The sequence below is a fragment of the Zootoca vivipara genome, chromosome 11, assembly GCF_963506605.1.
Source record: "Zootoca vivipara chromosome 11, rZooViv1.1, whole genome shotgun sequence".
Taxonomy (NCBI): Eukaryota; Metazoa; Chordata; class Lepidosauria; order Squamata; family Lacertidae; genus Zootoca; species Zootoca vivipara.
The window spans coordinates 30,763,614-30,907,792 of NC_083286.1; the positions used below are offsets into that span (position 1 = coordinate 30,763,614).

Here is a 144,179-nt window from a genome sequence, read left to right on the forward strand (position 1 = left end):
TCGCTGTTGGAGTGACACGTTGCAAGAGTCAATTTACACTGCTTCTACAGTGCTACCTCAGCCACTCCTCAGGAGAGCAATAGTTTTAATAACTTCTGGGATAAGCCATTTCTTCCAAAACCAACAAGCCGAGCTTGAACAGAAAATAATATTTTATGCTTTTATTTTCATAACTTCATTCCCTAAATCTTCCCTTCCCTCCATCCCTTTTCCTATTGTTGGGTTTGATGAAAATGCATCTCACTCGGCACTATTATGATTTCAGGTCACCAATTTTAATAACTTGGGTAGAAAGAAGCAGGGTCATATCCAAGTGTGTGAAAAGGTCTAGACCAAGCATAATAAGTCCTGCCTACATATTCTGTTGGAGCCCATGGGAATGGAACCATCAGGCTTAAGCAGGAGGCTAGATTGCACCCAAGAGTGTTAGAACTGGTTTATAGCAAAGCTTGCAACCATCTGCATGGTTTTCAGTAGCGGGAGGGAAAAAACACATTGCCCTGTAAATGACTCCAGTTTGACTGTTCTCCTCTCTTGTTGTCCTTGGAGCTTCAAATTGACATACCTCAGGCACTTTCTCATTGTGTCACTAAGAAATAGGCTGCTGCACATTCTAAAAGGGCTTGCCATTTATTTTTATTTATTTAAAAATATTTATGTACCCTTTATCATATGGAATAACAAGGCAGTGTTCTAATAATGAGACTTCCATCCCTTGGGGTTGGTACCAATTGATGGAATCTGGACCATAGATTTATAATAGGATCACACACACACACACACACACACACCTTTGTTGGTTGCTTGGACTCAGGGGGGGACACCCTGGATAGGGTGTACGTACTACACTAGCTTCCCAGCAGGTGGGTCACTGTTGCTTGTCAGGGGGGGGGAGAGGTAAGGCAGTGGGGAGGTCAGCAAGATGCAGCTGCACCAGCAGAGCCAATCTGGTGCTTCTGCAGGTGTGGTTTGGCACTGTGCTGACACCTCCCTGCCACCTCTTCCCTCCCCTTCTCCCTCCTGGAGAGAAACAGAAACTCACCTGTCAGGAAGCTAGCATAGCCTCTTTGCCCCACCCAATGAGCAGCTTCAGCTAAGCAGACCTGGGTCTGGTTTGTGCCTAAGTAGGAGGCCATGTGGGAATCCCATTCCTTGATGGAAGAAAGGCAGTGTATAAATGCACTAACTGAATGAATAACACTATATTGAAATTAAAAGGTAGTCTTGTGCATAGGAGCCAACTCCAAGGGGCCAAAGTCCCACCCAAAAAAAGATTTGAGGGGACTGCCTCCTCCCAAAGTTGATGGGCATCTCCATTCAAATGATGTGCATGCACCCACATGTTTATGTGGATTGGGGTCCCCACCCAATATTGTATTCAAGTTGGCATCCCTAGTCTTGTGGCATTCTGTTTGTGGAGCATTTGACAACATTTAACTAGCAAGTGACCATCACACCAGTCTTAAAAGGGAAAAGACACTGGTGCCACAAGAAGGCTTATGAGGCCCCATAGTATGAATTATGAAGCTCTGGTGGATAGGTTGATATGTTGGGTCCTGGGCATCATTTTGCTTTAGGACAGGGTGTGTGTGCACTAGATGCATAGCTGCCAAGTCTCCTGTTTTTCGCGGGAAACCCCTGGATTTTAATCCGTTTCTCGCTGTTATCCCGAATAGAAAATAATCCCAGAAATCCCCCGGATTTCCTACCTGCCAGGGAGGCTCCATTTCGGGTGCCGCTCTGCCCATGTCTGGGCACCGGAAATCGGGCAGTGCCGGCAACGGAAGTTGTTTCTACGCATGTCCGGACATGCGTAGAAGCGACTTCCGGTGCCGCGCCACTGCTGATCCCGCATTTTTCAGTGGGAGACTTGGCGGCTATGACTAGATGGTCTCTGGTTTCTTCCACACCCCTTTCTTGACACGTTATCTGAAAATAGGAGCTGAGAGCCAAGATCAGAGGAGTGGGCCAGGAATTATCCCAGGAACTGGAGCAGGATATTTTTACATTTTGAGAGTGAACTATCTCCGGACAAGATAACTAGAACAGGATAGCTATATTTCCAGAGTGAAATACCCCCAAACGAATAAACATCAGTCAAGCCTTCCAATGTGTAACTGAGACTAGGACTGAATACATGCAGGAACATGAGGTGGAAATGAAGTAGGAGAATCCTGAGGTGATCAGATGGATAGCAACAAGCCAGGGAAAGGATATCATTTTTGAAAGCTTTCCCCGTTTTTTGTTAAAAGTATATCTAAGTGAGATAAAATGCAGACCACACAGAAATCACTTTGTCACTTCACACAGCAGCAATAATCTATAACTGGCGAACTGTGCTAATACTGTAGTCCCAAAATCCAAGGCACCTACATTTTCAGAGAAGGTCCACTGATCACAGTCCGAGACAGGTGTTTTTTTGTTTTTGTTTTTAAAGAGCAGCAACAAACCTGTGTGGCAATTCTTATATCAACATGTTATGTGAAATGTCTGGATGCAAAACCCCTCCATCATCAGCTCATCTAAAGAATTATTGTTAAAAAAAGTTTGAATAGAAGTGTCAGGAAGAAGCTAGGCATTTGCAAGTGGGGTCCAGGCTATTGTTACTGAAGACGAGGACCTCAAAGAAGCAATCTTCTCTAGACCATAATCTGAAAAGGAATATCTACCATCCTCATAACTTTTATGATAATTGCATATGTTTCAAATACTGAAAATCTACCTGGCAAACATGCCTGACATTTTTTTAAAGGTCACCAGAGTCATTAGAGTCATGAGCCTGAGTAAGTCTGATTAAAGTTAATAATGAATTTTGAAGTGTAGATTTACACATCATGGTAATATCATTCCTCTGTTAACAGCCTGGTGGTGTTTTTCAGTAGGATCATTGGCTTTATTTCTAATTTTCTCAGGAAGGCTGAGTCAGGGGAGACCTGGCACAAGGGTGTGCGAGTAGGAGGGAAGGGAGCATAAGCAGAGCCCAGGCAACATTGCATCCTCCATTCACATTCATGGGAGTCTGGACGGTGCTTGGGCAGTGATGCCCATTAGCACCATGAATTACAACTGCCTATGAGAAGAAACTCCAAACCATACAAAAAACACACTCTCCCAGTGGATTTCTTCTTGTTCTAGCAAACAGCCTTTGAAAGTATTCAGTCATTAGGTTGGGGCCATACTTTCAATATTTTTCAGGTGAAACGATTTGCGTGTTCAGACCCAGAGACCTCACCCTTAAATGAAGTCACACATGACTCAAATTTTGGTTTGGTTTTTGGCAGAATTTAGGCCACAACTTTATTGATTACAGAAAGTGAGTGCTTGCATAGGCTCTGGTTCGACTAGCTCCCTGCACCCTTGCAGGTAGCGCTGACCCAGGGCACCAGCATAGGTCAGCCAAGGGTGAACACCTGGATAGGCGAAAAGCTGGGAACAGACTATGTCCGCCACCCAGATGTCCCCCTGGACTCATGCACGGGCACAACCCACTCACAGGGGTTGAGCAAACGATTTGAGTCCCTGGATTCCTTTAACAGAATACCCTTCACATAGGGATGGTGAGAGCGTTCTCCCATCCCTATCACCTGAACCAGTGCCTATCCGCAACCTTACAAGTTGTGACGATTTGCTACATGGCAGGTGAAACCCAAATGGCACCAGCCAATCAGCCAAGTGAGGAAACTTCCTGCCGTGCCCCTGTCCTAACAACAGACGACACACGACGGCATAGCAAGGTCAAGCGCAACAAAGCCTAAAAGTAGGGAGAGGTGGGCAGGTGTTCTGAATGCACGCATCGAAAGAAGAAGCTCTGGGTCACGTGCATGGGTATATATAGGTCCCTTGATCCGTTTGGACTGTGCCCCATTGGCCAGATTGAACCCAACATCAAGGGACCTTCCAATCGGGTGTTGTGGCTGACCAATCTTACCCACCCACAACACAGGGTGTCGGTCTCCAGGTCTTACCGCAACACGTGCCCTCTTTGAGGGAGGACCTGATATGTGAAATGTGTGTGTGTACTTAAATGGCTGGTTTGTGTCTGTGTACTTAAGTGACTGGGGTGGCATATAAAATTGGTGTTGTTGTTGTTAGGTGCAAGAATGCACCTAGGTGAGCTTCAGTCTTGCATGGCCTTAAGGAGTTTGGAAATTTCACTTTTTAAATAGTGAACCTCCTGCCATCATTAAAGCAGTGTTTCTCAACCAGGGGAGTGTCCCCCACCGTTAGAAGTTTGACTGCTTGCGAAACCAATTTAAGTAAAAAATTAACAATATGAAAATACACAAGTATGATGTGTAATATCCAGAACATGAGAAGATCATAAGCAACTTAGAACACGATCTGCACACCATTATGGGTACATAGTAGTTCAGCATTTTATCTCTGAATGGTGTGGCATGCAATACACACAGCATGGCAGTTCATCATTAATTAGTCACATGTTTAGCTGTGTTCATTTCCATTAATTTTAAGAATTTGAAACATACCATACATTTATTGCATATCAAACTATCCTCAATTTAAAGCTGGGGTCTTTGTGTGTGCATGCAGAACTAGCATTCAATCCAATATCTTCTTTTCGTTACTTTTTCTGAAGACACTACAGTACATTCAAACTTTGTCTGTCAAGGCAACTCTCTGAGTATTTCCCATGCATGCCTTTAGATTTCTGTGCTTGATTTCTTCCTTTAATTGGCTGGCATGGTGAGGCAAGGTGGCACTGCGGCCCTCCCCAAAGTGTTGTCAGTGCCACTTACTGGGTGTGTACCAAGGCTGCTGTGAGGCTGGAGCTGCATGAGTTCCTCTGTGGAAGCACTGGGTTGCCTCCATTGGTGTGTCCACATAGCCTCAGCTTCACTGCCAGTTTGCTCTGCACCATCCTAGTAAGTGGCAGCAATGCCACTATTGGGAGGGCAATGCTGGGGCATCACCAGCCGCCTGTTCCTGGGCATCACTAATATGTAAAGGGATTGAGTTTTCATCAGCTGCTTCAAGAACTGGGTGGCCAGATGCCCTAAAAACCATTTCGCAACTTTGATATGGTACTTTTGTACCTCACTGCAGAGTGCATGCATGCATACTGATCCCCTCCCTCCTTCAGGTCATGGGATGTCTTTCCATCATAGCATTTGGATGCTGCCTTCTGAACTTCGTCATAAGTGAGGTTTAATCTATCAAGATTATTCGACACATCATCAGACCACTTAATTATCTTCATAGAATAAGTTGCCGACAGGTTTCCCCCCGGTGCTAATTGCATTTATTTTATTCTCAGCTGTAAACTCAGTTTTCAGTATTTTTAAAGTGTCTCTATCTATACAGATGCCAATTAGAGGATTTGAAACTTGAGTGGGGTAATTGCCTGTTTTGGCTGATTCCCAGTTACTTGTGGGTGGTGTTACTATCAAAGGTAGGTGGGCAATATTAGTGTTTACTATGTCTACCTGTTGTGAACAATCCTACCTTTAATTATGTGAAGGCTTGCACATTTTTCAAGATGAACTATATCTTTGCTGAACATTTTTTTTGCCGTTTTTATACCTTAAAGATCAACACATTGATCTTAGAGTGTTCATGCTCTAAACAGCATCTCTCAAACTCCCCCCCCCCCATGAGCCACTTGAAAATTGCAGAGGATTTTGGCAGACTACTTAGTAAGCTTTTTGTTATTGCAAAACACATGCATAACTCAAAACAAAGCCTAGTGCTTCTGCCACTAGCAACAAATCCATCCTTCCCACACAGTGCATATCTACCCACTTGACATTCCTGCAAGGCACAAGAGTATCAGGAGTCAGCTTGTCTCACTTTTCAAAGCTTGGTGGGTGGGCGTGTCAACTCATTGGGGACAACTCTGTTTCTTCCAAACTCTGAACTCCTTGCCCTGATCTTTGACTTCTATGAGATATCCTTAAATGTGGGCTTCTTCTTCTAGGCCAATTAGACCTGCAGGTCCCATCACACAGTCTGAGCTTCGAGGCAGCTTTAATATGCCTCAATACATATATCTTCCTTATTTTAAGCAAAGAGCCTCCATCACCATGGTCTGAGCAGGAAAAAATTGTGGAAAATAAAAGAGGAATAAAAAGGGAAAAGAGGAATTTCATTCTATATCTGAGAGCTTGCAACTCAACAAGTTTATTTTTAAGTATTTATGATAAAACAGTTAACATTTAAACAGAGAGAGAAATGCACCATGATGGCAGTGATATCTTTTTAATCTGCCACACATTTGTAAATTAGATTTAATTGACTAAATGTAGCAGCAGTTCTTTTTAAGGGAGTGAAAGGCAATTGGATCAGAACAGAAAAAATAATCTGTTTCCCCAATAATTCTCTTTGCAGCTTTCTCCTTTCTTGCCCCTTGTGCATGCTATTGTGATTAATAGCTGTATTTTTTCTGGTGGGTTTTTGTATCATATTTCAGCTACAGCTTGCAAGCCCCTTCCTCTGGATTGGCCTTGGAGTAGGCCCATAAACAACTGCAATAAGTTTTCGGGGAGATGGACTAAGTTTGCTGTTTGTTGGCTGCCTTGGAAGGATGCCTGCTATATATAAATTCTTGCCAGGTTTCACTATGGGACTCACAAATTCGCACATGCCCAGTCCTAAAGAACACAAAGCCACCTACTCCTGAGCCAAGTCACCTAGCCCATCTCTGGCTGGCAGTGCCTGTCCTCCGGAACAGGTTTATTCCTGTTCCACCCCTACATCAAGAACAAGACTAAAGGTCTATACTGGGAATGTGGGTGGGAGGAGACCTATTCACCAAGAGACTGCTGTAGAGGTGGCACTGGGGTGTGTGTGTGCGCTAAGGTGGGGGCAGAGCTGGCCTTCAAGAGATGCACTGCAGCTGTCACTGCCACCAAAAACCATGAATTCTGAACCCCTGCTAAATAAATCATGCAACTTCAACAGTAAATTGAATATGATTCTTATTAGCTGAAAACATTCAGTCTACATTTGTACCCCTCTGGGCTACGCATGTCCAGAAGTGCGTAGAAGCGATTTCTGGTGCTGTGGACATTATAGGAAACTGGTGCTATAAACAGTAATCCTTCTAGTTGGTTAATTGGTTTGGCTACATCCATGCACATGACGCCTGATGTTAATTATTTAGAAATTATTTGGGAAATGGGCAGAGCGGAAGTCATTTCTATGCATGTCTGGAAGTGTGTAGAAGTGACTTCTGGCGCCGCTCTGCCCATTTCCAAAATGAACACATATATTAGAGGTATATAAGAGGACGACCTGGCCTGCTCAGGCGTGCGGCATTTTGCTGCTCTGCCCATTTCCTAAATGTCCACAGTGCCAGAAGTCGCTTCTATGCATGTCCGGAAGTGCGTAGAAGCAACATCTGGCACTGCGGACATTTTGGAAATGGGCACAGTGGCATCGGACGTCACTTGTACACATGTCCAGAAGTGCGTAGAAGCGACTTCTGATGCCGCTCTGCCCATTTCCAAAATGTCCGCAGCGCCAGATGTCAGTGTCCATGAGTGCAGCCCCATAGCTAATCAGAGGAAGCAGTGCATGGATTTATTGCCCCAGTCATGCATACTTTCCCCAGCCATTTCATTTCACCCAGGCAAACCTCACCATTTGCCTGTGGTTATTACCCACTTCTACCCCATGGAATTCAACTTCATGGTTTAGCATATTAGCAGTGTGGAAGCAGCAGTGCAGTTATAGATAAGATGAAAACTCTGGTGGGTTGCGATGCCGAAGAACTCCCTGCAGGATGCAGATTGGATTTGCAGAGCCTACAGAAGGACAGGTACAGATTCTGTGTGCTCTATGTGCATAGAAATGGATGACGGCTGAAGTTCCAATGAGCATGCAAAGGTCACATGCAAAGCCAGCAGCTTCATTCATTCTTTGTGCCCTCCAAACCATCTGAATAGAGCTTGAGTTGGAACTGATTCAGCTAGCAACTAACGCGTGCTGATTTACCGGTGAGGTGTGAAATGGCAGGAGGGGGCACAGAATGTTTCAAAAGTCGGCCACTTCCAATATTGTAAAAAGATAAGTAGTTCCTCAGAAGGAAGCTCCTAAACTGTACGGCAAGGTAATAGCTTTGAATAATAATAATATTTATTATTTTTTTAAAAAAACTTTGAACTCTTTGGTGCCCCCTATGACAGCAGGATGAGATCTTGTAACCTGGTCTTGCACAGGGAAGAAGTAGCTTGGCTTGTATGTGTTCCGGACACCTGCAACAAAATGATAAAATGAAAAGAAAATATATTCCCCTTCCAATTCCTGTACAAAGGATGGAGAAATAAGATATAAATATTGGAAAGGCACAGTACTGGCCAATAAATGCTCGTGATTTAACATATAATCTTTAAGCTTTCTGCTTGGGTGATGCTATTAAGGTCTTCGTAATCAACACATTCCACTTTTGCTGAGGAGGAGAGAGAACCTGAAAACATCAGCAGTTTTTTTTAAAAAAGAAGAAGATGAAAATGGCAAATAAATTAGTGATTCATTAACTAGATGATACTGACATTTTCCAGGGCCTTGTTCAAGTCCGTGTTGCTCTCGTGCTAAAGAAATCCAGGGCATGGGAGCACTCATAGGGAGAACTTCAGATTTGCATGCATTTCTTTCTTCTCTGCTTCTCTCTCTCTCTCCCCACCTCCCACCCCCCTCCTTAACAGGATCAGGAGTAGTTTGTTTCCTTGTTTAAATTCTGGCATTAGATTGGCCACAACCTGCAGCATCACAGCAGGTGACAAGCTCGCCCCATCTTAATCCCACTTCATGCTCCTTGTTAATCTATGTCTGGAGACTCTGCGGTGTCAGATTTATCTGCTGAGATTTTCAGTGTGGCCCAGAGCTACTGTAAAACTTCTTTTAAGAAAAGAGAGTGAGAGAGGGGCTCACTCCTTGATTCCCCCCCCTTTTGTTGCAGATCACTTGCTGGTTTTAAAATATGTAAAATCTCCACTCGCTTCTTGGTAATAAGCCCCCTTTTCCTACAGCGGTGGCTAGCACCGTGGATGCTTTCTGCAAATGAGCAGGCTCTGTAATAACATGGGGAGGGGGAGTTGCAGATCTCTGGTTTTTATCATATGATTAGAAACTGCCCTGGTCACAGTAGGCGGGGCCTTCGAAGGAAGACAATAAGTCCATAGATTCAGAGATGAGCGTGTGAAGCTGTGCAGGCACAGAATGTGAATAAATTATCTCCAGCTTGGTCAAAACAAGTGCCAGCAGAGTGAGGAGGAGATTAAGGAAAGGTTCCCAGGCAACAGTCATAAGCAAATACAGAATATGGTACATCAAATATTCGTGTTTGGGTGGAAATCCTCTTTTCGGGGCTGGTCTCCTGGTGAGCTTTTGAACTCAAATGTAACAGCTAGGTAAGAATGCGCAGCACTGTTCTAAGCTTTACCATTTCCCTGTGCAGCAAGTTATTCCTACCCTCCCACCTGAATGATGCCTCATTTTTGTGAAGTGCTTTCAACTTCATGGGATTCTGGGGCGTTATTTACTAAACATGAAATTACAGCCTGCCTTCTTAATTCCCATACAAAGAATGAAAGAACCAGTAGGGAGAAGGTCCCTTCCCCATCTCCATGCATCTTGTAAGGCAATGGCCATGCATAGACAGAGAAGCTTAACTCTGCCCTCCTATTCTGTCACCCGGTTGGACAGCATAGTTAGCCAGTGAAAACAGAACACACAAACGAATGATGTATACCACACTCAAAATATGTGTGTCATCGTGACCCACAGCCAGTTTTGAAAAAGGCAAATTTCTTTGGTGTGCCTGTATGTGGAATCTAGAGCTGAGAAGTAACCATTTGCCTGCCTTTTTCACTCTGCCTCCGCTCATCTCCCCAGCTGATTTTCCAAATGAGAGTTTGGCAGCTACAAATCCCCACTTTCTTGAAGTACCCCCTTTCCCCCAATTGAAGCTGGTTTGGGGAACACATAGAGAATCCCCAACCAGGTGGAAACTAAGAGGGATATTATAAAATGTCACTTGCAGCAAGCCAACCATTTGACCGTCTCATGTTTAAAATATGGAAAGCAAGAGAGTGTGGCTTGGCTCTTTTTAATATTTTGTTGAAAACTTCTTTGTTTGGGGCACCATAGGCAAGTATGCATACATTTTGGGGGGAAAGAAGAAGCTGTAATATGGTTGACACCAGCCAGAGACTGATGCTCTCCAAATTTCTAGTGCGGCTGTTGGCAAATGTTCTTGTAATTGTTGGTCTAATAAACAAAGCTCCTGGTGAACAGGTAGTCAGAATATTTTCACCTTATGACACTGCTACAAAAGATGAGGATACATGCCTTTTACTTTACAACTTCACAAACAATTTGGACCAACTGCTGGAAACATATGGGAGAGCTGTTCAGAGCCCTTGTATAGTAGCCAGGTGGTGTTTTTTAAATGTGGTTTCCTTCAAATTTGCTGAGACCGACCTGACTGGGTTTTTTTTTTTTTTTTGGTCCAATTCCCCCCCCCCCCCCACAAATCCTCATCAATATCAACTCCCGGGTCCTGTTCCAAAACTTGTTTTAACCACAGAAGTGGTCTGGAGTGTATCTCCAATAATTGCTATATAAGTTAAGATACTATTCCTTTACCATGTAGTCCCAAGTTCAGTAGGGTTTGCTCAACCCCCATCAACAATTGCGTTGCATGCAGTTCTACAGTTGAGTCAGCAAAGAACCGGCATTCCTGTAACCACCCCATATGTACGGTAAGTCCCCTATATTGGTGCAAAGCTGATCCAGGGTAATTAGAGAATCATGAACAAATAGATCTCTCAATCAACAGTATCCCTTTTGGTCCCATGTAGAGATGAGTTCTTTCAATGGCTCTTTCAGCTTGCCAGGGTGGCATTGTGTTGGGATCAAAGGGGAGATTACTGGTGAAAGTCACACTTGCCAATTCGTCCATATAATTAAGGTTGCCTCTGTAAAGGGGTTAGCAATTTGTTTAAGGAATGTGTGTGTCCATATTTTAAAAGGAAGAGCCCAAAGTGGCCCTTGAACCAGCATGTGTTATTCTAGCATGAGCTGGGTTTCCTTTGCTCTCAGAATCATAAAGCTCAATGGTCTGCCCTGAAATGCATCATAACACGATGATATATTCAGGAACCCCCATCCTCCTCTGTCTGGTGTACTTTAGTACATTTTCATTGCCAATATCATGGTTTTCTCTTGAAAAAGAAAAATATTTTTTCTACATTGCCATCTTTCCTAAAAATTCTGCATGGATTAAGATGGGGAGGACCTAAAACAGCAATAGAAACTCAGAACTTTGCATGGCTGCCATTCTAGCAATCGTTGAAAAATTCAGTTTTGGGCCATGTTATATCTTTCTTCATGCTTTTTAATCAAAGGGCACAAATTCAATTTAAATAAATGAGATGGATTTCTAGGAAATCGGGCCCCATGATATCTAATGCCTCCATATCATGCTGAAATCGAAGATTTTCACACCTCTTCAGTTGGAGTCTGGGACTAGGGTTGTAGAACATTAGACCAGTGATGGGCAACCTTTTGAGCTTGGTGTGTCAAAATTCACCAAAAACTTAGCATAACTCGGATGGTGTGTCACTTCGAGAAAAAAACCCATAATTTCATGATATTTATAGTTTAAATTAACAAAAATGTATAATTGTAATATATAACTGTATTTAATAAACCAAAAACTAATTATTTAACCAAACCAAACCAAAAAACCCTTATTTATCACAAAGTGTCCAGAGTTGTTGAGCTTTTTGGGGGGAGCTGCTGACCAAAGTTTTGGAGGTTTTTTGGGGGGGGCATGCAAAAGTTGCTTTGCTTTTTTGGGGGGGATGCCCCAAAGCTGCTGCACTTTTTTGGGGGGGGGAAGAGAACAGAAATAAATGACGAATAATACCTTTGCTGGAACTAACACGCAGCACCGACAGTCTGCCAAAGTGCCAAAAAACCCAGCACAGAACGGGTTAAAAAATGAACGCTGTTACACCCAATCATCGTCTGCCAAAGCGCCATAAAAAACAGCACAAAAAGGGTTAAAAAACCAATCTCTGGCTACCAGCAGCAGCAACAACAACAACAAAAAGGATCCAGGTTTTAACAGCGGAGACAACAGTGCAAATGGGCCTATGGGGCGCGTGCCAGCAGTGAGGGCTCTGCGTGTCACGTCTGACACGCGTGTCATAGGTTCGCCATCACTGTGCTAGACTTATCAAAGTTAGTCTTCAGGCCCACTCCTTGAACGAAGTGTTCTAGCTCCAGTTTAAGACACTGTGCGGCTAACTCTGCCTCCTCCAGGATTATGATCAAAGTCATCTGCAGACATATTCAATAGCCCATTATATTGACAACTTTTCACAATACTTCAGCAAAAGGCTCCCATGAGTGGGTGAAGAGCAAAGCAAAAAGGGACATCCCTGGTGTGTAACACAGCCTGAGCTAGAATGATAGGCACATTGCAGTGGGGGACCAGTGGGCTATTTAGCTCAATGTTGCCTACACTGACTGGCAGAGTTTTGGACTGGGCCTCTCTCCCAGCCCTGCTTGGGGATTTCAGGGATTGAAGCTGCATCCTTCTATATGAAGAACAAATGCTCTACCACAGAGTAATAGCCCTTGACCACATAATGCAGACCCCCATGCATGTAGCACCTGGGTAACATTATTATGATACGCCAAAGAAATTTGGCTTCCAGCTGCATGCCAAATTCCTTGTTTTTGTAAACAAAAGTTGAGCCACTGGTGAACTGGAATTCAGTTTTATGGGTGACAAGTTTTTATTACAAGAGATGTACACACAATTCCGACCTTACAATTGTGTCCCATATTAACTACCAACTTGCAATAATAATAATAAGTGGGCTGGCACTTGGAGGGCAAAAAAACAAAAAACCCTTTAGGAGGAAGTATTTTAAAGCTTGTCCCCGCAACTTTCTTTCGATATTCTGAAAGTTGAAATATCGCATCATTTCTCCCAGTTCTTCCCAGTATTGCCCTGCCGCTTTCAGTTTAATTGAGAAGCCTTAAGAAATCTGATGGTTCTTTATTTATTTATAGCTTGTGCTCACGTTTATGCAAATAGGGAACAAACCCAGTAGCAAGCTTAAAAAAAAACCACCCACACCACACCACACACCAGAGATCTGACTGACTAGAATGTACAAAAGAGCAATTGCAGGCCTTTTAATACATTCTTTCAAAGGGGGGGGGGGGGAGAGAGAGAGAGAGAGAGAGAGAGAGAGAGAGAGAGAGAGAGAGAGAGAGAACAACAGTCACAAGACAAAAACTTTGCAACACAATTGCCTTGAAAAGGCAACAGATATTTCTCACGAAATAAATACTGTCCGTTCGTGTCAGCTTCCCCCCCCCCAGCACCTCCTTTGTGTTCCAAGAAATTGCCGGTAATGAAAACAGAGCAGAGCCAATCAAATTGTTGTGTATACTCCTGCACTGTGGAAGCTGGAAACCCTGCATTTCAAGTAAGTCTGATGCATTATTCATCGCCTATGCATGTTTATGTAAATTAACAAAGGCGGAAGTGTATGGTAAGGCGGTATTAGTAGGTGAAATAATGATGGGGGGGGGGAAATACCCTGCTTAAACTGTATGTTAACAGAGATGCCATCCTTAACCTACTTCTTTTTATTTTTTAAAGCAAGAGTGAGAGAGACTGAGGGACAGAGAGGCAATGCCCCAGGAAGAAATTTTAATATGAGGTCCTATATTTAAGAAAGACATATAGGCACCCAGTGGTACAATAAGAGTGTGTGTGTGTGTGAGAGAGAGAGAGAGAGAGAGGGAGAGAGAGAGAGAGAGAGAGAGAGAGAGAGAGAGAGAGAGAGAGAGAGAGAGAGAGAGAGAGAGACGCACATGCAACAGTGTTATTATTGCTAAACATGTGCCAATCTAGGAGATTAGACTGTCTGAATTGAGAGCCTAAGAACTTGATAAAATAAACAACACAACAACAACAACAACAACAACAACAACAACAACAACAAATGGTTTTGATGCCAGAGGTTGGGGGTGTTAGAGAAGAGGTAAATTTCTTTTTTGGCAGAAACACTGTGCAAGGTGTCATTCAATACACACACAACCCTCTTTTAGCTGGAGTGATTTGGGTAAAGCTAAACCCTACGGCACAGACACAAAGAAGGGCTGTTTTTCTCTCTCTCTCTCTGCTTCCCCCCTTCTCTTCTCAGAGAGTGATAGGAGGAGGAGAAAGGGGAGGAAAAGAAAGACTTGAGAGTGCAACATTCATTTGCATGAGCTCTGTACCTTGGAGTCGACTGGGCGGTCCTGTGAAGCTCAGACACACACAGCATTATTATGTTGCAAAAGGCTTCCATGTATGCTGCACTGTGATTAGACACAAGGAAACAAGAAGTGTCCTTTAGCTATATCCTTCCCAGTCGAGCACTAGAAATCTTGCAATTTCTGGATTCTGCACAGACCCTTAATTAAATACCTCAGTATATTACCCAGTGCAGCTATTTGCACTTATTTATTTATTTACATGGCTGTATTTTGAAAACATTTATTTTTAACCTGCTCTCCTTCTAAGGTTAGACTTCTTCTTCTTCTTTTTTTAAAAAAAATCTGAATAGCATTTAATATATAGCATGAAAGCTAACACTCTGGAGTACTGAATGAAGACAGTCAACGTAAAACAAACCGGGGTGACCATGCTTCTGAAGATGATCAGGGCTGGATTGGCTGTTCAATGGCGTGTCGCAGATTTCTCTGTCCTCCACAGGAGCCAAAGTACCGGTAGTTTCTCTGTGTTGATGGGATAGTAGTTGACAGCAGGGTTGTAGTCAGAGGTGCCAAGTTGCCCCCAAATTTGAGGTGGCCTGGCACACAATTTTGCAACGTTTGAAGGAGGTCAAGCTTTCTTGATCCTCTCAACATTGAAGGGTCCTGGCCTCCTTCCAACAAATACTGAGGGGGCCAAAGACACCTCAGCCCCCTAGAATTGGCACACCTGGTTGTAGTCAATCAATGTTTACTTAGAGTAGGCCCCTTTGAAATCATTCACCATGACTAACCTATGTCCATTAATGTCAATGGCTTTACTCTGAGCAAAGGTTAGTTGACTACAACCCAGTGTTCTCAAATCTACTAAAAAAATTGCATAATTTATAAATATTCCAAAACTGTACAAACAAAAGCTTTACTTTTTTTAAAAAAATGTAGAAATTAGTACACTAACTTAACATATAACATAGTATCTAATATGACAAATTCACAACACACCTTTGAAACGTATGGAGAAAGTGCCGGACTGTATAAATGTGACTGTGCGGAAAAAAGTTAACAATTTCAGAAGAAATTATTCTTTTGAATTATATACCTATTGCAGGGAAGCTGACAACTGGACAACAAAAGTGGATTCTATGTGTCCTAACTGTGACCAAGAGACTGGTATTGATGATCTGGAAGAATAAAGATATGATGCCCTTTAATCAATGGATAGACAACATGACAAAATTCGCAACATATGAACAGCTTGCTTATAGACACAGACTTTGATTGGATATATTGACATTTGGAATGAGTTTATACAGAATATAGTAGGTTATTAATAATCTTACATGTATTAGGACAACAATATTACTTATATACCATGTTTCTCCAAAAATAAGACACCGTCTTATATTTATTTTTCCTCAAAAAAAAAACACTATGGCTTATTTTCAGGGGGTGTCTTATTTTTTTCCTCCTCCTCCTCCTTCCGTGGCCGGCATTGCTGCTGCGCCTATCACTATGTCTTATTTTCAGGGTATGGCTTATATTCCTTGAATGCTTAAAAATCCTGCTATGGCTTATTTTATGGGTATGTCTTAAAATAGGAGAAACAGGGTAATATTGTATAGAATGGACTATAATGTTGGGAAAGATTGAGGGCACAAGGAGAAGGGGACGACAGAGGACGAGATGGTTGGACAGTGTTCTCGAAGCTACCAACATGAGTCTGACCAATCTGCGGGAGGCAGTGGAAGACAGGAGTGCCTGGCATGCTCTGGTCCATGGGGTCATGAAGAGTCGGACATGACTAAATGACTAAACAACAACAACATAATGTATTACATTATAAATCTTTTTCTCTTAATGTAATTTTTTGTACTTTTTACTTTCCCCTTCTTTCTTTCTTTTCTCTTTCTTCACTTTATTTCTTATAACTGAAATTGTATTAATAAAATATAATAATAACAACAACAACAACAACAACAATCTGCCATAGCTGTTTATTATATCATTTTTCAATGCACCTTCTATTATTTTTGAAACTGTTTTTTAATCTGTTTTCATAATATCTTGCATATAACCTTGGGACATATGTGGAAGGTAAACAATAGTACTGGCGGTAGTGAAAAAATAGTAATAATAATAGTAATAATAGTAAATAAAGCATTTCCAGACCAAACCTAAAGTATTTCACATTGCAAAATAAAGATTGATGCTATCTTTTTTTTGAATTGTATTCATTATGAGTTAATGAAAGCTATTATCCAATTCAGCCGTCATTCCCTATTTACTGCTCCAAAAAGTGATAAATGCCCTTTTTCTTGAAAATAATTTATTTTTCATATTCTTCATTTAGTCAAACATAGCTTATTAGTTTTGCCATTCTGGTTGTATTTCACATAACGGTGGTGGTGGAAAGGTGAAGAGAGATGAGTAACACACAGTCCTCATTCCTGTTCCCATTTGAAACCTGCCATTTTGGTTTGCAGAACCATGACAGATCTAGGATGGTTCTCTCTGTTCTGTATCTCTCTAGGACAATGCCCCATTTGACTGGCACTAGTATCACAGTCAAATTGGGAAATCCTGAGGGACCTCTTGGTATCCCATAACTTATACAGTATACTCATTTGAGAGTGATAGGAATCTTTACTGGTTTGTGCCAAATATATTATGTAAAAATATTGTTAAGAAATGGGGAGGATGAATAGACAGACCTTTCCTATTTTTTTTATCTGTCTATCTATCTAGCAATCAATCATATGAATCCCAGGTCTTAGGCTTAATCACATGTGCATCAAAGGGCGTAGATCAGGGGTCACCAACCTAAGGCCCGTGGGCCGGACGCGGCCCAATTGCCTTCTCAATCCGGTCCATGGACGGTCCAGGAATCAGCTTGTTTTTACATGAGTAGAATGTGTCTTTTTATTTAAAATGCATCTCTGGGTTATTTGTGGGGCCTGCCTGGTGTTTTTACACGACTAGAATGTGTGCTTTTATTTAAAATGCATCTCTGGGTTATTTGTGGGGCCTGCCTGGTGTTTTTACACGACTAGAATGTGTGCTTTTATTTAAAATGCATCTCTGGGTTATTTGTGGGGTATAGGAATCCGTTCATTCCCCTCCCCCATATAGTCTGGCCCACCACATGGTCTGAGGGACGGTGGACGGGGCCATGGCTGAAAAAGGTTGCTGACTCCTGGGGTAGATATTTGCTTGATGGTTCTGCTGACTAGGTCTGTCAACTCTGGTGATGCTGATTGGCTGTTTGGGGGAAATGACAACTGGATCCCCCCCCCAATACAAGAATGATTATATCTGTTGGATGAAGAAAGGTCATTTCATGGAGCAGTAGATGCATAGCCATATGCATAGCTGCCAAGTTATCCCTTTTTTAAAGGGATTTTCCATTATGCTGAATAGGCTTCCTCGCGAGAAAAGGGAAAACTTGGCAGCTATGGCCATATGTTGCACAAGATATTCTCTGGCTGGGGTTGGTTCATATCCAGAAAGGACCAATAGAGCAAATATATATAGTTGATTGCATTGCAACATAACATATGTTGCTTGGGAGTGAGCCACAGCTCAGTGGTAGAGCACACACTTATTGGATACAGTTTCTAGATCTAGTCCACACCCTCACTAGTTAAAATATCTCACATAGCAGGACTCAGAAGTCCTTTGCCTGAGACCCAGAAAAGCCACTGCCAGTCAGAGAAGATGAGATACACCTAGATGGACCAAATGCCCTATTATTCCATAAGTTCATGTGTTCAAAACTACCACTGCATGATAAAAGAAGTCAGGTTGCAAATGTTTATCTAGCCATCTTAAATGTCTTGAAGGAGCACACTGTATGAAACAACACTTTTCCCATTTTAATTTGTTGCTAACGTATCTCCACACAAGAACCAGGGGGTGGGGGGGAAAGTGCCATTGTAGAATGTCTCTCTTGCAATTGCAAGGATTTATTTATAGATGTAATTTCTCAAAAGGCTGTTCCATGTGTAAGGATGGAATTGCTGGAAAATGCTGGCAATTATTTTGCAAGCTGTGGTTCTCCCTTGCATGGTACTATGGCGTATTTGCATACAGTATGATTGAAAACGAAGCTCCGACACACAGGATTTCAGAAATATCAAGCAAAGGAGGAAAAACGCCAACAGATACAACAAATAAATACTGCCACATATAGATCAAAGACAGCGTTGCAACTGCTAACTATTTACTGTAGTGTTCTAAAGCTGTATTCTGATTTTTTAAAATGCATTGGGTGTGTGTGTGTGTATAGAAAGAGATGATAGATAGATGATAGATAGATAGATAGATAGATAGATAGATAGATGATAGATAGATAGATTGATAGATAGATTGATAGATGATAGATAGGTGTGTGTGTGTGTGTGTGTGTGTGTAGCATATCCATAGCAGAGAAATTGTTATTTTGTAAAACTGCAGTGTGGGTTAACCCCAAAGATGTCCTTCCACATGTAGAATTCATCTTTCAATCACAGAAGGAGTCTTTTACACAGGTTGTACCCAGTGGTAGTTTAGCACTACCAGAAACACTTCTGCTTGTACAGTGGTACCTCTGGTTAAGAACTTAATTCGTTCTGGAGGGCCGTTCTTAACCTGAAACTGTTCTTAACCTGAGGTACCACTTTAGCTAATGGGGCCTCCCGCTGCCACCGTACCACCAGCGCACAATTTCTGTTCTAATCCTGAAGCAAAGTTCTTAACCCGAGGTACTATTTCTGGGTTAGCGGAGTCTGTAACCTGAAACGTCTGTAACCCACTGTACAAATGGTGAGACACCCCATTTCCACCCCTTCCCCTTTCCAACTGCAGCTCTTTATGTCATATCTCCTACTGTTCCAGACAGAACCCCCAATTAGTCCCTCAATTCTGGCAATATTGATTGGCTACTCTCGGAAAATGGGCTGACTGGACTGGGGGAACCTGGGTTGGAAGAGGAAGGAGCTCCCCTTTCTACCATGAATTCAGACACTTTGGAAGGGGGAACAGATGCTGGTTTCCCCTCCGACCTTCTTGTGGAGGAGGAAGCTTCAGTGGGTGCTGGGGATGGCTTTGCTCAGCCAAGTGGGGAGGCCAAACTGGGGGCAGAGGCAACTGAATCAATGCTGGGGATAAGAGGATGCGGCATTGTCACCTAGCACACCAGAGCCAGCCCATCCATAAAGCAAGGTGAAGCAACTGCCTCGGGCGGCAGGATCTACAGGAGCAGCAGGACTCCAAGGAATGTTTTGCCCACTGCTGCTGCTGCCACAGTGCCAGCGACAGCAACCGTGCGCTCCTTGAAAGTCGAATCTGTTGCCTCCTCAGCAACAATGGCTACTTAATGGACAATGCTGCCTTTACAGTGGCCTCTTGGCAAATGTTCTTCCCTGGCAGTGGTGGTGGTGGGTCGTCATTTTGCAGTTCGCCTCAGGTGCCAAAATATATTGGGCCAGCCTGGCCAGATCACAGCACTGATGGAGCATGTGCTTGCAATCCTGATATCCTCATAAGAGAATAGAGTCTTGTGAGTGAGCACACCACACCTCATCTTTAAAAGCTCAGTGAGAGGGGAGGGGAAACTTGTTTGGACACTTTCCTTGCTTCACTCTGGCTTATTATTATTATTATAATTACTATTAATATTATTACTATTAAAATGTGTATACAGCCCTTCATCTGAAGATCACACAGTGGTTCACAACATGAAATAAAACTGCAAAATACATAATAAGACAAAAGCAAAACAAACCAATAACCCAGACTTCTCGTTATGATCCTGAAGTCCTGACTCCTGACTGCAGCCAGTTCTTCTTATGTTCTTAATACAGCAATAATTTTTGGAGTGAAAAGAATATATATATATCACACTTTGAGAACCTGCAAGATATGATATCATGGTTCAGTAATCTGGATTAAATTAACTCCAACCATTTCAGTGTGAGAACTGAAATATCGTAGGTAAGCAACAAAATTTAGGAAGTATAAAGTTAGTCGCCCTGCGTACATTTTTCTAAATTTATTGATATTAATTGTAGTGTATTGTTTAAGCTGCCTCCATGAGATGCAAAGCCTCATTTAATTCTTGCTCTGAAAGGAAATACCATTGAAAGTAATTCATGCAAAAACTAAAGACAAACATATTAGTCAGCAAAATATTCAGAAACTCATCAGAACCAATTACAGAAATTGTAATGCTTTCTGTCTTGCTAACTAAACAAACTGCATAGGTCAGTGGTTTTTAGATGGCATGCATTTTTCCCCCAGACAATGATAATTGGTGATATACTTGGTGGCCCTACATCCCACAGCAGTTGGAAGAAGAACATTAGTACATGTAACTTACTGTTTCCAAAATGTAGATCTTTTCATCAATTTCACCAATGAAGGATAGTCCAGTCTTTCACAAAGGGTGGTCCCAGACAACCTGCTTATTGAACATGTATCCTGATATGTTTTCAGGGAGATAAGACAACAATGGCTACTTAATGGACACTCACTGTGATTGTGGGGAGCCTAGATGACACTGTATCCAAGCAAATGTTTCCTTATTGCAAAAAGACTGATTTTTGGGGGAAGCACATTTGTTGCACAAGAATTCCAAGTCAGCTTTAAACGTGCTACCTGAATTTGCCGGTGTATGACTGAATCCCACCTGAAAATAGATTGTCTGGAAACATCCCAAGACACCAAATATTTCTCCTTCCTCCCATATATTTATTTGCACAAAGAATGTTTTCTTGTAGTCCTGAGATTCAAATTAATTTAGAAGACAACACACAGAGATGCTTAAAAAACCAAAACAGTTTTTTTGCAAATGTTCTCCCACAAGCCCGAGGAAAAGGTTTAGTATCATTTCACATCTTTCAATGCTTGCCTGCCAATGCACTTTTTCTTTTGCAGGAATAGACTCGCAGCTGCCTCTTTCAAGGGCACTATAAATGATTTGGTTATAATGTATTTTTTATGGGAAATATGGATGGTCCCATGAAAGAGGCAGCTGTGAGTGTATTCCTGCAAAAGAAAAAGTGCATTGGTCCAAACATTTTTGCCAGTTCTCAACAGGTTGCAGATCTCTTCTTCTGGAAAAAGGCAAAATTTCTGTGTATTCTGCTTTTCATTGTTTCATTTGATAAATCATTAGATCTAAGGAAACTGATGGCTAAAGAGCTGGGCTTGCATTTAGAAGATCAAAATGTTTCCTTCCCTAACTATATAGGTTGGAATCGTAAGCCCTCTTACCTGGGAGTGTTCCCCACTGAATTCAGTGGGACTTGAGTAGACGTATCCAACCTAAGCTATCTCTTAAAGGTAAAGGGACCCCTGACCATTAGGTCCAGTTGTGAACGACTCTGGGGTTGCGGCGCTCATCTCATGTTATTGGCCGAGGGAGCCGGCATACACGTTCCAGGTCATGTGGCCAGCATGACAAAGCCGCTTCTGGCGAACCAGAGCAGCACACGGAGATGCTGTTTACCTTCCCGCTGTAGTGGTACCTATTTATCTACTTGCACTTTGACGTGCTTTCGAACTGCTAGGTTGGCAGGACCTGGGACCGAGCAACGGGAGCTCACCCCGTCACGGGGATTCAAACCGCTGACCTTCTGATCGGCAAGCCCTAGGCTCTGTGGTTTAACCCACATCGCCACCCGCGTCCCCAAGCTATGTCTTACAGGTGAGGAAAAACAGATGCAGTAGTACCTCGCTTTACGTAACCCTCTGGTTAGGTAAATTTCAGGATGCGATCGCAGCAAACCCGGAAGCATTTTTCCAGGTTTTGCCATGCAGAAGCACAGGAGCACTCTACTACACCACGCACATGCACAGAAGCACTCTACCGCACCATGCACACGCACAGAACAGGCACCTCCGGTAGCGAAAACCTTGGGATCCGACCGGAGCTCCAGAACGGATCCTGCCTGCAACCGGAGGTACCACTGTATTCCTTTTTTTTTAAAAAAAATAATAATATTTTATTAATTTTCGCATAATAAAAAGAACATACAAAAGCAAACATAACATGACAAATTTTCCACCTACTTCTGTCCACCCTTCAAGAGCCCTCTCCTCCCACAAGAGGATCCCCCGAAAAACAGGCAGTCGACAGTGGTTCATTTTTATGATTGAATTTCTCCCCACTCCTCCCTCCCACCCCCAGAACCCCCCCCCCTGCCACCAAGAGGCTCCAGGATTGCAGGAGAGATGCAAGTGGGTATCCATCCAACCATCTATCTAGTCTTAATACTCACTCATAAAAAAAAAGCAAAAAAAAAGAAGAGGAAGTAAAAAGTAGGAAGAAAAAAGACAAAAAAAGAAAAAGAAAAAAATTATTATTAGCTAATCATTTTTCATAAACATTATTTTTATGTGGGCTTCCCCGATCTCCCCTCTATCTGATTTTCATTTTGAATCATATTTAACAGTTATCTTATCATATTCCTCAATCTATTTTTAATCTTTCAAATCTTATATTAATCTACTATCCATATTCTTTAATAATTCTCTTTTATCCCCATTTCTCACCCCCCTCCTCCCCCGCCCCCCAGAACCCCTCCTGCCACGAAGAGTCCCAGAGGGCGGAAAAAGGAAGGGAAGTGAGTCTTTTTCCAAATTGGCTCCCTCCACCCCCCCGTCCCCCCCACCCCAGAAGCCCCCCCTGCCACCAGGGGCCCCCAGCCTGGGGACGACCGACAAGGGGGGAAAGCACCCAACCGTCCCAAATCGTCTTGCCAAAACCATCATACTCCCAATTACTATTACATCTAGCTTCTGTCAAACATACATCTTGTTCCCTCCCTTGCCACAATTTTCTTCCAAGGACCTCCTTGTATTTTAGATCTTTTTTTTTTCCATTCCCAATCTTTGATTTATCAATTATTCTCAATTTTCCCTCCCCCTCTCCCGATCACGGCTATTCCCTTCCATTCCAACAAGTTCCAAAATCAGCAATCCAGTTTTCAATCCCTTTTTATCCATCCTATTAAACAATATATATTCATCCTCCTTCATCCCTCCCCTTTCTTAACATGTTTTTCAACCCAAATGTCTCTGTCCTCCCCCCAGTGTTCCCATCTTGTTTGCACATTGTTTTTCTTGTGGATTTCCTGCCCCTCAAACAGCTCTTGTTCCACCCCCTCCGAAGGGGGGGTAATCCAAATCCGAATTTGATCTTTCTTGTCTTGCATATCCAAACCATCCTCATCTTCTTTGATTAAATTATTGTTCGATTCACATGTCCTCTCATCTTCTTTCGCTGTTGATTCACTTATGTCCTGTTCCTGTACATCCTGATTTATTATTTCCATTTGCTGTTGAGTCTTATCCATACTGATTTTTATTTCCCACAAGAGTTTCATAACTTTTCTCTGGAAACCAGGAGCATAGCCCATTGTTGACATTTTCCCAGCTCTTCAAGGACAGAGCAGAAGTTGGAAAACAGGAAGTAGTCACCAATTGTAACTACTCCAATTTGAGCCAACTGGATGCATTAAATCCATTCCAACTATTGTTACCTTAATTTTTATTTCAATCTGGCTGCAACAAATCCAATTTAAACAGTCCAATCTCTACTTTCCCTCAGTTCAGCCTTTTATTCACTTAAAAGTCTCTAAAAGTCCGTTCCAATATTTCTTTTAAATCCTCCCCATCCACTTGCTGTTCTGTCCGGGTTGCCGCTTTCGGGAGGGGGGGAGGGGCTTCTCTCTTTAATTTCCACTGTTTGCAGGGGTTTTCCCAGCTTAGTACAGTTCTCCCCCTTTGCCCTGCCTCTGGGGGAGAATCCTATTTTTTCCAATCCTTGGAATTGTTTAGGCTGTAAACTTCCATTCCCTGGCATCGGGTAATACTCCTTTTACTGCTTCTTCTTATCATCAGTGGGGGGAGATCGGCTTCCGTTTTTCTGTCTCACCCCCGTTCCGAATTTAAGGTAAATTAAAATTTTAAGTCCTTTTACTCACGGTTCCCGATCTTTTCAATACTTTTTTTGAAAGTATCTAGCGCTCTCCGCCTCCGGTTCGGAGCTTCTCTCCGCGAGGGCAACGATCGCGCTCAAAATGGCCCCCACGACTTCAACCCTTCCTGCACCGGCGCTCTTATTAGAGCTTACCGGCGAGTTGGGGAGTCGGAATTGGGGCTCCGCTGAGCATTTGCCCCAGTGACGCTCGACACTGGGTTCTATGGGGTGCAGCGCCGCTCCCGCTGCTTCCCCCCCCCCTCGCAAAGTCGGGCTGCCTCGGAGCTCGAAGCAAACCCCACCGGACGGCGCTGGCGCTAGACCGGAAGCCCCGAGGTACCACTGTATTCCGATCTATTACACCCTTTCCCCTGTCTTTGAAATAAGTTGGGAGAAAACCTTTATGAATAGCAACTTACTATTTAAGTTCAACATATGCAGGTAAGGATGGCTTATTAAAGCCATATATCCAGCCAAGATGCCTTCACACCCACCGGTAGTAGCAGACAAATAATAAGATCAGAACATTGTGGGCTACCTTCCCAATCATCAATCAATCTGCGGGCCTAACTAGATGAGATGGTAGAAATGACCAGATCTTTGGTCTCTTTGCATTTCTTCAAAAACCACCAATAGCAAGACCAAAGTGCACCAGGATTGTAGTGCTGTAGAGGGAAGATTAACCTTTCACATCAAACCATTTTGATGATCCAGTTGTTCCTTCTTCCAATCTTCTATTTGTCCTTGTATGGAAATCATATGACTGCACCTATAACTGCTCCAAAGTCACAAATAGCAGCTTGAATGGGGTGAATTTACATCAAATATTGGGCGGAAAGGAAAACTCTCTCCCCTCATTCAATGATTCCAATACAATTTTGCTTCCCACATGTGGCTGGTTTTTAAAGAAATGTAAAGGGAAGGGGGATCTGATCATGGATCTCCATCTCTTTCTAGTTTGGTTCAGACTTTGACAAATTTTGTATTTTGAAATCCATGTGTTGTTATCAGATAAACCCTCATATTGTCAACAGATGTGAATCATGAACCAAACAAGTTCAATATAACAAGTCAGTTACACACATCTGAGCCTCAATGAGATGAGACTCTGAAGTGTTAAAAAACTGTGCTTTCCAAAGTTTGCCTATAAATCCTCAAGCTATTGAACCCATTTTTAAATTCCTTGGGTAGAATCTGAGTAGTTCATTTCAGTTTTAAATATTCAAGGTTATATTCAATACAGCCTAATGCAATTCACAGACGATGAATCTGAAAAGAGAGGCAAAAGCAGAGTTCAGGTAACAGATGCGTAACAGAAACCTGAAGTCATGAGTCTGCTAAATCTAGAACAATTATTGCAATACAATTTTAGGAAATTACGTAAACCAAATAATCATGTGTTAGAGTCAGGCTTCAATCCTTTCTGTGGGAGAATCCCATGGACAGAGTTCAACACCAGCTAAGGGATGGAATACCAGTTTTGTCAATTCCCCTTCCTACTGCAGCCCCCAATGTTGGCCCTCTGGAGCAGTGTGGGAGGAGCAGGCAGAATTGGCAAAAATTGTCTCCCCACCTCCACCAGTGGGATTCCTCAAATGGATCAAAAGCCTTCTGCTGGTGGAAAGAATCTGGATCCAGCCGCATGCCTCCAGTCTTGCAGTAAAATTTGGTGGTAATTTGAGTGATAGAAATGAATATGTAAACTGAGAAAGCTGCCAACTAAATGACCTTTCAATCCTTTCATTCCACATACACTCTGTGGATACATAATGCGAATTGGGTTGTCTTGATCAGCATGAATGGACCTTTCTGATGCTGTTGACTGAGAAATCTGGTGAGCAATGAAAGATACAGCAAAATCACTTTAGTGAACCCGAGTGCTCACAAATCTCACTCCATCCTGTGGTATGTGACACCCATCAGAGCTGAGAGGAGGTCAGAGATAAAGCTAGAAGTAGTGGCAGCTTAAATTTGGCTGCAGACCTAGGCAGGAAGAGCTGAGAGGTTTCAGTTGAGGTGGGAAGCCGTCTTTCTATAGCCTGGGGTCCTGATGGAGGATCAGTGGTTTTGCAGCTTGTTTTTAGGCATATCCTTGATTCCAGTAGGTTAGCTGAAATATTTGCAGATAGATTACAAAACATCACCTTAAGTCTCCAGTTTTCTGTGTCTTATCCTATGGAGTCTGAATACATAGCCCTGCACGTGGACCTCTTACCACTCAAGGAAGTGGGGAACACTTAAGTCCAGTTTCCTTGCTGCATTTCCTCTTCTTCCTCTAAAGTCTCTTGAACACAACCCCCCCTCCCATCTTATATGTGCTTTACACATTACGCAGGCGAGTGGGCAAGGGGAGATCCCTGTTGAGAAAGCAAGTTGAGGACATAACCATGGCAACAACTACAGCACCAGCGAGGACGCAGGTACACGTGAATCCCATTGTAATGAAGGCTACAGGGAAAATAAACAAGAACCGCTTTCCAGAGAGCATGGCTCTTCAGAGGCAAGAGAGGGGAAGCCATTCCGGATAAGGCAGCCTAGTTCTTCCGCATTGCTTACATGTCAGTTTGTTCACTCCTAATACATACCAGAGGAACACTTACAAGCTAGCCACAGAATGTTAAAGTGAGAACTTTAATTTGGAAGGGAAAAGATGTGCAACACCAACACCTTGTTTTATTTAGTACTATTTATACACCAGTTATCATTTCCAAATGATCTCAAAGTGGTTCTTTTGTATAGAGCCAGGAGACAAAGAGGAGGGAGGAGGGAACAAGCACAAATGTACAGAGACGCAACAGGGAGCCTGGAAGTGCCAAGGGGGCTTTCTTCCTGACCCCCAGCATAGACTCCAGTTGCACCCGCTACCTCCAGTTGCACCCGCAGTTGCACCCGCAGAGACTCCAGTTGCACCCGCAGAGATGGCCCAAGATATTTTGCTGCCTGAGGCAAAAGACAATATGGCACCTCCCTTCCATTGTTCAGGAAGTGACTGGCCTCAGAGATTACTGAAACATCATTGGTGGCAACAGGAGAATACCACCCCCTCGGCACCCATGAGGGCTGCTGTCTAGTTTACAGGGTGTAAGGCAGGCCACCCGATACACCTACTTCTGCCCTCCAACAGAGGGGAACAGCAAAGGAAGCAGTGCTGCTGTTGTCACCCCTCAGCAAATGCCGCTTGAGGTGGTTGCCCCCTTCTGCCCCCTTGTTGTGCTGGCCCTGGCAATTCAAGGTAAGTACACTGTGTTTTGATTCTGGATTATTTTAACCCAACTACATTTGCTCACATGGGTAATGTGTGCAGGGTTGTTTATGGTCATGTTTCTATAGAACTCGTATTTTAAAAGGCGCGGGTGGATGAATTTGCTCCTTCCGTGTTTCCAAGTACTGCTGAGCCTGCTCTCATAACACTACACAATACCCTTTTCTTTCTAGATGTGCCCGGGGGGAGGGGGGGCAGGCATTAAACTAGAAGTATAGAAGTTTCTGTACACTTTCTAGGAAATAGCTAAGCAAAACCCTCATTGGCTGTCAGTTATTGAAATAACTCAGGTAGCACATTTTAAAGGCATAAGTAATTGGATCATTTTCATTATCCCCCAAGTTTGCTTTCCAGTTCCAGTATTCTATAATCCCAGCCAAATATTCCAGCACATGTAATGCTTAATGGCAAAATAAAACATCTTCATAGACTACAAACTTTTACACATGATTGGTCAGAGCAATTGATTAATAACTTTTACAGCTAGTTATGAAAATGAGATTACAATACTTGTAAAATTAACACTGCATTTCTAATTCTCCTGCCTGTGGACAATTTGCACAACAAGCAATTCAGCCATTCATAATTAACTAGCACATTTCAGTTTCCAGTTTAATTTTCAGTGGTGCATCTTTCTGATTCATACATTAAAACTGTGCTATTAAACCAAGCACTGAAGTTTTATTTATTTGTATTATTCCCCCCCACCCCCTTTTAATGGACTGGCACACTTTTTAAAAACAATTTTTGCTTCTGCTACTTCTAAAACTAAGAACAGGATCACCATTGCTTTTTACAGCACTTTCCTCTTAATGTGTTGAAATTGTACTTTTAGAGGCACAGCTCATATAATATTTTATGATTCAATGTTATGAATCTACAACTTCAGATTCTCTTATAAGCCTGGTTCAGATATTTGGTATATGTAACCTACAGACATTAGACCAGTTGCTTTTGGCTCTCCCCACCTGTCACCAACCATTCCATCAGGTTTCAGAGCAGGGTTGTTCCATTTCCTCTGGCTGCCTTTGGCACTCTCAATATTAGCAGCAGCCATTTCATCCAGCTCCCTGCACTGTTCATTATCTGTAGTCCATAAATATAATCAGTGCTTTTTTTCTGGGGGGACACGCATACCCCTAAACATTTTGTGAATCTTTGTACTTTTGTCCATTTACTGTATTTATTTTCCTCAATTTGAACTATAAAATGGTGATTTTCTGAGTCAAAATGTGAGTATCCCTAAACATTTTTTAAAGAAAGAAAGCACGGAATATAATAGTTTATGCATGTGTGCTGAGGGACATTTCAGCATTAACTACGGATTGTTACAGATGAAACCTATATACTCAGTTTGCTCACATCTAAAAACTGCATCATATATTTATTTATTTTTTGCAATAGTTTCATTATTCGACGGAGAGGACCATTCAAAATCTTTTCTTCATTATTTAATTAACACCAAATGGTTTATAATCTGAGATGCAGAACATATTTTTGCATGGGTGTTTTTATTATCTCTAACCACGGAGCAAGGAAATGACTTGGGTCGGTGGACACACAAAGGCAATTGTGCCACAGGGATCCTGATTTTTTGTCCAAAATTAATCCCAATGGTCATTTTTACATAAAACTGGGCTACAGAAAGATGTCAGTCTAATCCCAGAACTAAAACAGGTACTCCAAAAGCTGGCAGTGGTACTACAACCTCAAAAAGTATTAGTTCTCAAGTAATAAAAATCCATTATAACACCTTGACTACCGACCCCTTAAACATCCTTTGTCCCTTGCAGGTACAGAAGGCAAGAAGGAGAAGAGGAGCAAAAGAAATGGCAGTCTTTCCTGTGACCTACTCAAAATCCTTGCCTAGTTTCAAGCCACACTTTTCTTTCTTTTACTGCTTCTGTCGTAGGATGAAAAACTTGTATTTTTCAAACCATGGGTGTAGACAGGGGGGGCGGGGGGGCACCTGCCCCCCCTAGAAGCAAAAAAAATATTGTATTTTACAGACCATAACCAGCACTTTGCCCCTCCAAAAACTGAAGTGGAAAGGGCTTTGCTTTAGCAAGAGCAGCTCTCCACTTGCTGGGGGTGGGAACACAGCTGTAACAAAAACACATCAAATAAATAAAGCAAAGTGGCTACCGGTACTTAAGCAGTTAAGACAATGGAGCAGAATATCCCTTCAGGCAAAGTTCACCCTATTCACCCTATTGTTATTCAGTGGGAGTTGTTAATGAGCATTCAGGGATCGCCTTAACAGTTCTATTGGTGATTTAATGAGGGTGCAGAGGATTCAATTTGACTAAGGTGGCCCTGCAAGGCTAAAAGGAAGTGAATAAGAAGGGGGGGGGGCTGTAGCTTTGATAGACACAGTGATGTTTATAAAAAGCAGTGGTGTTCCAGTCTGCCCCTCCTCCTGCATCTGTATACTGTAAATCAGGGGTGGCCACCTCCCAAGAGACTCTGATCTACTCACAGAGTTAAAAACTGGGAGTGATCTACCCCCTTTTGGGGGGTTCAGGTCAAAGCTGTTGAGTTTTTTTAAGGAAGGGAAGCCCTGTTTTGGGGGGTTTAGGTCAAACTTGTTGAGCTTCTTTTAGGAGGGAGGGAGGCCCATTTTTGTTTAGGGCTTCAGGTCATAGTTCAGCTTTTTTTAGGGAGGAGGAAAATTTTGGGTGAGCTTTTTTTAGGGGTGCCAGTGATCTAGCAGTGATCTACCACAGACATCCAGTGATCTACTGGTAGATCACAATCTACCTGTTGGACGTGCCTGCTGTAAATCAAGCAGAGAGAAAGCTGCTTACAAGGCTCCTGTACAGGTGTACCGGTATCTTCCTCTTGCTGCAGAGTTCTAGCATCACAGCGTCACCCAGAGGCACCCACAAATGTGAGTTATCCCTCTCTCTATTTCTTCCTTCCTTTCCTCCCTCTTCCATCCTCAATAAAATACTGGGGGGGGGCAGATAAGCCCCACATAGAAAGCCCATCAACATGGGGGGGGGGGTGACTCTTTAAAATACAGTATTTACCAGTAATTTTTTTTGGGGGGGAGGCACCTAGGCCTCTAGGAGTTGGCTGCTATGCCTAGGACAATTCAAGAAAGCAGAATGATGCATATGCTATGGTAATATATCAATAGAATCATGGAATTGTAGTCGGAAGGGACCACAAGGGTCATCTAGTCCAACCCCCTGCAATGCAGGAATTTTTCCCCAATGTGGGGCTTGAACCCACAACATGGTTGAAATATTATGCTGATATGCAGCAACGCCTCGGAGCCATCGAGACTGCGGCCCTGTCTTGCCTCACCCTCGCCCGCCCTGCCACCCCCTCTCCCCTGCCCGACCCTCCCGTCCTCTTGCTGCAGAGTTCCAGCTTCACAGCATCACCCAGAGGCACCCACAAATATGAGTTATCCCTCTCTCTATTTCTTCCTTCCTTCCCTCCCTCTTCCATTCTTAATAAAATACCAGGGGGGGGGCAGATAAGCCCCACATAGAAAGCCCATCAACATGGCGGGGGATGACTCTTTCAAATACGCTATTTACTAGTAATTGGGGGGGGGGAGGCACCTAGGCCTCTAGGAGTTGGCTGCTATGCCTAGGAGTAGGACAATTCAAGAAAGCAGAATGATGCATATGCTATGGCAATATATCAATAGAATCATAGAATTGTAGTCGGAAGGCACCATAAGGGTCATCTAGTCCAACCCCCTGCAATGCAGGAATTTTTTTCCTAAGGTGGGGCTTGAACCCACAACATGGTTGAAATATTATGCTGATATGCAGCAACGCCTCGGAGCCGTCGTGACTGCGGCCGTGCCTTGCCTCGCCCTCGCCCACCCTGTCACCCCCTCTTGCCTGCCCGACCCTCCTGTCCATGGGTGTAGGCAGGGGGGGCAGGAGGGGGCAATTGCCCCCCCTAGAAGCAGGGCCACTGGCCAGCCTGCCCCACTGCCCGCCCGGTGCCGTCTCCCTTCTCCCTGGCTGGCTGTGGGGCGGGCGGCGGGAAAGCACCAGAGCCGCGCAAAGCGTTTGGCTGGCTTTCCCTCCCTCTGCCCCACAGCCAGCAAGGGAGAAGGGAGACGTCCCTCCTAGCCGGCTGGCTGTGGGGCGGGCGGAGGGAAAGCCAGGCAACCGCTTTGCGCGGCTCTGGGGCTTTCCCTCCACCTGCCCCAGCGATTGCAGAGGGGGAGGAGGGGATCGGAGAAGCCCGATTTCGGGCTGATCCTGGCTCCCCCTCGTCCCTTCCTATCGCGGAGGGGGAGGAGGGAGTCGGAGCAGCCCGATTTCGGGCTGATCCTGGCTCCCCCTCGTCCGTTCCTATCGCGGAGGGGGAGGAGGGAGTCGGAGCAGCCCGATATCGGGCTGATCCTGGCTCCCCCTCGTCCCTTCCGATCGCGGAGGGGGAGGAGGGAGTCGGAGCAGCCCGATTTCGGGCTGATCCTGGCTCCCCCTCGTCCCTTCCGATCGCGGAGGGGGAGGAGGGAGTCGGAGCAGCCCGATTTCGGGCTGCTCCGATGTGGCCCCGCCCCCGCTCCTTGGCCCCGCCCCTTGCTCCCCGCCCCTTGCCCCCCCTGATTTTCATCCTGGCTACGCCCCTGCTCCTGTCCTCTCCAGCCAAGCAGGGTAGCCGCCGCCGTTGCCAGCCCCAGAAGCACAAGGTGGCCGCTGCCGCCGCCGCCGCCACCACTATGTCGTCAGGCCAGCTGGCCCTGTAGCCCCGCCCACGTTCCCACTTTGTGGCCCCGCCCCTGAATGACCATGGCTTGCCCCCCCCCTAGTTTTGATCCTGGCTACGCCCCTGTTTCAAACAGAAAGCGAGAGAGCTGTGTGTGCGCTGGTGAAGATGCCAGCAACAGATCTCAGGTTTTTGGAATTTATAGTGGGCAGGAAGTTTCTAAATGAGAAGAGGAGACAACAGTACAGCACAAATGCATCCCAAGAAACGCAGTCCATTGAGATAGATTTTAGAAGCATGAAACTGAAAGTGCTCATGTGTGGACAAAGGAACACAAATGTTGCCCACTGGGCAACAACTCTAATCTGGATGAATGCTCTACTGTGAACACAGCCTAAGACAGCTATGTTCCCATAAATGAACTCTGATGGGATGGTAAAATGGGGCAGCTTCAAGAGATGGTGGGGGCTGCACAAAAGTAGGTCAGGGACTGCCTGTCTGTGATAAAAATGACAATACATTTAAAGTTTTGACACCAGGCATCTTGCCCCAAGCAAACTAATGTGCATTCAACAGTTACAGAAGGAGAAAACCACAAAGTGAAACTTGTCCCGTTACTAAAGCCATATGCATTCCCTGGCTTGTCACTTTGACAGACAAGAGCTCTTTCAAAAAAAAAATTTGCAAGATGGAAATTCACAGGCTGTTAACTCCTATTATTTAAACTTTCCATTTCTATAGAATTAGCACATTTACAGATACAATCTCGTACAAGTCCCATTGTATTGTGTTATTTTATGCACTGTGACTTGCTGTTATTTTTTATTGATTATAGTTTAGCAATTATTTGTTGTAATTGTTAATAGTAAATTTCTGTTTAATTATTGCTTGCTGATATTTAATTTTATTGTGTACTACTGTATTATATTCTAATGGATTACAGAATATTACTTGATTTGATATAAGTTGTTTATTTTAAAGTTACGTTTCTATTATGACATTTCTGCATTGGATCAGATTGTTACAAGGTGTGCAATCTTTGTTGTATCTTCAGCTATTAAACCGCCTTGTGCAAAGTAATATGGAAAGGCGGTATACAATTTAAAAGTGAAATGAACTTCTGAGCAGACGTGCATAGGATTGTGCTATGTGTACATACTTGTTGTCCCTGCTGAACTGTTGCTGTTCTGTGCAGCTCTCCTACTGCACTTTGAGATGTAACAACAATTGTTTTTTTTAAGGCATGGATTCTAGTGTGTTTGCTCACCACAACATCTGTTTGAAGGAACAGACAGTCGTGGGAAGGTTAACCACAGCTGCAAACATGTACTGTACTTAATTACCTGGGAGTAAACCTCATTGAACCTAACGGAGCTTAAAGGTAAAGGGACCCCTGACCATTAGGTCCAGTCTGACCGACTCTGGGGTTGCGGTGCTCATCTCGTGTTATTGGCCGAGGGAGCCGGGGTACACCTTCCAGGTCATGTGGCCAGCCATGACCAAACCGCTTCTGGCGAACCAGAGCAGCGCATGGAAATGCTGTTTACCTTCCCGCTGGAGCGGTACCTATTTATCTACCGTGTTTCTCCTAAAAAAAGACACGTCTTATATTTATTTTTCTTTTAAAAAAATACATCGCGGCTTATTTTCGGGGGATGTCTTATTGTTACGTATGGTACGGGGCTTTCTTGCACCGCCCGCTGAGCCTGCTGCTGGGTCCCAGGGCTTCATGCGGCACGGCTGTGGCTGCTGCCGGCTCCTGCCGGGTCCTGCAGCATCGCGCGCCGCCCGCTGCTGGGTCCTGGGGCTTCACGCAGCGCAGCGCGGCTGAGGCTGCTGCCGGCTACTGCCGGCTCCTGTGGCTTCGCGCGCCGCCCGTTGAGCCAGCTGCCTGGTCCTGGGGCTTTGTGCGGCGCGGCTGAGGCTGCGGCTGCTGGCTCCTGCGGCTTCGCGCGCCGCCCGCTGCCGGGTCCCTGGGCTTCACACGGTGCGGCGCGGCGTGGCTGGGGCTGCTGCCGGCTCCTGCCGGGTGCTGCGGCTTCGTGCGCCGCCCGCTGCCGGGTCCCTGGGCTTCATGCGGCGCGGCTGGGACTGCTGCCGGCTCCTGCCGAGTCCTGCGGCTTCGCGCGCCGCACCGCGTGAAGCCCAGGGACCCGGCAGCGGGTGGCGCGCGAAGCCGCAGGAGCCGGCAGCAGCCCCAGCCGCGCCGCACCGCGTGAAGCCCAGGGACCCGGCAGCAGGCGGCGCGCGAAGCCGCAGGACCCGGTAGGAGCCAGCAGCCTCAGCCGTGCCGCGCGAAGCCCCAGGACCCGCTGCTGGGTCCCTGGGCTTCACGCAGTGCAGCGCGGCGCGGCTGGGGCTGCTGCCGGCTCCTGCCGGGTCCTGCGGCTTCGCGCGCCGCCCGCTGTCGGGTCCTGGGGCCCGTTCAGCCGGAGCTCCGCGCGTCGCTGTGCTGGGGCTCCCGTTGTGCTGGGGCTCGGCGCAGCGCGCGCTGCTGCGTTTGCCGGCTCGCTCTGGGTCGTCCCGCTGGCTCCCCCAACACGTCTTATTTTGGGGGGATGTCTTACATTTTTTGGCCTTCAAAAGATCGTGCCATGGCTTATTTTAGAGGCACGTCTTATTTTAGGAGAAACACGGTACTTGCACTTTTAACATGCTTTTGAACTGCTAGGTTGGCAGGAGCTGGGACCGCACCCTGTCACAGGGATTCGAACCGCCGACCTTCTGATCGGCAAGCCCTAGGCTCTGTGGTTTAACCCACAGCACCACCCGGAGCTTACTTCGTAGTAAACACATAGAGATGAGCCACGAAGTTAAAATGCTTAAATAATATAAAGGTTTGTGTGTGTGTGTGTGAGTGTGAGAGAGAGAGAGAGAGAGAGAGAGAGAGAGAGAGAGAGAGAGAGAGAGAGAGAGAGAGAGATCGAAAGCTCATACCAATGATGACAAACATAGTTGGTCTCTAAGGTGCTAGAGAAATCAGCGTTAGCATTTATTGACTTTGGAAACGAGAGTGGCCAGGACTGGCCACTCTTTCTCTGCCTTACTTTGCTGTGAGAACAAGGATCGAATTGCTAAGAGAAAAGAGGAGGAAGGTTATTTTCCTCGCCTTCCAGAGAGAGAGATTATAGCCCAATCCTCTGCAGAGGATCTACGTGGGGCTTACTCTCCCCACCAAGCATTCCCAGAGTCACGCCTCTTTCACACTGTCTAAATTCCCTCTGGCTCCAACTACTGTACTAACATTCCAACAAGGCACTCCTACTTAACCCACTCTGAGGAAAGGCGGGATGCAACGCCGCTTTGCGCCCACACATAATCACGGCCAGATGAAAAGCGGCGTTACTCTACATTTCTATCTCTATTGGTATTGTTTGTCGTTGACGCAGCGGCAAATGCCTACTCGCCATTCTTATTAACTACAATTCCCAGAATGCCCCCTTTTTTTGTAAAGCGCACTTCGCCCCCCCCCACCTGGAGGGTGCGAGGCTCAAGAGACTCGGTGCAATTGTCAAAATACTCAGGTTGCGAACTGAACGTGCTGGGAAGTCGATGTAAATAAGCGGGAGAAGATGCGCAGAGCGGAGGCGAGGTGTTTAGAGCGGCTGCTCTTTGTTCTTGCCTCGCCGATGGCAGAGCTCAAATGGAAGGGCCACCATAAGGAGGGGGAGCTGCGCGTAAATGGCAGCTTACTATCGCGATTGGGGCATTGCTGCACTCTGCACCGGAGAATTAAGAAAAACTAGCCACTCAGTAATGGGATTCAACTGAATGTAGCCATCAGGGCTGGCCCGCTCTCGGAGGCAAGCCAAGGTGAGGCAACTGCCTCGGGCAGCAGATTGCAGCTATTTATTTCAATGGGAGAAACAGTAGGAGCCTGACCACTCAACGTGCAGAAATCGATAGAACTTAACGTTCGAATTGTTCAAATCCACTTGTTTCAAACCTTCGGGACACGGCCCAAGTTACTCGACCACCCAGTTTTAAATCAGGTTGGGTTTTTTTTGTGCTCTCCTGCCCCGCATATGGCAGTTCCGGAAGTGTGGAGCCAAGAATTTCTCGTACCCCTTTGGGCGAAAAGCGCTTTCCGACGCTTCTGAGGGAGATGCGCATGCCGGGAAAAAGCAGCGCCGGCGGCCTTGGCGCGGGGCACGCCGGGAGTACGACGGAAGGGAGGTTCGCGGCGCCGACGCAGACGTAGGAAGCGAGAAGCGGCCGTCTGCCGCTACCTCAGCGGCGCTTAGTCGGGCAACGGCCCCCTGGCCTCACTCGGGGACAGTGTTCTTGCCGCGGCCGCCGGCCATGTACCACAGCAGCACGCAGCGGCGGCGCTGGACCTTCGGCAGCGAAGAGGAGCTGGTCCGGCGCCGGGCCGACGCCAACCGCAAGTTCCGGTGCAAAGCGGTGGCCAATAGGAAGGTAGGGCGCGGGCTGCCCAAACGCCGAGTCGTCCTGCGTGTGATTTGTATTTATTATTTAATAGACTACAACTCGTAACCTTTGTATGTTGTTGGTGGCGGCTCTTATTAGAGCACACGACCCACGGGGGGAAATTTGATTTTTTTGGGGGGCGGGGCAATTCGAGAATGAATTTTTAACAGTTAATGGCCTTTTAGGCTTCCTCCACTTTTTGAATAATAAGAATTATATGGCACGCGCGGGGGGACAATCAGGATTTGAGAGATGTTTAGGTGGGGCATGGCCCCAAAAAGTTTGGGAACCACTGGATTAGAGTTAAGATAATTTTTGTTCTCCCACAAGGTTCAACAGACAGACCCGTTTCTTCTTGAGCCGCATGAAGAATTGACCATTTGTAAATACTACGAAAAAAGGTTATTGGATTTCTGCACTGTTTTCAAGCCGGCGATGCCTAGATCTGTGGTGGTGAGTTTCCAACATTCTCTTGGAGAAAGCAGTATTTGTTCTGACTTTTAAGCCCTCTTTTTTTGTAAAAATATTTATGCTTAATGACACTTTTTAACCAGGCCTTTGGTTGATTCGATTGACATCCTATGCCCTTTTAAAATGTAGGGGTTTTTTGGGGGGGTGTTATTGGTGTGTGTGTGTGTGTGTGTGTGTGTGTGTGTATGTATGTACAGTCGTACCTCGGGTTACGAACAACCCGGGTTACGAACTTCGCAAACCCGGAAGTAGTTTTGCCGCGTGCGCAGAAGCGCCGCTCGCCTTTGCGCATGCGCAAAGCGCGAAAATAGCAAAAATAGCGCTTTGCGCATGCGCAAAACGGCGGTTCGGGCCCTTTTCGGGTTACAAACTGCGACCCGGAACGGATCGCGTTCGTAACCCGAGGTACCATATATATAACATTTCATTCTTTTCCACCCACTCCCCATTTTCCCCCTAAACTTTATCCACCTACTGTGGGGCCATTCCTCCTGCATCTAAAGTCCCTGAACTGTTATTTGTCACCAAGTAATGTTTAACAGTATCTATTTACACTAGACACAGGGAAACACTTCCTCCAGATATTGTTGTACTGTATTGTAATTCCCATCAGCCCCAATCAGCATTGTCACTCGTCAGGTATGATTGGAGTTGTAGTACAGTAACATCTGGAGGACTGCATATTTCCCACCCGCCATTTATAATGCCCACGATGCCCATGCCATCATAACTGAGCAATGCCTGTCTGCCTCTAGACACACATATTAAGGGGCAAATACGAGCATTGTAAGGGACCCAGGTGGCGCTGTGGTTAAACCACTGAGCCTAGGGCTTGCTGATCAGAAGGTCGGCAGTTCGAATCCCTGTGACGGGGTGAGCTCCCGTTGCTTGGTCCCAGCTCCTGCCAACCTAGCAGTTCGAAAGCACATCAAAATGCAAGTAGATAAATAGGAACCGCTACAGCGGGAAGGTAAACGGCATTTCCGTGTGCTGCTCTGGTTTGCCAGAAGCGGCTTAGTCATGCTGGCCACATGACCTGGAAGCTATACGCCGGCTCCCTCGGCCAATAATGCGAGATGAGCGCACAACCCCAGAGTCGGTCACGACTGGACCTAATGGTCAGGGGTCCCTTTACCTTTTCCTTACTCTCGATGCAAGGCAGCAGATGTTTAGGATCAGTCTTGTCATCCGCTCGATCTCCACCGAAGAAGGCCATGTTTCATTGCTGCCAGGATCCAGTGGTGTGCACAAGCAAACAAAGTACCAACCCTGAATATTTGAAGAATGTAGCACATCTGAGGGCACTATAAAAGATGTGGGTGTTATGGTGCTTGTGGAGACTGTCTCAGGAATACTCTTCTTTTGAGTCAAAGAGGGGCAGGAACACTAATGCAAATGAGCTTTTTAGAAGGGAAATTCGAGTGACTTTGTTCAAACTGCTCCTTTAACATCTTGAGTTTTTATAGACATCAAGTAGATTAGCCAGCACACCAGTTGGAACTGGCAGTGGCCTTTGTGTTATCCCCTTGTGCTTATCCCCTGTTTCTGGCTCTTCTGAACTTGAACTTTCTGCTACATTGTATTGTAATTCCCACATTGGGTCAACCTGTGCATTACTTTGTTTTTCAGTTGACTTGCCCAGCATATCTTTTATTTATTTACAGGTAGGTAGCCGTGTTGGTCTGAGTCGAAGCAAAATAAAAAAATTCTTTCAGTAGCACCTTAAAGACCAACTAAGTTTTTATTTTGGTATGAGCTTTCGTGTGCATGCACACTTCTTCAGATACACTTGAAACAGAAGTCAGTCCCTTATATATATACAGAGGGTGGTGTATATATAAGGGACTGACTTCTGTTTCAAGTGTATCTGAAGAAGTGTGCATGCACACGAAAGCTCATACCAAAATAAAAACTTAGTTGGTCTTTTTTATTTTGTATTTATTTGATCATGATGTGTTCTATGTGGCAGCACAGAACAACAGCCATGCTATTGCGTGAATGAACTTTCTGATTATAGTTTCCTTTTAGGGATCAGCTTGCATGTACTTCAAGCGTTTTTACCTCAATAACTCAGTGATGGAGTATCATCCTCGGGTTATTATGTAAGTAATGGATACCCTTGTGATTTAGTTTAATTATTTTCCCCAAACAGGAATTCTCTTATGTTCTCTAAGGATATTGTTGCCAGCACCATTGTAAACATTTCAACCACTTAACATTTACAGTTGTCATGGGCAGAAAATGTCATGGACAGAAAAAGTCCCAGGAAAACAAGCTGAATCCTACAAATGGAATATTTTTTAATCCCAAAAATTTAGTTACAGCATCACATGAAAAAGCAGGGCCAAAATCCACTCTGAGATGCACTTGCAGAATTTACACAGAAGTAGAGCAGCAATGTTGTTCTCCAAGTTTATTATCATCTAAATGGTAGTAAACAATGTCCCCAAACTGAATTTTTCAAATGGGGTGGATTTTGTTTTTGTTTTTAGTTTAGATAAATGTATCAGGGCAAAACAGTCTCACGTGTTTTTTTCATGCTAAAACATGCTAATAGCTTTATTTTGGTACATTTGACCACACATTTTCCCCAAAGCTTTCTATACCAGATTATTTTTTTAAAAAAAGAATTAATGTATTGGGTTGGGATAAAAACCACAGGCATTTCCAGGAATAAGTAATACGGGGAAGCAGACTAAAGCCACATGGTTTTGTTTGAGACATTCTATTACCCCAGTATACAATGCAGGTCAGCTCGAGGTAAACAACTGCCCCGTAAAACTGTCTCTGTCCACTTTCTTCCTTTGGATATTTGCTGATAGTTTGCAAGTTCTAAAAGTTTTCTACGGATTTGGGGCTGGATTTTATATTAGAGGGAGCTTTCTCTTGTTTCCTAGTATTTAGGCTACTTACTATCTTGATATATAATGGCCTTCCTTAGAACCAAATGTGTTTGCTGTTTGTTTTTAAGGTTAACATGTGCATTCTTGGCATGTAAAGTAGACGAATTTAATGTGTCCAGTACACAGTTCGTGGGCAACCTTCGTGAAAGTGCAGTAGGACAGGAAAAGGCCCTGGAACAGATCTTGGAATATGAGCTGCTACTTATACAGCAACTGAACTTCCACCTCATAGTGCACAACCCTTACAGACCATTTGAAGGCTTCTTGATTGATCTAAAGGTAATCATTTTTGTTGCTTAACAAATCTACCTTAGATGGCAGTAACTATTGTAAAATGTTGAAACGTTAATAGTACTGAGCACCATGCTAGAGCTGATTAGTTCTTAAATATCACAGCATGTCTGTTTGATCCTAAAATACTTTAGCTCATAAGAATGAACTCAGGAATTCTGCATATTTTCTAGACTCGTTACCCATTGCTTGAGAATCCTGAGACACTGAGGAAGACTGCTGATGACTTTCTCAATCGGGTTGCTTTAACAGATGCCTGCCTTCTTTATACACCGTCTCAGATTGCTCTCACTGCCATCTTGTCCAGCGCATCGAGGGCAGGAATTAATATGGAAAGGTAGATAATATTCCAAAAATTGGACATACAAATTAAGTTAGTAGGTTTTTGTGCTAACGTTGTACATCCTTCCAAAGCTGTATCTGTGGTGGTGTTTAAGACTTTGCGTCAACATGGGTTAAGAGTTTAGTGTTCAAGAATCATCCACACAGATTCAAACACTGGTGGCCAACCTGATCAGCTGCTTGACCTGTAAATGTGTGGCGGGGGGAAGAAAAATTGCATATTGAATCCTACCATTTCACTATTTAAATTACTATGATGGGTTCCCCCCCCCAGCAATAAAGGTTGTATCAACTAAATCACTGTGTAGAATGATGCATTGCAAGGGGTTGGACTAGATCAGGCATCCCCAAACTTCGGCCCTCTAGATGTTTTGGACTACAATTCCCATAATCCCCGACCACTGGCCCTCTTAGCTAGGGATCATGGGAGTTGTAGGCCAAAACATCTGGAGGGCCGCAGTTTGGGGATGCCTGGACTAGATGGTCCTTGGGATCCCTTCCAACTTTGTATGTGAGTATAAGGTTGTATCAACTAAATCACTGTGCAGAATGATGCATTGCAGGGGGTTGGACTAGATGGTCCTTGGGGTCCCTTCCAACTCTGTATGTGAGTATAAGTGAAACTTTTATGTCTCCCCCCACAAACCTGCACTGGGGTTTCCCCCAACTCTCTCGCACAGAGAGGGAGGTGCAGGGTGGGGGTAGAGGGGAACCTTCCCTGTCAATTGTGGAAGTCATTATCTGTGCACAATGATTTAGTTGCATACAACCCTAAATCTTTTGTTCCTTCAACTTGTCATATGTCAGCTGCCTATAAAATGATTACTTTTACAGCTTTTAAAAACATCTATCTTACACTATCAAAAGAAGCTCATGTTTCCAGACTACTACTTCATGTTAGAATACCATTGTTTTGCTTTCAGAAGATTATATTTGATTTCTGGAGGGGGGTGGGGTTTTTTGAGAATGAAAGAAATTGCTGTAGAGAATTCTAATCATCATTAATTTAACTTTAGCATTTTTGACATTGGCTTTTGTATTGTTACTCTTTATAATGTGTGCTAAGTTTTTTTTTTTAAATATAATTTTGAAAAATTCCTTTCCATCACCTAACATTTAGCAAAATGTCATTCATTCTCTTTATGGGGTGTATGCTAATGTAAGTGTTCTTCATAGCCGTTCACTTTTCTCTGCATCCAAACAGTGGTACTGAGATCTAATTTTCACAATCTTTTGACAGTTACTTGTCAGAATGCTTAATGCTGAAAGAGAACAAAGCTTCCCTCTCCCAGTTACTGGATGGGATGAAATGTAAGTAAAGATGCTGAGAAAGAGGTAGCATACACATATTTATTTTAAAGTATGCTTCCTATTACAGAAGGGAAGAGGCTTGCAAAAGCCTTTATCCGTTTGGAAGATTTTTTTTTTTACTTTTTTGAATAATTGGGAGACATATTTAAACTTTAATAAAAAGGAACTTAAGTGGGAATTCTTGTCCCTTCTGCTCCCCCAGAAATGGCATAAAGTGATAGGAGAAAAGAAATATGGCTTAGTTCAGGGATGTGTACTAGTGAAACTCCATGTTGCTGGAATAGGAGACTCATTATCCCTAAACAGTGACCATGCTGGTTGGGGCTAAATGTGAATTGGAGTCCAAAAAATAAAAATGGAGAGCCATTGTCCATTCTGTTATTAGCACAATTGTATTCCCACTGCTTATAAAACAGACTCTTAACTTCAAAGGAGGTTGCTGTAACCACCAATCAGCTGACTGTTGGGTTACAGCAACATCATTTGAAGACTCGTTCCCATTGCCAATCAGCAATCTTCACTGTTTTATCCCTTTCCCTTGAGCCTGTGAAATCTGCTCTAGGGGGTTTGGGGAGTCTCTGGAACAACGTGAGTGCTGGCACAGGAATGGGAGAATGCACAAAAATTGTCTCCATCCGCATTCCATTTATGGAAGCCCCTCTGGATCAAAGAGCCTGTCCTGAATGAAGATAGTGATGGATGCAACTCAATGTCTTCTAGGTCAAGTGAGACCAGAATTTTCAGCAAAGCAAGGGGAATGTTTCAAATGAAGAATGAAACTTGGTAGCTGTCTTTAGCATAAGCAAGTAAAAGGGGATATTTGATAACTTATTCTGCCTTTAACGGTGTTCATAGCCTCCAGCCTGTAGTCCAGGGCACATAAAAATGTGTTTTTAGTCTTTCAGTAGACTGGTGCTTGCAAGGCTGTCCTTGATTCTGCTTTTATGCTTGCATCAAAGACAACACAGCCTTCAGTTGATCTGTATTTTGAAGACTTGATATGCAAAATATGCCTGCATCTGAAGATTTCCCTGGGACAGTAGTGCTAACTCTGCATGATCCATTATCCTCCAGGAAATCCAAAAAAATGTGATGTGAACAACTAGTTTAGTAGTTCTTTACTTCACACTTTTGCTGTGTCTTGACATTCCTTAGCATAAATCCTCTGATATAAGATGACAGCTGAGTGTCTTACAACTGTAATCTTAGCTTCTGTAAAGGGGGAAAGAGTGTTATGTGGCAAATTTAAGATAAGACTTTGTCTGTGGAACTTCAAAGAAATCTGGAGCGCATCTCAATTGTCTTTAATACTTGTTCTACAAGAGGTATTTTGCGCTGTAGTCTAGCTTCTTGAGAGCCGGGTGTACTTTTTGTTAAAATTAGAATGCCCCTTCCCCAGACATAGCTTGGCTAAAGTGTTCCTCAGCTTCATGTACAACTCACAGCAATTAGATCATATTTAGACAGGCACACAACATTCCCTGTTGTGCTATAACCTTACATACACACACAAAGCTTTACAGCCAGGTCTGTAGAATCAAAACTAGTTGGAATGTGCCATATCTAATCGGTTGGGTATGGGTGTGAGGATGGGAATGTGATTAGGCTACCTATATCACTAGAATTCTTTTGGATCTACTTTTGATAATGTACATATCTTATTGGGGTTCAGATGAATTGGTATATAGTACACTTAATTAAAGCATTTTGAAAGTGTTTTATTGCTCCTTTGTAGGCATGAAAAATCTGGTAAAGAAATATGAACTACCTCATCCAGAAGGAGTTGCTCTTCTAAAACAGAAGTTAGAGAAATGTCACAGCCCAGAACTTGCTCTTAATACGAATGTGTAAGTAACAATTTAAAGCTACATTGTACCTCAGTGAATGATTATGACAGCATATATTGTATGAGGACCAATAAGCTAATTTTGAAAAGTTTGATTACCAGGAAATGCTGTGCAAATGTTATGATATAATCTTACTTTATCAGGGATTTGAAGCCAGGGTCTGTTCCAGTCATTAGTAATTTCTTCTCAGACAAGTATTGACTTGGATTCAAAGAAATGTGGGTGGAAGGGGGGGAAAGTAGCAATAGGAAAAATATATATAATGCTATTCCACAAGCTCTTTTGGAAGCTAGCAGATGACTTCATGCAATGCTTTGGGGGCTGGATTGCAGTATAGTAGACTGCAAATAGCATATAAATTCCAGTTGAACAAAGTATTGAAAGTGCTTGTGCAGTCTTACATAAATAGAACTACATTGGATTTGGAGTTATTAATGCAGCACTCCTCCACTGAATCTAAGCTAGCACATCTGTTAGTGGAAGAGCACCTATTTGGATCCTAGCTATTACCCGTACCTGAAGTTCACGTCATAAGAAGTTACAACATATATCCTTGGGTGTGGAGAACAAATGTGAACCATGAGGTCAGTGGGAAATGAAAGTGGGGAAGAGCCTGCAATAATTATCCTAAAGTTCAGTTGTATTCACTGTGTTTGTTTTCCATAAGCTTTAATGTAACTGTCACGAATGTGGCATACTGAACATTTTTCATCTGACCTCACCGTTTAGAATTTTATTCTACAGCATATGGATATATATGAAACAACTGTGGATAATCTGTTTAAGAAGCTGCAAGACTTGGTTCTTGTAAATGTGTTTTATCAATAGCTCTAAGGAGCCTCTAGTGCTGAATAGTCAGTTCACTTCAAATACCAATAAAAGGTTTCAATCATTTATTAGATGTCATACCAATTTCTCCAATATAAAATATGAAGTTGAAGAAAAAGGATCTCCTTATTAGAACTGGAACATACTGTCTAATATTAGTATTATGGGGTTGGTTTTAGAAAGAAGAGAAAAGGTTATGAAGATGAAGACTACGTAACAAAGAAACCTAAAATGGAGGAGGTTAGTGGATTTGTGTACTTTTGAGTAACTGGCTAAATCTGTGTATGTTTGAGAACAGAAAACTTAGTGTGTGTTTTCTGCTCAGACTATTCTATATGCAAATTTATGTGCAATTGTCACAACATGCATCTTCTTGGAAATCTGCCGCCTTAGAATAGATAATGCCAATTAACAGGGAGCACACTTTAATCTTTTTGATAATGATGATAATCTAACCAATTAATTGGCAGAATCTTCTAGACGTACTTTTATTCCCCTTATCTGCAGTTGGCCAAATTCAGTTACAGTAATACCTCGGGTTACGAACGCGATCCGTTCCGGATCGCAGTTCGTAACCCGAATAGTTCGTAACCCGAACGCGATGGGCGCCGCCATTTTGCGCATGCGCAAAGCGCGATCTTTGCGCATATTGCGCGATCGCGCGCGCCGCTTCTGCACACGCGCGGTGAAAACACTTCCAGGTTTGCGCAGTTCGTAACCCGAACTGTTCACAAACCGAGGTGGTCGTAACCCGAGGTACGACTGTACCTGCTTTGCTGGTTGCAGAGGTTCATAGGTACCGGAGTAAAGATTGTATCACTGGCAGAGTTGATAAGTAGCCTTGGTGGTTTGTCAGTACAGTACTACTATGCTTCCTTGACCACAACACAGCACTGTACTGATAGTGCTGTTTAAGACTTAGGATCTTGTAAGACTTATTTGGTTCATGGGCACAATAAAAGGTGATGCAGAAATGTTTCGCTAACCTCTGTCAAATGCACTGATCAAGGTTTAGCTTAATTTGTGGAAGTCACTGCTTGCACTACAGCAGACAGTACGTTTACATAGGATTGGGCTGTTGTTGTTTTTTAAGTACATACTTATATCATCTGTTGTTCATACAACAGACATGTCACCAGATAACTCTAAACTGGATTGATACTTTCTTCTACACATTGTTTATATTTGTTTTCTGCCTTACATCAAACAGGACATTAATCCTCAGTAAGGGCAAACATAGAATCTGAGATTGTATACTTGTAAATTTTGCAATTGTAAATTTCCCCGTCAGCCATACTTGATTCATAGAAGATGTGCAAAAAAAACCAAAACCCACCCTAACAAGTTGAAGGATTGGATTTCCTTTTCTTTCGTTTAGGATGAATGGACAGATGATGATTTCATAGACTGACTGGATGTCTCCACAGATGAAATCCCGAATACTTAAATGGAACTTTAGTGCCTGAGAACATGTTGCACATTCCACTACTGCAGTGAAAAAGATATTATTACTAATGTAAATAAAGCAGTTATTTTACAGAGTGGGTGGAATATTTGAAATTACTTCAATGGTATTGCTACAAACTGTCACTGTTCTTTTGGATTTTAATTGGCTGTAACCTGTTTCCTGGTAGCATGTTTTGTATACCAACCAAAAGCTTAAAAGCAATGTCAAAATATCTAAAATTTAAGCACCACATATTCATAGGTATTACTTGAGATACATTGGAATTTTTTGAAATACACTAGTTTCTGATATTTGTGGTGATGAGAAAGACAGACTTTCAGGCAGCAATAGTTCACCCTTGTCCCTGTTGAAGGTACTACTGGCTTAATCCTTTGAACTCAGCCTTTGGCAGAATAGAACACCTGGGGACAGAATACTTCCTTCACGGGTTCCTCCTGCTACAGTAGTGCTGTTTTTGCATTGTATGCAAGAGGCTTAACCCCTGAAGAGGTTTGGTTTGCTGGCAGGTTGTGTTAGGTTGGGGGATCTTATTCTAGCCTCTTTCTTTCCACACAAAAAATATTATTTATTGTTCATACGGTACTTCATACTGATCCAGCACTGAGACTGGATCAGAACTGATCAAACAAAAAACAGGAAAATGCAGGCAAGACAAATCATTTTCTAATCACCTAGAGGCACTGTCTTTTTCTTCTTTGGAAATATCTAAATATTGAATCACTAGGCAGAAAAAGCAGCCAGATGTATGCTATAAAACTGTTTAATAATGCATGCATGCCTAATACAATGATCAATAAATTTACTGAGTTCAAATTATTTACTGTTGTAAACATTTTTTTAAAAGCATCATGATTTATCTGGATATACAGTCCTTGATGGAAAATTATTCAAAACAATGTGGCACATTAAAAAAAAGCTGACAAAATCCAGTCTGCATATTCTTTCAGCACAACTCTAAACGAGAGAAATAGAATGGTATAAAAAGTGTACAGCAAAGATTTCCTATCAAACTCTGGAAGCTGTAAATACAAATTAAAGTGGTTGAACAGTTCTAATATATTTGTAACCAATCAAATTACAGTAAGACGTGTGTTCTATCCAGTTATACTTTGCTGTCAAAACATTTCCTTGGCAGTTGACTCTAATTTTATCCAAAACACAGCAAGACTTTGGCAATTGTAGGTGTTGAAATAACTTGAAAGTTCAAAGAGACAGTCACAGTATTTTCTTTGTGGAAGGTGATCTGTACACCAAGGCTCAGAGGTTGTGAAAATTGGTTCCAAGTGGAAGAAAGTGCAAGTGTCCTGCACACATAGCTTAAAGCTGTTCTTATGGTCAGTCACCAACAGGTTCTTTGTTTTGTTTTTTGCATAGTTCACACATCACTGGAAATGTGTGTGCTATTTTTGGCAAGAGCAAAAAGGAAGTGATATTGGTGAAAGTTGTCATGTTGGACATGCTGGAACATGCAGAAAGCTGCTACCTGATGCTGTTAGACACTGAATACTGATTTTGCTTTTGTTGAAGAAGTTCTGTAATTGCCAGCAGCTTCTTTAGCACATGCTGTTTTAAAAAGGGAAATAATTAGCTCATCAGCAAAGTTTTTATGTATGTTTTAAAATAACTATACTTGTTCCTGATTGGTTCATAGCTTTTCTTGAAATGTAAACTTATTTTATTTCTTTGTCCTTAGGATTTCCTTTCCATAGATGCAACTCATAAATCCTGTAGCCCAGCTGAATAGCTAAATATGTTAATAGTTACTGAATAGTAAAATATGTAAATTTTACCATGCTGGAATTTGCTCTACAGCTTTTAATGAATCCAAGGAAAACAAGTTACTGTTTGCTGTTATGTAAACATTTAAATAAGTAGGTCAGGCAGCATAACTTATGCATAAATAATAATTGGAATAATTGCTCTCAAAATGCACCACCACTGCAAATACTTTTCTACTAAACTGTTTCAAAGTAACTCCTTCATGTCTAACACTTTGATTGCATCCTTAACATACATTCACACTTTGTGCATTCAATTGCAGCCCTATATTTTTGTGCATTCAACTGCAGCCCTATATTTTAGTGTTTATAAGTCCTCAGGGCCCTCTAGATCAGGCATCCCCAAACTGCGGCCCTCCAGATGTTTTGGCCTACAACTCCCATGATCCCTAGCTAACAGGACCAGTGGTCAGGGATGATGGGGGTTGTAGTCCAAAACATCTGGAGGGCCGAAGTTTGGGGGTGCCTGCTCTAGATAATGTTGGACTCCATGAGCCCCATCAGCATGGCCAATAGTCAGAGATGATGGGAGCTATAATCCAACAGCATAGGGAGGGCTACAGGTTAAACCAACGCTGCTGTAACTATCAGCAAACACCCTCTTTCTATAACAGCTCTTACCTGCATTACCCCTCGCTCATTACTGAGTGTTCGAAGCTCATCTGAATGTGCCACACAAATTTCATGGAGGGCTGCTAGATCACGTGACAAGTCAGTTCGAGAGGGCTCTGTAGTGTCTGGAAGTTCAGGTACATTCTAGAACAAGAATGATAACAATGTTTAGAACCACCTTTCATAAAACAGTATCATGGTAGCTGAAGAAAACTTATACTGTTTACCATTCAGAGAAGGAGTGCAGCCACTACCGTCTGCTTGCAGGGAATATAACACCTAAAGAGCATTGAGAATGCTTGTTTCGAATACACATAGTCCATAGGTGAAAATTAAACTGAACTTTGCAAGCCCTGCATGATGCGTTGACGATTATCACCTGACATCTTTTTTGTCCCACCCACCTGACAGCTTTGGCTTGCAAGGGACAGGGGAGTATGTATGCAATTTTCAGTAAAGCAGGAGTATAGCTTCTTAAGCATAGAGAGAAGTGAGGCCCAGCTATGCTTACATAGAGAAATGAACTAGTTTTTGGTTAGGTGTTATAGCTCAATGGCAAGGATGAACAACATCCAGCCTTGGTTGAACTACAGTTCCTATCAACCCCGGCCAGCATGGTGGATGAGCAGGGTTTAAACTTTAAAGGAACTGCAGCCAAGCAACATCTGGCGGGTTACAGGTACTTCAGATGTTTCTCCTTGACAAACATTGGAGAAAGGAGTGGAGCCATACCTCCTGTCTCTGCTCTGAGATCTTTGGGCAGGCCATTCTCTCAGTCCTGCCACCATCATAGGCATGCTTGGTGAGGACATGGGAAGCCTTTCTCAATAGCTGCTCCTAGAGTTTGGAACTCCCTTCCTAGAGAGATACATACTGGCTCCTTCCACCAGCAGGTGAAGACTTATCCCAACAGGCCTTTGGGAATTGTCTGTTTCTTAAGAAAATGGCGTTTTAAACAGTGCTGTGCTATTTGTGCTTATTATCAGTATTTTAATAGATTTGTTTTTTATATCGTTTCAATTCTATAAGAGTTTAATTATTTTTCACATTGATTTTTTTATATGTTTTTAGCATTTTGCATTTTATCTGTCTTGTTTTAATTTGTGGAAGCCAGAAATGGTTGAGATATGGTTCCCAAAGCTCTTTTTTATAGCCCCCCCCCCTTATTTTCTGAAGCAGATACTTATAGTCTATGTTTACAGAAAGAAGTGTTCTTACCCCAAGTTCATCTAAAAACATGATCATCTGGTGTTTGTTACTCTTGATAAAAGGATTTACACCTTCCATATATGGCTCCTAAAATAAAATCACAAAATTTGTATCACTTTAATTCTCCATGTGATGGCTTCTGAATTATTTTTTACCACTTTCCACAATGCTCAAGTTGGTGTATGATAAAACACAAATATAATTTAAACACTATTGAAAACTACAATAAAAACATCACATAAGATAAACCTGCTACAGAAAATTTAAATTCTTTTAAAGATCTGACAAAGCACTATGTTTTACAGCTTTTATAAACTGATGACAATGTTGATATCTTCCTAATCCTGGGATAACCAGCATGGAGTGCCCTACAGATCATTGACCATGTTGGCTAAGGCTGGTGGAAGTTACAGTCCAATAGTGTATGGAGAAAACCACACTGGCTACCCCAGTCCTAACCTCTTTTAGGAGGAGGTTCCAAAGTTTTGAGATGATAGCAGAAAGGTCCCTAACCCTGGCATCACTTTAAAAATCTGTCCTGGAGCAAAAGCAGACAGGAAAACCAGTCTGCCCCACTAGTGAGTCATTTCAATTGAGGAGAAATGGCCTTTAAGGGAGAAAGACTTCAAGCTGTGCAAGGCCTTCAAGGTTAAAAATCAGGATTTTAAATTGGGCATGGAAGCAAACTGGCAATTAGTTTATTTGTATTTGTAACTTTATTTGCACCAGCTGCACTATGTGACTGCTGACCAAGGCAAGGTGTGACATTTTGCACCTACTTCTATGTCATCTTCAAGTAAAGTCAATTGAAGAGCATATCAAGCCTGGATGTTACTGCTGAACTATTGCACAATTGTTACCCTAACACAGTATTTCCATAATCTCCTTGATGGCTGTGGCTTTTCTCTGACCAGTCAGGATGAAGAAGAGGAACCACATACAGAAAGAACAAAACCTGATATTTAAATGAGCTGTGGTAGCCTCTCTCAAAGACCTTGCTAGAAATGGAGATAACTTGAGAGTTTTAAATGCTGTTTCCAAATGCTGCTGTCTGTACTGACATATACCGGTACTATATACCAGGCACGTCCAACTACCAAGAGACTGCAATCTACTCCCAGTGTAAACAAACTGGCAGTTATCTATCCATTGTCACTGCCCAGAGTTGTTGAGCTTTTTTGTTTTTATTTTGGACTTTGAATAATTTATTTCATCCCACGATTGACCTGAAGCACCCTGGCGATCGACCGGTAGATCGCGATTGACCAGTTGGACATGCCTGCTATCTACAATGCTGACTCTACTGTCCAATTGTATTGAAAGGGAGCCTATTCTAGGTGAACAAATGAAGCTCTCCCATACTAAGTCAGTCAATGGTTTACTTAGTCCAGTCCTGTTAACTCCAACCAACAGTGACTCTACAAGGTCTCAAGCAGATGGTCTTTCCTGCCTAGCTACCAAAGATCCTTTTCAGTGGTAATGCCAGGGAGTGAATTTAGGATCTCTTGTGTGCACTCTGTTATAGAGCTATGGCCCCTCTTGTCATTCCAGACTCATACTGACTTGTACAGGCAGAGGGGGGCATGATTACACACGTTCTTTCACTGAGAGCAAAGAACCGGGGGTGGGGTGGGGGTGGAATTAACTTATAAGATTTATATTTACCTTAGCTCCAAACTCAACTAAATTTGCCAAATTCTGCACAGACTTGGCGACCAGCGTCAGTGTTCTTGCAGCAGTGGGAGAAGGAGAATCTGAGATAAACAAGTTGAAAATTACGATTGATGCCAACTGTGATTATAGTCTAGTACAGCAGTTGATACCAGACTCACTGGCAGGACAATGAAGTGCAAAATACAGATGTAAGCAGCTAAAGCACTTCCTCTCTCCCTCCTACGGCCAATTCAAGCTCCTCACCACAACCTCAAGTGATGCAGTCATAGCTGATTAAGCACAGTCCCCAAACCAGAGGACATCCTCTTCTAAGAAAGACAAAGAAAGATAATAGGGAACATGATTACCCATGCTTGAGGGGGTTTAGATGAAGAGGGAGGGGCATCATTCTGCCCAACCCTGCCCAGATTTGTAAGTCTCCACCAGTGGGGGAGCAACAGGAAATTAAAAGTTCCAGTAGCTCTAAACAAGGAATTCAGAAAGGTTCAAAGTAGTGGTTTAAAGTTGATAGCTGATGGTTCATATGCAGTCCACCCCACCACAAAATATTTAATACAAGCCCTAATGCCTGTTGGCCATTTTTTTCCTTCAGTGGCAGCAGGACCAACTGTGGCAGCTGCAGCAGGAGGGAATGCGTTCAGCGAAGAGAGGATGGCAACAGTGGAGCGGCTGGCAAGGGAAATGTGTGTGTGCATGTGCAGGAAAGGTAATGAGTGGGTGATGGTTGAATGAATGGAATTAGTAGGGGGAAGCTGTTTCTGCCTGTGTGAATGTGCATTTGGGCTTTGATGGCCCAACACCATTATGCAGCCCTAAATCCCTTTCCTCTGCAGCCCTCAACCTCAAAAAGGCTACCCATCCCAGTTCTATACTAAGCAGCCAGAATTTATTCTCTCTGCAGTGTATAAAGAACTAAATGCAGACAACTTGCTATCTTAACATTATAGATGGTTTTATCAGTATCTAAAGAACTTACCTGAGATGATATTAAACATCCTTGGATTCAGAATGGCAGGGCAGATCAGCCGAAGGAAAACAAAACCACTGAAAGAGGGAAGCAAGAGCATGTATTGACTTGATACTTGATCACAAACATCACTAAAATGTTTTTGAAAATACTGCAAATGATACCATTGATTAATAAGAACTCTATTCGAAACTCATGGTTACCTTTTCTCATAAGGTGGCCCATGGCAATTCCAATCAAAAATATTAGAGAAATAGAGGACTTTTTCACCACAGCCCTGTACCTGGTATGCAGTAAATTCTCTACTACTTGGCAGGACAATACAGTACAAAAGTCCAAAAAGATGTTCAATAGGGAAGATCTTTCACACTAGAGTAATCTGATAATCTATCATCTTGCCAAAGTAACAATTTATCAAGTGTGAATGGATAGTAAAATTGTAATTTGTATCCACTTAGACAGCCAGTTTACTAAGTAGCTACAAGCACTCATGGTAATTTACCACTTTGCATTTCCAGGATGTCTTGTGGAGTAAGTAGATAGAACCTGCCCAATTTAATAACCTCCAATATGAATCTTCATGATCTTAAGAACTTTGGATTCCATCAGGGTAGAGTCTTTTTTGTTTTTGCTGCTCCCTGATGCAATGTAACTCCTTTACAAGGGAAGCTTGTACCACTTTCTTCGTTGGTATTTTGAAGGCAAGGACATAAAAAATTTTTTTTTAATGATCTCTGAGAACCAACTGCTGAATTCCTTTCTTTACACTGGTTTGCAGCACTGCTTGTCTTGCTGGGTTGTAGTATTACATACTGCTTATTGCTGCCGTGTTGCTTTTAAGTTTGGTGTGGTATTTATGAGCAACAGTATGTCTCTAGCAGTAACTACGAAACAACAATGTTCTAAACATAGTTGTGAGATGCTGAAATCAGCTTTGAAAATATGTCACCACTCTGCAGCATATGTTCTGAGCTGCACCATCTAAAGAAAAACAACAGTAAAGAAGAGAACACCTTACCTAACCACTCTTGTTCTCATGGTTGTATTGGCTGGCCACTTGTTTTGAACAGACTTCTGTAAACAGCCATAAATATACCTCAATGTCCTGTCAAAATAATACAATTAAGAACCTTAGCATATCAAATTACTTTAGATTACTAAACTGTGCATTTACAGTTATGGTTCCCCATGTGTGGAATGCCTCCCCTGGTGAGGTGCATCTGTCTCTCTGTTGTTACTGATTTCAGAGGAATTTGAAATATTCCTGTTTACCCAGGCTTTTGGTGGCTGAAGGATACTGTTCCTGGCAACCTTAGATCACTGAATGATCTCAGTATTTTAACAAGTTAAAATACTAAAACAGATAAAAATTACCTCTGCTTTCTAAGCATCTGAGAAAGTCTGTGTGAATAAGAATGTTTTTAGCAGGCAGTGAAGAGAGTACAGTGAAGGCCCCTGCTTGATTTCAATAGGCAGGGAGTTCCAAAGTGTAGGTGCTGCCACACTAAATGAGCTCTTACAAATACAGAACGGGTGTTATGTGGAGCCTGTACTGGTAGTAGTGCCAATTCCATTGATAATGGGAGTAAGGGGAATCTTTTGTTGCAATTTAAGGAAGAAGTTAGGACAAAGTACAGTGGTACCTCCAGTTGCAAACGGGATCCGTTCCAGAGTCCCATTCACAACGTGAAAAGCTCGTAACCTGAAGTGCCCTATCTGCGCATGTGTGCGATGTGATTTGGCGCTTGTGCACATGCGCGAAGCGCAACTTAGCACTACTGTGCAAGTGACAAAACCCGGAAGTAACCCTTTCTGGTACTTCCGGGTCACTACAGGACGCAACCTGAAAAAACATAACATGATGCGAACGTAACATGAGGTATGACTGTACAAGCTAAACCTATCGCTTCAAGATTCATGTATCTTAAAAAAATAATAATCTAAATAACAGGCATATTGCAGTGGTCAGAAGACTACAGCACCTAGTTGAGGGGATTAGGCCTTTTGCAGTCCTGACAACAAAAAATGCCTTTTCTCAGGCTATGCAAGAACAAGAAACAGTTGAAAACTCAATATAACTAACAACTTCTAAATCAACTTGGATTTGTTTGTTTTTTCCCGTCATACATATGATATTACTTATGCAACTACACATCTAGTGACAGGCTTAGAACAAGGATTTATTCTACTTTTAGTTCATGGAATTTATGGTGAAGCGGAGCTGTTTATGAATGTTCCATATACATGTGCTATAAGCACTACATTATATTACAATGTCACCTGTACAAGAATTGTTAGAAAAGAGTTAATAAGCTCTGGGGGTGGGAGCATTTAATAAACATTTATTTTTAATTTAAAACAATGACAATGTTACTGCTATGATAATGAAAAATCTTGCAGTTTCATCCTCTCCAAGGGGGGGGGGGAGGAGACAATACCCGAATATAAGCCACTCCCTTTAAATTGGGTTACAGACTGAAAATCGCTGCAGTTGGTAGAATTGTAACTCTCAGTCAATTTAAGCCTTTAATCTTGCAAGCCTGCAAAAGTTAACATACAATTGCTAAAATAGCAAATCACTATTCAATTGCTACAATTCTGCAGGCACTCACACCCGTAAATGGCAAATGAACAGTCTCAAGCTCGCAAATCGGCAATAAACATTTTTTGTTCCGTTTTACCGTATGTCTGTTTCGGCAGTGATATTGTATAAGGCAATTTTTGTAAGGTCGCGAATTTGAGCCGCACTTTCACTTTTCACAGTCGGAATTTGGGGGGAAAAGTGAGGCTTATATTCAGGCCAATAGGGTACTATGAAGATTTTGGCCAAACAATAAAACTTTTTAAAATTAATTTTATCACAAGAAAGGATGATATACGACTGAAATGGGAAGTTCTAAAGAGGTTTTTTTTAAAAAGTTGGTGAACTTACGGAGGCAATATTTCTGCAGCCATGAATATTTTCTCCACCAGCTCCGAAAGGATACTCAGCAGATGTATTAAATTAGTATTTACATCTTCATTTTTTTCTAACTTTGAAGGATTTAACTGAAATGTAGAGCCGTAAGACATAAATGAAATATATCTTCAAAAGATAACCAGCAAAGTTTACTCAACGTAAAAACAAACACACTTCTTTAAAGTTTGGTATCTGAAGAAGTGTGCATGCACACGAAAGCTCATACCAATGACAAACTTAGTTGGTCTCTAAGGTGCTACTGGAAGGAATTTTTTTTTATTTTTACTTTGTTTCTTTAAAAGGTTAGACTGATTGGTGGCATCTAGGACTCCTAGGTTCAGCAGCCACCACACAGGTTGTAGAAACCTCTATGATATTATTCACTCCAATCTCCTTAAAGCCTCAAGTAGCATGCCTATTATTGCAAGATACTTGAAATGCTGACAAAAGATAAAACCATCGTTGACTACACAGTTCAAAGGCATAATATAGCAATTGCTCGTCAGGTTTAAAACCACTCTTGGGTTAGCACAGTCTTGGGTGATTCAGCAGTCCACTCTGCACATGATGCTAAACTTTAGCAGGCATCCCCAAACTGCGGCCCTCCAGCTGTTTTGGTCTACAACTCCCATGATCCCTAGCTAACAGGACCAGTGGTTGGGGAAGATGGGAATTGTAGTCCAAAACACCTGGAGGGCCGAAGTCTGGGGATGCCTATGCTAAACCATATTTTAGTCTCATATGCAAGAGCAGGAACAAGTTGCAGTAAATGCAGGGCTCTCACACTCCTTTCCCATGGCAGGGCAGAGGAGTGCAGGAGCTTCTGCTTCCACTTTTAGTTAACCATAGTGTGGCAAGTTCTCAGGACCTAGAAATGCAGCTGATATAAGATACAGCCAGTTTAAATACACCAGCTTCAAAGCATGGTTTCTGAAGATGATCTGTTTTTAAATTGCCATCATTAGGTCAGGATGACGTGACAAACTGCAGTTAGCAAAACCTCATTCCAGCTGTGTGGGAGGAAAAAGGGTAGTATGCAACCAGAGACTTGTTGCAACTCATCCTTCACCGTGTTTATCATATGAAACAGTGGTTTAGTGTGACCTGCAAATGCCTGACCTACGTCACAAGGTTTCTCTGTGGCTAAGCATTCTGGAGGGACCCAAGTTATACCTATTTTTCAAACATTTTGAAACTGTTTGTGGTGTAGTTCATTAGCCATAACTTCTTACCTCACAAGACTGCTTGCTCTCCATTATCTTTAAAATAGAGTCCTTTAGTGCATGGTGAACAAAACGCGTGGCTGTAGCTTTCATATACTGCTCCATAAGTGTACTTGCCAGTGTGGTGGCACGGAATAAGGTAGTGGCTTCATCTGAACAAACAAACAAAAACCCACCAGATATAAATATTAAATTTTCAGCTCTGTTGAATTTAAATGAGGAAATAAGATAATTGAGAAGCAAATGCTTATGGATAGTGGAAATGGAGGAGGGGAATGACTTGAAAAATTATTTTCAGTAACATACTTATACTGTACCTTCCACACATATTTCCCTGTCATTTAGTGTTCTCAACAATAATGCCTCCAGTTTTTCATGAAGAAAAATCTTCAGTAAAATGCTAGCGAGCAGTGTTCGATCCTGTCCACATACGATTGATAAAGCGTAGACCACATGCAGCTCTTTTTGCAGGACCAACTGAAAAACAGAGATGGCAAAGTGCTAAGTAAACAGTAACTATGAACTTACTCCAAGAGCGTACCACAAAATAAAGAGTGCAATTATTTCCTGAAATAAATAAGTTCTCCTTTCAAAGGCTATGTAATTTATGAGGGGCACAAATCTACCTCGAACACCTTCTGGGCAAGCTATAAAAGAGCATATATTCTTTGGAAGACCCACCCTTGCCTTCAGGCGCTGACAGGCAACTTTTTAAAGTGTTTTAATATTTATTTCAAGCCACTTTCAAATTAAAATGCAGGGACTCAATACCTCCTTAAATTCACTGTACTCTTCTTCTGGCATTATTTTCTCCATAGAATATCTTGCACGGACACGCAGAGAGCCTGGTTCAATACCTTTCAGAGGTATGTGTGAACTGAGCTGAAACCATTCATCTGTTGCCTGCCCTTTCTGTAGTCGGCTCAGTTGGCATCGCATAAACACTTGAAAGAAATATTCAGAGAGAAGGTAAGTCTTTGGGGAGAATGGCATATATGAGAGTATAAGCCAAAATGAGCTTATAAAATCCACTGGCCCTGAAGATTACTTTTTTATTTTTTTAAAAAAACCAACTCTCATGCTATAAGTTCTCTCAGAATAAGAAAAAGAAATGGGTTGCAATGAGAATTTTATTATATAAAAAGGAGCACCAGGAAGATACCATTCACTTTCTCCGGTTTCTTAGAGCACAGTGTTCTTCAGCAAGAGCCGTTAGAATTTTAAAAAAGAGTTTCTAAACTACATTACATTAAGTAAAGTGAGAAGAAAAAGATAACAAATGAAATCAATGATACAGAAAATACAGAAATAGCTAAATGGGTAATTCTGTCAGTTATTTATACTAATGAGAAATCTTAAGGGTTCTTGAGCACCCCATCAAATATTTTATTGCATACTTGGGCCTTCTTTGACCATGCAGTGGAAGTAAACTACAGGTGGTAAACCACCCTCAAATGAAAGAATTTAGTACATGTTTAGAAGTTAATGGAAGTGCCCTTAAAAACACATATAATTTACAGCAGTGAAAAGCTGTCATTTTCCAACAATTTAGATAGGAAAGAGATACAAACAATGACTGTTTCAACAAGTGGGATAAATATGTAAAAGAGAAATACGCTTGCACTACAATTGTAAAACCTTTTTTCAAAAGTAACAGAACTTACATATATCTGGATCTTTACTCTTCTTTGTTTTGTTACTAAGAGTTATTTCAAATCTATTGATGTCAGATGAAAGATCACTAGTAAAAAATACAGAAAAATCCAATTCACATTTGTACTCCTGCTTTGACATTCTAAATTAAAATAATGATATTTTATTTAAATTTAATTTCATCATATAAAGCTACAACCAAAAGTCAGTCATTTGCTTTTCTACTGTACAATTACATATTTGTGATAAAATAAGTCATTAAAAATATTCAGTTACTGTTGTGAAAAGCAAAGAAAATAAAATTATATTACACCGTCACCGAGAAGGACTTCAGAATTTTTTGTTTTAAATGCAACAAATTTAAGTAGCAGAAGACTTACTCAAACACAAATTCCTCTGACCACACAGGGTTCTGTCCTTCTCGTACATGTGTTTTTGCTACCTGTACACTATTCAGGTAGATATTACAGTAAGGATTAGTAAAATGTTTTGCTGGAAGTGTATGGGCTTCTTCAACATGTAGTATAAGACTGCTGACCTAGAGAAAGTATACAAAATGGAATTCAAAACTTTGTTTTACGTAGTGAGACCATGCCCAGAAGTAAATAGATGTGGGTTCTTAAGTGAGAAACGCAAACCACAACTCACTGGTGAAGTTAAATAAAATGTGATTAAATAACGAATTAGTATAGGAGGGCTTTGAATTTAGATTCTCTTTACTATCAACTTCCTTGCTTCTATATAAGGAAGGCAGAATAGCACCGACTATTTTAATACCACCAATACAAAAACAGACCGTGAACCTGTGACCAAAGTCACCTGTGCAGTTACACATATGGTTCTGCACCTACATACAGTTTTTTGGATAACTTAATGAAGGTACATGATACATGGTGGGAAGGCAAGCTTGTCCCACCCATGAAGCAGGGTGAAGCAGCCACCTCAGGTGGCGGAAGCCCCCAAGAAAGTGCCTCTACAGGCGCTCCCCCCTCCCCTTGGTGCTGATTTCTGGTGAGATCTCATGAAGCATGAGAGATCTCATGATATTTTGATGACATCTCGCCCGCAATCAGCAGTGCCAGCGGAAGTGGGTGGTGTGACAGCGGCGAGCCATTTCCTGTTTCACCTCCTGCAGCTAAATGGAATGCACCATTCCTGCAAAATGCCAAACTATGCTGAACCGAAAGGAGGGGGCCCTATATGGGAAAAGGAAAGTACAGTAACTTACTAAGCTTGCTGTGAAGGGACAAACCTTCACAGTGTTTTCTGAGTGGCTGGTATTAGATTCAGTGAATAGCCCTATTGCTTTGGGCCCTACAGAACTACTAACTGAAGCTGTATGGTACATTTAATGTTAAAAGTGGGAAAATCTGTAAGCTCATTTGGGGCAAAAAATAAAAATAAAGTAACATTATTTTATAGCATGTTTAACAAAGTAATATTTTTATCAAAGAATGTTTGATTACTAGTACATATCATTTCAACCAACATAGAAATCAAATTCCACAATAGCAAAAATGCATTACTCTACCTGACGTAGACGTTTATTCGATGTTCCTGGACTAGTTTTTCGTAAATTGCAAAATGTTTGCAAAGCTTTCATCCAGTCCTAATAAATAATAAATTAACTTATCAGTACTGTTTCAGCTAATGAAATTGCAATTATTAAACAAATTTGACCCATTTTACTTAAAAGAAAACACCACCCACATTCATTTTCATTCTTCTCTATGTATCTCCTCTCCCCTTCCCCGAGTCATCAGTCATTAGAATCATGATCTACCAATAAACACAATCTGAGTCAATAGTTAAAAGCTATTTCATTGAATATCCTGACTAAAAGCACAAAAGAGTAATTTGGGCTTATTAACAGATGAATCAGAGTGACTCTGTGCCTGAGTCCGTGATTTGAGCACAGTTCAAGCAGCCTTTGTTCGTTCTCATTTATGCTGCCAATACCAAAGTGGCCTACGCAAGTTGTCCCATGTGTGATGATTGCCCCCAAATCTTAGCACTGAAATCTCCCAGCAGGCCGGGACCCTCCTGACAACCTAGTCTAGTTCCTTACAGAACTGGTCCTTGGTCTGTATGTCAGAGCACATAGTGGATGCTCAAAATGTTAACTGGACCAGAGATGGTTGAGAGGAGGAGGGAAAGCAAGCATTCTGAGCCTTTGATCCATGAACACATGGTTCTTCTGGATGCCATCTTTGCCAGAAAACAGTGTAACTCTTCTCTTGGTTCTTGCCACTCAAAGCGAGTCTGGTATCCTGTACAGCAGCAGCTCTTTTGAGCATTTTCAGCTCACGGTCAATGATGGCTATCTTCTGTGAGTTGTTGACCTGCAGCAGGTCAGTGGACAAGCCAGTACAAATGGTCCTGATGTCCTAGGTTTCTAGGCACTAGGGTTTGTTTCTTTTCCTTTTGGCTTGGTGCAGTAGTTTGGTCCGAGTGATAATCTAAGTTCCAAGCACCCATTGAAGCAGACAGACTGTGGCGGATCAGCACTTTATTGACCAGGGGCTGTCCAGCTTAAGGTGGGCAGTGGCTGACCAGTAAGTATGGAGACAGGAAACTATTGTGGTGCAGCTTTCAGTTGCATTTCACGGCTTTCCATTGAAATCTTTGAATTGTACTTTTCGGTGAGAGCACCCTAGCTCTATCAAACACTACAAAGGTTCAGGATTCCGGTGAGGAAAGTAGTAGCAAATCAATTTAATTGATTATATACAATTGATTATATACAATACTTTGGCCACCTCATGAGAAGAGAAGACTCCCTGGAAAAGACCCTGATGTTGGGAAAGATTGAGGGCACAAGGAGAAGGGGACGACAGAGGACAAGATAGTTGGACAGTGTTCTTGAAGCTACCAACATGAGTCTGACCAAACTGCGGAAGGCAGTGGAAGACAGGAGTGCCTGGCGTGCTCTGGTCCATGGGGTCACGAAGAGTCGGGCACGACTAAATGACTAAACAACAACAACATACAATGGGACCACAACTTGCAAGAATTTTACTTATGCAATTGCAGCTTTATGCAGATTGTCAATAAATAAATAATCGGAAAGGGGGCAGAAAAGCCTTGTTCTGGAGGCTCTTTTGAGATCTTGTGGGAAACTTCCAGAGCCCGGTAAGCAAGGCAGAGGGCATAAAAGCTCTTTCCACTTTAATGTTCCTGGTGTGGGAAGTTTTTTATCCCTCTGCCTTGCTTACCGGGCTCTGTGATGGCCATACATGGGGTCTGGAGGCCTTCACAGTATCTTGAGGGAGCCTCCTAGAGACTGGTAAGCAAGGTGAAAGGCATAAAAGCTCTTTCCAAAAGGAAAGAGATTTAAAGTCCTCCACCTTGCTTATTTATGGGGCTTTGGAAGGGTCCCATACGATTTTGCTAGTTTCATACAGTCCCAATCTTACAAAATCTTGGAAGGTGGGAGCGGTTCTGGGGGTTGCTCTGACTTTGCATGTGGAACCCCCATAAAGCCAGCTACTGCGTAAGCTACAGTCCTAACACAGTGAACACAGCGATTCCAACATGCTGCAGTATTGTCATTTGCTGAGAAACCAACTGTCTTTGGCTAGAAAATACATAGCAGTCATCATTCCATCTGGCTAGGGCAGAGGGACAGAAGGGAAGCAGAGCCATTCAGCTGGCTCTGCTGAGATACTAGCTGCATTTGGCTAGTCCTGGCAGCAGTTCCAACTACCTGAAAAAGTTCATTCCAGCTGGTAAATATAAACCTGAGTTTAATTTCTTTTGTAATACCCCGATCACGCGTAAAGAATCCATATGGCACACCCGGCCAAGTAGAAAGCACAGTGACTCACACAATGGAGGATCCCCAATTTTTACTACTGCTGTAGCCACCTTTACCATATCCTACATCAGGGGTCCCCAAACTTTTTCAGCCGGGGGCCGGTCCACCGCCCTCAGACCCTGTGCTGGGCCGGACTATATTTTTGGGGGGTGGGGGGGAGCCGAAATCCTATGCACATTGAACATATTGCATTTGGTACACAAAAAACAGGAAAACAATACAATATTTAAATTTAAAATTATGATTTTAATCAACACAAAATAGTATTTAAAATAAAACACAGGCTCAGGCTGCGCTCACACAGGCTGCGCTCACACAGGCTGCGCTCACACAGGCTGCACTCACACAGGCTGCGCTCACACAGGCTGCACTCCGCCAGGGCAGGCGGCTCAGGCTGCGCTCACACAGGCTGCACTCCGCCAGGGCAGGCGGCTCAGGCTGCGCTCACACAGGCTGCACTCACACAGGCTGCACTCCGCCAGGGCAGGCGGCTCAGGCTGCGCGCACACAGGCTGCACTCACACAGGCTGCACTCCGCCAGGGCAGGCGGCTCAGGCTGCGCTCACACAGGCTGCGCTCACACAGGCTGCGCTCCGCCAGGGCAGGCGGCTCAGGCTGCGCTCACACAGGCTGCGCTCCGCCAGGGCAGGCGGCTCAGGCTGCGCTCACACAGGCTGCGCTCCGCAAGGGCAGGCGGCTCAGGCTGCGCTCACACAGGCTGCGCTCCGCCAGGGCAGGCGGCTCAGGCTGCGCTCACACAGGCTGCGCTCCGCAAGGGCAGGCGGCTCAGGCTGCGCTCACACAGGCTGCGCTCCGCCAGGGCAGGCGGCTCAGGCTGCGCTCACACAGGCTGCGCTCCGCCAGGGCAGGCGGCTCAGGCTGCGCTCACACAGGCTGCGCTCCGCAAGGGCAGGCGGCTCAGGCTGCGCTCACACAGGCTGCGCTCCGCCAGGGCAGGCGGCTCAGGCTGCGCTCACACAGGCTGCGCTCCGCAAGGGCAGGCGGCTCAGGCTGCGCTCACACAGGCTGCGCTCCGCCAGGGCAGGCGGCTCAGGCTGCGCTCACACAGGCTGCGCTCCGCCAGGGCAGGCGGCTCAGGCTGCGCTCACACAGGCTGCGCTCCGCAAGGGCAGGCGGCTCAAGCTGCGCTCACACAGGCTGCGCTCCGCCAGGGCAGGCGGCTCAGGCTGCGCTCACACAGGCTGCGCTCCGCCAGGGCAGGCGGCTCAGGCTGCGCTCACACAGGCTGCGCTCCGCCAGGGCAGGCGGCTCAGGCTGCGCTCACACAGGCTGCGCTCCGCCAGGGCAGGCGGCTCAGGCTGCGCTCACACAGGCTGCGCTCCGCCAGGGCAGGCGACTCAGGCTGCGCTCACACAGGCTGCGCTCCGCCAGGGCAGGCGGCTCAGGCTGCACTCACACAGGCTGCGCTCCGCCAGGGCAGGCGGCTCAAGCCGCCGCCCGGCAGCCCCCGAGTCCCCCCCCCCCGTCAAGAAGGCACCCGCCAAAAGCTCGGGAAGAGTCCCGTCCCTCCTCCCCAGGGGGCCGGAGGGAGAGCCCCGCCAGAAGCCCGCCAGACTCCAGCGCCCCTAGCCGCTTTCCCGCTCACCTCCGCCTGCCATATTTGGAGCGCCGAGAGCCGCAAGAGCGGCGGCGGAGGGGGAGGCGGCGGCGGAGGGGGCCATCAGGCTGGCCGCGGAGGGGGCCATCATGCCGGCCGCGGCAGTGGCGGCGGCGGGCAGGCGGCCCAGGCCAACTCCTCCTTCAAGTGGCGGGGAGCGGCAGCGCGGCTAATCAGCTGCGCAGGGAGTCGGAGAAGGAGCGCAGAAACCCTCTGCCGCCCTTCTCCTCCTCCTCCTCTGGGCCTGGCGGCGCCAGCGACTGAAGAGAGAATGGCGGCAGCGGCGGGCAGCCTGGCTCTGCGCCCCTCAGGAAGGAAGGGCCGAATTGGCTGCAGCGATGGGACCGGGGCTGCGGCTAACGGCACCCCGACCGGGACTGGGGCTGGAGCCGGACGCGGTTGGCAGCTGCCTGGGCTCATTCCCCCCGCCCCCCCGGCTGAGAAGGCACCAAAATCCCGGGAAGAGTCCCGTCTGGGCGGGCAGATGTAAAAATGCAGCCGCTTTTTTAAAAGTTAAAACCTAAAGCGCCACATGGCCGCGCGTGCCGGGCTTCTCCCGGGACTGCCGCCCCCGGCGCGCCCTCCCCCTCGGACACTACAGGCAGGCAGGCAGGCAGGAGGAGGGATGCCGCTGGGATGCCTGCGCCTCTGAGGCAGCGGCGGCGGTGGAGGCGAGAGCGGAACGCTGCCGCTGCTGGGACAACCCAAAATAAAGTACTTTAACACACACACACACCTGTGTCTTGCAGCAGGGACTGCTTGCGGCGGAGGGTGGAGCGGCAGCAAAGAAAGGGGTTTCTCCGGCTGGCTTTTGCTCTGGCGGCTGCCGAAAATGGCGATCGGCCAGCTTAGCACAGCCCCCTTCCTCCTGTACACGTGCAGCTGCTGCCCACCCATTGGCTGGGGCCTGGAGCACTTCAACTTTTTGATTGGCTGCTACTGGCCAGCCCCGATGAAGGAGAGGAGGAAAATGGCGACGAAGAGGAAAAAATGGCTCTCGGCTTGGCTCTCGGCTCTAAAAAAATTTTTTAAAGTGCAGGATGGCCATGCTGATCCCCAGACCTTTCGCAGGCCGGATTGGCAGGCCAATTGGGCCGCATCCGGCCCGCGGGCCGTAGTCTGGGGACCCATGTCCTACATCATTCCAAGAATCTCCCAACCTATAACAGCTTGTAGCGGGTATAGAGTGCAACCGTGGCACAGCCAAAATGAGAAACCTGTTCAATGAGCTCACACAAGTTTGGATCCAAACAATTTATAGTACATGTCCAACATAAGAACGTAAGAGTGGGCAATTTACAACAGCACTTTCTTTTAATAAAAAGAAACATCCATCATAGCACTCTTTAGGACAATGTTAATTCAAGGAAAAATTGCTTACCTGTGCTTGTTCTGGAGTTTCTCCTGCAAAGTAAAAGATGTAATGCTCTTCACTAAAGTGCTGAACTACTATCTGAAAACAGTTTGGCCTATTTAAAGAGAAGAAAAACAAAATAGAACAGAATACTATTAACAGAATGCCAACTTTGCTACTCAGCCTTATCACACAAAGAATAGTCTTCTTCCAAATTCACAAAGGTTTGGTATTAATTTAATAGTCTCTGATCACAAACCTAATCACAGTTACTTGGGAGTAAGTACAATACAATCACATCCTGCACACAATTAACTTGTGTGATTACAACCTTACACAGTTGAAAGCAGGCCAGTTGAAATGCTGCAAATGAATTGCAAGGTGAGGAGTTTTGTGGGAACTCAGGATGGGCCTGCAAGATCTCACATAGGCCTCCTACTCATAGGTTAATGAGTACAGTATTCATAAATAATATTATTAAATCATTGCTACGAATGCAGAGAGAAACCAATGTGTGCATCACTGTGAATGAAGTATATTCTTCTATATTTAGGAGAATATAAAACATGGACAGTGTTCAATGTGCATGGTTACTCATTGTGCGCACACACTGCCAATGTGACTTTCAACTAATGAAGCACAGAATTGGGCTGTTTTGAATAAAGTATTTTCACAGCACATTTGGTAAATTTATTGCTACTAGTTCATTTGTTTCTTGAACAAGATGTGGAGGGAGAGACAAAGTGCTTTAAGAAAACGTGACTGAGATGTTGACACAGCAGCACCTAGTACCAGGCCTAAACTTGGCATATTTATAGTTTATGTACAGGCAGTACACTTTTTTTAATAATTTTTTTTGAAGACAATCCACCTTCACACATACACTCTTTGGAAAAGCTAAAGTTTTCAATAGGTTTTCACACACACAAAAAAAGCTTTCAAGTTCCAGTGAATGAAAGAGATTTATGATACTGGATAAAGTACTTTGACTTTTAGGCAAAAAGCTTTCCTTAACAATCCAAAAACCTAAATATAACAAATAGCACCCATACAAATTAGTGGCGTGTTCAGGACATCAAATTGAAGGCAGATATTAGGCATGGTAGGGCCAATGAAATTAATTGATTTAAGTAGTTTTATTTCAATGGATCTACTCAGACTAATATTGGACATCGCCAAATACATTTTATGCATAATCATTTGTAACAAGCTGAGAACAAAGGAAGGAATGTTGTTAGAATTAGCCCTTTTAAATGTTAAGCAAAAAATTCTTACATGCACTTGTGTTAAAAGGGTTACTGTATTCATTAACTACACTATTAAAAAGTACCTGACTTTTACAGCTTCATGATTAAAACTAGTAGCTTCTGTCTTACCTGCCAAACAGACTATCATGAACACCATAGACAGAACACACACTAAGATCGATTAATCCTTTGGGTTTAGTGGCTCGCTTTTCACTTTCAAAATAAATAAGTTGAGCGTCATTCCCCTCTAAAATAAAATACAAGTTCTTCCACCGCTTTCCTTTACCTGTAAAACAACCAAAGTAATTTAGAGATGGATGGAGAAAACACATGTCAAATCCCTGACTGTCAATTAACTTTCCAGGAGTCAGGCAACTAAGTAGCAAGATTCCCTACCCGACACTTTTAGTGTTATGCTTTATGAACCCAAATAGAAATGAATACAAGTATAATTACTTTTTATCATATTACACAATAATGTGTGTGCATATTGCCGATTAGAAGTATGCATCAAATTAGGATGAGTTCATAAACATTTGGGACTTTTCTGAACAAATGCAGGATCTCTTCTAAGCTCTCCAAAACAGAGACCTTCAAAGTGAATTGGATTGATCTGTCAATCCTGAAACATTTCTCACCAAGTGTGCCATGTAAGTTAAACACTGGGTTGCAAAGAGGAAGAAGGGAGAGCTCTTCTGTAACTAATAGGTCTGCATTCTAAACTGAGGGAATGATTTCACCACAGCTCTGCAATTACAGTGCTTTAGGATTGTAATGTTAATGCAATGTAGCACCTTGTATTTTATTCTTCTGTGCTTTTTACTAGTTCTGTTGGTAGGATTTACTTGGAAAATACTGGACATGCAAGTCCTTCTGTCTCTGTCCCATATGCTGTTACAATCACTCCTGTCAAGCAAGCATCAGTTCTGAACTTTCTTTCTCTGACTTTTGATGTCAACCAAACAAAAAACAACCTTGATGCTGTTTTTCACTCACCATAACTTCTTATCTCTGGCACCTATCCTTATGAAATTTTGTAGGTTACTTTCCTAGGTGCACCTCTACAATGTAGTCCATTTTCATTTTTTAAAAAACAAAAAACCCCATTGCCCACAAAACCATATGGATGAAAGCAAATTCTATTTAGTTCTGTCCACAATTGGAAAAAGGCAACTTTAAACCCATGTAGCTATCTTTCTGATATTTGGCAGTTTTCATACCTAGGAGCACCTTTCTGATATATGCTACCAGAAAACAATAGAGGAGAGTGAATATTTGTATAAAAAGCACAAAACTGTCACGTCTGTCCTGCAGCTATCCTTCTGAAATGTGGAGATATTCTTCCCTTCAGAAGGGGATACTATTGCTGTATAGACTCATTAAAAAAAAGCAAGCTAACGTGCAATCCTCCCCCACAATTTGGCAGGCTTCACCCACTCAGAAGGGGGAATAGCTGGAAAGAAAGAAAGAAAGAAAGAAAGAAAGAAAGAAAGAAAGAAAGAAAGAAAGAAAGAAAGAAAGAAAGAAAGAAAGAAAGAAAGACCAATAATACTGAGTGGAGTCTGGATATGAGTCAAACTGAGATGTCTACAAATTGGTTTGAAACGAACCAGGCTGGTTTTCAAACCATCAAATCAGGGCCTGATTCAAACATTGTGGTCTGTGCACCCCTATTTCCAATAAATAAATAAATGTGTCCACTTCTATAAGTGCAACACAAAAAGAAAAAAATCACAATGGATTCAAACTATTTAGAAATGTTGCAAAAAAGAAATGACACTTTACACAATTTCAGTAAGCACAAAAACACAGATGGCCTGTCAAGACTGCTGGAATGTGGGGGCTACAAAAGAGAGTCATTATGAGACTTGTAAGCACGAGAGAGATTACTAGACTTCATACTGCCAGTGGAGCACCTTGCCATGTAAGGCCTTAAGGACAGGAGATTCAGGTGGTATGAATCCACAGCTATTCCGAGAACACACAGTGGCTTACCACACTTACTTTTTTTCAGAAGGTATCCTTTTTTAACAATATTTTTATAGAAAGCATCCTTTGTTTTACGACGGATTGTATTATAAATTTCTTTCCCATCCACTGTGTCATTAAGCACTTGTCCTTGATGCTGCAGAGGAAACAAGTAGGCATACATTTTTCAATATGAAACAAAAATAACTCTACAATTTAACAACACTACAAGCTATTGTAGCATGCCATATGTGAGGCTCCCTTAAGACTGGTTCAGAAGCTGCATCTGGTGCAGAACACACTGGCTAGGCTATGTGGAGCATCTCACTGCATACATAATTATTGTGTTAAAAGAACTTGGGACCAATTATGTGGGGGAACACCTTCTCCCAAACAGATCTACCTAAGCACTAAGATCTTCAGAATTTCATCTTGGGGTGATATGGAAGCAGTCCTCAGTGGTGGAATGATCTCCCCTCTGCAATGTGGCAGGCACCAATGTTTCCATTATTTTCTAAAAAGCTATTTCCCAATGGATGATGCCAATTTTTAACAACTCTGGTACTATAATTGTGATGTTTTATTGTTTACAGTTTTATTGTTATTGTTACTATTTTATTGCTGCTGTAAACTAACTGCCTTGGGGATTATTTTGATGTGAAAAGGTATAGGCATAATTTTAAAAAAATACATAATTGTACACAACATTTCCCCATAGCTTATGACAGTCCGTTAAATGCTTCATTGGTGCTTCAAAACATTTGTTGTGAGTTCTTACACCTTAGAACTCCTGGGACTACTTTTGAAAAGCAATGCTGCTTTTGAAAATTAAAAGAAAGGCAGATGTGATCCCAAGTTGGATTAAGCTAACAGATCTGTGATTACTACAGCAGTATTTCTATACATTTTGCTCAGCCTAAAAGCACAACTCTTTTTGTTGCCCTGTTCACCCCCACCCCCACAGAACCACCAGATTAAAAGCAGAATGAAAACAAGTAAAATAACAGAATGGGGTTGAACCAACGGCTGCTTGGTTCCACATGACCCTTTCTGAGATGTTATTGTCTTCCTCAGAGGTCTGCCTATAGATCCCTCTGCCATCTGAGGTCCTTAGGGCAGTGCTGAGATAGTCTTTTCACTGGTAGTGCTCTGCATTTGAAATGCTAATGTTAATATTAGATAGAATGCAATGTCTCACCTGCATTGGAACAGGATCTTTAAGATAGTAGCCTTCAACAATTTGCTCTTTTCTATAATGCTCAATGATGTCAGCAATACTGTTAAAAACAAAAACAAAAAGGTACAGTAGCTCTGAATAAAGTAAATGCTAGCTTATAAAACTGAACATGAAATGACAGTTGAAACCCTAAACTTATTTACTTAAAAATATATTTAATAAAATGTGCAATCATTGCAACTTGCTTCTAAGGCTGTGCTCAGAACTGATGTAATGTAAAAATATTTTTGCCCCAAATGCAAAGATCAAACTTTAAAACACATATTTTCTCATCCAAAAAATCAGTACCACATCAGAAGACATGAGTATTCAGTAAACCATTACTAGTAAAGAACTCAACAATTTTAAAATATTCAGATTTTATAACAAATATTCCAAGGCATCAGAGATCAACAAACTTTCTCCATACTCAAGAAAGGGCAAAAGAGTTCCCACCAGGCTGAAAGTTCTAAGTTTCTTAGCAGTAACTCCCTATATTTCTATGAAACTAGAGAAGATGAATGGGAATCGCTTTAGCATTCAAAGCAATTTATTTCTAAGAGAGTAGGAATGTGAAATAAAGAAAGACCTTAACAGGTATTATGAAGACTGCATTTTGAAATTATAAGTACAGTAATCATGTTATAATGAGTAGTCTTAAATAGTAGTGATATTTCAAACAAAATCTTGTATTCCAGATACCACATAGTCAGGTTAAAATTACTGGTGCATTTTGAAGGACACAAATTGAAAGAAGTCTGGAGGAAGCCTGACATTCCACATATTTTACTCTTTTTTACATTATTCTTATTGAATGAATGAACATATTGAATAAGTGAGGGTAGTCTATTTAGACATACTGTTCATTGCATTCTCAAAGTAAACCTCCACATGTAACAAAATCATGGTGAAAGAACATATTTTATATATGAAATGTATATAATGAATAGAAATGTGAAGTTCAGTCAACATAGCATTTCTGACCAGACTTATAGCTCAAATTACTCTCCCACAAATTTGTTACCCATGTACTTAAATATAATAATTGACACATTATTTCGGCAAATCAGAGATAAAACGAAAAACATGCTTCCAATACTTCTACAGATTTGGTCCAATAAATTCCTTATCTCATTTGATTTTCAAGGTTGGTATCTACCATACTTATGTAATGCTTATTTTAAAATGAGAATTTTACATGCTGTGAGCTTGCTTAATATTGCAATAATTATGACATATTTACTCGAATCTAAAACACACCTTTTTTGGCCAAATTACATTGCGAAAATTAAGGTGTGCATTAGAGTTGATGGCATATTAGACTCGAGTAAACACGGTACAATAAAGTATTTGAGGACTTCTTTGAGAAGAGCTTTCTTGTTCACCAAGACATTTCCCAGTTGCCTTTCCCCAATAATTAATAATTTACAAGAATGAAAAAATATTCCTTGATATTTTTCATTCTTGTAAATCATTTTTTCATTCTTGTAAATTATTAATTATTGGGGAAAGGCAACTGGGAAATGTTTTTGTGAACAAGAAAGCTCTTTTCAAATTTAAGCTTAGTAATTAATAGGATTGTTTCTTTTAAAAAGTCCAAGAGTCCTTAAATTTACTAGGATTTTAAAAATCATGGATTCCATGACATACTAAATGTGTATATCATAGTTTTAATCCACACTTCTGGTTACTTTTCTTTTCTTGCTAAAGTAACTGTAACCTCAAGGATTATCAATCATAAATGTGATAAAGATACAATGAAACATCTCAAGAGACATAAAAGTGATAAAGATACAATGAAACATCTCAAGAGACATTTGTACAACAGGAATTTTGAGGCACATAGAAATATAAAGAAAGCAATATTACTTCTCACAAATCCACAAGACACTAGTCAAAATAGAAATGCATGTTCCACCCTTGTTTGACAATTGTATCCAAAATAGATTACACACTATATAACCTCTACTTTAGCTCTTAATGTATCATATGATAATATACTTTGTAACAAAACTTTTATAGATCTGAATAGCCTTCCAGGTACTATAATATATTTTCTCTCTGCTTTCTAAAGTGGAAGTTCTGAATTATATAACAGCACATGCAAAAGCGGGGGGAATACAGCTTTTAACTAACAAAGTGGTTCCAAGAGCTACTTGGCCAGCAGTAATTCTTTAAATGTAGATCAGAAAGCTATTTCTATACTTTCACAGCAATTGGTGATCATAAATGCTTCCCCCCAGGCAAACAAGGGAGACATCTCAATGATAAAGTGACAGACTAATAAGGAAGAAAAGATGTCACCAGAAAATCATTAACTCAAACCATTAACAAAATTAAGATGCACTTGTGTGGATCAACTGTGTATTAAATCAGTAAGAAAGGGCTAGGAAGTTGAACTGAATCAAGTGGAAGTTGATTCAAGGAGTAAACAGGAATTCATCTACATTCATATAGAGCAACTGATCTATAGAAATAAGTACAGTACTTTAAATATATATATTTTGGTGGGGATCCAAAGAGCTACTAAGATGGACCCAAGCTTGCTGGTGCAGTGTTGTTGTTGCTTTAAGTAGATTCTCATACAGTACCACTAACTCCTGTGGAAACTGAAATCAGTTTGAAGTGCACATATATAATCAGTTTCATCGAGAAATACCTGCAGTTGCTCCCCAATCACCCTCACCACCACCTTTTGCCAAGAATGGGGTGTTGGTAACTGGACTATAGTTGTTACATGCCATTGGGTCCAGAATGGGCTTTTTAAGAAGTGGACATACTACTGCCTCTTTAAGGGCTGCAGGCAACATTATATCATGTTAAGATGTGTTTACCATATCCTTGACCCATTCATTCACCCCACTCTGCTTTTATGCTTTTTATCTTACTGGAAAGATGGAGAGGAGGAAATAATGGATTGGTTCCAGAGAATGGAAGTTCTCTCACACAATGAGACTCTCCTCCTCCCATCTCTTAAGCCTCTGACAACAGCTCCTAAAGATCAGGGAAGGATGAGGCATAGGGGACTGCAGCAGGAGGGGAGAATTAACGTGATTCAGGGGGCTCTCTTGCAAAGCAGACTAGTGAATATTACACAATTCCAATCCTAAGAAAATAGGATTTATTTTACTGATTAATGTAAGAGAACTTTGGAATCCTGTTCCATACATATCACGGTCTTCTAATGGAAGGCTTATACTGCCATAACCCTAACAAACTAGATAACGGGCAAAAGATAGTTTACCTTTACAAAGGCTGCTAGCTGGATTTTCAATGAGGATGTCTGGAGGCCAGACAGATTTAATGAAGTACTCAAGTAGCTTGTATGTGGGCTATGCAAAAGGATCCAATTTTTAGCCTCATAGCATCTTCCACTTGAAGTCCTATGACAGTCCAATGAACTTCTCAGCTAGGAGAACTTGATACTTTCTCAGTCACACCAGCTGCAGGATCTCTAACCATTTCAGAAGCCAAGCTGGAAGCGAGAGAAATTCTCGGTTGGGATGGATATAAATTCCCTGGTTCAGGTTCGGCAATTTCCATCATCTGTGGGTTAGGCAACAGTCCTCTCCTTTGGAAGAGGGAGCTAAACTCATCACTACTAAGAACAGCTCTTCAGCACATTAAGCTGTAGGTTATCATGTCTTTTAGAACTTAAATTATTAATATAAAGGCAGGCATATATTGGTTCAAAATACTGTCCATCCTAAATTTATGCTCACATTAAAAGATAGGTTCTGTGTTATCCAACAAGAAAATTCAGTGGTTATTTTTTCCAGAAACATGGGACTCTTTCCCCCACTAGAATCTGTTATTGTATAAACAGACAAAGCTTTCTTTATAACTTATCATGAAAGGTCTCAGAAAGAACATATATTCTTGTTCATTTTTTAAATATGCACACACAGTTTCTATTTCACTTGTTCCACGTGTTGAACTTTGAATCTCCTAAATTCATAATGAAAACTATACACAGTCCAGTGTTGATTGTACTACAAAAAAAAGACAGAGTTAAACATAGATATGGCAAGCACACATGACAGCACCCAACTTACCTGTTATAGTACCTGCCCCCCATCATAAACTGGTTGTTTGGTGTTGGGCATATTTTAAAACGCTGTATGTTTTCACTGGTTCGAAAGTAGAGAGAGTAATCCCCAGGCGTGTTATCAGAAGGTCTCACAAGAAAACTTGACACCTGGCCAACTAATTACAGAAAGGAAAGGAAAGAACACTTAGCTCCTTACCAATATTTTACTTTCTCAGTGTTAATATAGCAGCTTTATTCAAGTTATCTGGAATTTGGTATGCAAACTTAAAAAATTGACCAGTTGCAGAAAGCCAGCTTTAACAGTTCGCACAGTGTATGGTCTGTTAATCAATGCCAAGATACAAGAATCCTTCCTGAAAGATAAGCCAAGCCTTACTGCAAATGATCCCTTCCATATCCTGAAGTGTACTGGCACTCAGAAACAAAACCTTTACTAATATAAGTAAATGTCCTTTGTGTATGTGTGGAGGCGGTTGGAGGATGGATGGTGGCTAATGGATTTAGGTTGAAAACTGACAAGACAGAAGTAATGTTTTGTGGGGGCGGGGGTTAGGGGACTCCCTGGTCCTGAACAGTGTAACTGTGCCCCTAAAGGATGAGGTGTGCAGCATGGGAATCATTTTGAACTCACAGCTGTCCATGAAGGTGCAGGTCAATTCTGTGTCCAGGGCAGCTGTCTACCAGCTCCATCTGGTATGCCAGCTGAGACTCTACCTGCCCACAGACTGTCTTGCCAAGGTGGTGCATGCTCTGGTTATCGCCCGCTTGGACTACTGCAATGTGCTTTGAAGGTGACCCAGAAACTACAACTAATCCAGAATGCGGCAGGTAGACTGGTGACTGGGAGCGGCCGCCGAGACCACATAACACCGGTCCTGAAAGACCTACATTGGCTCCCAGTACGTTTCCGAGCACAATTCAAAGTGTTGGTGCTGACCTTTAAAGCCCTAAACGGCCTTGGCCCAGTATACCTGAAGGAGCGTCTCCACCCCCATTGTTCAACCCAGACACTGAGGTCCTCCTCTGAGGAACTTCTGCTGGTTCCCTCACTGTGAGAAGTGAAATTGCACGGAACCAGGCAGAGGACGTTATTGATAGTTGCACCCTCCCTGTGGAATGCCCTCCCTTCAAATGTCAAGGAGATAAAAGAAGTACACAACTCTTAGAAAACATCTGAAGACAGCCCTGCTCAGGAAGTTTTTGATATTTGATATTTTACTATGTTTTATATATGCTGTAAGCCACCCAGAGTGGCTGGGGAAACCCAGTCAGATGGGTGGGGCATAAATAATAAAATTATTATTATTATTATTATTATTATTATTATTATTATTATTATTATCATTATCATTATCATTATTATCATCATCACCTTTTATAGTAGACCATCTAAGCAAATACTAAAAATAAAATTGCTTTTATTTGCCTTAGGAATAGTTTTTTAAAATCCTTTTTAAGCCCTTTCTTCTTAAAATATTACGCATTTCACTAAGTAGTGAAGTTAATGCAGAAGTAGTGTAATACATACAGCGGCGCTCTTCGGTTGTCAAAGCGCCCGTTCGGAGCTAGCGCAGACCGCTTCTGCACAGGAACAGAACGCGTGTGCGGTGAAACTTCTGTGGTTGTCGACTTCGTAAGTCGAAACCTTTGGAAGTCGAGGCATTCGTATGTCGAGGTACCACTGTATTCTGTTAAGTACATTTACACATGACATACCTGTCATCAGCAAGCTGTAAGCCTCTTGTTTAGATATCTTCCCATGGAACCATCTTAGAGAATAGGATAAATGAGAAAATATTAGAAAAAGCATGCTTAGAATAGTGATCTCATCTACTTAGATTAGTGAAGAGGAACCTTTTTCAGCTTGAAAGCTTCATTGCTTCATGGGTAACCTTCTGGGGATAGAATGCCAATGGCGGGCAGGGTCAAACCACAACAATAGATGCAACACTTACATTTGTAGAGTAGGCTGCATTCCAGCCATGCAAAAGCCATAGTTTTTTACACACACACACGCACACACGCACACACACTCTTATCCATCCAGTCGAAACAAAATAAAAAATTCCTTTCAGTAGCACCTTAAAGGTAAAGGTAAAGGGGCCCCTGACCATCAGGTCCAGTCGTGTCCGACTCTGGGGTTGCGGCGCTCATTTTGCTCTATAGGCCGAGGGAGCCGGCGTTTGTCCGCAGACAGCTTCCGGGTCATGTGGCCAGCATGACAAAGCTGCTTCTGGCGATCCAGAGCAGCACACGGAAACACCGTTTACCTTCCCGCCAGAGCGGTCCCTATTTATCTACTTGCACTTTGATGTGCTTTCGAACTGCTAGGTGGGCAGGAGCTGGGACCGAGCAACAGGAGCTCACCCCGTCACAGGGATTCAAACCGCCGACCTTCTGATCGGCAAGCCCTAGTCTCTGTGGTTTAACCCACAGCGCCACCTGGGTCCCAAAATAAAAAAAAAATCCTTTCAGTAGCACCTTAGAGACCAACTAAGTTTGTATGAGCTTTTGTGTGCATGCACACTTCTTCTGATATTTAAAGAATATCTGAAGGTATCTGAAGAAGTGTGCATGCACACAAAAGCTCATACCAATGACAAACTTAGTTGGTCTCTAAGGTGCTACTGGAAAGAATTTTGTTTTGACTACGTCAGACCAACACCTACTGTAACTTATCCATCCAGGCAAGCAATAGGCATCATCACAGATCAAGGATACACTACAGTCATCACTCTAGCACAGGCATCCCCAAACTTCGGCCCTCCAGATGTTTTGGACTACAATTCCCATCATCCCTGACCACTGGTCCTCTTAGCTAGGGATCATGGGAGTTGTAGGCCAAAACATCTGGAGGGCCACAGTTTGGTGATGCCTGCTCTAGCACATGGAACAAAGCTGGTGAAGGGTACAGCTGAGAGATAGGGGGCATGGTGTGGGAAGAGTCCTGAGGGCTGTACAAAGAGGCCTGCGGGCTGAAGGTTTGCCAATCCTGGCTTACATGATAGTACACAAGTGCACTGTATAGAATCATAGAACTGTAGCGTTGGAAGGGACCACAAGGGTCATCTTGCCCAGGCTTCCTCAACCTCAGCCCTCCAGATGTTTTGAGACTACAATTCCCATCATCCCTGACAACTGGTCCTGCTAGCTAGGGATCATGGGAGTTGTAGGCCAATAACATCTGGAGGGCCGAGGTTGAGGAAGCCTGATCTAGCGCAACACCTTGCAATGCAGGAACCTTTTGCCCAATGTGGGGCTTGAACCCATGACCCTATGGATTTCTATATTTGCTAATATGTAACAATGTTTAAATTCAGATGATACAGGTGGTATGTGTGTGCACATTTATGTGTGTATGCGTGCACACACACCCCACACACAATGATTATTCATACCATTAATAAACATTTTCCGTAAAACCAAGTGTTGTAAATGCCAGCAAGATCTGGTAAGCAATAACTCAAATGCTCCAATTCTTTGTCCTCAGTCAAATAAAACTGAAATTGCTTTCAATAACTCACTATATCACCAAACTGTTCAGGAAGTATTTAAAAAACTATGGGAAAATCTCCCTTGCTCTTCTTTTATCTACATTAACGTATTCATATTCCTAGACATTTTAACATCCTTGTATTTGTTATAAATCCTTTCAAAATTGTGCATATCCATTTGCAGTTATTGTGTTCAGTCCTGAACAGAGAAATTCAAGAAATCCTTACAAGTCTAGATTAAAGTACTGGTAGTACATTTTATCAAGGGTCTTGAAAACAATGCTACTCTCCTCACTTTAATATAGTACTGGACTTTTGGGACACAGCATCAAAGAGCCTTACTTATTATGTGCATCACATAACTCCTGAATATTAGGATCAACTGGAATAATGCATTTTGCATGTTAAGAAATCAAGGAGTTGAATTCTAGAATAACACTTACAGTATTCAGACCCTTATGATAAGTTATAATTTATTCCAGAAGACACACTTACATTTTTCCTTCATGCGGATCTTCTTCTCGACCCTAATGAAAACATACAACTGTTACCAACACAACAGAGTGATACAGATAACTCATTTCCTAAAGTTTACAGAATGTTGTAAGCAATATAAAGATAATTTTGAAATCTGAACCATTTAGGATTTCTGAAATTAACATGCAGCCTATTAAATTTCATCACGCTCAGTGGGATTTGCTCATAAGAAACTGTGCATAGAATTGCAACCTACAACACTAAACTATTTTATGTCTGCCTCAGAAAACAAACCATGCAACTGAAAAAGGCTTGCTCTCAACTTCCAGAAACTATAGGCAGAATGATAAGACAGCTGAGTGCCATACACCCAATAAGAGCATGCCAAGCCTTATAGAGTATAACATATTATGTCAAATATCAACACCACCTTTTTCTGTAGAAAAGTTTTTTAAAAAATACTGGAACACACCTGTAACCCTCACCACCACCCTACACACATACACACAAAGAGAGAGAACTGGACATCCAAATCTACATCCAGCCGTAGAGGTTTAGAAAACTACTTCCTTTTGGAAGTTTTGACACACACGCAGACACACACTCTCTCTCTTTCTGTACCCCAAATGCCACTGATGAGTACCCTTACTGAATGGTTTTTAAGCTCACTCACCCATAGCATACAAAACAGTATCAAATTTTCAGGATTCTTCTCCCTCAAAAATTACATTAAAAATGATCCAGGCTGTAGTCATGAATCTGACAACACATATTAAATTTACTGAGTCAGTTCACACACAATGCGAAATCATGGTCTGGTAATATGAACATGAATGCTGAGCTTACATACACAATCCCATAATGCACTCTGCTTAGTTCATTACTTCCTGATTTGTAGCAAACCACAATTTACTGTTGCATCTGAACCAGCAAACTACGGTTTTAACTCACCCTGCAAACCAAGGTCAAATCCTAGGTTGCAGAGCAAACACAAACTATAGTTTGCCAGTCCAGCTATATACTAGTAATACCCAATTAAGGCGCATGTGCCAAAGAAGATGGAAGCATACCCAAGTCTTGATTATGAACTGACCCATAGTTGGAAATAAGACAGTATATATGATCTCCTTTTCAAGACACAGAAATAACAAACTGGAGAATCAGTTGCATTTGTTCAGTACTTTGCTGAGTGAGCTACCTCTTACATACTTTTATTATTGTGCTTTTATCTTAATGCTCAGATACTCCTTGTATAAAGTAACTTACCACTTCCTCCACTAGGTCTTCTACTATAAGTCCTTGCTCATCTGTACGTAGGTTTGTAACCCACATCCATCCATCATCTAATTCATTGTGGACAATAAACATGTCTCCTTTAAGGAAGCTATATGTAATTAAGAAAAAATTATGAAACAGATTCCCATTATGCCAAGTCGCTAAGTTTTTCACATACAATTATTCCCTGATTTTCTTCTACGTCTCTGGAAATTAAATGCGCTCTTCAAAATAAATTTTAGAATTATACCAGAACATCACCATATTCTTAGGCATAGAATCAAACTCAATGTGAAACCAAACACCGAAACCAGTTCAGAGAAGTTTTCTTGACTGAGCCAGAACTTTGAGTCATGACTTAACTTGAACTTACAAATCATTTAATTGCCTTGAACACAAAATGGAAGTGAATACCTAAATATAACTGCTTCAACAACTCAGGAGAACTTTTGAGTGCTCTCTCTTTCTACTGAGGCAAGGAAACTGCTAAATTTTCTGGAAACTACTGGAGAAAATGAGGGAGTAGTGAAGGAAGAGGTTTTCTGTTATTGACATTCCCTCTGTCTCCATTTATCTTCAAAGAACTGCTTGTTTCAGATGAAGGGAGAAATCCCAACTAACTAAACCAGGCTGGAAACTTTTATTTCAAATGGTCAATTGATTATGACTGCTTTTTAAAAAATAATAAACACACAAAAAAACAAGAGCCACAAATATATTGGTCCCTACATAGACTGTTTTATCTGTGAACCTGATATCAGTAAAAATGAAAGGAACATACTTGTTGGATAATATATAGTTCAGCATTTTCTCCCAGCAGTAGTCATCTACAGACTTTAAAAAGTACTACGGAATCTTAAACACAAGCAAATTAGTTGCCACTTCAGCTTTTGTCGACTACAGGCATTTTGCCAAATGCATGAAATGTTACTCTTAATTGGCAGGTTTATCAATGCACATGTAGAGAGGCAAGGCAAAACAAAACAAAACCAGGAAATATTAAGAGGCAGCAGCAGGTGTGGCACATTTGTATGCAAAGCCAAATTTATATATCTGTAGCTATACAAAGTGTGGCACATCTATTGCTACCCATTTAATTTAACAGCCTTTTGAGCCCATTATTTATTAGTACCATTATTCTGAAATCATGTATGCATCTATATAGATATATGTATACACACACACACACACAAAGCAAGGAAAGCATTTCATGCATTTTACAAACCCTACAAAAGCTTCTGTCACAGTAGGTTTTTCTAGTCTCTACAGTACCACAGATTCTTTGTTTTTAACCACAGGATGTATGTTTTACTACTACATACAAGCGCCCTAAACTATAAAAATCTAGACACTAACATGCAAGGCATGGTAGCAATCAACAGGGCATGCTTTAGATTCAAGACCCCATTTAATTATCCTGACTGGTAAGACTTTTGTAGACCTATCCTCCATGAATTTGTCCAATCCTTCTAAAAAGCCATATAAAGTGGCAAGTATCACCATATTGTGTGGTACCGTGTTTCCCCTTTTTTAAGACACCGTCTTATATTTATTTTTCCTTAAAAAAACACACTATGGCTTATTTTTAGGGGATGTCTTATTTTTTTATTAAGTATGGTACAGCAATCTACATTTATTCGATTTATTTTTTTAAAAAACGCCCGGATCAGATGGCCCCAAAAAATAAAGACGTGCCGCTTCTGCTGCTGCGTTTCCTTCTAAATGCACAACAGAGGAGGCTGCAGAGTCCCAGCCACTTGCAGCGCGATCCTATGGCTCCTAACTCAGAAGAAAGCCCCGTGGAGTTCAGCGGGGCTCTGACAGCCAGAGACCAGCTTTCGGCTGCGATCCTGCTGCTGCTGCCGCCGCCGCACACATTTCCCCTGGGGGTAAAGCGCGCCACTGAATGCGCAGGATGGCACTGTGCGCGAGCGAGGGGACGAAAGTTAACTGACCCAAACGGCAGATCCCCAAACCAAACCGCACAGTCGGATCAAATGCCTGCGCCTCCTTTTGTGCATTGCTTCCTCCCTCCAGCCCCGCAAGAGGGTTAAAGGCAATAGGGCAGCCCAATCCTGTGCAGAGTGAACCTCCATCCGCCCGCGCTTCAGTGTGCGGGACCCGGGAGCGGGAGACGCTGCAGCGAGGAGAAGAGGCAGCGATGGCAAAGGGGGAGGAGGAGGGGGAGGGGGAGGGGGAGGGGGAGGGGGAGGCGGTGGAAGTGGCTTCGGCTTCACCTCCTTTCCTCCCTCGCAAGGCTTCTCAGGAGCCCCGGCGCTAGGCAGAACCTTGGGCCCGGGAGCCGCCGGCCAGCACTCACCAAAGGGAAAGGACCCAGCGTGCCGGCGACGTGCGCTCTGCACCAGGGCCACAATCCTCGCCCCCATCTCCTCCAGCCTCCCTACTCGCCCTTCCATGTTGGATGCCTTGCAGAAACCTCGCTTCTGTAGGTGCAGAGTTGCAGCCGGACGCTGAATGCCGCTTCCCGGCTCCCCCCCCCTGCGGTTTCCCTGCGGTCTGCCTCGATCCGAGGCCAATCAGGCTCCCGCATTGCTTCGTTCGATCGCCTTGAAAAAAATCAAAGAGGGGAAATGGCGTGGGCGGCGGCCGCTTTTGCTCTCTTTTCATCCAGTTCGTCTAAATACTTTCTTCCTCGTTTTCACTCAGGTTCTTCAGCTTTCCTTTAATTGCTGCTGCTGCCGCCGCCATTGCTATTCTGCTTTTTACAGCAGAGTGGATCCGGCGGCCTGCCGGGTCGGCGCCGATCAGTGCTGTGCTGAGCACTGGATCGAGGAAGTGGCCTGCAGGGTCGGCGCCCAGCAGCGCCACACGGAACACCACCTCCTCAATCCAGCACGGCGCTGCTGGACGCTGACCCTGCAGACTGGCTCCTCGATCCAGCACTCTGCGCGGCGCTGCTGGGCGCCGACCTATGGCTTATTTTCGGGGTATGTCTTAAATTTTACAAAGTTTAAAAATCCTGCCCTGGCTTATATTATGACTACGGCTTAAAAGGGGGGAAACACGGTATGTACTATTGAAGTATTTGTTTTTAATCTGTCTTCCTGACCCTACTGAATCATCTATCAGCAGTCTTTCCTTCCACTACAGGTGAGGGGGAGAGAGAACTGTAATATATCTCCACTGGCTCTACTTTAAAATCTGCAACTTTTGCTTTCACTCCACATTTTTCTATTCCAGCTGGTCATTACAAGAATGATGTAACTAAGATTTTGCCTTTTCCTTCACCCTTCTCACTCATTTTTCTTTCTTTAGTGGTATATCAATATTTTGTACAAATAAATAATTTCACCCCACGTAGGATTTGTAATTCTTATGAAATATACCTTATTTCATCTGTTTCTGGCACTTTAGTGTATGGCAGAATGGCTCGGACTCTCCTGCGGTCCTCCACTGGCTATAAAAAACAAAGATGTTCTCCTGTGATGCAGGACTTAAAATCTGGACTGCAATGTGAGCAATATGATTTCAAGGTAAAATATCCACTATACTAACTAGATCATATTTTGCAGCAAAATAGGATCTCCCTAGACCGCTGATTACCTCTAATAACACAATTAGATCCAGTAGGCCAATGCCTGGATGCTTTTTAAAGTCACAATATTTAGTCAAATATTTAGACTAACTGCTTATTGAGCAATAATAAGTACAAAATATGGATCAGAGTGGAACAGAAGTCTCTTTATTTCAAGTTAATTAAAAATGGATTTAGTTTTAAGTTTGAGTACACTAAGTAGCTTTCTAGATTATGCCATAACTTGAACAGATGAAATATTGTCACTATTTGTGTTAAGATACTAACATGAATTAGTTTTGTGTGAGTGTGGCATAAGCACTAGCTTTATGGCAAAACTGTTCTGCCCTTAGAAAGTAAGCAGAACGTACTATATTGCTACTACCATATATTTTTTTTTATCATTACTTATTTTTATTCAAACTTGAGGTCCCGTATCAGTGGTATAGGTTGGATTCAGGCTAATTTTCACAATTTGAAAGGCTTCGTTGGTTTAGGAGATGATATTATTTTTACTAATTCCCCCTGGTGCTACCTCCCACACTGTTCTGAAGCATCCCTGACCCTCCATAGAGGTTGTTCAGGGGGGCACAAGGGATGGATGGAGAAATTGGCAGAAATGTTGTTGTTCCCCCCTCATCCAGCAGAGCATCCCAAGGGTAGAATTTCACCTATGGAAAATCTAGATCAGGCATCCTCAAACTTCGGCCCTCCAGATGTTTTGGACTACAATTCCCATCTTCCCCGACCACTGGTCCTGTTAGCTAGGGATCATGGGAGTTGTAGGCCAAAACATCTGGAGGGCCACAGTTTGGGGATGCCTGATCTAGATTCAACCTATTAAATGAGATCAATGAGATCTACCATCACTTCCATTTCCAATTTTCCACTTGTGGTCAATGTGCTCAAAGCACTCATAAGCAAACAGTAAGATCAGAGGGGTCTTCTACCAACACAAGGCTTTCTCTTCTCTTCTTTTAAGATCAGGCAGGGTGGGCTTTTCCATCCTTTTGTCTCATCATTTCCCACCAGGGTGGGAAGAAAAGATGAAGACCCTGAGCTTTAATCATGCTGAAAACTTAGATAAATGTTGTTCTTTGCTCTATAGTGCTTACCTTCTCTCTCAGAGAGAGAGGGTTGGGGGAAGGGATGGGAGCTGATCCCCCCATGCTATTTGGAACCCAGCAGGATGAAAACTTTCCTCCTCTGCTTCCTGCTTTCATACACGGAGGAAGAAAGGCAAGCGGATTTGTTTCAGAGGTTTCTGAACCAAGTATCCAATTGTATTTTTCAACCATACAGTGTATGTCACAGTATCAAATTATTTCTCTAATACAGCAAAGTCTAAGTTTCTAAATAAATAATCTCTTCTACGATTGAATACCAATATATAGATTTGGATGGATCTATATACTGTAGTATCCAGTTATCCATCCACAAATATCTAACTCATTGCACATTTCCAAATTAAAATAGTATTTCTGTAAAGATGATTTTAATAGGAGCACAGAAACATTTGCTTTAAAAAGAAAAAGTACATACCTCGGGAGGTGCTACAGGAAACAACAATTTTTCCCCCTTAAGCAAACAAGATACATGGCTGTAATAACCTATTAGGTCAGAAAGTGAAGAAAACCGTCTCCCGCCAATATAATAGTCACCACACATTGCAATAATCCTGTTAAGAAAGATTATGACCTACATTAGTAGAAAATATTATGAATTATAGCATGAATAAATTCAAAAATATATACTTTGGTATTTCAGTCTTTCTGGAATGTTAAGTTTTTTAAAAAACTTGAAAGAATAAATATAAAACTGACTGTTTTTTAGGAAGTTAAGGGATGTATACATATTCACACTGACAGCAATTCGGTGTGCTATCTGTACTTAATAGAACAAAAGAGAAACCACCCCCCTTCCTAACATTCCCAAGCCTTATTTGAACAAACCTCCATTGTATAAAATATGGATTGGAATCTGTGGCTCTCCAAATGTTGTTCTCCAGCTCCCATCAGCCCCTGCTACCGGTAGCATGGTCAATGGTTAGAGACAATGGGAGTTATAGTACAGCAACATCTAGCCAGCCAAAGATTCACTTTTCATGTAATAAAGAATATGTTTCATTCAAGTCACAAATATGCTTGAAATAAATGCCGCCGGAGGGGGGGGGGCTCAGATAAATTTTGACTACTATTTTAGAGAGCTCCATGCACAATTTTATAAAATAAAGCCTAAAAACCTAATTTAAACACTATATCTAGAGCAGTTTCCAATTTGCCTGTTTGTGGTGCGAGGCAACTGTATTCATCAAGGAGCCAAGCGACTGTAGTTTTTGAACTATGTTATTTAGAATCCATGCCAATCCCTATTGATCTGCAGATGTAAGGGGATGGCAGGTATATAATACTGAACAAATCAGTCAATGCTGGCTACCTAGAGTGGTAAGAACAGCTGTAAGCAGGCAGGTGAGTCTTTGTCCTCTTTTCCAGCCTTTAAGAGCTATAAGAAAGCTATCAAGCTGCAGATCAACTTAGCCCTCTGCTTCTCTGGAAGGTGGGGAATGAAAAGCTGTGAGCACCATCTCCAAAACTCAGACTTTTGTTAAACAAAGCTACATTCAAGGCAGAGAGAGAAATGACAGCTGTGGAGCACATGGTCAATGTCTTGGCAGCTGCCAGTTTCCAAGCAGCAACAGCAACCCTGCCTGGTTCTCTCCATGCTTTCAAGTCAAGACTATACAGTTTAGAAAGCCACCATTGCTTAGAATGCCACTTGTATCTACCTTGCATACTCCAGACATACATTCCCCCTCTGCAGAGGAAAAGGCAACTGCACGCCACACAGAAAGCCACCAGCCAAATGGAAATAAGTCAGGCTACTACAGCATTTCACCAAGGAAGCAGCTCTCCACAACTCTACCTTTTAGTCCTGTTCTCTTAAGTATTGTGAATGATGAATGGCGAGGAATGGAATGGAAAAGGGGGTGATTTATAGCAAGGAACGGTGTTGGAGCAGAGTAATAGGAAATATAACAAAGGATGAATTACAAGCTAATGCAATCTTATCTGAATTGCAGGGGAATGTTCCAGGACAAATCTTCAGTTTTTTGCAGCAGGAACACAAACTGGGCCCAATGGACCTGGCCTGTACCCTGCATGAATAGAACATGTGCCCAGAATTCTGTCACATAAAGGACTTCCTGGATAATCAATACGTAAAGTGTCTTCTGAAAGAAGAAAATGCCAATTCAGTCGATGATGATGCCACTTTGAATTTTGGGGGGGAGGAAAAAGAGTCTCTCACTCCAACTCATTCACAGACACCTGCTAAGCTTCAAAACCCATACTTTAGGCATACATCTTTAAACAGCTTTTTCAACAATATTAAATCAACACTCACCTAAAGTGATTAACAACATTGGTTTTACTAAGAAATGAAAGCACAAATGATCCGGGCCTTCGATCACTCTCTCGGATAAGATAACTTCCAGGTTTCCCTGCTTGCCGAAGGCGTTCTTCTGCAATTGTTCTGTCAAGCTTCCCATGATACCATCTGGAACACAAAGCATAAAAATGCTGCATGTAAGCTTCAACCAACTGAATAAAGTGAAAAGCATGTGGATATAGACATCTGGGTTAAAAAAACAACAACCCCACAACTATCAGCCATGAACCATCACAGCATAGTCTGGAGCAAAGATAAACATTTATAAAAATGAAGGGGCTCAGTTACAAGCTCTACAGAAGGCCTGTGGTGGCTGCTCCCACAGTAAGTCAAACTTCCAATGAATTTCTATGCTCCCATGGTCAGTTGCAAAAGAGTTGCAAAAAAGACACAATTCTAGAAAACTTAACAAAACTTCCATGTATGACTTTTACTGAAGTCCTCTGCATTCATTAAAGACTTGTTCTAGGCAAAGTTTCCGTTACTTGGCTTCTGCATGTGGATAGTGTGCCCAAGGCAGTCAAAGTCTGGGGGGAAGCCTCTAAAGCAGGGGTCAGCAAACTTTTTCAGCAGGGGGCCGGTCCACTGTCCCTCAGACCTTGTGGGGGGCCGGACTATATGTTGAAAAAAATATGAATGAATTCCTATGCCCCACAAATGACCCAGAGATGCATTTTAAATAAAAGGACATTCTACTCATGTAAAAACAGCAGGCAGGCCCCACAAATAACCCAGAGATGCATTTTAAATAAAAGGACACATTCTACTCATGTAAAAACATGCTGATTCCCGGACCGTCCGTGGGCCGGATTTAGAAGGCGATTGGGCCGCATCAGGCCCCCGGGCCTTAGTTTGGGGACCCCTGCTCTAAAGGAAGCACTGCAAGCATAAGCAAAGCAGAATCTACAGAGAGGGGGCATTAAGTTTGGAGACAATCCAGAGAATACCTAAATGTGTGCTGTGGAAGTTGACTTTACTTAAGCTGGCTGGGGCAGGAGCAAGCAGCAAAGCCCCATGACCCTTTCATAGCGTGGAGCCTCATTACATGGAATAATAAATGAAGACAGCTGGAATCTTAAACAGATTGATACCAAGCAAGTTAATATGATTTAACACAGGCATTGACTGTGTGTCTGTCACACACACAGCTCCATGCAATGTTTTTGGGCTTTGTTAATCAAATGTACTCCATGCCTCATTTCTCCACAGGATGCAAGGAGTACACAAAACCTACTAAAAGATTGTCCAAAATGGAGTTCAACTTAAAGAACAGAGAGTTCAATGAAGAAATGACCCAGAGGCTATGGAACAGACTTCCTCTATTGGGTGGAATCCAATTGGTGTTCTTGTGCTCACCAAAGCGTTTTTGCCACCCTCCAGACTTCTCATGGAGGAAGAGCCTCAGATGAGGATTGCAAGGTCCAGCTCAGTATACATGGGGAGAGGCAGTCCTTGCGATATTGTGGTCCTGAGACATTCTCTATATAATAAAATAGAATCCTGTTGTGTTTTTATTTTCTTACATTACTCATGCAAGCATGCCTTGGGATAATTTTGGCTAAAAATTGATTGGAAAAGTAGAATAGACCATGGAAGTAGGTTATACTTTGCAAACATGGCAGCACACTGTTCTAGCAAATATCCTCAGGAAACTCCTGTAGATAACACACTTCTCTAGAAAACAGGATATACACTGAAATGCCAGCCTTTGAAACTTTCTGTGGTAAGCAAAGTTATTATTATTATTTTTTTTGGGGGGGGGGGGTGTTGAGGGAAGTGAGGGGCAGCTTCATTTCTGAGACATCAAAATAATACAACAGTGCTGGAAAGCTACAAAATAATATTGGTCTTGTGACAGTTTTTCCTAAAACTTAAAACATAATCCTAAACATTCTTTTATTCAGAAACAAGTCCCCCTGCCTTCAATGCAAATTCCTTCCAAGCAAATATACACTGGATCACAAGCTAACAGCCCAATCCTAGACAGATAAGAATCCAATAAAAGTATTAAGATCTGCTAGAAAGATATATCTAAGCAGCGGCTCATATTGTTATTGCCAAAGGATGGAAAGAAAAAGAAGCTCCAAAAATTATAGATTGGCAAAATAAACTTCAAGAGTTTGCCGAAATGGCACAGTTAACAAACAGTTTGAGAGGAAAGGTTAAAGAATAATTTCTTTAAAAATGGGACAGGTACAAGAAATATGTTAGAAAATATACTGAGAACAAAATTTCTATGATAGCGTTTGAGTAAAAAAGGGAAAAAAATCTGTTTGGATTTGCAGAAATCAGTTTCCTTAAGAAATAGGAGTGTCAAACGATATGTAAAAACAGAGATAGCATGGATTGAATATACACTCTGCGACAAAAAGAGGAGAGTATGCTGATGGAGATAACAGGAAGTCCAAAGATAAAATTTACTTTCTTTTCTTTTTTCTTTTCTTTCCCCCCCTCCTTTCCCTTTTTTTCTCTGGGAAAGGAGGATTAGAAATACGATACGAAAAATTGTAACAAACAAACATAAATGTATATGTATATGTATGTATATGTATATGTATACAAGCATGAAGAACAATGTTCAGGTTTGGTGATGGGAAAAAATGAATAAATATCATTTAAAAAAAAAGATATATCTAATTAATATACACACATACACGCAGAGCGATAGAGAGCACTACCCTGCTACATGGCGTAGAAAATTTTCACTGCTGTATCCCCCCACCCCAATTTTCCAGGAAGCACTGGTACCACTAGTAAATATATAACCACCATTTGAGTTTAGGGAATATACACAAAAGCTCACATATCTTTGTGCCCATACTTCATAATAGGTAATTTAAAAAAACTCACTAGCACTACCATACCTTTCGCTTTTTATTTTAGGAAATACCCTTCCTCTTAGGAAATCCAGTTTTTGCCGTGGGGCATCATGATGCTTGATTATGGATCCAAATATGTGTCATATGGATATAAATATTTTGTTACAACTAGTCCATTAAAAGTAATTTATAAATAAAACTTTGAAATAATTAAAAACCACACTACTTCAATTTCAATTATTTTCGGCTGTTAGAATAATTATTTAATATATACGGCACATAAAATATAGCATACTTTTTATTATTAAATATGTCAAATAAACATGCTATAACAGAATTTAAGGGCAGAGAATTATTTGTAGAAAATTTTCTGGGAAATCCACACAGTAGATGTTCGCAATGGAAACCTAGCATAGAAAAACCCAACTCTGGACCGACCCTATTATTTTCTGGAAGGTCTCTTACTATGTCATGTAGCTAAGAACTATTCTCCTTCCCACAGCCTCAGCTCCATGTAAATAATTTGAGGGATGGATGCTACAACCTCGTCTTTTATGCTGAGCTTTGAAGAAGCAGAAGAGACTTGCACCCTTTTTTTCTTTCACAGAAAATCCGGTACAAAGTGAGGTGGAAAGATGCTACCTTTGAGCATATAAAGCCAATCCTGGCCTGGCTGCCAATTAGTTTTGGGGCCCAATATAAAGTGCTGGTTTTGACCTTTCTTCTTCTTCTTCTTCTTCTTCTTCTTCTTCTTCTTCTTCTTCTTCTTCTTCTTCTTCTTCGATCACTCGTAGCCGAGTAAGATTGTCTTCCATAAACACGGTTTTAACAATGGGTCCATAAGTGACTGTGGAGGCCAATTCTGGATCCACACATCGTTCCGCAGTGAGGACATTGGTTTCCAGGCGGGAGTTGATCACAGTGTGGATTTGCCAAGCGTGCCTTCCTCTTAGCACGTTTCTCCCTTGCATCCTGAGATAGAGTTTCTTCAAAGCCCATGACACCTTTGGTAAAGGCTGTTCTCCAACTGGAGCACTCACAGGCCAGGATTTCCCAGTTGTCAGTGTTTATACTACATTTTTTAAGACTTGCCTTGAGACAGTCTTTAAACCTCTTTTGTTGACCACCAGCATTACGCTTTCCATTTTTAAGTTTGGAATAGAGTAGTTGCTTTGGAAGACGATCATCAGGCATCCGCACAACATAGTCTTAAAAACAGTGTTAGAAAGTCAAATATATAAGCTAGGGGCCAAATGGCTTCTTAAACCAAGGTTACAGTCATCAAAACAGAACGTCTAGTTGCCATTTGGGGGCAAGACAGCTCTAAAGTCTTATTTTTCAAATGATAGACTGACTGGTTGATTATCAGTTAAACACCTGGCTAGTTCAGACAACCTTGAGCTTGGTTAAGAATTAAGAATATCTTTAGGCGCCTGGGGAAAACATTTATCTTCAACCATTCTATTGCCTTTTTAATGTGCTTGTGGTAGTGGGTTTATTGCTTTCTTTTTATTATTTATTTTGTGTTTTCATTTAGTATTTTTATGTTGTTAACTGCCCTGTGTTCTTCAGATGAAGGGTGGTATACAAATTTAATAAATAACAACAACATGGCAGTATTAAGAGTAAAAATATCAATAATGTATCAACAAAACTACCGTAGTTGTTTTTTAAAAAACACGTTTCAATATTTATTTAAATATTTATAAGTAACACCTTACTGTTTTATTTTATATGTAGCATATTTCTTTAACCTTCTCAGCATATTTTCACTCTAACATTTATGTACCTTTAAATAGCACATAAAATCATCTTAATATGCTTTGATCAAGTTAATAGTTAAGATAAATTTTACTGACTCTGGCATTACACAATAAACCCAGACTTGCACTAGCATGTTAGCTTGCTTTAAGTAGTTATACACCTGCTGGTTTCTGGATAACTTTCTGCTACCTTTACCTTCTCCTTCCGGAGGAGGAAAAAAAAATCACACACACACACACACACACACTGTATGTGTGCCCTAAACATCACTCTGGTGATGTGATCAACAAGCCCTGAAAGATTTCTCTGAGATGCTTAGCTTTGGCTCCCAAGATAAACTTTTACATCATGTTCCAAGTGTAAACACTTTTCATTTATTCATCTTCTAATGAATGCTTTGGGTTTTATATTGAAACAGTACTTCAACCTCACCTTCTAAAAAGTTAACTTTTGTTTTGCATATTGCCTGTACCCATGTATGCACATGCATTAACCAGAATACTCACTTCTACTGTATATTGTAACTTTTTTAATTTATAAAAATATTTATATATCAGTAATTCATTTAAAAAAATCATGGTTCACAACTGTACATAAATCCATACAATGAAAATGTTAAAATTAGAAATCAGATAACTATTCTGGAAAGATGTACTGTTGATTGCCTGCATAAGCCTGATGGAATAGGTAAGTATTCAGCAGGTGTTTAAAAAATTGAAACAGGAGGCACCTGCTGAATCTCTGTTAGCAGAGCGTTTCACATTAATGGGTTGGTGAAACAAAAGGCTAGGTTCCTTACTGTTGTCAAATGAGCCTCGTCAACTCAGGGGATGACAAGCAACACCCTGGGAGACTATCTCAGTGACTGAGCTGGAACATGAGGGTTCAGGTGGTCCCTCAGGTACATAGCTGCCAAGTTCTCCCTTTTTTTAAGGGAAATTCCCTTATGCTGAATAGGCTTCCTCGCGAGAAAAGGGAAAACTTGGCAGCTATGCTCAGGTACCCAGGACCTATGCTGTTCCAGGCTTTGTATATCAATATAAGAACCTTGATACTGGGCTCAGTAGAAGATGGGAAGCCAGTACAGTGTTTCCTGTTGTTGGCCAGATGCCCCCAGCAGCATGGCATTTTGCCTGAAATCAAGAAATCTCTGGCCCACAGCATCATTACGGTAGTTTGGGTGACATGAGAGCCATTGGGGAAATGTCAATTACGGTACCTTTAAATATTTACAACATAGTATGTATTCTGACACACCCACTATCTGAATTAGCTAGACCTGTTATGTGACAAGTCTAGTTACACACCAGACAGACACGGGTTATTAGCAGTTCCACTGCTTGAAAAAAAAAGATGTGGCGGGGACCCACATGAGGAATATGCAAGTTCAATAACTGAATAGATGTTGTTTGGTTTATAGTAATTATTAATCAAATCCTCTGCACAAGACGAATCCAACAACTAATGGGGGGGGCGGGCGAGGGAGAGGGAAGAGACAGAATCTTAACCAGCTTTCACAAACCTGGTGCCCTCCAGCTGTTCTGAACTATAATTCGAATAAGCCCCAGCCATCATAGCCAATGGTTAGGAATTATGGAAACTGTTTACACAAAGAGGCTCTGAGTTATATGCAATTAAGTCATACTCTGAGACTCACTGAAATCAAAAGATTTGAGTTAGTCATGACTAACTAGTTGATTGATTTCAAGCTCTATTCTGAGTACTAGTTAGCCAGACACAAACTCCTATTTTTTAGGGGTTCCTACAGTATTTCCAATTTCCAGAAAGTGGTTTTCTGTTATGAAAAAGTACAGCAGATTTCCTGTTTCATTAGCAAACATGTGCTTGCCTACTGTTCTTTTCTCACGTTGCTCTGGAAAGCAGGACTGGGAAAGAACTACAGAGTCAACAGTAACGATTCCCAGTTCATAATACTGTATAGTAATATAACCAATAGTCATCAAGAAGAGAGAGAGAAATATGCAGGAAGGGCCAGAAGGAGTTCTGCAGGTTTGATATACAGTAGTAACCTACAGCTGCCTTCCCCTGGTACTGCAATAAAACATTCTACATTTAACACCATAATTTTAAACACAGCAACTACTGAGGAAGGGCATAGTCAATTTACAGCAAAGGTTTATTTTTAAACGTTTTTATACCACTTTTCACTTAAAAATTGTGAAGTGCTGTACAAAAATTACAGTAAAATAGACACCTATGCAATAATAAAAAAAACAGTAAAATCCAAAGCAAACAAATTAAGTAAAGACTGGTATTAATTGACAGCAAAGGCTTGGGAGAATAAATAAGTTGTCAGCAGGTAACAAAAGATATAAATATCTCAAAAAAGAAAAGAAAAAGATTAATAGCCATCAAGTTAAAATGTATTCACAAAAGTAAATAGTGCATACAGTATTTGAAAATCTTCAGTTCTTGCTGAGCAACATAGCTGCCAAGTTATCCCTTTTTTATAGGGATTTTCCCTTATGCTGAATAGGCTTCCTCGCGAGAAAAGCGAAAACTTGGCAGCTATGCTGAGCAACCTTCATTTCTTCCTCACTAAATTACTTCAGAAGGATGTTAGCAAGCAGTGGCATGCCCTAGGCAGGTGAGGAAGGGCATTTAAACAAAGAAGTTGAAACACCACTTTAAATATTATTTTCAAATATTTGTTTGTCCAATTACTTCCCATTTGTTTTGCAGATATATTCTTGTCCTTGTACTCAGTGTACTGGAAAGGGTACTAACGTGTGCAAGGGGGGCAGATTCCCTTCCCAACTTTCTGATCTGTGGCAGCCAGTTTATTACCACATCCAAAGTGGGCAAGCTGCAGTTTGCGAGGGAAGGAATCAGCATGCAAGTCCAAGGATCAGATTTGATGGTTGAACTATGGTTTGGATGTAGTATCTCTATGGCTCAGTTAAAATATTTACATACATGACCAAGGATATGGTAGAATATTAATTCCCCAAGCAATGACTACTCAGAAGCAGTACAACACCATGCATGTTTTGTATAAAGTTTTATTTCATGCATGATCCCCAAAGGCAACAGGACTATTGCTAATCTGTATATATGCCTCTTTGCGAAAAAATGCAGATTGTTTTTCCCCCACCCCACAAAGGGCAATCTACCACTAACCACCCCATGAGATAGAAAACAGAGCAAAAAGGACAGGCAAAAATGTTCCCAGCACCTACTTCAGCCAGACTGCCTTCCTGATTGCCACAGGGTCACCTACCACCATAGGCATTGGGTGTGTGGGGGGGGGGGCTGGGTGCTCCAGCCCCCGCAACATTCCCCATGAAGGGGACGTGCACCCACAATTTTTTGCACCATGGCAGCATCCCTGTGTGGCACTGCCCAGCTGAGGAAAGGGGCTGCAACGCTGCAGCGACTCTCCTCCTACTCAGGTCAGACCTGACCCAGGAGCGGAGCTGTGGCTGGACACGCACAGTAGAGAGGCAACGCAGCTCATGCTGCCTCTCCTCCACTCCTCCCAACCCGGTCAGACTGGCCTGAGCGCAGAGCTGTGGCTGGGCACAATGAGGTAGACTGGGGGGGGGGGCTGCCTGGTCACACACCCTCTCAAAAATGTGTTCAGGGCCATGGCAGGTGTGCTGACATCAGACACATGGAAAGTGAAACAGAAGTTTCTCCAGTTACTGCTTGTCAGCACTCTAAATGCAGCAGCATACCAGATGAGCGCGCAACCCCAGAGTCGGTCACGACTGGACCTAATGGTCAGGGGTCACTTTACCTTTACCACTGGCTAAAGCATACATTCTTCAGCTGAAAGAAAGGTAGTGGGGCAAATTCAGTCACTGCTCCATGGTAGAGCCTTTAGGCACTTCGGCAAGCAGTTACTGAAACAAGAATGCTCACTGCTTCTATTCCCCACCCTCTACAATAGCAAGGCAGAGCTTCCACAGTTGCAGTTGAGCAATCTCCATCATCCCAGAAGGGAAAGAAGACAGGGATGAATTGGCAGCCACAATTTTTGGCAAGGGTCATGAGTAACTAAGGTTCCTACTTGCTCCAAACCATTTTTCCCCTTAGAAAAAAAGTCAGATTTTGCATACCAGCACTAACCTTTTCTATAGCTACAATTATTGGTAAAACTTTTGAACTCTTCTAGTAGTTGTATCCTCTTTGATTTCCGGTGGTTTTCTCTTCAGTGAAGCTTGTGGTTGAAATTGAGTAAGAGGGCAGGTCAACATCACTATCTATGCCTTTCTATCACTTCCTATAACTTTCACCACCTTCTTTCCTTCTCTCTTCCTTCTTGAATTTCTACCCATTCTTTTTCTCACCGTATTCTACTTTAACTTGCTAGTACTGACTTTTTGTCTTCATCTTACATTCCTTTTCACTCTGCTCCCTTTCTTCCAGCTTGTGTCACCTTCTCTACATTTTAATTCACCCCTCTGTGCTCTTGCCCCCTTCTAATGCCAACCTGCTGAAATAAAAATGAACAAAAATTCTTGGAAAGAGTCATCATCCCCAGAGGCCAATATAGGCAGCAGCTGTTTTTTGTTGCCCCTTTGTAGGACGACGATGTTTGAAGAAACTACTCCTCAGATTCTCCCACACTAAAGTAACTGTCAGGGGGACTCCTTACAGTGACCCTCCCCCCAGTCATCCTGACCAGCACTTCGCCCAGTGACAGCACTAGCAGTGGGTCAGGAGGAGGGAATGAGGAATGGAGTGGGGTGGAGAGAGGGCTCTCAGACACGTCAGAGCCAAGGCACCGGCCCAGCTGGCCAGAGAGGGAAGGGCAGCGCAGCAAGGTGCCAGAGCCTCTGCAACGCTCCAGCCAGAGGATGGGAGAAGGAATGCAGCCCTTTCCAGCGCCTGAATTGAGGTGCACGCCCACACGCAGGGCTAGGGGGGGGCGCTTTGGGGTGCCCAGGCTTTTATGCTGGCCGAGGAGCCAGAAGCAGCCATTGTCGTGTCCTGAATTGGAGTAGGCAGTAACATATAACTGTACTTCCAAAAAATGAAAGTTTATTGCTTTAGTTTGCAAAATCTTGGCATTTTACAATTCCTTTAAAAAAGCAATTAAATAAAACCAAATTGCAAAAAACCAAACTTATTTGAGAGTAAAGCTCCGTCCATGGCTGAACCCAGGGAAAGTTACTCCCAAAGAAGAGCACAAGAAGAATTGGGTTGCAAGTAGCAGCAGTACAATCCCTATTCATGCACTTTAGCATGGGAGTAAAAAGAAAAGAAAAGCCCTGCCATGATTGAACCCAAGAAGCCTTACTACCAGGGTAAATTCCTCAAGAAATCTAGCAATAAAACTGTAGAAACAGGAATTCCTTTCCAGACTGGAGTGTTTGTGTGTTGGAGTGTGTGTTTGTGTGTGAGTGGTGGCAAATTTTGACATCACAAGGGGCACTGCTGAAATTTTAAAGCTCAAAGTCTGCCACTGCTCTCACAACTCTCTGTGATTCAATGAAATTACAGAAATAAGATGAATAGCCCCCTTCCAAGCTAAACAGCATGTTCCCACCAGGGAGTGGGAAGGTGAGAGCAAGGCTGGACCAGACCAGGCCAATGTGAGGAGGCTTCGCTGAGGGTTAAATGGCAGTAATAGCTTTGCTGCAACCCACCTGTGGATTCTGAAGCACTGGTCAAAGACCTATGGTAGGATGTTAAAACTAACGGATACAAAATTTATCTTGAGTGTGCATATTTAGAATTTCTTGAAGTATGTATATATTGTGGACTTCAGCTTTGATCTGAGTAAAATGTGTCTGAAAAGACAGGCTGTGTCATGATGGTCTGTGCCAATGGCATCGGCACTATTTTTAACGCCTTTTAAAAGGACGACATTCAGAGAAAGCAAAAAGGGTGACCAGAGAGATACAAAATATGACAGCATTCCTTTACTTCTGACAGTTATGTCAAATTAGGAATTTTGATAGCTACAACTACTTCTTCTAACATACAGCATATAAGCACCTGCACCTGCAAAGAGTCTCTCTCTGCCATAACTAGGAAGCTCAATGACAATGCTTTTTGTGCAGGAGGTCCTGGATTCAATTGCTAGCATCTCCAGATAGGGCTTAGAAAGTCAGGAAGCCATGGTAACTTTCTCCTAAGCAGAAGCACCTTCCTACGTACTAAAGCAGGCATAGGCAACTTTGGCTCTCCAGATGTTTTGAAACTACAGCTCCCATGATCCCTGACCACTGGCCCTGTTAGCTAGGGATCATGGGAGTTGTAGTTCCCAAACATTTGGAGAGCCAAGGTTGCCTATGCCTGTACTAAAGGATAGCAGGGTATAAATATTTTCTATAGCTGCAGATAAAGGAGTACAGTGGTACCTTGGTTCAACTCCCGAAACCATTCGAAAACCAAGGCGCGGCTTCTGATTGGCTGTAGGTTTGGCTACCGAAAAACGTTCACAAACCGGAACACTTACTTCCGGGTTTGCAGCTGATTTGTTCGACAACTAAGCCATTTGGGAACCAAGGTACCACTGTACCTGGCAAGGTAAAAAGAAACGGAAGAGGGTCAAGAATAAAGGTGTGTACTGCATGGGGAGCGGAGATGAAGATAATCAAACTATATAAAATGATCCTATGGGTTGTGAAAAATATGGCCATGCTTTTGGGAAATGTGACTTAGGGGCACTTTTGAGCAGTGCCTTTTTTCTAAGGGTACTCATGGGTACACAATACAGTCACTTTTTTCCCTAGAAAAAAAGCACTGGTAAGTCTGGCACTTACTGTAACAACTTCATGGCGAGTACTGGCACTTTTTCATTTTTTTTCTAGAAGAAAAGCACTGCTTTCGAAGGCTCTGAAGGACAGCCTCCATATTTGGTGGCGAGTCAATTATTAGTATTCATTTTAGGGAGAAGGGAAAGGGTTTTTTTAGTCCCAAGTCCTCAGTTTTTCCAAGCAGAAAGCAGGCAGCTGACTAAGCCAACCGAGGAGGTTGCTTCCAAGGGGATGCGGGAGGAGAAAAAGAGGCGGGCGCAATAGGGAAACTTTCAGGAGTTGCCCGGAGTTTGACACACACGCACCAACGCCGACTTCACAACTGGGTGCGGTGCCGGGGCTGAATCAGCCGGATCCCCATTCCTGGGATTTGGGGTGGTTGAGGAAAGAGGGGATCAGGTTGGGGAAAAGAGAGAGACGCGGAGAAGCAGAAGAAGGCGCTACTCACTGGTTCGTGGGGGGCGCGTTCAGCGGGATGGCCACCTCCTCCTCCTCGTACTCGGGCCCGTCCAGCGAGTCGCCTTCGTCCACCGTACTCAGCCCTCCGGCCGGAAGCGGCGGCTGCGGGGGCGGCGGCAGCGGAGGGAAGCCGCCGGCAGCGGTACCCCCTCCTCCTCCGCCGCCGCCCTCCAGGAGCGGGATCGCCGCCGGCGGAGACAGGCCCTTGGACATCTCCGCAGGAGGGGCAGGCCTGGAGCCCACCGAGGGGAGCGACGCCGCGGGGCAGGCGCCGCTTGGGCCCGAGCTGCCCAGGAAAGCGGCGGCGGCGGCGGCGGCGGCGGTCTTGTTGCTCCGAGATGCGGTGGCGGTGGCGGCGGCGGGAGGGCAATGCCCGCTGGGCTCTCCGGCCGCTCCCGAGCCGCCCTCTTCGCCACCCGCTTCGGCCGCCGCCATCATGCTGCTCCGGCTCGCCCCACCCCTTCCCCGCCCCTGCTGCTGAGGCAGCGCGCGGCCGGGAGGAGGCGACAAAGGGACGGAGGGGGAGACAGAATGAGAGGGCGGACGACGGACCAACGGCCTCCTTCTACCTCCGCGGGGAGGAGCTTCAGGAAGAGCCGCCGCCGCCTCTTGAGGCGCTGAATGGGAACAATGGGAGCGCCCGCCCAAAGACCTCGCCGCCCGATCAGTCAGTCCCCGTGCGCTGAGGTAAACACCCGGCGCGGCGTTTCGTCCCCTCCTCGGACTTGAGTCTCCTCCTCAACGGCTTCGCACGCGCTCGCCCGCTCCGGGGGGGGGCGGGGCAGCGCCTCCCTAGTTCCTCGGCTGCCACTGTCGTCGCCGTCTCTTTTTATCCCCCCACCCGCTAACTCCCCCTTCCTCACGGCCGCCGCCACCGCCGCCTCTTCGGAAAGCGCATGCGCGCCTATCCCTCCAGTGAAGGTGCTGGCCGCTTTCCGCGAGCGAAGGCTCTTTGGTAGGAGGCGGTTCGGCAAGGTAGCGATCTCTTCTTCCTTCGCGCTCTGCCTTGTGTGCCAGGAGGGTGGTGCCTGTCCTTATGACACACACACACACACACACACACACATTGCAGTGCTGCTAGCCAGGGCTCCTTGACGGCCCCGGTACTCAGCACACGTTTGCGAAAGAGGCGGCGGGACCGGCGTGTTGCCGCAAAACAGCGGAGGGACTCGGCTGCGCAATCCTGTGCGCGCGTCTATTCCGAAGTTAACTCCTGTTGCGCTCAGAGGGGTTTGCTCCCATTTAAACTTGCTGGCCGTAGTAGATGCAGCCTGAAAAAGACTTTGTAGGCATAATAAAAAAATTCATTCAGTAGCACCTTAAAGACCAACTAAGTTTTTATTTTGGTATGAGCTTTCGTGTGCATGTACACTTCTTCAGATACACTTGAAACAGAAGTTTCAGACCCTTATATATATACAGAGGGTGGTGGGGGTGGGTGGGAATGGGTGATGGGCTGATGGGAGTGGTAAACCTGTAGATGGCTGTTAACGACTGCTGATGACTGCAATTAGTCCGGGGGGGGGGGGAGCAAGGGCTGAGGCGCTAATTTTGTAGGCATAAGCTTTCATGGAGTCGAGCCCGCCAGCACATGGATGCATGAAGCAGACTAGAGTACGCAAAACTGCGTCCAACAGTTGTTGTCTTTCAAACTGTTTTTTGTTTTTTTTAAGATAGGCTATCACAAGATTCTTTTTTTACTGTGTTTTGTTTTCTGTTTTTTGCTGCTAGGAAAGCCAACAGCATCTCCAAGTATTCGAACCGATATCGTCTGAAGTGCCTCCAATCGTTATAGATCAACATCCATGAATAAAAAACTTTATTGGAGTTTAGATGGCCATTGTGCTGTTATCTAGCATTATTGTTTACTAGATTTAATTAGCGCTCTCAAATATTATTCTTGAGCTTTAATTGTTTTGGGAGCTGTTTTATGATGCTTATTTCATTCATATATTGTCAGATTGAAAGTATTTAAAGGCCTTCTTTTCTTTTATCTCTACTCTTGCCTGAATAGCCTGACCCATAAACTACTCCAAATGCCACACCTTGGATTTTTAATGCATATTTATGATCAGCAAACTGGGGTGGAAAGTGGTATTTCATTCCAGATGCACCCTGTCATTGCTAAGCAATGGCATTTCCTCCATATATTTTGTGTACAGATAAATATAGAAAAAGGAATCTGATTCCAAAACCACAAACAGAACTGCCAAACATTCAACTCTTCAAAATAGGGCAGGGTTGGGAGATTAGATTTTTGGTCTATTGGAATAATTGCACAAGAAAATAATATTTTATAGGAAACGTTAAAGCTTAACAAGAATAACAGAACCTGCATTTTACTTAGGAATAAATTATGACTTTATATAACAATTAAAAAAATTAATTGGGCATGAACAAAGAAAATTGAGAAATGGTGGAGGGAGACGGAAATCTGAAGCGCTCTAGAACCTGTTCTTGTACCTAGGAGATGAATTATTTTCTCCACTTGGGTTAATTTGATGCTTATTTGTAATTTTACATGAATGGAGGAAAAGTACTGAGTTGAAAACACCTGGCATATTACTGTTTTGGTACAAGCATGGGGATGAAATTTGTACTGTGAAAATTCTATCTGTATGTGTTTGCAGATGGATAAATATGCAGTTTTTTCTGCATCAGTAGCACCATAGACTCATAATCTGAGTACAGTCATATCTCTGGTTACGTTTGCTGCGGGTTGCGTATTTTCAGCTTAAGAATGTGGCAGAGCCAGAAGTATTCCCTTCCGGGTTCCGCCGCATGCGCAGAAGCGTTCTGCACGCTTCACGCATGTGCAGAAGCGCTCTATCGGTGCTTCGCGCATGCACAGAAGCGCCGCTCCGGATACGTACTTTTCAGGGTGAGAACGGCACCCCGGAATGGATCAAGTACATATCCAGAGGTACCACTGTACTTTTAGCTTTGTTGATATACAGCACCTCGAAACATTACATGTAATATTCAACATTGCAGGGGAAATATTGTGACTTCAAACACGTTTATTCTTTTTTCTACTCCGCCTCCTAAGTGCATAACTAGTACAGTTGTATAAAGAAAAGCATTGACCAATGTTCACACATGCAAACTGTAGTGCTAAAAGAAAGGGCAACTGAAGAAGCTGGACATACACAATACACCAACGTGCTTCTTTTCCCCCTGTCTCCTTTTGATGGGATAGATGCTGTCTGACCTAGATAGTGTTAGATTTTATGACAGATGTCGCAGTAGATTAGCTGTTGCCCTGCTTAGTAAACAAAATAAAACTCAATTTATAAGAGCAGTAGTGGATTTTGTAGGAAGGAGGATCAGCCAAATAAAATTTATAGGTTGACAAACTTCAAATTCATCTAGTATTCTGGTTACACTGCAAAAATTATACAACACAAGTTGGCATTTACTATGTTTCTTCAGTGTCAACAGAGTTCACACATTAAAAAGAAGAGGGTATCATTACATATACTGTACAACATTTGAATGAATACTGTGTTTTTTTCTGAGTACAGTGGTGATGGTATTGTGTCTGTCTTCATTTTCAGTTATTTCCCCTAAGGCAATTTAAAGGAATCAAAAAACATGTATTTTAGAAACTCTGAAACAGCAAAGGTATTGTATCGGCAGGCAGGCAACAGTGTGGATACATTAATTTACTGATTCACCGGCCCCCTTGGTTCTGCCACAGTCTACCAAAGGGTACATCTTGTGGCACCAAGTAAGTAATTTTTTCCGCTCTTGCACATCATTTATGGAATCATGTCCCAAATGACAAGATTGGTGCCACAGTGATGTCATTTCGGCACATGTCTAAAGTACACCATTTTCCCCAGGTCTTCCCTGGTCCTTAACATTTCATTGTTGTTAAAACTGTTTGGGTTATTATCTGCTTTGGCTTAGTAGTGGAGACGCATTAGTTGTTCAGAAGTGACTCGCCCAGTGGGGTGGAGCTGCAGTTTTCTGGCAGTGATGTTGCTGCCACTTACTGCAAAGGAAAGGATGCAGGTAATATGGAGGTCAGCATGGTGCAGGACCACCAATGTGCCCAAACTGCGAACTGCCAGTGCCACCTACTCTTCTCCAATCAGACAATTTGCACCAGCCCAACTCATTTCTCTCTTTTCTTCCCAACTTTAGCCTGGTTGCAGATTATGATTTATTGATTCACACAGCAGAGCCTGTTATGATGAAAGACAGTTTAACAAATATTTTAAATACGGTAAGTAAAATATGAACTGGCTGGCTGCACTTTTCTTTCCAACAAACCCAGCACCACCTAATTTAAAACAAAAATGTTCACTATATAACATATATGGGAGCCCAATAATATACACAAAATAATATACCGGTAGTTCACAAAAAAAATATTGGGGGAAAAAACATAGTAACAGGGGTCTCCAAGCTTTTCTGGGCCCAGGGGCACGTTTGGGAACCATTGTGGGTACCACAAAATGTGTGTTTTACAGAGGAAAACTGGTGATGCTCACTCCCCCCCAAAAAGCATGCAACACAAAACACACACACAGCCAAACAAAACACGCATCTGTAACAACCCCGAAACAAACAAAAGAAAGTAAATTACCCTCGCCCCCGACAGACAAAGTCAAAAAAGCAGGCACAAATCCTAAAAAGAAATATCCAGGAAAATAATTCCTACACTCACTAGTCAAAGTACCCCCTCTTCTCCTCCAAACTTGCCATTCAGCAACAGAAACCATTTTCCTTTGTGAAGCGTTTCAGCAGGGAACTGAATGTCAAGGACCATGCACCAGTTTTTCTGCCGTCTTTGTTTCCAATGAAGAATACTGCTGAGCCTACCGTGTTTCTCATATTATAAGACATGTCTTATATTTATTTTTTCCTCAAAAAAACGCACTAAGGCTTATTTTCAAGGGATGTGTTATTTTTTTCCTCCTCCTCCTGCCGCGGCCGGCATTGCTGCTGCGCCTATCACTATGTCTTATTTTCGGGGTATGGCTTATATTCCTTGAATGCTTAAAAATCCTGCTATGGCTTATTTTATGGGTATGTCTTAAAATATGAGAAACAGGGTACATAGAGCCCCGGGGCATTCTGGGAGAAGTGGGGTTGCTTGATGCCTTCACTCCACATTCCAATCAACCCGAAGCTACTCAAGGTTAAAACAAACACTAAAGGGTATCTGAAGGTACCATGGCACCCATGGGTGTCACATAGAGTACCCCAAAAGTACAAATTTAAAATGCAATACAAAACAAAGTGGCATAAACTTTGATGTTTACATAAGATTGAGAGGCCCAGATGAAAAGAAGTTTAAAAGGCTTGGTCGTAGAAACACGTCCTCTTCACCTGGCACCCAAAAGACCATGAGAATGGCACCTGACATTGTCACCCATCAAGACATTTTCCTGTAGCAGCTCTTCCTTCTCCACTCCTTTGAAATTCAGTGGAGTGTAAAAGATAACTTGGGGATATAGTAGGTGGGTGTGTTGGGGAGAATACTGTTAAATGCTGATACTGGCTTGGTATGTGTCTATGCCCATATCCACACACACACACACACACACACATATCTATCGGGGACATACAGTCTCTTCTCAGAGCATGAATTAAAAAGTTGCAGACTTATGCTCCATGTGTAATACTACATTGGCTTTCCACATGAGTATATATATATATAATACATATATAATATATAAAATATACACACACTATACATATATATGTATATGTATATATATATATGTGTGTGCGTGTCCTACTTTTCATTTTGGGGTTTTTTTGGTGGGGGTGCAGTGGTCACTAACACTAAGCTTGTTTGCCCAGTCTGCTCTGAGAACTGCCGTTAGAGTGAGTAAAATATATTGCCTATCAAGCCGTACCTTGATTATTAGCAGTATAACCACTCTGATTTACAAAGATGCATTATTTGCCTGTAGGCTTGTTTTTCTTGATTCTTCCTTTGGTTGCGTGTAAAATATTAATGCACATACCATTATATTTAATCATACCCCTACGGTGCCATTAAACTTTCAAAGCACTAAACACTTGTGAGATGTTATTAATTATGTTACAGTTAAGTTGTGGTCCATTTACCGTTCTCTAGAGATCCAAAATGGCTGTTGTCACATGACTTCCAATATATAATGTAGAGTGCTTGACTCAATTCAGGTAGTGTAAAAATACTGTATAGCAAGAAATGAATTCTTCATGAGATGCTATTTTAAGGTACAATATACCATGGGCTTTTAAATACAAACTTTACAGGGAGAACTTTGAAAAAGAAAGAGAACATACCACTAAAAATACAATGATCACAGCAATTTGCAAAATAAATGCAGGTAAGTAGGTTATGAATACTGCTGTTTGAAAACTGAAACAATATAAAATGATTTCCTTAGCATTATGACAAATACATGCATTAACTTCAACAAGTATGCACAGGTCCATTGGCTAGGATCCAAATAACTAGCTTGGTCCATCTGCCTTACATTTCTCTTAAAAGTCTTCCCCCATGTCAAATAACACACTGCTTTTGAAAGTGAAAAAAAATATCAAAAGTAGTTTAGAATATAGTACTGTATAGAACAGTGGTCAGCAAATTTTTTCATTGGGGTCTGGTCCACTGTCCCTCAGACCTTGTGGGGGGCCGGACTATATTGGGGGGGGGGGTGAACGAATTCCTATGCGCCACAAATAACCCAGAGATGCATTTTAAATAAAAGGACACATTCTACTCATGTAAAAACACACTGCAGACCGTCTGCAGATTTAGAAGGTGATTGGGCTGGATCCGGCCCCTGGGCCTTAGTTTGCCTACCCATGGTATAGAGCTTTGCTTGCACTTCAAGGGAAAACAAATCAGAAATACCTATGGGTATTCCTATATCAGGATTCTGGAAATAAAAGGGGGCTTTTAAATCTGCAGCCTTCTAAAGGTAATATACAATATTTAAAGACTGTGCTATACCTTATGTGCTTTCTGTTATTGTCATTTTTTTAAATAAAAAAGGACTTGTGGTTGCTTACCTTATGTAGGATGCAGGGTAATACAAATAAAGGTAGATAAGATTCAAGAGAGAAGAGAAGTTTGATCATCTGACAAAGGTGATAATATTACTGTATTTTCTTGGCATACAAATTAAATGAGAATACTTCCTTTCAAATGCCACTCTGTTGCAGCTGTGACTGTCCTTAATGAGTGTTTTACTTAAAATAGACAGAAACTGGGAAGGCTTAAATGGGCATGATATCAAGAAAACAGACTAACGGGGCAGATGGTGCATGTTTCCTAGAGGGGGAGGAAAATCTGTGAACGAGTCAAATTACAGCAATTAACAGAAAATAAAGAGACATGTGGGAACATTTATTATACTTTTGCAAAAAGCTCTTTCCACCCTACACACTTCTATGCATGCATATATAATTGTATCTGATAGAATGGTTGAGTGTTTTTGACATGTAACAGCCATATTTGCCATTATTCATCATCAGTTTTTCTCTTTTATTTGATGCCTGATTCTGTGTTTTTCAGCATAAAATAATTCCTAAAGTGCAGTGTGAATGAAGAATGAATTTTGAAATTATGTTGTTGTTTAGTCGTTTAGTCGTGTCCGACTCTTCGTGACCCCATGGACCATAGCACGCCAGGCACTCCTGTCTTCCACTGTCTCCCGCAGTTTGGTCAAACTCATGTTCGTAGCTTCGAGAACACTGTCCAACCATCTTGTCTTCTGGCGTCCCCTTCTCCTTGTGCCCTCAATCTTTCCCAACATCAGGGTCTTTTCCAAGGATTCTTCTCTTCTCATGAGGTGGCCAAAGTATTGGAGCCTCAGCTTCACAATCTGTCCTTCCAGGGAGCACTCAGGGCTGATTTCCTTAAGAATGGATAGGTTTGATCTTCTTGCAGTCCATGGGACTCTCAAGAGTCTCCTCCAGCACCATAATTCAAAATTATACACATAATTTGAAATTATACACATCTTTAAAAATCCATCAAATAGCAGCAATATTTGACCTCTTTCTCCATAATATCTAAACATAGCTCTAGCTCGACTCCCCAGTTCCGCTTTTTCGTTCAACACAATACTTGGTCCTCCATTTAGATTTCTTCATGTTTTGTTGTATCCTACCTCTCTCACTTTCTATCTCCCACATGAAGTTGTGTTTTCGTGGGCCAGACTAGCTACAGCCATATGCGTTAGAGTGTTCCCGTCTCTGTTTCCAGGAACACACAAGTTCCCCAAAGAGGAGCAAGCAGCCAGACGAGGCATATTGACCAGAGTGTGGCTGTAAGAAGACATCATTACCCATACCACCCTGCATTTGTCTCACACATCACTGTTTTCTGTTCTACTGAAGTGAGGCTGAGCTCTCTAGAGAGGGAACAACAAAACATGCTTCTTAAACAACCTTGAACTTGTATCAGCTTGATATGTTTTGCTCCGGGAGAAGTTCTGCATAGATAATTCCAGAAACTACCACTTCTCTCAACTTTAAAAGCAAGAACAAGCTGCTGGATCCAGCCAATGTTTCAGCTATTCCTTAGTAGCCATTGGTAGCCTTAATCTCCATGAATTTGTCTAATCCTTTTTAAAGCCATTCATTGGTGGCTATCACTTCTTTGGGGAGGGAATTCCATAGTCTATGTGCTGTGTGAAGAAGTCCTCTATTTTGTCTGTCCTGAATCTTCCAACATCCAGCTTCATAAATGTCCCCAAGTTCTAATGTTGTGATTGTGGGAGAAGCTTGTTTCTCTATCCACTTTCTCCATGCCATGCATAGCTTTATATAACTTTGTGATGTTTCCTTTTGCTCACTTTTTCTTTCAGCTAAAAAGCCCCCAACCTTTTGCTCTTCTCTCCCTCGCCTCATCCCTTTCTGAAGGTCTTCTCAAAATGGGGAGCTGTGATACGAAGCTGATGCCAAATGTATTTTGTTTCGAAGTGTTGCGACCCAACATTCCTTCATACTGATTAAAGACAGGAGAGATTCAAATGGTGTCTAATTCACTGGCACCTCACAGAGGCAGCACATTCTTTTAATAGCAGGCAACTGTCTCACCATTTAAAAATAACACTAATTACACTTGACATTTAAATTGCAATTCCAAAAAACATACTTTGTGTTTCATCTTGGATTCCTGACTTTGCCAACTAGGGCCTGTTGCATCCTTCCATTCGTATTCAGAATTCAGTGTTTTATCAAAATACTTACGCAAGTTATAAAATCCCTTGAAAATATAAACATTACCGCATTATGCATTGCTGTTCATTATGTATAAAGGACAAAAGTGGCATTGGGATACTCTGAAAACACTTCACTCTTCATTTATGGCTGTGAAAGAAATGCCAGCAAGAGCAAGTCCAAAACTGGACAAGGTAGAGAACTTCAGACCACTTCCTAAAAAGAGTTTTGGAGTCTCCAGTTACTGTTACATGGGGCAAGTGCAGCTGGTGCTGAGCTCTATTCTTTTGCTTTGGAGGGGTGGTGGGGTAGCTATCAAAATGCAAAAGGCAAACAAACAAAACCCCACTGCTGGAGACAAATGGTGAAAAGTGGAAAGGAAACCAAAGAGATGGAAAGAGCCTTTATATTGCTCCTTCCACCCACCCTTCATTATAGTAGTAAAACTTTTATACTTTTACCCCAATTCTTCTTCCTTATTGGAGAACAAAATTCCACATCTTATTAATCCTTATAGCATTCCTGTAAGATGGCTGATCCCTGTTCCCACTTTACAGATGGAAGGTTGAGGCCAATGTGATGGTACTGTTGCATATTAGAGGTATTGACCTAACAGATATCTCATGCGGCTTCCTGCCCCAACCTGGTTGTTAGAGAGAGAGAGAGAGAGAGAGAGAGAGACTGCCACAGCCCTGCTTTGTAAAGTAGGTGGACATATGCAGGTGAATTGTTGCTATTGAAGCTATTAGAAATCCTTCCAGAAAGGGACATGCTTTCCTTCATTCTCTCCTCCCCTTCCTGGGGGAGATATCACTTAAGTATCTCAGTGTTAAAGAGAAAAATAGTATGGAATGAAATTTGACAGAGGCAGAGCCTTGATGTCTTCTCTCTGAGATACCAATGTTATGGCCTTTTTCGGTGGGGTGGGGTCCCCAAGAAGTCTGCTAGGGAGCAATATCTATTGGAATTAGCACTGTGAACCCCCATCCTATGCTTTGCATATGTAAATCAACCTTAAAGGTAAAGGTAAAGGGCCAGTCATGTCTGACTCTGGGGTTGCGGGCTCATTTCGCTCTATAGGCCGAGGGAGCCGGCGTTTGTCCGCAGACAGCTTCCGGGTCATGTGGCCAGCATGACAAAGGCGCTTCTGGCGAACCAGAGCAGCGCACGGAAACGCCGTTTACCTTCCCGCCGGAGCAGTCCCTATTTATCTACTTGCACTTTGAGGTGCTTTCGAACTGCTAGGTGGGCAGGAGCTGGGACTGAGCAACGGAAGCTCACCCCGTCGCAGGGATTCGAACCGCCAACCTTCTGATCAGCAAGCCCTAGGCTCAGTGGTTTAACCCACAGCGCCACCTGGGTCCCACCTTATCTCACCATAATTCTCCTATGACCTTCATCCCAAGAAAACAGAGCCTGGTTATATGCTGTGTCCCTGGTGTTCTCAATGCTCAAGTGGAATAATATTCTTACTGAAGTCTCTAAGGTGTAAGCACAATCCTTGGCTACTGGTTTAATCACAGTACACTATACACATGTGACCATTCTGCTATTTCTGGTCCTAAAAATACAGACTTCTGCCTTTGTACCAAACCTCTCTCTCTCTCTCTCTCTCTCTCTCTCTCTCTCACACACACACACACACACACACAGGAAAAAAAAATGAGGAAATGGCAGTAGAATGTGCAGGATAGACGAGATTAAGACAATGAAATGTTGAATCATGTATCTTAAAGAGACTCAAGTTGTGGGCATGACCTTCATTTCATCATAAAAGTGGATTCCTGGTTTCTCAAGCCACAAACACTTGCATGCATTTAAGAAACAATGGATAGCACTACTTAAACAAGCTTTGGAAAAGAACACTATACATTGCAGATGATACATATAAATACAAAGAAAGATCGGGATATTTTCAAAGGAACCAATTGCAGGCGGATGCCTTTCGGGTTTTGGTTCCCCCTCCCCCAAGCTGGAGGTAAGCATTTTCCAGCCATGTATCCCACAAACTAACTGAAAACTGTTTGACCACTAGCCCAAAGTGGTGGTGGTGATTCTCAGGACTGTGGGCTGAAGTAGCAACTTTGCTGAAGTGATCTCTGGATTGTGACATCAGGGTGTAGTCCACATCCCATCAAAACCAACTGCACTGGTATTGTATGTATACTGCATGTATACTGTAGGATTGCTTCCTATCTTTTAGTCTGACATGGTCTTTCAAAGGCAACAGAAGCATGGAGAGTACTGTATTGAGAATGTGGCAAGTACATAAATGAAGTACGTAGCAAATTTAGACAGTTTTAGAGGAGATAGTTTCTGATCTGCAACAATTCACTGGCCCAGGCAAAAAAAAAAGTGCTCACATTTTAATAAATTCAAGAAGCTAGATATCAATTATTGAAACATTTTAAGGTATATCTTTATAGTTAATGGTAGCTTTTTATAGTTGACAGATTATGTCCCATCTTGTAGTCTTTTCTCCCTCCCTATGTCCAAAAGCAGTAATCATGAGAATGGCATAAGTCATACAAATTCTCTGTTCAAGGAAACGAAAATGAAAATGAACCTTGGGCATTAAATTCACATCCTGTATTTCTCACTCTCCCTGCAAGACAATGAGGTGGCAATTGGTAAAAATCATAATAGGTGTACTTTGAGCCACAGGTCTATGGCTCATGACACTTGCACAGTTTGAAATTTCAATCTCGGTAACTCACTAGATGGGGGGAAACAATACATAAGAAATGAAATGAGATATTTCAGATTTGAACATCCTTGCTGTGGGACGCAATGAGATTTTGTACAAACAATTTTCTTCTAGGAAGTGGAAAGAATAGTAAAACTTACACTGCCTGAAAATTGCCTTAAATGATGAAATTTAAGATGCTAAACAGTGAGGAACCTGTGACCCTTGAGATCTTGCAGGACTACAGCTCTCATCATCCCTGCCTGATGGTTTTACTGGCTGGCACTGATGGGAGTTGGAGCCTCACAATATGTGGAGAGCTACAGCTTCCTACGGTACCAGTATTGTATATGTTAAGAATTATATTTTGGATCAAGCATCCTTGCCCTTTCTTGGTTAAATTTGCAAATGATGATGATGATGTTAGGGGAGCCCCATCTGAGGACCTTTCAACAGAGTGCCTGATTTAGAAAAGGTTCTACAAGGTGGCTATAGAGTGGAGTTAGATGTATCTATATTGTGTATACTGTACTCAAACCAGTGATGGGAGGGCACTGGATGCAGAATAAAGTATACACAGCATTCATTGGAAGAATGAGAAATAGGGGAAGTGAAAAGGCAACCAGGAAAGGACACGCTATTGGTCAAAGATTGCTTTTGATGAAATGTCCTCTATGAGATCACATTCTAAATTCATGGTATCCTTTTAAAATGCCCAGCAAATAATGCCTGTTAGGCTTCACTAGCTCAGAATATGTAAATAGAAACATCTGGGTAAAGGACATCAGAGGATGTCAACCATGATAACTTTGCTGCATAAAAATGAAGTATATTATGGGCAGGGGTTTGTCTATTATTAATGAAAGAGATTGCTTTGAGGAAATGTACATTTAAAAGAGTAAAAGCGAAGTCATGAATTAAACAGCGGCTTAAAAGCAGGAGCCATGGTGCACGATACCTTGCTACTAAAGTTTATTCACCTGAGAGTTCTAAGACAACGATCACTGCTTTAAAAGAGGATGAAATCAGAGGGAAATTACCTCATTCTCAGTAAGCCTTATGAGAAGTGACATCCGGAACACAGCATTAGCTAGAAAAATCCTAGTCTTTTCTTGACCTGATGATACACTTAAATGACTATTAGTTTTACAGTAATTCATAAAGACTGCTCTCTTCATTTCATGTAGATGACATCTACTATATGCTGGTCAGTGTTCCACACTAATATTCTTTCAAAACATTCTTATTTAATAATATGTGTACAAGCAAATAACGTGACAGTAAATTTAACTCTGTCACTAGACAAAGCTGTGTTCTATTACAGGCACTTTCTTGCCACAGAAGTCTATTTTGTGCATCAAAGTTCAATCATGTGCTTGCTTTTGTGTATATTTGGAAATACAAGATTTTAATGAGATTAGCTCTGATTCAACAAGGGTGATCCATTCACCACAGCATTCCCTTCTTGCAGAACCTCTTCCAAATGAGGCCCTGAACCTCCCAAGATGTTCAGGTGGGGGGAATCTTAGGCACCCTTGCTAATCAAATAATCAAAATATTATTTGGAGCAGAGGTTATCTGATTTCAGTCATCTTCTCTCCAGATCCCCAATGCTGTCAAGACAAAACAAACAAAAAACCCCATTGATCACATGTTCAAAGGTAAAAGCTAATTGATTCCCACTTTCCTCTCCGTATGGAGATTTGAGGCACGTCATATTTAAAATTAATCAAGGAGATGCCTCTGAAAATGACATCCCTGTGGCAAGTTCTCCCCCTCCTTGCTGTAATATCTAGGAATACTCAGCATGTGACACAGCCTGGTCACACTGTTTTATATTTCCAGTAGAATTAGCCAACATGGTTGCGGGAAGATTCAGAACACAATGACGCTATGTTGCCTGGTGAACACTCCTAGGCACAGCCTTTGAGATGGGAGTCGCGGGGAAGGAAATAGGTTGGGGATGCTTCAAATCAAGCCAGATTAGACTGTGACTGCTGAAAAGAAGATGGATTGTTTTAGGTCTGCCTGAAAAGAAGCCAGGATGGCATCTCACCCCGCCTCACTTTGAACACTGCAGACCCTCCAAGTGTCCCTATTTTCCAGGGACGTCCCTGATTTAGAGAAGCCGCCCCTGTTTCAGATTTGATCCCGGAATGTCCCACTTTCCCTTAGGATGTCCCTATTTTCATTGGAGAAATGTTGGAGGGTATGGATTTATCCAACCCCTGAGCCGTCTGAAGGCAATCCTGTATAGAGAAGGTATTCTTTTCAATGTTTAATGTTTTATTATGTGTGGGATATAAATAGCAAACTTATCATTATGGAATGGGACGTTCCTATTTTTATCAGAGAAATGTTGGAGGGTATGGCATTGCCCAGGGTTTACGACAGAAAGAGGGAGAATGTGCTGCTTGGATACCACATACCTTTTCTTTCTGTGTAGAAAATGTGTCATCTGCAAAAGGGACCTCTCTAATCTCTACCTTTTGGTGCTGTATACAAATAGAAAGCACCTGCTAGATCAGGCCCATGGCCCACGTGTTCCAGCATGCTGATCTTGAAGTGGCCAATCAGATGCCTTTGGGAAGCCGGCAAGCATGACCTGATCCCTATCCCAACTTGTGATTCCAGTGGAACCTCAGTTTTCGAGCGTCTCAGAAGCCGAACGATTCGGAAGCCGAATGCCAAAACCTGGAAGTGAACGCTTCCATTGTCGAATGGCTTCCAAGGTGTGTTTCTCCATTTTCTCAATGGAATTTGCCAACCACCCATTGTGCCTCATTGTCAAATGTTTTGGAAGTCGAGCGGCTTTCCGGAACGGATTGCATTCAACAGCCGAGGTATCACTGTACCAGCAACTGGTACCCGCAACTGGTATTCAGAGGCTTCCTGCCTCTGGCAGTGGAGGTAGAACACGGCCATTGTGACTAGCAGCCACTGATAGCCTTATCCTACATGGCTGCGTGCCATTCTTTTCTAAAGGAAATAGTTATTTTCATGAGATGTCTGAACTGTAGTTCCTGGACTTTTCCGACAAGTTGATTGACAATGGTTATGGCATGAAAAATGACATAAAAATCAACTTTGAATGTAAAGTAAACTAGTTTTTTTCCAGGTAGCCTAGAAACATCTGTAGGCTAAGAAAAAATGTGAATTCTAGGTCACTGTATGTGCCAGCCTCCCAGGACTACAATGCATTTCTCCAGGTTACTGTCCTCTCCAGCTGAAAGATAAAAAATGATTGTCATGATATTTGTCACATGAATGATATGTTGCTGCTTGGTCTTTTCAATTGTTCTGCTGGTCTTCATCCCTCATCTGTGGTGACATTTCCAGTGAGGGCTTGTCATTTGATTCTCCTTCTCCACCACTCACCTTTTACATACTATATTTATTGTAGGTGAAACTTTGTTTCCGGACAGGTAGTGATGCTGCAACATTTAGGCAGTCTAATCTAAGTTATTGTTGTTATTTGCATAACACCATCAATGTGCCTCAAGCTTTATGGTGTAACAGCAAAGGGGGGCATGCCTCTGTCCCAAGAAGCCTGTCACCTAGGTAAAAGATTGAAAACATTAAATGGGCATGTAGAATTAATTCTTGTTAAGAAGTAAAATAAATACGTCATGGGATCACAGGGTTTTGGCGACAGTGACTTTGGCTAGTTTATACCCACCCACGAGTCATTATATATCATTATATATATTTAGGCACTAGGCAAAAACTTTCCTCTTTAACCTCTTTGACCTCTTACTAACCATTTGTGGCCTCTTCAAGTGGGTGGGTTTAAAATGTATATATATTATTTTAATGTATTTTGGCCATGGCTTCTGCACTAAGAAATGAATTGGACTCTTAAGATGCTGATGAAAACAGTTGGAAAAAGTGAAGTTCCACCCCCCTGAAAAAAAAAAACAACTGATTGCAGTTCTGGTAGTTAGGATGCTTAGATCCGCTGAAAGTTTGTGATACAGGACAGTAGCCAGGAAAATCAGCACCTCCAAATTATTTGCTTTAAAGCAGCAAAGTGAGCCATCAAATTGATGCAGAAACATTCAATTTTCAAGTTTCAGAATATTTTCCCCACAAATTTAAATATTCATAGCCTCACTCCTGCCACTTGCAACAAATGGCAATCATACAAAAGATGTGTTTCTAAAGGATTTTTGCACGAAAAGAGCTCATCCTATCACCATGTTAAAATACTGTCTTTAGGACGGATGAGCACTTCAGAGCTAGATAACTCTGAGGCTGTTCAGAAACTTTTAGCAGCTTCAGCCTTCACAGCGGGAGGGAGAAAAATAGTTCTTTATTTGGTTCATGCCTGTACTTAAAGAAGCAGAAATAATGTGATCACTGCTGCTGCTAGATTGAGTGATAACATTCAGCTTGAAGGTGAGAATATTTTGAATTTTCTAAGAAGTGCAGGCAGCAGACTTTGACATCAATCTGAGGATATGCTGAAAGGGTAACTCTTAACCGTTTTAAAGATGTTTGTGCAAGATGGGCACATCTCAGAATATACGTATGTGCAGTGGTGGCCGGTAACATTTTGACTTGGTAGGATTGCTATTTTTAACCTTGCTGTTTTCATCACAATACGACATGTACATCACTTATTTAGGAAAGTGTGCCATTACACATCTGCAGAGTGCCATTGTCTTCTCTATAAAAAAAATTAAAAATCAATTGCAAAATAGAAACGTCGTCACCCGACCCCCCCCCATCTACCTCTTTCCCCCTTTTCTTCCCAATGTCTCAACAAATGAAACTGACTTGTAAAAATGTTATGAGAGACATTGCACATATCTTTGTAAACAAAAAAAAACTTTAATAAAATAATAATAATAATAATAATAAATCAATTATTCTCTGCACATCTATGGACAGGGGATGAGCTTCGCTTTAAGAGGACCCAAATATGATTTTCAGACTCCATATCTCTTATTTAGAAACTGAGCCACACCACATGACATAATTTTTTCAATTCATGTATTTCATCGGTTGCAAAAAAAAATCTAAACACACTCTTTTAAAATGTGAGGGAAACTTGCTTCCAGTTGCATGTATGGTAGTTTTCCTTCCTCTCATTATCCAAAGCACCTTTTGCTCTAAGTTAAAAGAAGAAAGGACTGTGATATCACCCACCCCCAGCCTCCTCATCATCTCACTCCTTCCATCTCAACCTTCTGGATACCTACCCCTCACTAGGTTCAGTAGCAAGTCCCAGGTAATCCTGTGTAGGATCCCAGCCTGCCTGCAGGACTGAATGAGTCACAACAATCATTTGATCTAGCAAGGAAATGCTTCTGTTCTTTGGTCTGCGGCAGACTGACCAAGCCTTCTTCCTTCGCTTGAGTACAAAGCACTTGTTTTCTTATCTTCTGAGAAAAATAGACCTGTAAAGGAGGGGGAGGGAGGGATGTAGTGTACCACGTCTGAAAATACTTCGTATTATATTTCCAGATATAGGTGCTACTGTGGGTTTCTGTTAGAGCTAGGCCTAATCTTTGTGCATTGTTTTCAGCATGAAAGTTGTCATTTTCTAGGTAAAAAAGGTAAAGGTAAAGGGACCCCTGACCATTAGGTCCAGTCGTGACCGACTCTGGGGTTGCAGCGCTCATCTCACATTATTGGCCGAGGGAGCCAGCGTACAGCTTCCAGGTCATGTGGCCAGCATGACAAAGCCGCTTCTGGCAAACCAGAGCAGCACATGGAAACGCCGTTTACCTTCCCGCTGTAGCGGTCCCTATTTATCTACTTGCACTTTGATGTGCTTTCGAACTGCTAGGTTGGCAGGAGCTGGGACCAAGCAATGGGAGCTCACCCCGTCACAGGGATTTGAACCGCCGACCTTCTGATCAGCAAGCCCTAGGCTCAGTGGTTTAACCACAGCGCCACCTGGGTCCCATTTGCTAACATACTGCTTTTCATGTTGAGCGCAACAGCTGCTCCTAGTTTCGATGCTTAAGCCATAATTCTATACACACTTACCTAGAAGTAAGCCCCATTGAGTTCAATTATACTTACTTATTTAATAGGTATGACCGCCCGCCCGTCCCAGTTTTTCAGTAACATTTTGGGCAGTAGCTCTTGGTGAGACTGTATCTTAGAGAAATGCAAACAAATCCATTGACTCCACCGTAGGAGTTCCACTGGGTGCACACAAACTTGCAAGAGGAAATTTTGTTCACAAATACAACCAGACAGATAAATAAGCATTTATAGGCACCAACTAGGATATTTTGTTTCAAATTATATACTTTTCTTGCTATGGGCAGAAACAAAGTGTTCCATAAACTCCCCACCCCACCCGTTTTTGCTGTTATCTGACCAACATGTGTGCAGAAAATGGCCCGAGAAAATCCATATGCTTCCTGCTGAAGTGTGTTTCTAGGTGAAAGGTTCTGCCTTAGAAAATTGTGGAAGTGTGCATTGTACTTGTTCATGACCTTTCCTGATGAATAAATCTCCAAGGATTTGGAGAGGGGGAAGGAATCAAATACAGTACTGCATTTGAATGATTTGAGGAAGAAGTGGACAACAATGTCTAGCTAAGTGGGAAGGTATTTGAGCCCTTTAATCTCTAAACTTAAAAGCACAAATAGTGTGACTTGTAGCACAACGTTAAACATGTCTATTCAGCAGAAAGCCCCACTCATTTAAATGGGGCTTTCTCCCAGGCAAGTGTGTGAAAAGTTGCAGTCTTATTCATTCTTTTGGAACAATTGCTTATATTTCTGTTTAGGGGTGCAAAGGCTTTTATTACACCAAGGATTTCCCCATGGAGAACACTAAGGATTTCCCCATATATCACACACAAACACCCCATCAATTCAGGTAACTTATTGCAAGTGTTGTTGCATTACAACAAAAAGCACCAGAACAAGTATATCTGATACTATTTAATAGGCAGGTTGTTTGTTTTTTAACTGTTCACAGTACATACCTGGCAGGGTGAGGACCCAAAGTAGTGCTAACTATCCCATGTTTCGGTGGGCCAGGGGTGGCCTATGTCATGCCCTCCAGATATTGTGGACTCCCGCCCCCTCAGCAACACAGCCAGCATGAGCAATGGTCAGGGACATTGGGAATTGGTGTCCACAGCATCCCCAGGACATCATGTTGACTACGCTTGCATTGGGTCATAAAAGACATATGCTGTCCTGCAAAGTGGATGCTGATGGTGTAGTGCAGGCATCCCCAAACAGCGGCCCTCCAGATGGTTTGGCCTACAACTCCCATGATCCCTAGCTAACAGCACCAGTGGTTGGGGAAGATGGGAATTGTAGCCAGTCCAAAACATCTGGAGGGCCGAAGTTTGCGGATGCCTGGTGTAGTGGTGTACTGGTGGTGTACTGGTGTAGTGGTTAGAGTATATTGGATCAGGACCTGGGAGACCAGGGTTCAAATCTCCACTCAGCCATGAAGCTAGCTGGGTGGCCTTGTCTTTCAGCCTAACCCACCTCACAGGGTTGTTGCATGAATAAAACGGGAAGGAAGAGAGCCATGCGGGAAGGAAGAGAGCCATGCGGGAAGGAAGAGAGCCATGCATACCACTTTGTGCTCCTTAGAAGGGAGGATATAAATGTAACAATATTAGATATACTTCTCAGCTGCAGTCTTATACCCCTTTACCTAATGAGCTCAGTGGGGCTTGCATCTGAACAAACATGCATAGGATTGTATAAATTTTTGGGGAACCAGAGAGGCACATCAACTTAACATAATCTCATAAAGCACCTTTTGGGTAGCTCATCCCCTTTTGATTTTAGAGTATGCCCCACAGAAAACAGCGTAGAACTGCTGGTGATATTTTGCAAATGGCTTCAAGAATCTAGTGAGGGCATACCTCTCACCAATCTGTCAAAGATATGAATGTGAATTAAGACTGAAGACTGGCCCTGAGAACAGAATACTGAACAGAATACTGAAATAAAGTGACACTTCTAATTTTATGGAGAGTCTGCTTCACAGTGACAAAGAAAGCAGCAGCCATGATTTGGACAGCACAGGTCAAGGCAGAGGCCAAGATGAGAGAAAATGCATTTGGGGGAGCCTTCTGTAAGTTGACATTCACAGCCTCGCTTTGAGCAGCTCCTCTTCTTTCTCTTCAGAGCAGATTGATACAGAAGGACTGCAGAAGTGAAAGAAATTGCATGAAGTGAAAGAAATTGCATGTCAGTTCTAATTACTCACAGCACACCACTAAAAGTCCAGAAATTATTGCCTGAACAAGGGTAGAAGAAGGGAAAGTAGAAGTTTATTTTAGAACCAAATTAAGCTTGCTTGTACTGAGCTGGGCGTTTAAATAAAAATTAAGCACCTGATTCTGCAGTTTAAAATAAAATAAAATGGTGGTGTTAGTGCTCTTTGTCATGGGACAGGGAGAGAAATCATTATATATATATATACAGTATATATATATATATATAGGCATATAACTAACCTGTGGCCTCCTAGAAGTGGTTGGGCTATAATTCCCATGGGAGTTGAAGACCAGCAATATATGGAGGCCTACAGGATAGGCATCCCTGATATGGCAAAGATACTGATCCAGTCTCCAGCTGATTGACTGTGGTCATATCTGCACCATACACATGGCTCCCTCCTAAGATTATTGGAAACTGTAGTTTGTAAATTGAAGCGTAACTCTGTGTGAGGGTAAACAACAGTTCCCATGATTCTTTGGGAGGATGCACTTTGTTTTGAAAGTGTGGTGTGGATGTGACATGTGTCTCCAGCATTTGTGCCATGAACTGGCAGGACAACGGGGAGGAGGAAGGGGATCCTGGCGAGGGGTGTAGCCAGGACTGGGGCAAGCTAGGGATGGGGAAGGAGAGGTTGGTCTAGGAAGTACTCACAGGGTGATGGGGGATGATGAGGGGATTGAGGTCAGTGCACAGGAACCAGAGCAGCAGGACTCCCGACCAGAGCCAGAGGGGACCTGGTCTCCATGAACACAGCGGGCTCTGAGTCATAGGGAACAGGTGGGACACTCTAGGCGGCTGAGGCAGGCAAGGGCCCACAGCCCAGTTCCCTAGCTGGCCAAGTGGGACTCACTAACTCTGGGAGGAGGGGTGTGATCCCTCAGCTGAGGTAGGAACAGGTGAGGGTCACCTGCCTCATCAAGCCCAGATGCTGCTGTCAGTCTGCAAAGTAAAAAGGGCAGCAGAGCTGAGGTGCTGTGTCTGCTTAACTACCCCCATGTTGATGAACCTCAGCTTGGGTGTTTCAATATCTCTGTGGGGAACTGTGCTTCGGTTTGGACTTTTGAGACGTGGAGTGACCCTGGACTTGACATACTGACTTGCTGCCAGGGAGGTCAGGGGTTCAGGACAATTTGTATGGATGGCACAAAGTTACCGGTTCAGTTTAGAAGTCACATGATAATAGCCCCTTTCAGGCATTGCAAATTGGGGAACAGAAACACACAAGAGAAGTATTTGTGACCAAGCACAATATATTTTAACTATGCATATGTAGGATTTATAGCATAATGTTTTTAAGGAGCTAAATAGATGTTTTATTGTGATATAATCATTCATCATATTTCGTCATATTTTGTCATGTATAATCAAGTATGCTTTGTGTGATGTTAGGTTGCACTATGATTATTGTAGGGGATGTCCAAGGTGCAATAAATTTTTATCATTTTCTCCATAGTGTGTTTAAAAAATAATAATTATGCATTTTACATATCTTAGTACATCAATTATACAGTTGTCGTCATTTATCTTACACTCTTTGACTTCCACACACATCCCTCCATGGGGGTCTTATTTGGTCCTTGTTAAGCGGCATCTCCTTAGTTACCACCCCTCTTTTGCTTATTTTTAACTGCTGCTCATATATCTAACCCCATTTGGAAGTTGTATCTGATTGTTATATTTCTTCAAATATTCGCCAAAGTATTCCCACTCTTCTTTTATATCCTACTCACCCCTCATTTCTTATCTTTGCAGTCAACATTGTTAGCTCCGCGTATTCTATTAGTTTATTCTGCTAGTCTACTCTTGCGGGACTATTTTTGTCTTTCTACCTTTGGGCATAAATTATTCTGGCCGCTATTATTGCGTGAAGGAAAAGACTAAGTACTTTCTTGGGTATTAGGTTTTCTCCCTTGTGTTTAATGCCTATGGATTGTATCCAATGTTACGCCTACTCAGAGTATATCCACTGAAATTAATGGACATGCCTAAGGGAGCAATCCTAAATCACATACGAAGGCGCGGTTCTATTTAACAACTACAAAAAGTGCTGGAAGGCAAACAACAATAATGGCAATGCATTGCTAATAAGACGTTTACAATAAACTAGAAAAAAAACACCATTGTGGTTTCAAAGCATACATTTTATCCTGGCTTATAAAGAACCATACACAAAAATAACTATTGTATTGAAGAATGCTCTAAGGCAGCAATTGGCAATGACAGCCTTCCAGGATAAGGTCCGTTTTCGAAGACCTGCCTCAGATGATAACTGCAAAAAACGTTCCCCATGAGGAACTGACAAACATTCATACTGCCAATGACATTAGTTGCTGAAGGAGATAGCCACATGCCAACCCCAAAGTCACCACCTCAAAAGCGCTTCAAGGCCCTGATTGCAGTTTTCTCAGTTGGAAGGACTTTGGGAAAGTTTCTCTCTCCAAATAAGTTACTAAACATGAGGCAAACAGAACTATAATAATCTTATTCTTTCTGGAGGGTATGATGACAGAAAAACCAGTCAAAACCTCAATTTCAAGAGGATAATACCACTGAAGGGTACAAAATTACTACTTGAATGTTTTTGGCACCTGTCTGTCTTGAGAGAGAATGAAGTGCACTTCTGAGGATGAAATCAAACCACTGGAGAATCACAGCGCCTGTTGTGGCTGGAATTGACCTATTTTCCCACCCCCTAAATACACTTCTATGATTATAATTATCTGCTCATTTATTTATTTTTATGTGTATTTTTTCCAGCGCATCTTAGGAAGGTTGTTTTCAACCAAAGCACACTGCACTTTGGGGCATTTAAAAATTCTATATTTGATAAAGATGGGTTCCTTATATTTGGATGCTCTACCTCTTCCTTTGCTTTCTTGGGGTTTTGATAAGCATATGCCTAAATATGTGTAGAATCAGCACATTGTTCTGAAGAATTGTTTCTTCAGAAAATACTGGCTATTTTTGCATCATGGAACATCTAGTACACTTCCTCTAATTCCTGCATCAATCACAGGCAGGAGATATAGGTTAGCACATAGTACCTTCCCTTGCCTTTCATTGGAGCGTACTTTGTAAATTTCCTGCCAATAAATTCATACTCTTCCTTTTTCCTGTTTTGGATTTTCATTGTATTAGGCTAAAAAATAAGCTTCACGCTTCACAGTTTCCTTCTGTGCCCTTATAGCAATAATAATAAAGCCGGCTTGTTGTTGCCAAGTCTTGGAAGGAGATACAAGAAATGATATCATTCCATCCTTGGAGGCTTGCACTTAGAGAAAATTAGAAGAGGAAGAACTTGGGGGAAAATGGTACTCCCCCCCCCACGGCATCTTTTCAAAGTGAAGATATATTGAGGGGGCTTTGTTGGTTTAAAAGCCATGTCCATTTTATGATGTATTTATTGCTGTGAGGAAGGTTAAGCTGAGAGGAAGTGACTGGTCCAAGGTCACCAAGTGAGCTTCATAGCCGAATAGCGATTTGAACCCTGTTCTCCCCAGTCATAGTCTGACACTGTAACCACTATACCACAGATAATAGATAATGAAGATGACACATTTTGAACACTTGGAAGTGCAATACAGTACAAAGGTTAAGGATTATAATGATACTTCTTGAACATGTTTTTGCTGCTGTCACCAACCTTGACCATTCATGAAATAGTTGGGTTCCTTTTATCCTTCTGTTCAGTCCATAGATCATTCCTTCTCCCATGCTGCATCTTGCAAAAAGCCTCTTAGGTTTAGCATGCCTCTCAGCCCTTTTTGTTTTATGCCATTGTATGTATGTAAGCCTTCCTTTTGTTCTTCCTTCTAATTTGAAGGAAGGCTGCAAATCTTATTAAATAAATGCTTCCATAAATATATTGAAAACACACACACTCAGTATATACATGCAGGGATTTATAAACATCAAGGCTTTCTTTTAAAGGAACAAAACCCCTGTGTTCTTAGGCAAAAAGCAATATATTCCATAAAGTGGTCTGAAAGATGGAAATGGAGGCCAACAACTGACACATTCAATAGAATATTACTTAGATATAATTTTAAGCAAATCCCACATCTTGCTAGCTGAAAGTCACTTTTGAATGAATGTGGCAGGTGCTGCCTTTATAGTTATTGCGAGAGTACCTAGAAACCACACTGGATTCCATGCAATTTATTTCAATTTGCAGTTTTCGATTATTCTCTACAGGTAGAACAGTAGGAGGGAGCTGGGCCTTATTGTGTGCAATCCAAATCTATTACAATCAATGGTCATTTTGCTGCTGACTGCAATGGGATGTGGGTTACATCCACTGATCTCATTTATTGAGGAGTTAGTTGGTACCATCCACTGGGAATGTCTCTCACACGAGGCATATTTAAATTAATGGGAGTTATGCAGCATCACAGCTGTATTCATTCAATAGGGTATGTACGGGAGATGACCCTGCTGTCTTCCCCTCCTGCCTGCTTTCAACTGATGCTGATGTGGGGATTACATTTTATTTGGTCCCCCTCCCCCTCCCCCAGTTGTAAACTTGTTACAGACTAGATAGGGATGGGTTCATGAAAAACACTGGTGGGTGGAAAAGCTGCCTTGTCTTTGTCCTCTAGAGAGATGTTTCCCAAACTTGGGTCTCCAGTTGTTTTTGGACTACAACTCCCATCACCCCTAGCTAGCAAGACTAGTGTTCAGGGATAGGGGAATCGTAGTCCGAAAACAGCTGGGGACCCAAGGTTGGGAAACGCTGCAAGACAGCATGTGAGGTTTTCATCATGCTTGGTTGATAATTCACTTAACACTGCCAGCTTGCTTTCAAGCTCCTATCAGCCAATCACCCATTCCCACCACCCTTCTGAGTAATACCCCTCCCCACCTTCTGACTATACATAAGGGTCTGGTGACTTCCGTTTCAGTGTATCTGAAGAAGTGTGCATGCACATGAAAGCTCATACCTATGGCAAACTTAGTTGGTCTCTAAGGTGCTACTGGAAGCATTTTTTTTATTTTTTGTTTCGACTACGTCAGACCAACACGGCTACCTACCTGTAGCTTGCTTTCAGAGAGTTCCAAGTGGGGCACAAGCATGGCTGGTTCCATGTTTGAGAAGGCACTCAGGAATATATGCCCTCTGTGGGTTTCTTCCCAAGATGGTGGACCCCCAGCCATTAGCTTGTTGTTGTTGTTTAGTCGTTTAGTCGTGTCCGACTCTTCGTGACCCCATGGACCAGAGCACGCCAAGCGATCCTGTCTTCCACTGCTTCCTGCAGCTTGTTCAGACTCATCTTGGTAGCTTCGAGAACACTGTCCAACCATCTCGTCCTCTGTCGTCCCCTTCTCCTAGTGCCCTCCATCTTTCCCAACATCAGGGTCTTTCCCAGGGAGTCTTCTCTTCTCATGAGGTGGCCAAAGTATTGGAGCCTCAGCTTCATGATCTGTCCTTCCAGTGAGCACTCAGGGCTGATTTCCTTCAGAATGGATAGGTTTGATCTTCTTGCAGTCCATGGGACTCTCAAGGGTCTCCTCCAGCATCATAATTCAAAAGCACAAATTCCTTGGTGATCAGCCTTCTTTACCTGGTGGCAACTACTGCAGGGCACTGATTTAAGGAATATTAAGGTGGTGCCAGCCACACAGTGGGCCATTTTAATTTCCCCAAAAGCCCCAGGGAAGCATTATGTCAGGAATGCTAAGTGGCAGTTGATAACTAACCTGATACAGTCAAGTGCAGAGAGGAGGAGGAGGAAATCTTTCTTGTAGAATTGAGACATAGGAAAAAGAACATTCCTGTTATGTGGTTGATAACGGATCTTCCACAGGCAATCTTTTCCAAACATGTGAATAGAACAACAAAAATGATAACTGGAGATTACTAATGAGGATAACATTACCTGCCAATGAAACAGTTTTGTTTCTGCATTTAGAATTTTGACAATAGGTAACAAAAACAAATTTTCATCTTACCCTTAAATGCAAGGTGGTCAAATGTCATTCCTGTGGATAGGGATGGACATATCTGGCAATTCTCGTCTCTCTTAATTTCTATTTGTTTTCCAATCTCAAGTTTGCTTTGGTCCATTGCAATTAAAATAAAGTCTACAAGAAATTCTGTGTGCATTTCCCTGCACATTTCTCCTAATATTCATTTTTTAAAATACAGCACGTATAAGCATTTTGCAATCAATTTTTCCTAACAGTATGCACTTTTAAATATAATTTTCACAAAAATTGTATCCAGCATTCTTTGTCTGGAGAACAGCATTGCACAATCAGGAGTGAACATTTTAATGGTGAGGTGCATATATTGATACTGAAACTGTGAGTTTGGGACATTTGCATTCAGGTGCAAATTAAATGAATTTCCCTGCTCACGGGGCATTCTGCCCAGGAGTGAAGCTTGGAGCTGAAAGCAAGCAAGCTGCTGCTTGAAGAGGTAGCAAGGTTTGTTTTGATTTAAAAACAAGTTAAGAGGAAAAACAAATTAAGAGGAAAAAGAAAATCCCAGCTTGGGTGGTCTTCAACTAAGTTGCTTCAGACTAAGTCAGATCCACTAATTTCAATAGGTCTGCTCTAAGTAAAACATGGTCGAAGGTCACACCTTGTATTGAAAGGAAATAAAAAATGTATTGAAATTCACACCCACACCATCCCATGAAAGCGTGAATATTTGGCACAACTGAAAATAAAGTTGCAGCCTGACCTTAAGCAAATTTACTCAGCATCAAGTCAAGTTATTTAATTCATTTATTTAAAAATATTTATTATCTGCTTCCCGCCCTTCAGCGTCTTTAATCAGAGTAATGCACTGGGGAGGGGGGTTACTGATTTGTTTTTTTGTTCATGTTTTTATCAGGTATTTAGTTTTTTTATGTTGCATTTTTACATTGTGAACCACCCTGAGACCTGCGGATGAAGGGCGGTATACAAATGTTAATAATAATAATAATACAATAATACAACATAGAACCAGTAAAATGGAAGTATAAAAGCATACTTTAAAAATTATACATTAATATAACATTAAACCAGTAAAAGAAGATATGTCCTTAGAAGATGCCTGAAGCAACCACTGGAAACCCAGCCGGATGGGCGGGGTACAAATAAGAAATTGTTGTTGTTGTTGTTGTTGTTGTTGTTGCTGCTGCTGCTGCTGCTGCTGTTTCACATACGACAGAGGGCAAGGCATTCCACAATAGAGCAGAAATAGTGGGAAATGCCTATTTTTGTGTCGCCACCCTATGAAATTCTGTAGGGTGCAGTACCACAATTTTCCCAGGTGCTCCAAGTGACCATATAGTCAGTAGAAGTTAGCAGGGTGGTGTGAATGGGGCTGCGTTGCTGACCTGGCTTCCCAACATACTGTACTGTAGTTACTGAGAGGAGGCAGGGCCAGGCAGCAGGGAGATGGACACTGTATGGATGCAGCCACGAAACTGATGGATTGGCTCCACCACTGGGCCTGCACTTCAACAAGCTCCCCACCACCTTGCCTGCTACCTCTGAGTTACTGGCAGTGACATGCACGCTTGGGAAGCCAGATCAGCATCGCAGCCCCACCTGGGCCACCCCAGGAACATTTCTAGGTCTCTGAAAGAACAAGTAGTTTTTCAGGTAACCTGCTCCTGAGGTTTTACTCTCAAGGTAGTGTGCGTAGGATAGAAGTCCAGCTAGATGAATTTGTTGACCCTATGCTTCACTTTTAGGAAGAAAAACAGGCAGAAAGAGAAATAAATGAATGTATTTTAATCTCTACAGTGATGACATTATCTAAGCACCAGTATTAGTGCTGTTTAACAATAGAGTTGCACCAATATATGCATTCTGTTCCGTCCATTAGAAATACAAATGCCCTGGCTGCCTTCTTTCTTTGCCATTTACAAGAGTCACAGATGTGCAAAGAGGAAGCTTAAAACACCCATTCTTTCCCCGCCCCACAGGAAAAGCTGCTTCAGCAGGTTTAAAAAAAAAAAAAGGAGACTCTGCTAAATGCTGACGACTTGCACTATTTATAGACAGCCAACTCTGACAGCAATCAAATTGAGACTTACTCTTATGTAGATTCATGCTGAATACTGAAAGCAGAGCTGACCCAGATCTAATAGAACAAGAACATTTCCCTACATTCTGTGATTCAGAGAATTGTCCTTAAGTTGATGTCACTGCATTAAATTATTAAGTATTGATTTTTGACAACAAAAGCATTTTTTTAAAATAAAAAACCATTTCCATTAAAGCACAGCTCATATTAATTTAAACATATTTTAATTAGTTGCTACCGTAGTTGTTCTGTTAATTTATTACCTCAAATTGTTTAATAACAACTAATTAAAATAAAAATTTATTAAAATGTAGTCTAAGGGTTCATCCACACTTTCACTTGACCCATATCTTGACTACTGTATATGGTGTGCTGATGAATCCCCCCCCCCAGGTCCAAGAGCTTTTCTTGTTGTTCTGCGGCTGTGCTTTGCAAAAATCCAATCCTACCACTGAATCACATCGTATCAGGTTCACGGCAAACTGTGAGGTATAAACAAGTCATGCTGCTGCCTGTCTTCCACCAGCTGATCTTAGATTGGGAATGCTACATTCAGGGCAAGGCCAGCCATGGCATTTCAGATGGAGAGTGGATGGGTGGAGACTCCAAATTATGGGGTAGGAGAGCTGAAAATAATGCCAATAAACTTCACATCTGGCAACCAATGCACCCCTTTGGTTTCAGATATTACATGGGTGCTGTTGTTTCATCGTTTAGTCGTATCCAACTCTTCGTGACCCTATGGACCAGAGCACGCCAGGCCATAGCTGCCAAGTTCTCCCTTTTTTAAAGGGAAATTCCCTTATGCTGAATAGGCTTCCTTGTGAGAAAAGGGAAAACTTGGCAGCTATGCGCCAGGCACTCCTGTCTTCCACTGCCTCCCGGAATTTCGTCAAACTCATGTTAGTAGCATTACATGGGTAGATGAGTCTAAAAAGCCCGAGAGTTGGGACACAAATTTTCAGGGCCCTCTAGCAGCTATAGTGACTCATTTACCAGAAGTAATGTATTTAGGGTTAACTCTGGAAGTGTACAGTATACTCAATTCTCCTAGAGGCTTAGGTTGGTCATAATCAATTGTACACTTCTAGAGTTAACTCCAAATACATTACTTCAGGTAAGTGAGCCACCATACCTGCTAGAGGGCCCTGAAAATTTGTGTCCTGGGATTTTTAGACTCATCTACCCATGTTCTCTTGAGAATCCCATAGACTGCAAGGAGATCAAACCTATCCATTCTGAAGGAAATCAGCCCTGAGTGCTCATTGGAAGGACAGATCCTGAAGCTCAGGCTCCAATACTTTGGCTACCTCATGAGAAGAGAAGACTCCCTGGAAAAGACTCTGATGTTGGGAAAGATTGAGGGCACTAGGAGAAGGGGATGACAGAGGCTGAGATGGTTCGACAGTGTTCTTGAAGCTATGAACATGAGTTTGACCAAACTGCGGGAGGCAGTGGAAGACAGGAGTGCCTGGCATGCTCTGGTCCATGGGGTCACGAAGAGTCGGACACGACTAAACAACTAAACAATGTACCATCTGAAACCCAATTGGTCTATTGGTTGCCAGATGTGATTTTTTCCCAGCTCTCCTATCCCACTAAAAGCGATTGATAGATTTACAGAAAATCATCGGATCAGCAACAACAAAGAATGTTGTAATTCCTTTTCCTTTTTGAGCCAAAAGTATTTAGATTTACAGAAAATCATCGGATCAGCAACAACAAAGAATGTTGTAATTCCTTTTCCTTTTTGAGCCAAAAGTATTTGAAATCCGAACTTAGCCATGAAGCTCATTGGATGACTTCAGGCCAGTCACTGTCTCTTAGCTTAACTTACCTCTTGGGGTTATTGTGAGGATAAAACAAATAGTGGGAAAACCACCCACCACACCTTGAACTCTTTGGAGGAGAGGTGGAATATAATTATATAATAATGAATGCAACAGCAACAATCCATTTACGTGTTTATACCAGCAACAACAACGCACCCCCAAGAACCCCCATATCCCCCTCCTCATGATATATCAATCTTCCCTGCACAATCAATTTAACTTAGCCAGTCTCTTCCCGATTGCATTTCCCCATTGGGGGGGGGTGCATCAAGGTTTTGAATGACAACACTTCAGCTGTGAAGCACACAGTGAACTTTTCCCACCATTCCCCTGTTATATTCTTGGCATGCTCGGAGTAAAAACCACAGCAACATAATATTGGATTACCTCAACAGCTATCTTACTATAATTTGTAATATACCATTTACAGGTTAAAAAAACAGAGAGGTGATGAGACATTGGAAGTCAAAACACATAGAATGCCAGGCATCTTCGCCCCCAAGCTTTGATTGATGCCTACCATATCTGGGTTTGTTTGTTTTTACAGCGAACAAAACAAAAAACCAGTTTGGCAACTACCTCTGAGAAGGTGCAGTTTCACATTTTAAACTAATTTAACTCATTGTTGTTTTTTCTTACTTCCTGCCTTGGGCCAGCCAGCCATCAGCCCAACCTATCACGCTTAGCTTGTGAAGATACGGAAAGAGGAATGAAATGGCTGCAAAAGGCAATTTAATGCTTGTAGGATGGACATCTGTTTTTGCTACCTTTAGTCAGAGTGATGCATCTTCCTATTGCAATGAACATGTTTCTTCTGTCTCTGCAGTACAAATCCCACCGGTCTTCAACTAAGCTTAATTCCAGGTTGGCGTGTACATGGAATCCTCTACCCATGAACCTTTCTCTGCCCCTTTCTCATAAAAAAAAGGTCTGGGCTGCAATCCTGTAGCTGGGAGTAAGCCCCATTAAATGCAAAGAAACTTACTTCTAAGTAGACATCTATACCATTGTACTGTAAGTTAACCACATGCTGAATTCATTATGAGTGCCCAGACTTTAGGAGACATGCCAAACCTCTTTGCAAAGTTTTCCCATTTTGAAATATGGCAACTTAGAACATAACACAGATGAAGAATGGAACATGAGAATAGCATGATGACTGCACAGACAAAACAATCAGAGTAATATGAACAAGAATCCTAGGCTTTTATTTCCTACCCTAACTGAAGATTTAGCTCACACAGAAATACCCCAAAGGATTTCTAAATTCCCTAGCTAAAGCACTTATTTGCTGAGCCAGTGCTGTGGGCCAAGTTTCTGTGGTCTCCAGCTGGGTAAGAGAGTAGGAAAGTAAGAAAATGAGTGGCTATGTGTGTGTGAATACATCCACGAAGTGTGTATGATACTTCCAGATGGGAGTTTATCCTAGATTCAGGGCTTCTCATGCGCACAAGTTATGCCCCACTCCCCAGTGTCCATGTGACATTGTCATAATAAAAATGCCAGCCTATGCTTTCTATCTATTTTATCCAGACTTCCCCTTACCAGTGGTGGACCTACATTTTATGAGCCCTGAAACTTGAACTGTCATGGGCCCCCCTTCACAATAAGCAACAGAGTCTGGGTAAGAAGAACAACAATTTTATTATTTAGACCCTGCCAATCTGGCTGGGTTTCCCCAGCCACTCCGGGCACTTCCAGCACATATAAAAACATAATAAAATGTCAAAAATTAAAAGCTTCCTGATACAGGGCTGCCTTCAGATGTCTTCTAAAAGTTGTGTAATTCTTTATCTCCTTGACATCTGGGAGGGTGTTCCACAGAGAGGCACTCTTCTTCAAAGGTGTTGTTCCATGACAGATCACCACACCTTTACAACATCAGAGCTTTTTGTTGTTTAGTCGTTTAGTCGTGTCCGACTCTTTGTGACCCCATGGACCATAGCACGCCAGGCACTCCTGTCTTGCACTGCCTCCCGCAGTTTGGTCAAACTCATGTTCGTAGCTTCGAGAACACTGTCCAACCATCTCGTCCTCTGTCGTCCCCTTCTCCTTGTGCCCTCAATCTTTCCCAACATCAGGGTCTTTTCCAGGGAGTCTTCTCTTCTCATGAGGTTGCCAAAGTATTGGAGCTTCAGCTTCAGGATCTGTCCTTCCAGTGAGCACTCAGGGCTGATTTCCTTCAGAATGGATAGGTTTGATCTCCTTGCAGTCCATGGGACTCTCAAGCGTCTCCTCCCACCGTAATTCAAAAGCATCAATTCTTCGGCGACCAGCATTCTTTATGGTCCAGCTCTCACTTCCATACTGGGAAAACTATAGCTTAAATTGTACGGACCTTTGTTGGCAAGGTCATCAGTGCTACTGACTCTCAAACTTTGGGATTGTTGAAATATATACAACAAAAATAACAACCAATTTGAGTCGTGCCAGTCAGCAATCATGATGCTGCATGATGCCTGCATGATGCTGACTGAGACACCCCTTGATTCTATTGTCATTTCCTCTCAGTTTCTGGTAAGTACAGGAATACTATTTCTATTTCTACTAGTTTGCTGCTTCACCAGATATTCTGGTATTATATGCATACGTACACACACACACACACACACATATACACACTGTTGGTGTTTCAAAAACTGTCTGGCTCACTGGTGGCTGTGAGGAAGACACTTAAGAATGTCGTGCCTCAATTTCTGTTCTCTGAGGAAAGCAGAGGAGAATAACCAAGATGTTATGTGTCTCAGAAATGAGAGATGGATGTGGTTAAACACATCCTCACTCTGTCAGAAGCACTGAGTTCATAACACCTTCAGAGAGCTAAAGTCTTCTGCCTCAATTTCCGTTCTCTGGCAAAGAATGACCAAAATGAACTGTATCTCAGAAATGAGAGGTGAATGTGGTTTAAATTTAAGTTTAGTTTCATACCATTCTTCCCCATAGCAGGTCACAATAGGCATGCGAACTTATTATCAAAATGCGTAACACCCTCAGTGTGGTGTAGTGGTTTGAGTGTCGGATTAGGACCTGGGAGACCAGGGTGCAAACACTCCTTGCCCATGAAGCTCACTGGGTGACCTTGAGCCAATCACTGTCTCTCAGGCTAGCCTACCTCAGAGGGTTGTTGTGGGGATTAAAAGATGGGGAGAACCATGTATGTCACCTTTTGCTCTTTGGAGAAAAAGTTGGCATGTAAAGGCAACAAATAAAAAGAATAATTTAGTGTCCACATAATAACCTGAAGTATCTGTTATTTTTGGAGGTAATTTTCCTCTTTTGTTCTCTTGATTTGAGAGAGAGAGAGAAATAATACATCACACAACTGAATAATTGAATATACCCATCAAGGAGGAAAAGTTAATTGTGTTGATTTAAGCTTTTGAAGAGCTAGATAAAATGGCTGTGACATAGGCTAATCCTCTATTCCAAACCACATATTTGCTGAATAGCTTTGTGGCAAACTGTTTTTAATGGTTTTTGCAAGTGCCAAAAGGGTTTCTAATTTCTTTTCACCAGTAAGACCTCTTCTATTATTAAGCCACCTGGTGGCGATATTTGACAAGGAATCAAGACTGGCCTCTTCTGGGCAACTGATTTGTAGGCACTAGCCAGGCTGCAATAAAAGATGGCTTCAGAATGTCTTCTGTGTGGTGCTGGGATTTTAAGGCACCTTCAGCTTTTGTGCTTACTTGCAGCTGACCATAGACACCATATATCCCCAAAGACCACGACTACCCTGTAAGCACAACTTCCAATCAGACTGCTGTGTTATATGTTTCACATTAGGTTTTTGGGAAGCTGCACCCTCAGGCCTCTTCCAGGCCACTCTTAATGCAAGGCTCAGTTTCTGCAACCGCTCTTTGCATGTTAAAACCAGACTTGAGTTGTATTGACTTTAAAACACTGACCCTGCTTGGTGATTATGCCGTCATGTCTCTGTATCACAATGTAACATTTTCTCTCTTTGTACATGGAGCTTCATAGAGTAACATCAGCGAAAGCAAAAACATGTCAGGTCCCTAGCACAAGGAGTTTACAAACTAAATTACAAAAGACTGGAGGGGACTTAATGAGGCAGCCAATCCGGGCAGCTTCCAACATAATAAAAACACAGCAAAACATCAAACATTAAAAACTTCTTGATACAGGGCTGCCTTCGAATGTCTTTGGAATGTTGTATAGTTATTTATCTGCTTGACATCTGATAGGAGGGCATTCCACTACCAAGAAGGCCCCCTGCCTAGTTCCCCGTAACTTCACTTCTTGCAGTGGGGGAACTGCCGGAAGACCCTTGGAGCTGGACCTCAGTGTTCGACCTGTATGATGGGGGTAGAGACGCTCCTTCAGGGAAGATGGACAGTTGTTGTTGAGTAAGCGATTTTGCACAAGAAGTAGCACGAGCTAAAGTAGCATAATAGTACAAAATGTCATGCAATAGGTTAACACTGTGAAACGCTTCCACCATTAAGAATAGAGCAGATGTTCTGTTAGAGGGCTGTCACATCCAGGCATAATCCTACTGTACATGTTTTATTCATCTCCCAAGATTCACAGATTTCACTGACAGCAGGGCATGTCCCTGTTAATTTCACTCCCATTATGGTCCATGGGAGGATGTTGGTGTTGGGAAGGAGAAACCAGAAATGGCTAAAAAGAGAAGATAAATCAATCCTACTTCTACATGTAGGTCTTGCATGTGTTGGAACAACCTCCACTGAATCGCCTCTCACCCTATACTAGGGCTGCCATACGTCTGGTTTCCTCCGGACATCACCAGGAAAGCTCAACAATTTTCGGGATGTCCTGGTTTTTTCTTTTTGAAATATGGCAACCCTATCCAATACCTACTTAACTGGGAGCATTAAACTAAGCATAGGAGTCAACTCCTAGGGGCCGAAGGGTCTTTGCCCCCTTCTCCCATAAAATAATTGAGGGGGCCAGGCCTCCACAAAGTTGATGGGCACTGCCCTTCAGATTGTGTGCTTGCACCATGTCACCGATTATGCGGGGCAGGGCTTGCCTGCCCTCCCCCATTGTTTTGTTCAAGTTGGCACCCCTGGAACTAAGTAAGGCTTGTTTTCGAGCAGACATGTTGGCACAGTAAGAAGCAAACCACAAACACAAAGTGGATTTTGAAAGGCTTGGAGTTTAAGAAAATAGAGGTGGAATTACATAGATGTTCTGCAAAAGGCAAATTCATGGAGGATAAGGCTCTCATAGTTATGGCAACTATCTACTACCTCCAGGATAACATGCCAAATGTCTTGGAACACCAGTCACTGGGAGAGGGCTGTTGTGCTCATGTCCTGCTTGTGGGCTTTCCAGGGGCATCTGCTTGATCGCAGTGAGAAAAAGGATGCTGGACCAGACAGGCTTTTGCTCTGATCCAGTGGAGCTCTTTTTAGTGGCGCTAACTTCTCTGTGGACTTTTCAGCAAATTAACAACAATAGATGAAGCAGGAGCGTTACAGTGGTGTCCTTTAGATCCAAATGTAATGGGTGTTCACTGTGCCAACACTTCTCTGGATTATGCCCAGAATGTGCAGCCTTCTAGGTATGCATTGACATAAAAGAATGGCTGGAGGTGTTAGCAGCAGAAGATTCATCTGTGGCGCTGGCTCACTAAGGGCTGGCACATGTTCACTACAAAGACGAGTGCCAAAGAACCGAGGCAAGGGTGGGGTAGTTTTCATATTGCAAAATCTGCAAAGCAAAACAGCACGCAGTGCAATTCACAACATACTTGGCTATGTAAAAAGCTGCTGAGACATCACAAGTTACATCCAAAATTGTGTGCAAACAGTAAAATTAAAATGAAAAGCACAATGCACATCTTCTAGTTGTTGTTGTTGAGTTGTTTTTTTTCACACAACCCGTTAATAATGTGGCTTTTAAGATGTGGAAAACCACAGCAATAAACTAGTTAGGACTCCTTTCCCAAGCCACTGCCAAGTGTAGCTGTAAAACCACCATCCAACAGCAACATTTTAATAATCCGCATTTTTAGCATTCCCCATGTTCGACGCTGGCTGTTTAAAAGAGTTGTAAAACGCCTTCAATGGGGAGCATTGTAGATTGGTGCAGGTGTGGCTGCGGTTGGGTGCTACTAATGTCTGTGTGTATTGATACTTGGGGGTTAATATATCAATGCAAAAGCCCAAAGCACCTGTAAAAATACAGAAAGGTGACGGAGCAACAAGGGAGAAAGGAAAAAGAGAACTTTGTGTGGGCTTTAAGAATTGCCCTTGAGAAATGCCTGAAACGCACATGAGCCATGTAATACTGGGCTGCACATTAATATGAATCCAGCACAACTCCTAGTGTTACATATTTGACAAATCTGCAGTAGAACTGCATACGGCTGCTCACAACCACACCCGATGAGCAAAGAAATGTGCCTTGCAGATTTGTACCCTTTTCCGACCCTCAGTTATCACCACAGGATACTTTACAAGAGAGGTAGGAAACCTCTGGCCTGTGGACCTAAGGAGGCTCAGCATAGATCCCACTTTGCCCAAACAACACCTCCTGCCTCACACCTGACATTGTATGCTCCATGAGGTATGGAACAAGTAAGAACGCAGCTGCAAAAGAAAAGAAAAAAAGAGCTTAAAGAGCCATATACAGCTTAATCAAGCAAGTATGCTGCTTACTTCCATGGCATCACATCTACATGGGGACCATATCTGCACACAGTATGCAAGAAGAATCCATTGAAAATGGACTCTCAAGCATATTTCCTTCTGTCCTCCCATTTGACCCCTATCATGGAATGGGCTTTTGCTATGAATGCTTTTCACCTTAGTTCTGTGGCATGAAAGTTTTTTTTAAAAAAACATGCATATTATTTGTAAACTTGGCTATTTACATATTCACTATTGCCATCCTAACAGAAGCACCATTGCTTTCCTTTGTTTTGTTAGTGGATTTTGCATGCATATTAGTTGCTTCTAGCCAGAAGCAGCCTATAGGTGCTAAGGCTGCAATCCTCCTCAGAAATATGGCCCTGATTTCCTGTATCTTTGACCCTGTGTGCTTCTGTTTTGATGAGACTTTGGCCCTGATCCTTGATCCTTGTTTGTCTTTTGGCCTAAATTGGTTTACAGACCTGACTTCTGGTTTGTTCCTTGCCTGCACTTCCTGATTTGTCCTTTGGTTCTGACTACTGGCTCTCATCCCATGTCTCCTGAATGTGTATGTGAGAGAGCTCATGCCCTCGAACTTTCTGGTGATGGGGCTGCAAAGGGAAAGGGAGAGTCATACAAAAGTGTCACCCTGTTTCTGCTGATGGGAGAACCTCATTAGCAGAATTCCACTGATAGGTTACTTCCACCAGTGGGACCTAAATTAGATCCTAAGCCATTATCTGAGGCCTTCCTTGTTTTGATTGATGCCAGGTAGGTAAGCCTTATGTCTACTAGGCTGTGGTCTAATCCTGAATGGAAATATAGGCTGGATCCTAATGCATTTTAGCAGGTACAAGCTGCAGAACTTGCTACGGTAATCACCAAGTGTGAGTTTCTCCATATAGTTTAAGTTGCACTACTTGACTTGCTGTGTGATAAAACACTTAAAAAGGTTAAAAACTGGAAGTGTAGAGATGTGTAGAGATGAAAGGAATAATTGGCATATAATTGCAATATACATCTTTAGATTCAGAGTGTTGGAAAAGTTTTTTTAAAAAATAAACCCACACACAAGCAACCCCCCCAATAATTAAAGGATTAATTTTTATAGGCTAAAGTTTCTCTGCCAGAAAAACTTGTGCAGTGTTTAAATAGCCCAATTAAGGGAGGAAAAAAATGCCCTTAAGCACCTAACACCTACTAAAAAATAAATTATTAATTGATTTCTTTAATTCCAATCGCAAGATGCATGATTTAAGTTCCGATGTATAATCAGCTAAAACTGATAGGGGACGAATTAAACTACTGTAATGATCATGTACAATCAATGTGAATTTCTCTTCTGCCATGAGAAAGCCTAGTACCTTCAGTGTCGATCCATGTAATGAGGGGCTGGTATGCTGGCAGAGAGGACTTATGCCAGCATTGCACCCCTGTTGCAAGTCCAAGCCTCCCATTAGGTAAAGTGAGGCAGCTGCCTCAGGCAACAGATGCTGAGAGAGTGGTGGCAAAATGCTGGAGGACATCACCTGCCCTTGCATCTCCTTAACTAATCAGCTAAGCCTGCTGCCCTCAGGTGCAGTGTGGAGGATACTGACCTATCACCAATGTTGCAGCAAGGTTCAGCTGTTAGTTCAGTCAGCTTCTGTCTGTAAATGGAATGGGGCGCCACCACCTTGTCCTTTGCTTAAGGCAGCAAAATGCCTCTGCTCAGCTTTACACTGTTGCACCAGCATCATATCATGACTAGGGATGGGGGAGAAATTCAGTTCAGTTCACATACCATAGATGAACCTACTAGACCGACAGCATCCACACTCATGCCACGTGGATAGTTTTCATTGCAACACTGGGCCAGGAGGAGGAGAATATTTCTTCCCAGCCCAGCCCTGAGACAGAGAGGGCAGCCCTCTACTTGCCAGAGGTGCTGATTTGGGCCCCAATGGCGCCTGTGATGTAATGTGACATCATGACGCCATGATGTTGTGACATTACATTGAGGCGGTGGCACGGCAGCACTTCCGAGGCCTCATGACACCTCCAATGTGACTTCCAATAGAAACCAGCAGTTGTGTTATGAAGCTTCACAGGGGCCCTGGACGTCATCTGGGAGGTTGCCTCGGGGTTCCATATTAAATTTTGTGAGTGCTGTGGCACCCAGGGCCCCCTAGAGCAGGCACCTATGATACATGCCTTGTAAACGTGCCTCTTCTCCTCTTCTGAAGTGCCATTTTAGGAGGTTTTAACACAAAGGAGTTTACCAAGTGCTTAGTCTTTTTAGCCATTGCACCATGAAAGATGAAGTGCTCAGTTTCGTAAAGGGTTGGCTGGCCACTTGAAGTGGTTTGCTAGGCCACTTTGGGGCTGTAGCTATTCCACCCCAACTCCTACCCCCCCGTACACACTTAACTGTGAGTGAGTCACATTGAATTCAGTGGTACTGCACAAGAGTGTTTTCTAATTCAGCTATGAACATGCTAAGCATTCTTGGAGAATTTGTTCCCATTATTAGCTCCTCCACTTCAAAACAGAATTTATTGTGGGATTGTGAAGGAAACTTTCTCATTAGATACTTCCTATCAATAAATTACTGATAATTGTAATACTTTCTGAAGGTGAATATTGGCTTTGGGGCACACTCCAGATTCCTAATCATTCTGGGCATGCTTGAGTTAGCCATAAATCTTCCAAGTTGGATAGTATGATGGATGCATTGTGGTCCCATGGGATGTAATAACAAACAGGAGGCCTTCCAAATCTGAACTGACTGTTTCAAAATCAAAATTCCATACACCGATCTCTTTCCCGTCATGTTTGCAAATGCAGAAGGTCACCAGTGAATACTTCTCCAGCTTTGCTTTTTAACATTGTCGGTCAAAATGAGATCCCTTTGATAGGTGGATATTAAATATTAACCGTGTCTGCAACTTCGGGGCTGTCTCCATGATGCAGCGCAGATGTGCAATCAATACTCCTGCTCATTTATAAAGTAATTTCCCAAAAAGCTTCTCTTTGTATAGTTCCTGTATTAGAATGGCCGTGCATTATTGATTAGTTTATAGGAGCTTGGCAGGAGTAGATTTCTCTACCCAAAAACTGCAAGCATTTTCTTTGTGAAAGTTCTTTGACACTATTAGCTTTGCACGGTATGGAGGTTACTTCTTTCCTGGATAAAATCCTCCTTACCTTTCCTTCCATGCCCTCCTTTTGGTGGTCAGGGATAGCAGGAAAGCTGGTTCCTCCCAGATGTTGTTGGATTACAACTCCAACCATACCTGGTCATTGGTCTTGTTGGCTGAGTCTGATGTGAGATGGAGTCCATCAACAACTGGAGGGTACGTATCACATGATGCCTGTGGTAGCTGTAAGGTGTTCCCTTTTCATTTCCCCACTCCTTTTGCCTGTTCTTACCTCCTTTATAGCCTGCAAAGAGATTTAAAGGGGAGAGGGGGGGGGATGCAGAAGCTAGCAACTGAAGATTCTGGAGCCATCATGTACATTACAACCTCATTCAGTGGAATGGCCTGGGGATAACTAATAAAACTGACAAACCAGGATTCAAAATGATCTCAATAAAATGAGCAGCTAGGAAGACAGCTACAGTTCAGCAATGGAGAATGAAAAGCGATATACACAGGAAAGTAAGGCTAAATGCAGACAGGGCTGGCTTGAACCCAACATCTGGATCTCCTACTCATTTTCTAAACATCCCTAACACATCCTTTCCTTTTTTCTTACTATCTGCATTAGAAATGGGGAATTAGAGTGGCTAATTAGAGTGGCTGGGGAAACCCAGCCAGATGGGCGGGGTATAAATAAATAAATTATTATTATTATTATTATTATTATTTCTCTAAGATAGTGTCAGGAATGCATACTGTGCAGAGATCTGAATTCGAACAAGTTCAAATCTTTCCAAATCTTAAAACAGCTGTTTTAAGAAAGGCTTAGGTCTGGTTCTCATTCTATTTTTAGTAGTATGTCCAAGTATCAAATATATACAGGCTGCATGAAATATGAATGGAGCCTACATATTGTTGCACACCATCCCAATCTCTGAGCGGTGCAAGATTCCACAGGTTTCAACACTTACCCAGGGTTTGGTTCCTTGGAATGAGGCACAGCAGAGACTGTGGTGTCCTTAGGATATATGGTTTAATTACATATATTTGTGGGAATGTGGGGGATAGTAGGAGAGGATATATTAATTAAATATTATTATTCCTCACTCACGTTAGTGAGCTAATAACAGAGCACATTCCCTTGCACATTGCTGGAAGCAAGTCGATGGATTTGTTAGAACCATCCAGTCTGGCTTGTCCAGATTGGATTGTTCCTGGTAAATCCCCTTTAGTTCCCTCTTAAAAACCAATAACTACACAGCAGTCTTCTTTTAAAAGTAATAAGGTTTACCTACATTCAGTTCATACCAGTAGTATGGTCCTGAAGGCAGGCTTTAGCTTGTAGTTACAGTACAGTTACAGAGAAAAGTGTGGGTTCATCCTCTGTGAGGGATGAGCCCATGTGCTGCTGGCTGAGAGCCAGCAGACAGCAAAAGGCATCAAGAAGAGATGGGATCAAGAGAGTCAAGAGGAAGATGGCTGCATGACTAGCCCCTTTATAGGCTCTGCTTGGGTCACATGCAGGGGGAGGATGCTCCAGACCAGGGGTGACAGGAAGTCCTCCTGGCTGGAGCAATATTCTCCTGTGTGTCCACTCTGGGCAAACAGGAAATGTTGTATTTGACTGCTTCAGTGATGTTACATCCCACAATATTTACAATCTGAGCCTATGATGGAGGGCTTCACAGCACTGACACCCCAGACGGCCTTGCTTCTTCCAAAGCCACAGCCTTGGCTTCAAGCAGAAATCAAGAAATCAAGCATGGCTCTCACTCTCAGGCTTCTGCCTGTTTATTAGCCCAGGTCTCTCTCACACACCCAACTCTGGCTTTTGTCCTACTAACTACCAGCCAGGTGAGGGGCAGGCCCCAGGTGGGGCCCACCCATTTGCCCTCTGGCACAGAGCATAGCTACCAAGTCTCCCGCTGAAAAATGTGGGATCAGCAGTGGCGCGGCACCGGAAGTCGCTTCTAGGCATGTCCGGACATGCGTAGAATCAACTTCTGGTGCTGTTCTGCCTGATTTTTGGTGCCCAGACCAGACATGGGTAGCACGGCACCGGAAGTCGCTTCTACGCATGTCCGGACATGCGTAGAAGCGACTTCTGCTGCTGCGCTACCCATGTCTGGGCACGGGAAATCGGGCGGCACCAGCACCCAAAATGGAGCCTCCCTGGCAGGTAGGAAATCCAGGGGATTTACGGGATTTCTTCCAATCTAGGCTGCCAGCGGGAAACGGTTTATGAAAAACGGGAGACTTGGCAGCTATGGCACAGAGCCACATCCTTTCTTATACCGATGACCCATACTTAAGGCCATTATGATCCTTGCCTGGCTAATTCAACACTGGGATCTTCCAGTAGAGTCTGCACAAACCCCAAGTCACAACACTATATAATTTTCCACTTCCTTCCAAATATATATGGGTGGGCCCATGCCCGACGCTACTTGAACTTTATTTTCTATTTTTAAAAAACCCAGAATCCAACAGTCAGAGGCCTTCTCACTGCTAAATTAACTTTTGGGTCTTGCTTATTTAAAAAGAAAATTAACTTCAGGATCCAAAGAACTATAGATTTAGTTGCAAATGCTCAAGAGCCTTTTTTTAAAAATAAAAAAACCTTACTTTTTTTTTAAAGCAGGTCCTCATTCTTTATGAAAACCATTTTGGAAATGGAAAGAAGCCTTTAAAAATGAGTGATATGATAAGGAGAACTGGTGTTCAAAATTGTTTATTCAAAGCTACCCTTGGATTGGATCCTAGTCACTATAAACAGGCTTTATTTCCTTTATTTCCATTCTTTACCAAATGCAAAATTACACACATAAAAAAATAAAAATAAAAGTGTCAAATGTGCACAAATATATATATTTCTTGCATCCTTTGCCATCCACAATTTTAAACTGGTAATTAAAAACCTACTGGACTGCTGGCATTGAAAATCCACGAGCATCCACAAAATGTATCTTGGAACACTTTCTTGGCTCAAAAGTGACTGGTGCTGTATTTGGGGGATTCATCATATCTCTCATATAATTTGAAACAATAAACTATGCATCTTAACTCTCAATATGTTGGGGAAGCCATCATGGGAGTTTAGACTACGAGGATGATTTTGAAAACCAAAACCAAAAATACCCAAGTCATTAACTAAATAGTTTCCATCTTGTCCTCTGGATTACTGCCCAAGTGACTATAAATGTCTGTTAAAAATAATTACTTTTGTATGTGCATATGCGCATGTATACATACCCATATGGTCCCATGCATATGGGAAAATGAGTTGTAAAATGTGTACTGTGCTCGTTTAGGAAGTCAAAAAGATTAAGTTGCTTAGGGAAACTATCAATAATTGCATACATGCTGGGGTTCATTGTAAAGAATAAATAAATATCTAGACCCAGATCTACAAGTATCCCAGCTCTTTCTCTAAGCCTCCCTCCTCCAAACACTTCACCAGGAGCAATGCTAGGCGAATAAAAGATGCAGGGCACAGGCCCATGACACCATTATTTTGCATTTTATGTTGTGAACTGCTCTGAGAACTACAGATGAAGGGTGGTATACCAATTTAATAAGTAATAATAATAATAAATTGCATATGCTATTTTAAATGCACACATGCAAATTAAGATTGCATGTGGCTGGAGTCTCACTGGCATCACGCATGCAGCTGACCTCAAGGTTGTCCTCTGCAAATTTCATTGAAATAATACTCCTAAAACATCATCATCATCATCATGATTATTAATTGAATTTATATACCACCCTATACCCGGTGGTCTCAGGGTGATTCATAGAATAGATCAACATAAATACCACAATATATATAATCAAAATAAAAACAACCCAATAACACCCCTCCCAAAAGGAGCCACTAAAAATGTGGCTCCTTTTGTTTGGGGGGGGGGGGTGTCCATAGGATGTTAATCAGATCGACCAAAGGGTTGGTTAAAGAAGAATGTTTTTGCCTGGCGCCTAAAGGTGTATAATGAAGGTGCCAGGCAAACTTCCCTGGGGAGAGCATTTCACAGATGGGGAGTCACTGCAGAGAAGACCCATTCTCGTGTTGCCACCCTCGAGGAGAAGGCACACGAAGGAGGGCCTTAGAAGATGATCTCACATTATGGCCAATATTCTTTCTCCCTTAGCAAACAAACCAAGACTGTCGCTTGACAGATTTAATCAATGGCATCTGGCATGGAATTTTTCTTTGTAGGTCTTTTAGTTGAGTTCTGCAAAACTATTGTGGTTCTCATGGATAAATTTAATATTACTTAAGTCAAATTACTATGTGGGATTATCTTTAGGGACACAGATGCTTATTAAATCGAAGGATGCCAGACTATTTAAACACTATACAACATCATTCTCTCTCCTTGTGTGTGTGTGTGTGTGTGTGTGCATGTGTGTGTTGAATTCCCACATCTCTTTAAACATCTGGGCAAATTGACGGTTTGCTTGAATGAAAATGCTACTAAACATGGTAGTGTGAGAAATGGCAAAATATATCAACAATGATTTCAAATTGGGACTGCCCTCTTATCTGATCGAGGGCTCAGTCAGGTGTTTTGGAGCATGAAAAGGCAACACACAAGTGGAAAGAGGGTGGTTGAGTTGTGCTAAACCCCACCCCTATTTCCCTGTAGCCCTCCATGAGTTGAGGAATGGGAAATAGGGTTGCCATATTTTATTTTATTTTATGTCAAAGTTGTTGAGCTTTCTTGGGGGGTTGTCTTTGATTTTTTGATTTTTACGAGAAATTTTTAAATAAAATAGCCCAACTTGCTATATGTCTACATTTTCCCAGATATTTTGCTGATTAAGCAAAAATCCACCTGGACGCCATTTTGCTGAGCGTATGGCAGCCCTAATGAGAAACATCTCGTTCAGGGGGCCTCCTGCACTTGTGGAGATCCTTGTGTGATTAGAACTCAGAATCTTACAGAATTCTAAATTGTGTGGGGAGGACAATGGGAAGAGAACTTGGAGCCAACTCCTAGGGGCCGAGGTCACTTCACACCCTCCCCCCCAAAATATTTGAGGTGTCAGCCCCCCCCATTGTTTATGGACATTGCCATTCAAATGGTGCACATGTGCCATCTCTCCTGATCAATTATGTGGGTGGGGTTCACATGGCCACTCCCCAATATTTTATTCAAGTTAGCACCCCTGGAAGAGAGTGTTTAGCATGCAAGTCACAGCTCTCTCTGCATGCATGCTGCTGTTTCACACAAGTAGAATGCTTCAAGGGTTTTTTAATATCATCATCATTATGGCGCATCTAGCAGTGTGGTAGAAGAGTTTGGATTTGATATCCCGCTTTATCACTACCCGAAGGAGTCTCAAAGCGGCTAACATTCTCCTTTTCCCTCCTCCCCCACAACAAACACCCTGTGAGGTGGGTGGGGCTGAGATACTTCAGAGAAGTGTGACTAGCCCAAGGTCACCCAGCAGCTGCATGTGGAAGAGCGGAGACGCGAACCCGGTTCCCCAGATTACGAGTATACCGCTCTTAACCACTACACCACACTGGCTCTCAAGCATCTGGTAAAGCATCTGTGCTAGGTATCTGAAGAAGTGTGCATGCACACGAAAGCTCATACCAATGACAAACTTAGTTGGTCTCTAAAGTGCTACTGGAAGGAATTTTTTTAATTTTGTGGTAAAGCAGTCATCTATAAACACCAATCATGCTTCAATCTACCTTTCATACCCGCTGACTGTACAATTTAAGTGTTCTACTTTTCTTTTTGGAAAACGCATCTCAGAACGATATGCATTAAAACCTCCTTGAGATACTACCAGGGAAAGCTCCAGGCACTGCAAGATACTCTCATTACCCTTTTATTACTCCGCATCTGCAATTATCTGTGATTATTTCTAGATTTCAAAGGCCTGATTGCTCGGCCTCTATTTCTTTGAAGCCGATAGCAAACTATAGACTCAAAAAAAGTGTGGTTCTGGTCATTATCCAAGATGCTTAATATCTTCATAGAAGTGTCCACTGTCCAAAGACCTCTTTGAAGTACAGTCATACCTTGGTTTAAGTATGCTTCGGTTTGAGTACTTTCAGTTTAAGTACTCTGTGGACCCGTCTGGAATGGATTAATCCACTTTCCATTACTTTCAATGGGAAAGTTCGCTTCAGGTTAAGTACGGACTTCCAGAACCAATTACACTCATACTTCAGGTTAAGTATGCTTCAGGTTAAGTACTGACTTGCGGAACCAATTGTGTACTTAAACCGAGGTACCACTGTATTAATTAACTTTCACCATGTAGTGTGAGAGCAGAAACACACAACTGTGTTTCTCTGTTTCTCTATACCAAAGATGGGGATCCCATCACCCTTCACTTGTGGCTGCTCTCCAACTCCCATCAGTCCCAGCTCCATGCATCACTTAAAATGGAGGAACCAAAGATCTGTACTGGTAGTAATTTACATAGAAATATAACTTACCCTAGCAGGGAAGATTGTGACCAGGGGACTTGTGTGCTTGCTCAATCTGCTGTCTATGAACTAATGGTTGGACAGCTTCAAGGCATTTCCGGTTTCTGTTCTTACGGTTTTGTTTTTTTCAGTGGGACTTGGAGAGGACAGACCTTCAAAAAGAGGACTAGCCTCTGTAGGTAGGATACATGCCCACCCAAGAAGATGCTCTGCCATTTCCAGTTTGTGAATGAGGGGTGTGTGGTGACTGCATTGTCAGGAATCTGAAACCCCTGTGTCTGTTGTTCTGTTCATGATAGCTGCTTCACTCTTCTCTTCCTACTCGTGGCATCTCCCAGCATGGGGGAGAACTCCACCAGAATCCTTAAGCATTAGCAGAAGCTCCCATTGAAGCATGTTTGCATGCTGCAGGGCAAACCTTCTAAATGAAGCTTGAGAGGCTTCGTGTCAGTCAGTGGCTTCTGCTGAGAGCAAACAATTCCGGCAACAACCCATATTTCATACTGAGAGAAGGAGCTGCCCTAGGCTGGGGTGGTGACTGTGAAGGTGGCAGCAGGCCAGTTCACAGAACCACTAGCTTTTCGGCTTGTCCGTTCAGATTGATTGTGCCTATGGTGAACATGCGTGCGAAGCTACATTTCATCACAATTACGG

General features: G+C 42.6%; 2 protein-coding genes across 2 annotated transcripts; one reads left to right on the forward strand and one right to left on the reverse strand.

Moving 5' to 3' along the window:
- Nucleotides 1–36,284: 36,284 nt before the first annotated feature.
- On the forward strand, nt 36,285–47,519 carry CCNH (cyclin H). The gene is made up of 9 exons (XM_035099550.2): nt 36,285–36,569; nt 36,912–37,034; nt 39,081–39,154; nt 40,024–40,234; nt 40,420–40,583; nt 41,829–41,899; nt 43,635–43,746; nt 44,754–44,814; nt 45,953–47,519. The coding sequence occupies exons 1-9, from the start codon at nt 36,453–36,455 to the stop codon at nt 45,983–45,985; spliced, it is 966 nt and encodes a 321-aa protein (XP_034955441.1). The 5' UTR covers nt 36,285–36,452; the 3' UTR covers nt 45,986–47,519.
- RASA1 (RAS p21 protein activator 1) lies at nt 46,787–97,837 on the reverse strand. The gene is made up of 25 exons (XM_035099549.2): nt 97,379–97,837; nt 85,572–85,724; nt 83,712–83,847; nt 81,982–82,052; nt 78,626–78,743; nt 77,378–77,409; nt 75,105–75,157; nt 73,393–73,543; nt 69,320–69,398; nt 68,158–68,278; nt 66,283–66,439; nt 64,934–65,021; nt 59,649–59,726; nt 58,498–58,655; nt 58,129–58,205; nt 57,236–57,408; nt 56,782–56,941; nt 56,474–56,616; nt 55,215–55,330; nt 53,301–53,387; nt 52,292–52,359; nt 51,307–51,395; nt 49,651–49,728; nt 48,442–48,576; nt 46,787–47,605 (listed from the first exon to the last, which is right to left on the reverse strand). Exons 1-25 carry the CDS (start codon nt 97,825–97,827, stop codon nt 47,522–47,524), a joined length of 3,054 nt encoding a protein of 1,017 aa, XP_034955440.2. The 5' UTR covers nt 97,828–97,837; the 3' UTR covers nt 46,787–47,521.
- Between the last annotated feature and the right edge of the window lie 46,342 nt (nt 97,838–144,179).

Bases quoted from the DNA above. Each gene is read 5' to 3' on its own strand.
- RASA1 (XM_035099549.2), bottom strand. From the start codon at position 97,827: ATGATGGCGGCGGCCGAAGCGGGTGGCGAAGAGGGCGGCTCGGGAGCG. The intron at 77,410-78,625 runs GTAAGTTACTTT...TGTTTTCATTAG, and splicing joins AAGACCTAGTGGAGGAAGTG to GGTCGAGAAGAAGATCCGCA. The intron at 58,656-59,648 runs GTAGAGTAATGC...TACTTTCTCTAG, and splicing joins CGAATAAACGTCTACGTCAG to GTCAGCAGTCTTATACTACA.
- CCNH (XM_035099550.2), top strand. From the start codon at position 36,453: ATGTACCACAGCAGCACGCAGCGGCGGCGCTGGACCTTCGGCAGCGAA. The intron at 36,570-36,911 runs GTAGGGCGCGGG...TTCTCCCACAAG, and splicing joins AAGCGGTGGCCAATAGGAAG to GTTCAACAGACAGACCCGTT. The intron at 43,747-44,753 runs GTAAGTAACAAT...GGTTGGTTTTAG, and splicing joins CTTGCTCTTAATACGAATGT to AAAGAAGAGAAAAGGTTATG.